The sequence below is a fragment of the Hypanus sabinus genome, unplaced genomic scaffold (genome assembly GCF_030144855.1).
Source record: "Hypanus sabinus isolate sHypSab1 unplaced genomic scaffold, sHypSab1.hap1 scaffold_61, whole genome shotgun sequence".
In the NCBI taxonomy this organism is placed as follows: domain Eukaryota; kingdom Metazoa; phylum Chordata; class Chondrichthyes; order Myliobatiformes; family Dasyatidae; genus Hypanus; species Hypanus sabinus.
This window is the reverse complement of record NW_026781466.1, coordinates 1,059,620-1,184,755: the sequence shown is the minus strand read 5'-3', so window position 1 is coordinate 1,184,755 and position 125,136 is coordinate 1,059,620. Positions and strand designations below refer to the sequence as shown.

Here is a 125,136-nt window from a genome sequence, read left to right as displayed (position 1 = left end):
TGCGTTAGGCAATGTTCTCTCAAACCGTTCAGTCTCAGTGTACTCCCGACATGAAAACAATTAACCCTGTCTTTCCGTCCAGGCGACCAAGAACGCTCGGAGTCGACTTTCCTCCAGCAGCTGGTTCTCACAGCGCCAGTGCCTGGATCCCAGCTCAGAGTAGATGAGGAAGAATGTCCTTAACTCCTGGCAGAGTCATCGGGCGCCGTCATGACAAGTTTTTGCACCGATCTTTCTGGTGATTGCTCATGGCGTTTCTGCGGCATTCTCCAGCTTTATTTTTACGAGGTCGAGTTGCCGCTCGACGCTCAACCCAGCACGGATGGAAAGCGTGCAAGAGAGCCGGCTGGCCTTGAACTCGGGACCCTTCGCTCCGGAGTCCGGCGCTGATGCCACGACGCCTCACAGTGCCGAGGGGCAAATTCCATCCACACCAGGTGATGGTTCGAGGACGGCATTTGCCACATTCAGGTTGCCATCGCAGGGAGCTGTACGCTTGACAGACATAGAGGCGATCTATTCGAGAATCTCTCCCTCTAGACACTTCTGGAGAAGGCTCCAGAGTCAGGAAGTAGATCCCGCCAGGCGTCCACCAAGTCAAAGGAGCCGACTAACTCCTTCAGCTTCTTTGCCGATGCTGTGTCGCGCTGGAGACTGCAGAGGTTCTCCACCTCGAAGGTACATTTGAAGTCCCCACTCCCAGGACCCATGGAGCTCAGTAGAGTGGACAGCTGACGGAATAGGGAATAGGCGCGTCAGCATCACCCCGCCCCTCAGGGCAGACACGTTGATGAAATGCAGAGGTTCACCATCCAGGCGCACAGCCAGATGGAGCAGGCGGCCGGGCACCGACATCTCGAGCTTTAACCATTTCCGGCTGGAAGGTCGAGGCCAACAGGATCGTCACCCCGCTAGAGTTGGAGCTGAGGAGGCTCATGTAGACCCCTCCTTGCCGCTGCAGGAGCCAAGCGGACTCGTCCCCCGCCGTGGTATGGGTTCCCTACAGGAACCTCACCGTATATCGCCCATCCCAAAGGACTGAGAGATTCTTTTATCTGCCGAGAGAACCCCTGCTACCATTAAAATTTAGACCAGCTACAGTGAGCTTCATGTAAGGAGTTTACTAGGACTCAGCACCTGCACCCTTCCCGGTGAGAGCGGAGGCACCCTCAACCACACTAGCCCGAGAAAAAAAAACAAGAATTCTCTTTGCTTTCCGGGGCCCAGTGGTGCCAACGCCACTCACCTGTGACCCACCGTCTCCCGAAGGAGCGAGGCTGATTCCCACTCTGATGTCCCTCACCAGGTCATCCGGAAAGGATTTCAGCTGCCGCCTGACATTCCCAGACACAGCATTCCTCTTCCCCTTCACCTTCCGTCTAAGGATGACTCGCAGGGACTTCATCAGCCTCGGTGTGCCAGACCAGCGAAGCGAGGCTAGCTTAGGCCGATGCTTTGCACCCTCAGAGGTGAGAATGAACTCTCTCATTTCCTCCACAGGTATCAATGGGGATTTCTCTGGAGGGGTGAGGATGTCCTTTGTCTCACTCCACCGCCTCACTACAGATAGATTCCCCCGTCTTCATCCCCGTGTGTTCGAACAGACGGCTGCACTTAAAAACCACACTGCGCAGCGGGTACCTCCCTCATACCTTTCCGCTGCACCGTCGCATCAGTCTTATCCACAGTTACGACAATGGAGGGATCATCCCCAGGGTCTCCCTGCTAGTCGTTATTTGATGGGGTCGGCATGCAGAGTACATCACCCTCCCCAGGAGGCAGGTATGAGTTGGGTCTCAGCAGCTCAGATCCTAGGGATCCACCGGCAGCCCGATTATGAGAGTGAGAGAGCTTGGTCTCCTCTCCGCTCTTACTGTTTGATGCACTTGCCCCCAGGGAATCGCTTACTACTAAGTCCTGGGTGGAGGGCTTCAGGGCTGTCGCGATTGTGCAAACAGGGCTGGCACTAACTTTCAGCACAATCACACCACCTACCACAGGACTAGTGGCTACATCTGGAGATTCAGGGTTAGACACAAACTCTACCTGGATTCCCACCCTTTCCTGGGAAATCCCCGTATCTACATTCCCTATCCTCTTGGGGGAAGATACCCTTCTCTTCTGAGGCGCACACAGGTGCCGGATTCACCAATGACGCGGTACTCTCCGCTTCCATCTGCGCACTTTCCCGAGCCACCCGCTCCACTTCAGGGCAAATAGGCGGGAGTTCTGCGGTCTCGGGGGCCGACTTCTTAGTGTGTTTGGATTTCTTCTTTGCTTTCTTTCTCAGCATAAGCTCCTCCCCGTCCCTCGCCTGAACTTCCTTGTACGTAGCCTCAAGATCTCCCACCTGAACCACGGGGCAGGGGCAGGGACTGAAACAGACGTAGGAATAGGAGCAGGAAGCAGGAGTCGGCTCAGGTGCAGGCACAGGAATAGGATCGGGGCAGAGGTAGCTGGAGAATTAGTGCCCGAAGTGGACATCCTAGGGTTTCGGGTGTTAGGACAGTCCCTCCGAAAGTGCCCCATCTGAACCACGGGGCAGGGGCAGGGACTGAAACAGACGTAGGAATAGGAGCAGGAAGCAGGAGTCGGCTCAGGTGCAGGCACAGGAATAGGATCGGGGCAGAGGTAGCTGGGGCTCTGGTGCCCCAAGTGGACACCCTAAGGTTTCGGGTGTTAGGACAGTCCCTCCGAAAGTGCCCCACCTTCCTGCACGTAGCCCCAGGAGCACCCGCCTGAACCACAGGGGTAGTAGCAGAGACTGGAACAGACGTAGGAACAGGGACAGGGTTAGAGACAGGGTCAGGAGCAGGAGCAGGGGCCGGCACAGGTGTAGGAACAGGGATGGGATCAGGGGCAGAGTTAGCTGGGGCACTGGTTCCCGAAATGGACTCCCTGGGTTTTCGAGTGCTAGGACAGTCCCTCCGAAAGTGCCCCACCACCCCGCACGCATGGTACCGTGGGCGCTCAGAGTTCCAATACACCTGATAGTCTACCCCCTCGGGCCGGACAGTAAACCGGCCCTCAACGTCGTCCTCCATTTCCAGCTGCATGAACACCTGACGCCGGAAAGAGATTACGTTACGGAGGGTGTGTCTCTTAAATTTGAGTCTGATGTCAGTTATCTCTGACCGTACTTGTCCCAAGCTGTCTAGTGCGGGAAGCAGGACCTCGTTGGGGATTAAACGCTTAACGTGTCCGAAGACAATTCGCTGCGTGGACATGTCACCAGCTTCATCTTTAAAAGGATGTTTTCCACCGTGATCCCCCCAACTAAGATCCCGGTGTACTAACTCATCATTCTCTAGATAAAACACTGCCTTCCCGAACTCATTCACTGTGGCCAAAATGCCACCTTTCCCAAACAAGTCCTCCAGAGCCGCCACATATATTTTGCAGGGCGGTTCTTAGATTCAAAATACATTGCACTCGCGTTCTCCTTTCACCGACCAAAACAAGGCGTTGTCCGAGGCCGGAGATGCAGCCGCCTTTGTCCAACTCCCCGAAGGCCTGCAACTCCGTGGAGAACGGCCCGGCATGCTGACACTATGTCCAAATCTAGAGATATACGGATGTGTCGGTTATAAGTCCTGGAACGAGTTGAGTGACTGGCCTGAAAAGTTTGTACTCGACAGTATCTTGCAGGCTCGGCACCAGAAATTCCAGCGCCAGGAAAGGCTCCGTCGGTCCTGCAGAACTTCCAGGCCGTGAGAGGTCGAGACTTCTCAACAGATGCTCCGGCTCCTACACCGAACGAGAATCACGACGATAAAGAGGAGGGACGTTGTTCCGATGTTAATGGGAGAGCAATGGCGTTTGTCTCCGTTGTTTGGAGCAAACCGGTCTCCTGGAGAATTGCCAGCAGCTGCAGCTGGGAGCCGTCAACGAACCCAGTCCAAACTGGCAGAAAAACTCCAAACGAAGCTTCCACGCTAAAACAGTGTGTGATGGGTGAATGTGGAGGGAGCCTTACTCTGTGTCTGACACAGGAATTATGCGATGGGACAGTCTGGAGGGAGATTTTCTCAAAGTCTGACCTGCGATTGTGTTATTATACAGTGTGGAGGGAATTCTCTCAGTGTCTGACCCCGGTAGTGGGTTATTTCATGGTGTGTACAGAGATTCTCTCAATGTCTGACCCTGTGAGTGTGTAATGGGACGTGGTGTAGGTAGGTTCACTCTGTGTCTGACACCGGTAGTGTGCGATGGGATGGTGCGGAGAGAACTTCACTGTCTCAGAACCCGGGAGTGTGTGATGGGATAATGGAGAGGGAGATTTACTGTGTTTCTGACCCCCAGTTGTATGTAATTGGATGATTTAAAAAGAGCTTCATTCAGTGTCTGACCCTGGATGGTTCTGATGGGACGATGTGGAGTAAACCACACTCTCTGTCTGACACAGAGATTGTGTGATAGTACCATGCGGAGGAAGCTTCACTCTGCGTCTGACCCAGAGACTGTGTGATGCGACATTGCAGAGGGATCTTCACTCTGTATCTGATCCGTGGAGAGCGTGATACACTCTGTGTCTGACCCTCTGCTGTTTCCGACCATTGAGGATGCAGGTCTGATAGTATACCGTATATGAGCTTCCAATCTCTTTTGTCAATTTTGTCTGCAAAGCCAGGAGAGTGCTCAGGAAGGCTGGGGTCAGGAGAGTGGGTGTATCTCGGGTGCAAGGAAGCGGTGGTCAGCCTGGATGGGGATAGGGACTGAAGAGATCCTGGGGACTGGACAATCTCAGCCTGGAACTGAGGCGCAGCTGTACCACTTCATTGAGTGTGTGTGTGTGTGCGTGTGTGTGTGTGTTTGTGGTTCCCTATGCTACAGTTCCAAGGTGAACACAATGAGAATGTCCTTTGTAATCTGTTTCAGCTCAAGAACTCTTTTGGTATATCTCACACTGCAGAGACGTGTTTTCTCCCCGTGTCTGAACCCGGGAGTGTGTGATGGGACGGTGTTGAGGTAGCTTCACTCTCTGTCTGACCCCGGGAGTGTGTGATGGGACGGTGTTGAGGTAGCTTCACTCTGTGTCTGCCCCAGAAGTGTTTGATGGAAGGTGTGGAAGGAGCTTCACTCTGAGTCTAACCCCGACAGTGTGTGATGGGATGATGTTGAGGGAGCTTCACTCTGTGTCTGACCCCGGGAGTGTGTGATGGGACGATGCGGTTGGAACTTCACCCTGTGCTGAATGCCGGTATTCCATCCCGCATCCCATTCGTACTTGGGAACTCAGTGAAATCACGTCTGACATTACAGTAGATGTTAACTGTCTGTGGGCGCCTCGTCTCTGAGACGCTGCTGTACCAGTGTGAGGAGCTCAGAACCATTATTGCAGTTCACCGAGTGCGGGGGGCAGCAGTAACCCCAGGTCACTGTTTCTCCCCTAGTGAGACTCAGGTCCGACACCAATGCAGGAAGTTACAGCAGTTTATTGATTTCATCATGACAAATGTAAATTAAGGAATGTTTGAACTGGATAGGACGCGGAATCACGTCACTGCGGCACCGCCTCTGAGATCACAGAGAGCTCGGCTGAAGCCAGGATCTGTTAGAACAGTTAGAAATTAAACGTGTATTGCAGGAAATCGGCCAACATGTCCTCATCCAGCGAGCAGGGATGATCACACATTCAGATCTTCACAACTCCACTCTCAGTCCTGGTCTGGGTTCCTGCAGAGATCTCAGTTCCCTCTCTCCTGTTGGACTGAACCGATTCCAGTGCAGCCTGAAACAGATGGGAGAATAAAGATGAAATAAACTGATTACACAACAGTGTCAGTAACAGGGGACCGGGGTTAATGTTTCAACAACACTCACAGACAAATATCACCAGAAAACCCGCGGATCCGCTGATATTTCATCACATTGAACATTAACACAAGCACTTACCCGATCCGCCCCAGACTCGGGAGGGTCAGTATGACGCGGCGGAGAGCCGGGACAGATCTGTCTGTGAGCGAGTTTAATCCCAGGTCCAGAACCATCAGTGATGAGTTTGTAATGAGAGCGAAGGCGAGATCCTCGGCGCCAGAATCCCTGAGACCGACATTGTACAGACTGGAGATGAGAGAGAGTGAGGGTGAAGGACACAGAGAGACAGGAGATGGTACAAATCCCCAGTGCATATCAGTAACACAAGTACTGATCACATTAATGTTCAGTGTCAGGCACCCAGTGACTGTAAACACAATCTCCCACAGTCTGGTACTTACAGCAGTTTCTGTATTTTACACTCTGGGTTCCTCAGAGCCGCAGAAACCAGTTTCACTCCTGAATCTCCCAGTTTATTTTCACTCAGATCCAGCTCCGTCAGTGATGGGTTTGTACTGAGAGCGGCGACGAGATCCTCGACACCAGAATCTGTGAGACTGTTATCTCTCAGCCTACAGATGAGAGAAAGTGAGGGTGAAGGACACAGTGAGATACGAGACGGTAAAAATCCCCAGTGTTTATCAGTAACACAATTACTGATCACATTGATGTTCAGTGTCAGACACCCAGTGACTGTAAACACAATCTCCCACAGTCTGGTACTTACCACAGTTTCTGTATTTTACACTCCGGGTTCCTCAGAGTCACAAACACCAGTTTCACTCCTGAATCTCCCAGTTTATTACGACCCATGTTCAGATCCATCAGTGATCGGTTTGTTTTGAGAGCAGAGGCAAGATTCTCGGCACCAGAAACTGTGAGATCGATATTGTCCAACCTGGAGATGAGAAAAGGTGAAGGACACAGAGAGAGGAGGTGGTACAAATTCCCAGAGTTTATCTGTATCTCAATTACTGTTCACATTAATGTTCAGTGTCAGACTCTCAGTGACTGTAAACACAATCTCCCACAGACTGGTACTTACCCCAGTCTCTGTATTTTACACTCCGGGTTCCTCAGAGCCGCAGACACCAGTTTCACTCCTGAATCTCCCAGTTCATTCCCCGCAAGTCTAAACACAAACAGACAGATTGCTAAACAAATTGATGAATTGATGAGGGTCTGAGGGAATTACTCTCAATCAGGTATTTCAGGAACCACTATACCCTTCAGTAAATCACTGATCAGTGTTCCCATCACTGTCAACGTCCCTATCTGCCCAGCTCCAGGGTATTCACCGAGTATCAGTAATTTAATCTGTTGGTGTGATCCTGTAAAATACACATATTCTGTCTCATTTCTGACGGTTAGAGAAGTGTTATTGGCCTGGGAGCATCAGAAGCAGCAGGGAGGAATGATGGAAGAAAGTCCCACAGTGTGGAAAATTTATGACTGGGAGACTGTCAATGGGAATGGTGGAAGAGACCGCACCTGAGGAAAACTCGATGGGAAGAGAGATCCCACAGGAGGAAGGAGGATGGGAAAAGTTAATCCTACAAGACGAGAGGATACAGAAAAAGATTTCATGGAAGAGGTGGGTCTGAACTGAGGCTCACAGTCGGGAGAGAAGATTTGCCCATGGGGTCTGGGTATCTGGTAGTGAGCACAGTCACACAGGTGGCCTGATGGTGATAGTCACACAAGAGGAAGGGCAGGGGAGGACAATCTCACAATGGTATTTCTTTCCTTCTCACTGGGACAGTCTGAGGACTGTCTCTTGTCCCTCACCGGGAAGGGAGTGTGAATCTCTGACCCACCTGCTGCAGTCAGTGTCGGTCTGGGTGTCAGTAACAGTGAGAAGGAACATTGTCAATGGACGTGTCACAGGCAGCGAGAAACACGGCCATTCCTGTGATTTATTATCATTAAACCAAAGGCCGGTGTTCTCAGAACTGACAAAGTCTCTAACAGCCCTTCACAAGGAATCACAGAAACCTCCTGTACTTGGGGAATTAGTGGCCAATCACTAGGGCATTTGTCACAATTTTTCAGAACCTCAGTTACTACAGTTTTAACCAAATCCCTTGACATTGAAACAACACAATGGAACAGAGTGATAGATAAGTCAAGTTACCTCAAATCCTGGCACTTGTGCAGCCTGGGTCCCAGCCGCTGGATTCCTTCACTCTGAACAAGGCAGTACTCCAGGTCGAGGTGTTTTATTGTGTCACGGAGTCCGATGACATAAGACAGGACCGCGCAGTCAATCGGGGTCAGTGCCATTCCACGGAATGAAAGTGATTCCATTGATTCCAGTGCGGCCTGAGCCAGTCCAAGATTCTGAGACTCAAACAGATAGTGCAATGTGTTCAGGAGGCTCCTTTTACCAGCTTCACTCTCTGTGTTTGAACTCTGGTGTTTAACCTTCTTCTTCACCCAGTCAATCACCTGGCAGGTTGTTTCATGAGGAAATGGACCCAGAAACTCTTCCAGGCCCCGAGCTGTCATTGGGGAGGAGAGACCAGCAACAAAACGAAGAAATACCTCAAATCGTCCATCTGTCGTGTTGTGGGCTTCATTGAGGAATATCAGGATATCCCCGGGATGTGGATTCAGGAATTGTGCGACTGCAGCTACAAACTCTTGGATGGTGAGGTGTGGGAATGTGTACACCACACACCGGGCAGAATCCTCTCTCTCCAAAAGCTCCATCAGGAACCCGGACAGGAACTGGGAAGGCTGCAGATTGTGGTTGATCAAATCATCATCTGTAAACACAATCTTCTTCTCGGACACTCCACTGAAGGCCATCTGACCAACCCTGAGTAACACATTACGGGGGTTCTCAATCTCACGGCCGTGGTTTTTCAGGATGTTGTAAATATAGTAGGAGTACAGTTGGGTGATGGTCTTGGGAACTCGCTGCGGGTCCCTGACTCTTTGTGTGAAGAAGGGGCCCAGTGCCAGAGCGAGGATCCAGCAGTAGGAGGGGTTGTAGCTCATGGTGTACAGGATCTCGTTCTCCTTCACGTGTTTGAAAACAGCTTCCGCCACCGTCTGATCTTCAAAATGCCTGCTGAAATATTCCTTCCTTTCCTCACCAACCAATCCCAGGATTTCAGCCCAGCCACTGATCTCAGCCTTTTCCAATAAATGTAACGCAGTGGGACGGGTGGTCACCAGCACTGAACACCCTGGGAGCAGCTTGCCCTGGATTAAACTGTACACAATGTCAGACACTTCACACCACCACTCGGGATCTGGGCACTGGTGCTTTGGTTCTGTATCTCTCCGACTGTCAGCAAAATCGATTCTGTGTTTGAATTCGTCCAAACCATCGAATATAAACAGCAATCCCTCTGGGTTCTTCCAGACCTCTCTCAGGATATTCCCAAAGTAAGGATACTGATCCAGAATCAGTTCCCTCAGGCTTATTCTACAGTTAATGGAGTTTAACTCTCGGAATTTGAAACTGAAGACAAACTGGAACTGTTGGAATATTGTCCCCGTGGCCCAGTCATATACAATCTTTTGTACCATTGTTGTTTTCCCAATCCCCGGGACTCCGGCCACTGCTGCCGAACTCCCAGATTTGGATTTACTCCGGGAAAAGCTGCTCTGGAACAGCTGATCAGTCCGGATTTTCTCCAGCTCTCTGCCGAGATGTTTCTCTCTCCACTCCTCGTGATCTCTGCCTCTTGCCAGCAGCTCGTGTTCCACCAGTCTCCGATCCCGAACAGTAGAAATGACAGTGAGCTCAAAGTATCGATCAACCAGCTGGAAAACCTTCACCTTCTCCCGCATCAGGATCGTGTTCACTCTCAGTGTTTTAGTTTGTTCCCACAGAGTCTCCTTGTGTTTCTGTTGTACATCTTCCATGGGAACAGACAGTGGTCAAACTGTTAGATGCCTCACCTCAGAACTCAGTATTTAAGCACACAAGAGTTAGCTCAGAACTGTTGCATTAATGGATTAATCAATGGATGCTCCTACAGTAAAGTAAATATGATTAACAGAGCCCTGACTGGACAGAGAGGCCTGGTATAGATAAACACCAGATATTCACATTTCCACATTAACTGTGCTGTGAAGGTGAGTATTTCCCTGGTAGTTTACTGACCCCCGACTGTCCTGTACTGGATAAACTCCCACTACTGACAGAGCTATCTTTGTTCCTGTGGAAGAACTTTGAAAGCCGGATGTTTCATGTGGCATATGGAGACGGAGAAAAGGATCGTGAGCATTCTATGAAAGATGCAGGTTAGGCAATCACAGCTTCCCCTCCCACCCACCATCACTGATTCAAAATACAAAGAAGTAGCTTTATTGAGCAGCATGTGCACTGTGGGTGGGTGATGTTGGGTGAGAAAATGTCAATGTCTTGTTCAGGAGATTGGGACTGTCAGCATTTTGACACAAAACGCAAACATTAACCCCCCACCCCACACCCCCCCCCCCCCCCCCATCATCATAGATGCTACTCAGCTCACTGAGTTCCTCCGGAAAATGGTTTGAGACGGCAGATCTATTGTCTCTTAAAGAGTATGAGCTGCAAATGCTCAACAGATTCAAGATTGAAGATACTCAAGTGCAAAGGTCAGGGCATAAATTTTATTCCGGATGTGATGCAGCACATAATAACTCAGATAAAGAACACAATGGAAAACACAATAAATATAAATACATACGATACAGGAGTTATTTTGACCTCAGGTGGTTCTGGCAGAAAAGTTTCAAATCATGCTGGTGGTGGGGTGGGGGTTGTTAGTTGTGTAGGGGTGGCTTAATCATTGTTGATCCGTCTTACTACTTGAGGAAAGTAACTGATTTTGAGTCTGGTGGTCCTGCTGTGGATGCTACGTAGCTTCCTCCCTCATGGGAGAGGGGCAAACAGCCCATAGGCAGGATAGGTGGGATCCTTCCTGATGCTACTGGTCCTTTTCCGGAGCCTTTCTGTTTATACGTCCCTGTTTGAAGGTAGGCTGGGGGTCCCGGTGATGCGTTGGGCAATTTTGACTACCAGTAGTAGAGCCTTCCAGTCCACCACAGTTATGCAGCATGTTGGCCTGCCCTCTGCAGCACAGCTGTAGAAGGACTGGAGTGTAGATGTGAGTACAGGTCAGACAACGTCTGTGGAAAGGGGAGAAAGGGGAGATGCTACTGGTCAGCGACTTTAAATACAAGTTTGAAACCATGCCGATTACAGGTCGGGTCGTGAAGAGAGCAGAGACCGAGGAATTTTGGCAGCAGGTGGTTCAGGATTTCAGCTGTCACAAGACCTGCATAGTACAGTATAGGTATGGGACCTTCACACAAAGTTGCTGCTAGCACGATGTCCACATAAACTCATCCCGCCTGCCTCCGGAGCTATGGATATGGATATCAGGATCCCTGTAGATATGAATGACGTCAGGGTCGTGACCTTTACTCTGTACTTCCCCATACTTTTGATCTCCTGAATTGGAAGTACTCACACTTCTCTGGATTAAACTCCACCTGATAGTTCCCCATCCGCATCTGCAACCGATCTGTATCCCAATGCATTCTTTGGCATGCCTCTTCACTCTCCACAACTGACTGTTTCATTTCAGCATCATGAAACTCATCTCTCCCTTTCAGATTAAATTTACAACATCTCCCATCAAGATCTACAGGCATTGACGTCGTTGGCTTTAATCCTCTTTGCAACATTCCAGACCCAAATTCTGCTCAGCTAATATTTAATCATGCCCGTTGGGGATTTGTCTAACAAGAGGTGCTCTCAATCTAAGCCTTTGCCACTGAAACTGCCTTCCCCCAAGTTATATTTCCCACACCCAATGCTGCACACCCCATTCTTGGCAGTGTGGAGAATCAGAGTGACCTTGGGGTCCGAGTCCAGCGGACACTCAAAGCCGCTATGCAGGTTGACTCTGTGGTTCAAAAGGCATACAGTGCATTGGCCTTCATCAACCCTGGGATTGAGTTTAGGAGCCGAGAGGTGATGTTGCAGGTATATCGGACCCTGGTCAGACCCCACTTGGAGTATTGTCTTCTGTTCTGGTCACCTCACTACAGGAAAGACGTGGAAACTATAGAATGGGTGCAGAGGAGATTTACAAGTAATGCCTGGATTGGGGAACATGCCCTATGAGAATAGCTTGTGTGAACTCGGCCATTTCTCCTGGGAACAACGGAGGATGAGAGGTGACCTGATAGAGGTGTATAAAATGATGAGAGGCATTGATTGTGTGGATAGTCAGAGACTTTCTTCTAGGGCTGAAATGGCTAACACAGGAGCGTACAGTTTTAAGGTGCTTGGAAGCAGGTACAGAGGGATTGTTAGGGGTAAGTGTTATTTATGCAGAGAGTGGTGAGGGCGTGGAATGGGCTGCCGGCGATTGTGGTGGAGGCAGAAACAATAGAGCCTTTTAATTTCTAAAATAATTACATGTTCGGTACAGCATCGTGGGCCGAAAGGCCAGTATTGTGCTGTAGGTTTTGTATATTTCTATAAGCTGCAGACCTCTACTTATTCATAACCATCTGAGAAGAGGAGTTGCGTTCACTGTTCCCAAATGTTCCACCACTGAAACCTCAGCAACCTGCCGGATTACTTTCAAATACCAGCTGCAGTCTGGCCTCTCCTCTAGTTCACACATTACACACATTGTTCCCAGAACACATCTCACCATCAGAGATTCCTAAAATATTCTTGCAGGTAGGAAACACGGGACAGAGAATGAAAGGTCATCAGCAACACAGGGAAAGTTAAAATTACCCGCTACAACAAACTTGCTGCTTTTGCATCTTTCCAGAATTTGCCTACATATTAGTTCCTGTATCTCATGATGACTACCAGGAGATGTTTTGTAAAAACCCATCAGTGACTGTATCTATCTTATTTCTATGCACTCATATTGCCTCAGTACTTGAAATCCCCAGTGTGTCCTCTCTGATTGCAGCTGTGAAATTCCCCAGGTCAGCAAATAAACCTTTTCAAACGTATTACCTCCCCTCTCTATCTGAAATATTGTAACGCTGGAATATTGATCTGCCAATCTTGTCTCTCTCAATCAAGTCTTCATAAAGACAACAACATCACACTTCCATGTGCTGATCCACTCTCAATGTCCAACTACCTGACCCACAACACTCTTTCCAAAGAACTATCCACTTCAGTCCCAACCATTCCATCATGTTCACTCACCCGGACCGCCGTCCATACAATAAGGATTATTAGCCTAACCTGTATCTTCCGTCGACCCGTCGACGCAGGAGATAATGTAGCTGGACAAGTGTTTGGGGTGCCAGTGAGAGAGTATTTTGGACACAGAGACTATCTGTCACAATCATGGAAAGCGATGTCGATGCCCTGAGACCTGAATTAGGGGAAGGCAAAATGTGGAAACAGCTAATTGCAGCTGCACTACTGCTGAACACAATCCTTTGAAAGGACGTGTAAAAGTATGTTAGGACTCTGCAAAGTGTATCCAGGATTTCACAGAATTTGAAGGGACTGTCAGGAGTGTGCAGGATCTCAGCATGTCCGGACTCTAGCAGGGATGTGCGGGGTCTCACCGTGTGTGAGGACCCTATCAGGGATGTGTGGGGTCTCACAGTGTGTCAGGACCCTGTCAGGGATGTGTGGGGTCTCACAGTGTGTCAGGATCCTGTCAGGGGTGTGTGGGGTCTCACAGTGTGTCGGGACCCTGTCAGGGATGTGTGGCGTCTGTGTTCAATGTATACGGGTGGGATGGGGAGCGTAGGAAAACATTGGTAGTTTAAATAGTTACTTCAGACAAAGTGACAGTGTTAGAAATGATATTCTTCAATAATCAGGGAATGTATCGGTTTTGTATTAGAAATGGGTGTGCGAATTTCACTGCTGTGTCTGTTCCTTCGGCAAACAACATGAAGACCAGTGAAGAACAAGTTTGCAGGCTACCTTGGTTTCTCTCACCGTTCCACAGTGTCCATCACACATCACATGAACTTCAGCTTCTGTGGACTGAGCTGAGGATTTTGTCCCCATCACACGCTCACTAACACTGTCTCCTGATGGAATTCCCAGGATTATTGAGTTGGAAGTAAAACTGGATAACTGTAGCAGTGTTTGCAGTAAGGCAGTACTTATGTGAACAAAGTTGGGTTGATATGCTGCTTTGGGGTTGAACAGAGCAGTTGGGTGTTACCTGATTTTCTCATTAAATGGATGCTCTCATTGCTATTCTGTGATGAGAGCTTCCGTGGACTCTCAATTCTAAAAATGATAATCTGTAGGATCTGAGGGGATTTAGAAAAATTATCCAGGATGAGAGCTGTTGCTCAGGTAGTGCAGCTGCAGGGGAAGGATTTCACTTTTCGGAGTGAAGAATTTCTAAGAATTTCACTCCTCCAGATCGTCCTCTTTTCCACTCTGGTCCGGTGGAGGGACCTGTCGTTGTAAGAGTCAGAGAGGAGTGGTCCCTATCAGAAAACACCCCAACTCCATGAGTTGTTCCTGATAATACCCTGAGAAAGATATCCCTCCAGCAAATATTTTCCACGTGTCTCATGGTGCCACCACATACCTGGTCAAATCCAGGTGGTTCAACATCGATATGGCCCTACACAATATATACCATCGGTGGAAACAGCGTTTCTTCACTTACCTTTCAGTTCTCTGGGAATCTCCGGTACGGGTCGATGGACCGGAACACAGCCTATTCGGAATAAAACCATTTGAGGAATTGAAATGTATAAAATTATAAAGTCAATTGTGATTGAATCCTAAATTAAATTCATCTGTGATGCTATCTCACCATGTTCCTGTATTTCTTTCAGTATTTTGTCCAATTTTGGGACACCATTCCGCATTTTGACAAAGGTTTCCCACATCACCCTCCGGGCGCGGGAGCCTTTCTCCATCACCAGGCTCAGGAGGAGTTTAGAACTGTCCGCCCGCTCTCCCTTATCAGCGAGATCAGAGATTTTCTGTGAAGAGTAACAGTGAACATATTGGGGACTGACAGATTCACACAGAGAATGAGAAGTAAATGATGTGCTCTGTAACGGGATCACACTGAGCAGTCACTGATCCTGTCTGGACATGGACTGTACATTCTGAGTGCAGAGCACACGGAGGGACATTCACCGTGAACCTGGTCCACCACTCAATGAGATCCTGGCTGGTCTGTGACCGCTCCATTGACGTGGCTCCAAATCCATAAATAATTCCTCATCGAATTTGACGGTGTAAAACAGAAATCAGAAAATAACGATCACAGACGAAGAAAGAAGTCAGGCAGGTTTTTATAACAGAGTGAGCAGTCTTGGAGATGTTGCAGAAAAAATGATTCATCTCCTCAGTCCGCCAGTGTCCAACATGACAGCGGATTACCGGCTGACACCGGATGCCTTTCCTTTGCCATTTCCAGTGGAGGTTTACTCAGTGATTACACATTACAACATGGCAGTGTTCCCCGATCCACATTGTTTGCAGTTACAGATTGTAACAGAATGATCTCCACCCAGAACAGAACACACTCAAGCTCCTGTGGCGAACACAGATGATACCCTACTTCTCAGTGCCATCCAGCTGTTACGCTGCACGGACTTCCGAAAGCACAACATCCTGGCATATTTCCACAATCTCCTCTATTCTCGGTCCATACAGCTGCTGCTCACTCTTAACATTCAGCAGCAACCCACCAGTCTGCCGCGTATTTTCACCTCTTTCCACCACTGGTTCAGAGTCACATTTCGTTTTGTAATTGGATGTACAGTATTTATTTTCCAATTGTTCATTTATTTAATTTATTATCCGATGAGTGAGAGTTCCGACACCCATCAGTCCTGTGAAGTGTGAAAATTCAAACCCATTCTCCCTCCCACTCACCCGATGTTCCTCTCCGCTGAACTGATTCTCGGCCGTTAACGCCAGGCTCACTCCGTGCACCCCTCCTTCCATCGCCTGCTCCAGCCTGTCCCGGTAGAAGTCCGTCAGCTGCAGCAGCTGGAAATCGTTCCAGCTTGCCAGGAGCTCAGTGATTGCTGTGCTCGGACCTGTGAAGGAAAATGAGGAGCATTATTGGGCAGGAACTTTCTCTCTTGAACCTAAAGATGATGCACCAAGTGAGCAAACACCCCGAAATATATATAGGAGGGGAGTTGGGAGTGGTGAAATGGGCGCGGACCTGGGAAGAGCAGATGAAAATCTCTGCCGGCCGAGGCTGAAGAGGCATAATTCCATCTATTGAAGGCTGCCTTTTGTGTCCCTGGGTATATACCTCTCTATTTGAAAAACTCTGCTTCTTCCTGAGAATATAGTAACCCATCACCATCACTCTCCTGGTACTGCCCATCACCATCGCTTTGCTCTGGGTTACTGTCTGCCTGCCTGGTCAAACCCTTCCTCAGCAAATCTCTGGAATATCTCACAAAATGCTGAGGCTGCTCAGCAGATCAGGCAGCATCTATGGAGAAGAATAAACAATCAATGATTCAGGCCAACGCCCTTAATCGGGACTGGAAATGAAGGGGACAGAAATTCTAGATATTACCACATTTCTACTCCTTGTTGTCTCAATCCAAAACGTCAGCTGTTTATTTCTCTCTATGGATGCTGCCTGACCTAGTGAATTCCGAAAATATTTTGTGTGCCCTTGTGTGGCTCAAAACTTTCAGCATCTATGGAATGTCTTGTGTTCTGGAATACTCACTGTTTTAATATGCATCACAATCTGCGAGAGGAGCAGGAAGAAAACAGTAATTGTACCCTGTCCACGTGTGACTGTGCTTCCCCCAGAAATGTTAACAGTCTCTGCTCAGTCCCCTCACAAATAATTTGGAAATTGACGATATTGAATTAAACCCAGACACAGAGTCAAGGCAATATTTATAAATTAAAATAATTCGCAGACATACCCGTGACCTTTCCCGATGTTGACTGCACTGGAACTCTTCCGATGCCTGCTCCTTGTGCCATTTTGAGGACAGGTGTGATCCGGTTTTGATGCTCTGTTCAAACAAAAGTATCAGGAGTTTCAGACATTAATTAAGCTGTAAAGGAGAACATTGTTTTGCTTTTATACTGAGGAAAACACTTCCAAGTATCTTGGGCCTGTCCACTGAAGCCTTGACATGACCTGCTCCACCTGTGTCCATCCACCCACAGTCAGACAATGTCCATTTCCGATCTCTCCATGGATTGTACACTGGACCAGGATTCTTTGGGGTATCTACTCTGCCTGCTATATTGCAGACAATTCCCTTTTAGGAGTGAATCCGGTGTCTTGGACCGGGAATGATGCGTCAATGGAATACAAGGCAGGTTGAGCAGACAGCACCCACTCGTTTGGTCCTCCTACCACTGATGGAGCTATGGTGAGTAATGGACAACTGTTACACCAGGGTGGGTTGAAGCTTTTCTGCTGGCCAATGGGACATCTTTTCCTCTCATCAATGGATTACACAGATTTCTCTGTCACACCTGTTCTCACCGTCTCCTTTCAGTTTAACATCGCCTGGCAATGATGCTTCAGGCAATATATAACCATATAACAATCACAGCATGGAAACAGGCCATCTCGGCCCTCCTAGTCCGTGCCGAACTCTTAATCTCACCTAGTCCCACCTACCCGCACTCAGCCCATAACCCTCCACTCCTTTCCTGTCCATATACCTACCCAATTTTACCTTAAATGACACAACTGAACTGGCTTCTACTACTTCTACAGTAAGCTCATTCCACACAGCTATCACTCTCTGAGTAAAGAAATACACCCCTGTGTTTCCCTTAAACTTCTGCTCCCTAACTCTCAAATCATGTCCTCTCATTTGAATCTCCCCTACTCTCAATGGAAACAGCCTATTCATGTCAACTCTATGTATCCCTCTCAAAATTTTAAATACCTCGATCAAATCCCCCCTCAACCTTCTACGCTCCAATGAATAGAGACTTGTTCAACCTTTCTCTGTAACTTTTTTGATTCTATGATTTTATTCTATGGTTTGATTCTATGTAGAAGCACTGTGACATCCTGAACAATGCAATCCACCCTCCTCCCCGTCCCCACCCTGCACCAAACACACACACACAGCATCGCGACATCTTCTGAGCTACATTTTCTCCTGTACAACTTTAAGAAAATCATTTGCACTTAAACTCTGGTCAAGCTTTCATGTCACCTGGCTATTATCAGATAGTTAAATGGCACCTTGCTGAACACAATGTCGACTGCCGTACATCCAAAACAAGTTGCGATATTTTTAACCATAAATAAAACTGGAATTATTCAACAAGACAGACGGCATGTTAACATTTCAGGTGGAAGTCGCTGTATTAGTGCTGAACCAGTGTGTAGGAACCATGCATCTGCTGTCTACCTGCATTGTATTCTGTGTTGTTTTTTTCTGAAGCTTTTTATGGCAACTAGTCACATCAGTCGAGGTGTGGTAAACACAAAGGGAAGCAGTTACATATTTGTGCTTTGCTCTGTGCGGAACACAGCTGGGAACTGACCGTTGTCACATATTTTATTATTATCCATTCAAATACGCTGAACTGACACCTGGGGACCTTACAGTTTCATCACTTCAAGATTGTATGTTTGCTGATTGCTAATAAAGTATCGAATACTTATTAGCGACTTTGGTAACAATCATCATTGGAGCTGACGGGACGCCAGGAAAGTAAAACAAATCTGTGGGTGGGTCACCAGCAATGTCAACTTTGTTTGGTTAGAATTCACAGCTACATTATCAACAGACATTTCTCAATCTGCCGATCATTTTAAATATTCTGAGGCACTTCAAGAATACTTTGCTTCAGTATTCACACGTGAAAAGCACCTTCACAATTGTGGGGATGACTTACAGCGGACTGAAATGCTGGAGTGTGTAGACATTAAGAAAGAGGATGTGCTGGAGTTTTTTAAAGGCATTAATTAGATAAGCTGCCGCGGCCGGTTGAGATCTGCTCCCCGGCAACTGTGGGAAGATTGCTGAGCCTCTGGCGATGATCATTGTCAATCGTATGTTGAGAAGGACCAGAGGTTTAGAAGGTTGCAAATATCATTTCCTTGTTCAAGAAAGAGAGTAGAGATAGCCCACTTAATTATAGACCAGCCAGCAAGTTGAGTGAGTGTGTTGTTGTGGGAGTCTCTGAGAGGCAGGATTTTTGAGTATTTGGAGAGACATAATCTGATTAGGGATAGTCAGCACGGCTTTGTCAAGGGCATGTCCTGCCTTATGAACCTGATTGAATTCTTTAGGGATGTAACAAAACATGTTGATGAAGGTGGAGCAGTGGATGCAGTGTATATGGATTTCAGTAATCCGTTTGATAAGGTTTCCATTGCAAGGTTCATTTAGAAAGTAATGAGGTGTGGGATCAAACGGGGCATTGCTTTGTGGATACAGAATTAGCTTTCCCACAGAAGTTGTAGATGGTTGGAATACTGCATGGAAGATGGTGACCCTTGGTGTTATGCAAGGTTCTGTTCTTTGACCCCTCTTTCTGATTTTTATAAATGACCTGTATGAGGAAGTAGAAGGGTGGGTTAGTACGTTTGCTGATGACACAAAATGTGGAAATGTTGTGGATAGTCTGGAGGGTTGTCAGAGCTTACAGCAGGACAGCGATAGGATGCAGAACTGGGTTAAAAAGTGGCAGATGGAGTTCAAACCCAGATAAGTGTGAAGTGGTTCATTTCGGTAGGTCAAATTGGAAGACAGAATATAATATTAATGGTAAGACCCTTAACAGTGTGGAGGGTCAGAGAGATCTTGGAATTTGTGTCCATAAGACACTCAAAGCTGCTGTGCAGTTTAACAGTGTCGTTAAGAAGGCATATGCTGTGATAGCCTTGATCACCTGTGGGATTGAGTTCAAGACCTGTGAAACAATGTCCAAGCTATATATGACCTCAGTCAGACCGCACTTGGAGTACTGTGTTTATTTCTGGTCACCTCACTAGAGGAAGGGTATGGATACAGTAGAGAGAGTGCAGGGGAGATTTACATGGATTTTGACTGCATTGGAGAACATGTCTTATGAGAATAGGTTGAGTGAACTTGGTCTTTTCCTTTTACAGCCACGGAGGATGAGGTGACCTGATAGAGGTGCATAAGATGATGAGAGGCATTGATCGTGCTGAAATGGCTAACTCGAGGGGTCATAGTTTTAGGTGTTTGGAAGTAGGAGGTACAGGAGATGTCACAGATCCTGGTGGGAACATGGATTCCACTGCCAGCAACGGTGGTAGAGGCGGACACAATAGGGTCCTTTGAGGAACTCATAGATCGGTACATGGAGCTTAGAAAAATAGCGGGCTCTGCTGTAGGTCAACTCTAGGCAGTTTCTAGAGAAGGGTAGATTGTCAACAAAACATTGTGGGCTGAAGGACCTGTAATGCGCTGCAGATTTCTATATTCCATGTTTTTTTTATGTTTTATTGCTTTACAACATTCATTCATAGTGGCATTAATGTGGCTTTTTTGACGCTGATGAACAAAAAAGTGTCAGAACCACGGATTCAGCAGCGCAGTAGATACGGCATGCGCTTGTGAATATGCGCATGACAGTTAATTATTACTTCATTTTGATAGTATTTAACTCAATACTTGTCATCATAGTGTTTGTCGAGAGTTGAACTCAACAATTCTTCGCTGCCTGCTTGCATTCGACCTGAGAAATTGAACTGTCGAGTCAACTGGGTCTGAAGACTAGCGCTATTAGTTTTATATTTAGTTGCTTTTTTCAGCCGCAGTGTAGGCTTCGTTTTCCATTTGAAATTCTTAGTCAACCACCCTGTTTGGCCTAGTGTTTATTGTCTTCTTTTCCCTTAATATCGTTTGCATTAAATTCTGTGAACTATTGACCTGCGTCAGTGTCTCTCACTCCGCACTTGGGCGATATCCAAACCGGGTGACAAAAAAGACGTGTCAAAGTGGAAGAATCTCTGTAAAGTGATCAAAATTAATTCTGAATATAAGACACTAAATGACTGATTGCGTAAGCATTCCTCCTCCTTTAATATGACACAGCAAGTCAGCACTGGTGCAGCCTATCGGTTTTAGAAGTCACATTATTATTTAAATTGAGATCTGTTTTTGGACACCTGTGTGCAGTCAAGATGTCTGAATTTATTGTAGTAAGTCTACAAATGTACCAGGAAGTTTCAACTGTTGGCGAGTCAAACCACATCCTGAAGACAGAAGAACACTGCAAGCAACTCCGTTAAAGGGTTATTGAAAAGTACATGTCAGGAGATTGATACAAGAAATTTCCACGTCACTGAATATCCCTTGCAGTACAATTAAGTCAATCATCAATAAATGGAAAGAAAATGGTACAGCCCTAGATCTGCCTGGAGGAGCTGTCCTCAAAAACTGAGTGAGCTTACAACAAGAAGACTGGTGAAGGAGGCCACCAAGGGACCTATGACAACTGTGGTGGAGTTGCAAGCATCAGTGACTGCGCAGACAACAATTGTTACCTGGGTGCTTCACCAGTCACAGATTTATGGGAGAGTGGCAAAGCGAAGGATGCTGTTGAAAAAAAAAGGAAAAAAACACACATGAAATCTTGGCCAGAGTTTGCCAGAAGACAAGTGGGAGACCCTGAATGTTCTAAGGTCGATGAAGCCAAAACTGAGCGCTGCCCATCAGACTAAATGCTATATTTGATGTAAGCCTAACACTACACATCATCAAAATCACACTGTCCTTACCATGAAGCATCATGCTTTGGGGACATTGCACTACAGCAGGCACTGGAAGTCTTGTGAAGGTGGAGGGTAAAATGTATGCAGCGAAATACAGGGAAATCCTGGAAGAAAACCTGATTTAGTCTGCAGGAGAACTGCGACTTGGGAATATATTTGATTTACAGCAAGACAATGACCCCAAGTGTAAAGCCAAAGCAATACAGGAGGAGGTTAAAAACAGCAAACCTACTGCCCTGGTGTGGAGTATATGTATAAGCTTTCCAGATCAGTTTCAGACCGAGGTGTTATGCCAAAGGAATACGTTAATATAGGCAGAGCGAACGTGTTTATTGCTTTTGCTATATTGTTACTTTTCAGCTCTGTTTGGCAGACTTTCTTTAGCCCTGAAGTAAATTCTGTTGAATGATTTCTCTTTATCACACAGTGATCTATCTCTTTTGGTTGTTGATATACTAAATATACTTACATGTTTCACATTCACATATCTGCTCTATTGAATCCTGATGATCTGTCATATACTACTAACTCCACTGCACCTTTCGTAACGTTTCTGTTCAATACTTCTCTCGTCTAAAGGTAATGTTTATATCTTTGGAAATTAGTTCTGTTATTTGAATTAGTTGCTTTACAGATGCAACAATGAATATTTTCAAATCATTCTCTATAGCAGATGCATCAAGCTATAATGCACGTTTTCCTGTTTTTCTCCGATTTGGTAAATTAGAGAGCGGGTTTAAAGCCAGACAAAACCATAGCAGGCTTAGCGTTTCGCTCAAGAAAATGCGTATGTTTATTTTGATAACAGTTTTGTTCCTTTGCAGTTGTTAGTCGGTGATTATTGTACTTCAATGCTTCGTCAGATGCTGTAGATGTTTCACAAGTATTCGGTGTATATTTTAGGAGGTTTTGTTAACCACGAATGAGGGACAGAGTCAAATGTCCAAATTTCTTTTTCCATAGTCAATATAAAAGCATAAAAGTCCTCTGTTTTTCCTCCAGACTTGATATAGGATTACATCATTTATTATCAGTTAATCCTTAAATCCCTTCATAACCTAACAGTATCCTTTCAGCCTTTCTGGAAGTATATTCTGGTTAAGTCAGTGACTGGTTATTAGTTGCAAAATGCATGGTTATAATTTTATATATAAAATTGTCTTATTATTATTAAGAGCCAATGATAACATAATAGATGACCATTATAAATACAGAACTAAAGCTGTCATTGAGGCTGGTGGTAAACACCTTCAGCCTTTTATATTTTCTGTCCCATGCACGTATTAAAGAGAGAATGTTTGAGGTGGGATAGTGATCAGCAGCAAAGCTTTGGGTGGGGGAAATAGCATCTTGCTAACTTGATTCACTTCTTCCAGGGGGTGACAAAAGTGATGGATGAAGTTACACATGAATATTGCCTATTTGGATATTAGTCGGGTGTTTGACAAGGTCCCACATGGGAGTCTCATAGAGAAAATTAACATGCTTGGGAACTAAACTTCTGGATTCATACATTATCTTCCCCATAGCAGTCAGAGGCTTAAACTGGCTGGCGATCTTTGACCAGTGACGTTCCACGTGTACACATATGTCCCTTTCCCTAAGACTGGCCTCAAAACTTACCCAACAGTGCTCTGGGAATTGCTTTACCAGAATGACTGCTTTGCCAGAAACGAATCAATCCCACCCAACTCACTCACCATTTTCAATTTAGGATGGGAATAATTACTGGGGCTTTCAATGAGATTCGCTTCCCAGTGATCCTCCGTCCATCCTGGCGAATGCACTTCCCACAACTCATACCCCAGAAATGCTCTCCTAAGCTGGACAGCTGCATTTCCCTCCGATACACATCCTGGAAATCCTTGAAACAGGTAGTACATTTCCTGTAGTGGGGACACGGGTGCCGTACTGCCTCATGTACCACACCCACACATTTTCCCTCTCCTCTGAACAATATCTATGTTTCTCAACCTCCAACAAAGCCTCACATTTACCCTCCTCCATACCACATTCTGAGAACACATCACCCTCACATTTCACTCACCCACTCCTTGTTTGAGACTTGGCAATTCCATGTTTGAAGAGCTTCCGAATTGACAGACAGTCGCCTCACTTGTGCTGGTTCCAGGGTCCTGATCAGTGTCTCTGACGTCACTGTCTCTGGGCAGAATTTGCTCCTCCTCCTCTGCAGCCGGACCGCATTCAACTGGGACATTGCTCTCAGTCTCACCCTGCTTTGGTGCATTGTTTCCGGTGTCCCGATCATTTTCACTCGATGAGCTGCCTACTGAAAACCTCCTGAGTAATTTCGGTACCTGATTTAATTTCCCACCTGAAATAAATGACGAAATACAAATTAAACTAGAATGATTTAGAGCTCAGCAAAACAAGGATTCACAATAGGTGAATCACAATAATATCATAATACATAGGTACAGAATTTGGCCAATTGGCCCATCGAATCTGCTCCACCATGGCTGATCCTTTTTTCCCCTCCTCCACTCCATTTCTCGGCCTTCTTCCCGTAACCTTTGATGCCGTGTCCAATCAATAACCTACAAGTCTCTGCCTTAAATACGCCCAATGACCCGGCCTCCACAGCTGCCTGTGGTAACAAGTTCCACAAATTCACCATCCTCTGGCTAAATAAATTTCTGTTGAAATGTTTATCCTGAGGCTGTGCCATCTTATCCTGGACTTCGCCAGCACAGGAAACATCGATCCACATCTACTCTGACTAGGCCTTTCAACATTTGAAAGGGTTCAATGAGATACCCCACCCCTCACCTTTCTAAACTCCAGCGAGAATAGACAGAGTGCCATCAATCAATGGAGCCGAGACTCCGGCTGACCAGATTTGGAGTGGAACTGTGTTGGTGAATGTGAACCTTCTTTGATTATGTTTGTCTCTTGCTGTTTTTATATTTCCTGTGCTGTATCAGCATTGAAGCTCATTAAACGTCTTTTGTGAAAATAACTTTCACCATTTGTCCACAGCCCAGGCATTCATTGGGGTATTAATACACGGAAACACACCACAAATTTACCTATAATGAGCTATCTCCTGATCCTCAGCAATTTTAAACATTGGCAATGTTGTTGGCTTGGCTACAGAAAACAGATTTCGGAAACTCACTTCATCTCCTTTGCACAGCATTCAAGAAAATCAAGGGGAGTTGCTAGCTACCCAACCAAAACCTGAACTGTTGTGTTATCACACAATCTCTGAAATTCTGGAAATGCTCTTATCACCTGTCTCTGAATTTTATAAATGAAAGTTGGAGATGTCTTTCATCTCTAAACAGTCCCTGCAGTGCAACAAGCCCTGAGCCTGGACTTTTGTGCACAGATGGGACAGACGTTTAATCATAAAGATCCCAGTGATCATACCTGTAGCCATTCTGAATCCGACTGACAATTCCTGGTTGTTGATTTTTGCTTACTCTTTGGTCCCGGTGCAGAAATGCTCCACCTGCCGGTGATTATCTGAATTACATAGAAGCAGTCAGTGAGTCGGAGATATGATTACTTTGTAAATATGACAGAACCTACATCCCCTGTATCAGAGCAAGAGTTGGCTTAGGGACCAACCATTCCCCATCTGTCGGCATGTCTGTCCAGAGATATCTGGCGCATCCTACTGATAGAGTAACAGAGCAACAGAGCACAAATGCAGACCCTTCTGCCCGATGAGAAAATGCTAACCACTGTGCCCACAGATTTGATCCTCCTTTTCTGTTTTAGCCCCATTTCCTCCTGGCATCCTCAATCCATCTGCTTCTGGAAATATACAATTATGCCTGCCTCATGCACTTCCTCTGGCAGGTCCCTCCACGTCATCACCAAGCTCTGCGTGAAACCATTGCCGCTCCTCTTTGTTTTACAATCCATTTGCCACTCCTTTGCGCATTTAGATGCTATGATAATAAGCTGTGGGGGTGGAGTTTCAAGATGGCGACGTAAGCATCTGCCTTTTAGGCGCTCTTTATTTTTTTAACTATAATCACCCTTTAATTAGACCTTTTCGAACTTAATCATATGAGTTGCTACCTTTGATTGACCCTTTTTTCCTAAAATAATAGTTGATCTAATCTTGTCAAACCTAAAATGGCTACAAGTAAGAAATCGGCTAAGGATCCTGTATCCATCGACGCAATTGTTGGTCTTTTGGACACTAAACTGGATGTTAAATTTGCGGCTATGGAAAGTAAATTGGACAATAAACTGGATGCTAAATTTGCGGCTCTGGAAGGCAGACTAGAAGGTAAATTGGACAGTAAACTGTTAAGTTTGGAAAGGAGGATTACTTTGAAAATATCCGATCTTGAAGGAGTTGTTAAATCGCTTGAAACTAAGTTTCAGTCGCAGGCGTTAGAGGTTCAACAGCATGGAAATAAGATCACGACTCTTGAACAATCAATTTGTGAAAAAGCACGTACAATTGAAGTGTTAGAGAAGAAGATAGAGTCGACTGCTAAAACTTTAGATCAGTACAAGTTTAAAATTACTGATCTTGAAAATCGTTCTCGCAGACAGAATTTGCGCATCATCGGAATTCCCGAAAAAGTTGAGTCCGGTGATTTAACTGAATTTTTCTCTAAATTACTGTGGGAAATTTTCGGTGGTGAAGGTTTGAAAAATGAACCTGTTATTGACCGCGCTCATAGAGTTGCGAGGCTTTCGTCTGTGTCTGATAAACCACGAGCCGTGATTGTTCGCCTTCATTATCCTCGTGAGAAAGAGCTTCTAATTCGATTAGCTCGTAAAAAAGGTATGATCTCCTACAGAAATTATTCATTTCGAATAGTTGAAGACTACTCGTATGAAGTAATGAAAGCCAGGATCGCTTTTAAACCAGTGATGGCAGAGATTCATTCGATTGGTTTTAAACAAGCTTTAATGTATCCAGCGAAGCTTAGAATGGTGCTGCCCGACAACAGTCTACACTTTTTTATCACTCCTGAAGAAGCGAAGAAATTTGTTGAAGAATATCGATCCTCTAGTGCAACTTGAACTATGAGTTACATTGAAGATTTTTTTTTGGAGAGAGGATGTTATTTCATTTTAAGTTTTAACCCTGGAAGTTGGGTTATAACTTCTTATTTTGAACTATGGGTCTGGGTCTTTTTTTTTTTACTACTATTATTATTGCTTATAGATGCTGTTTTAATTTTTATAATATCCTTTTTTTATATACGTTTGTATTTTGTAATAATGAATTATTTTTTTTTTCAAAATGTCGTTTCTTCTTCCCATAAGTCTTTACTTTTTATAAGCGTTTATTTGCTTGCCTGTATTTAGAAATGGAACAAAGGTTTTGAATTCTTTTTCTTTAGTTTTTTTTTAAATATGTTGTAGTGTCTATTAAATCTTTTTTTTATAAAAATATTCTATTTTGATAACTTTTTTACTATATTTTCTTATTAGATTGCTGAATTTATATTCATATTTTGTAATATGGCTTTCTCAAAATGTCGTTTCTTCTTCCCATAAGTCTTGGCTTGTGAAACGTCATCTTTGTATCTGAATATGGAATTTCTTTTTTAAAGGTGTATCACATTTTTAAACTTTAATGTGCATTTTTTTTTATTAATGATCTTTCTGGTTTTACTATTTTAGTTTTTTTTTTGATTTGTCTGATATGGGTGTGTATGTGTATGTGTATATATATATATATATATATATATATATGTAGGTATATATATATATATATATTTTTTTTTTTTTGCAACTCTATATTTTAATTGGGGTGTTATATAGTTTTTTCTTAAAAAATTTTCTTATGGAGCTGCCATCTTGAAATGGGGGTAATATTAGTATTAGTTTATGCGCCTGCCGCTTGGCTTTCTTTCAAAGGGTGGGGGGAGGGGGGAGGGATCTTTTTTCATGCTTTTGCTTTTTATTTTTTTGCTTTTAGTTTATGGGCTGACTTTAAATTGTTAATATTGTTGAGGTGTCAGGATCTCCGGTTGCTCCTGAATCAATTTTCCTTCTTCCTAAATTGTGGGTTATGTGTCTTTTTAACCTTTTATGATACACACAATTAATATTGGTATGATGGATAAATCTATTAACTTTATCTCGTGGAATACTAATGGTTTAAATCATCCGATTAAACGTAAAAAAATATTTAAAGTATTCCATAGATTGAACGCTAATATTATTTTTGCACAGGAGACCCACATTAGGAGGGAGGATAATCAACGTTTTTTTAGGTTCTGGAAAGGTCAACAATTTCACTCAAATTGTACCGCTAAAATTAGGGGTGTGTCTATTTTTATAGACGCCTCAATTTCGTTTACACATTATGAAATTATTTCTGATCCACAGGGTAGATTTTTGTTGATAACTGGTTCACTTTTTAATCGGAAAGTTGTTTTAGTTAATATTTATGCTCCAAACTTTGATTGTCCTGAATTTTTTAAACGTTTATTTACTTCTCTTCCTAATTTGAATGAATATATGTTGATTATGGGTGGAGACTTTAATTGTTGTTTGAATCCTTCGATGGATAGATCTAAACCTATTCGAACTCTTCCGAATAGATCAGCTTTACTTATTAATTCTTTTATGGTTGATTCTGGAATTACTGAAATATGGCGGTTTTTGAACCCTAAAGGTAAAGAATTTTCATTTTTTTCACATGTATATCATAGTTATTCTAGAATTGATTACTTTCTTATTGATCATCGTTTATTAACAGATGTTATTGATTGTAAATACGATTCTATTGCTATTTCGGATCATGCGCCTTTGAAGTTATCTATCAAGATTTCGGATTCTTCTATCAATACTAGATCTTGGAGACTTAATGCTACTTTACTTCAAGATCCAGAATTTATTACCTTCATAAAACAACAAATTGACTTATTTTTTTCAACAAACTATAATGAAGAGATTGATAAAGGAATACTTTGGGACTCTTTCAAGGCTTTTATTCGTGGACAAATTATTTCATATTCCGCTGGTAAAAGAAAACAAAGATATTCAGATATAGCTTTATTGGTGGATAAAATTAAAGAAATTGATAAGATTTATTCCGTTACTCCTACCAAAGAACTTTATAAGAAGAGAGTTGAGCTTCAAATGGAACATAGTTTATTATTATCTTCTTCAATTGAGAATCAATTAATTAAGACTAGGGCTCAATTTTATATTCATAGTGATCGAACTGGTAAATTGTTAGCTAATCAATTAAAAGCTATTTCGACTAAGCGACAAATTATTAAAATTCGTAAACAAGACGCTAATTTAACTACTGATTATAAAGAAATCAATAACACTTTTCAAGATTTTTATAAATCTTTATATCAATCAGAATTTGACGGTGACCGGTTTACGATGGATAATTTTTTTAATAATTTGAATATTTCTAAACTGATAGATGAAGATTGTAGCTTGCTTGATGCTCCTATTTCTATGGATGAAATAAGAGAGGCTATCTCATCAATGAATTCAGGGAAAGCTCCTGGTCCTGATGGTTTTATTGTAGAATTTTTTAAAACTTTTTCTTTATTGCTTTCTCCTTGGCTATGTGAAATCTTTAATGATGCGTTTGTTAAGAAGAGATTACCTCAATCGTTTTATGAAGCTACTATCTCTTTAATTCTTAAAAAAGATAAAGATCCTACCTTATGTGCATCTTATCGCCCTATATCATTATTAAATGTAGACTCTAAGATTCTTACAAAAATTTTAGCCATTAGATTAGAAAAGGTATTACCACAGATTATTTCAGAAGATCAAACTGGTTTTATTAGGAATCGATATTCCTTTTTTAATATTAGAAAATTGATTAACATAATTTATACTTCATCACCTACAACCCCAGAATGTGTTATCTCATTAGATGCTGAAAAAGCCTTTGATAGAGTTGAATGGACATATTTATTTAATGCATTGAGAAACTTTAATTTTAGTCCTAATTTTATATCATGGATTAAATTAATATATTATAAACCTGTTGCTTCTGTTCTTACAAATAATTATAGATCCTCTTTTTTTCAATTATCTCGTGGTACGAGACAAGGTTGTCCTTTAAGTCCTTTATTATTTAATATTGCATTAGAACCTTTAGCTATTGCTATTCGTGAGTCTCCTAATATTTTTGGTATTACCCGTAATGAGAAGTTATACAAATTATCGCTTTATGCTGATGATTTGTTGTTATATATTTCTAATCCTAGTAGGTCTATTCCTGCTATTTTATCCTTGTTGGCTCAATTTGGTAGTTTTTCTGGTTATAAGTTAAACTTAGATAAGAGTGAGTTATTCCCTTTAAACGCGCAAACTTTATTGAGTGATAGGATGCCATTTAAAGTTGTTACTGATAACTTTATCTATTTAGGTATAAAAATCACCAAGAAATATAAAGATTTATTTGGACTGAATTTTTTACCTATGCTTCATCAAATTCAGCAACTTACTACTAGATGGTCTCCCTTATTTTTATCATTAGTTGGTCGGATTAATGCTATTAAAATGATGATTTTACCGAAATTTTTATATTTATTCCAAGCTTTACCAATTTTTATTCCTAAATCTTTTTTTGATAATATTGATTCAAAGATTTCCTCATTTGTTTGGCAAAATAAAAATCCTAGGTTAAGCAAAAGGCAATTACAAAAGTCTAAAAAAGATGGTGGTCTAGCTTTACCTAACTTTAGATTTTATTATTGGGCGAATAATATTCGTAACCTAATGTACTGGAAACTAGATTTGGATGCACCTGTGTGCCCACAGTGGGTAAATTTGGAATGTAGTGAGGTTAAGGGATATTCTATATTTTCCGTTCTTGGTTCTTTTCTTCCTATTGATTTAGCCAAATTCAATAAACAGATATCTAACCCTGTTGTTAAACATACACTACGAATTTGGTTTCAATTTCGCAAATTCTTTAATCTGAAAAACTTTGCTTTGGACAGCCCTATTTTATGTAATTTTTTTTTTAAACCTTCATTGACAGATCAAGCTTTTAGTATATGGAAAAGGAAAGGTATAAAATGTTTTCGTGATCTTTTTTTTGAAGGTACTTTGATGTCTTTTGATCAACTATCCAACAAATTTGAATTACCTAAATCTAATTTTTTTTAGATACTTACAAATTAGAAATTTCTTACATAAAATTCTTCCATCTTTTCCTAATTCAACTCCATCGGATTTTTCAGATTTGATTTTTACTTTTAATCCTTGTCAGAAGGGATTAGTAGCTTTTATTTATAACATGATTATGAAGATACAGCCAGAAATATCGGATAGAATTAGACAAGAATGGGAAAAAGAACTTCGATGTAATATATCAACAGATAAATGGGAAAAAATTTTACAAATGGTTAATTCCTCCTCTATTTGTGCTAAACATGCTTTAATACAATTTAAAATTGTACATAGAGCTTATATGTCTAAAGATAAACTTGCCCGATTTTATTCGCATATTAATCCTCAATGTGACAGATGTCACTTAGAAGTGGCTTCATTGACTCACATGTTTTGGACATGTCCCACTTTACATAACTATTGGAAGGACATTTTTGATGTCATTTCCTCAGTATGGAATATCGATTTACAACCCCATTTTATTACTGCAATTTTCGGTATACCAAATGAAGATGGCAATCAACTTTCCCCTTCAATCAGACGAATGATTGCCTTTGTAACATTAATTGCCAGAAGGTCTATATTACAAAACTGGAAAGAAGTAAATCCTCCTACTACATTTCAGTGGTTCTCTCAAACTATTTCTTATCTGAGTTTGGAAAAAATCAGAAGCACTATCTTTGATTCTTCAATTAAATTTGAAGAAACCTGGGGACCATTTATTCGACACTTTCATATGAATTAATTTGGCTTATTTCAGATCCTTTTCTCTACTTATACTTGTTCAGGTATGGAGTTCTGGAGTTCTTTTCTTGACACCTTTATATATTTATAAAGTGCTATTATTGCCCATGTTAGTGTTAGTTTAGTATTTTTTTTCATTATATATTTTTTCTCATATATAATTTCAATTTTTTTTTCTTTTTTCGACGATTATTTTTGTTTTTCATATATATTTACATAGACTTGATTGATTTATGTACCTTTTGTTGATGGATGTTTTAATAGGATATTATTATCCTATTACTAATGTAATCTCAAGTTTATTGAATCTGTAATCTATTCATTATTTTGTGTTGTTTTTTTTTTATATATGAAATTTAATAAAAAGATTGAAAAAGAAAAGAAAGAAAAGAAAAGAAAGATAATAAGCTGTGATAATATTCATCATGAACACCATCTGCTAGTTTTGTGTCATCAGTGAACATAGTCAAGCCTTGTACATTTGCATTCAAATCATTGCTATCAAATAACGAATATCAAATGTCCCTACTAGCAGTCTGTGTAACGGCGACAACATGCACCTTTCGTGTACTGAACCATGTTTAATTTACTCTTATTATTAATACTTTTCGTATTGAAGTAAATGCATTTCAACCCATCTAACTGAATATATGATTCCCTGTCCACAACCAATCCTTCCACAGTCTCTCTGAACATAATCCCAACTGCTCCATCATCTGCCCTGACACTTTGTTTGCCGTCCCGCAACGACTGAGTTTGAACTGACCCCGGCAGCTGCAGGAGATTCGTTCATCTCAAGTACAGATATAACCCGTCCCTTTGGTACAGGGTCAAATTGGAACATAAATTCGTTGCAAAACCTTTTTCTGCTTATAACAGGGTCATGGGTTCTGAGAATTTATTAGTAGAAATATTTGATGAAGTCAGGGTATGTAAATGTAAATTATCGATTGGCTCTTGCTTTTTGTGACTGAATGAAATGTGGTGCTGGGACTTTTGGCATCAGATGGGTTGGTTCTCAGCAGAGGCTTGCACAACCATATACTCCAGGGAAGGATATCATTATAGCTTGCAACAGCCAGAGGAATCAATTACATGTCACTGTAGTTCATGGTAGTACTACATTTCTGCAATCACTACAGAACGAAGCAATTGCGGCGTCTCGTAAAAGGAGGGAATAGTCAAAGTATTTTGAGATGATTGTGATCTAACACAACCAAGCAAGGAAACATCATAAGTGATCTAAATGTATTTCAGAAGATACAAGGGCTTGAGATGTTCAAACAATGAGGGAATGGGAGTGGTTCCCTGACAGCACATCACCAGACCTGGAGTGATTGCAACTGGGTCTGACAGAGGCATAAGTGGTACTTCTGGGCACATTCAGTCTCACTCCAACAATTTCCTACCTTCCCTTGTACAGGTATGTAATGTCTAAAGGACGAGTGTTTGAGTAAACGAGACTCACCAAACTTTCTCCTGACTGAATGAAAGGAAACTCTGAGTCAGAACGGTTCTCTCCAGCAGGTGTCCTCAGTTTTCATCTCGTTCAAATGTTGCTGCTCCCTCGTCTTCAGTTGTTCTTTGCTTCCAGTCCTGGGCTTTCCTTCCAACAAATCTCTCAGCGCAGATCTAACTTAAATCGGAGAGATAATGAAGCACATTTTCAATATAAGGAAGAACAAAACATATCTGTTGAATATTCTTGAAAACAAAATTCATTGGAATTTATATCTTGAACGCAGATATAATGATCTGAGTGATGAATCTGTAACAATCCCACACAGTTTACAAAACCGGACAGGGAATATAAAAGAACACACACAAAAAGCTGGAGGAACTCAGCAGGCCAGGCAGCTTCTATGGAAATGAGTACAGTCGACGTTTCGTTTCTAATGCAACCAGCATCTTCAGCAATCTGCTCTGCACCCTCTCCAGCTGGAATGTATGCATGACAAGTTTTTCACTGTCCCTCCGTACATCAGAATAATGCCACTTATTGTGTGGCAATATTAGACAGACTGAGCTTCTGCTCTGGAACTTCTGGCGAGAAATTCACTGAAGTGTACAAATGTTTGGGAAGCCCGAAAGAATGGAAAGGCTTCCTTTTTGCATTAATAGGGTTATATACCTGGAAACGTTTTCTGCACTTAGGCAATCTGTAACAGTGCCATGGAGTCAATGAACAAAAAAATACCCACCCACAATGAGAAGACGTGATATATACGGATGTCTCTCCCTGATCTGAACGGAAGAAAGATTAAACTGCACAACCATGCAAAACAAACCTGCAGACGCACGTGACATCAGATGGGCCAAATGGCCTAATACTGATCCAGTATTTGATGGTTTTATGTGGAGTCGCCAGAGTGACGTCATGTGTGGGTGAGAGCTTGCATTCAAAAGTTGTTTAGTGTAGGTTTTAATGATTTCAGGGGGAGAACGAGGGAAACTTAACGGATTTCATCACTGAATCCGATGTTGTGTGATGTAAAGTCTCTTGCCAGGTGCCCTGCTCTGCCAGGTTGTCCGTAGAGTGGGCGGTGTGGTGCTTGTCTCGAGTTGGGTCACAAAACCCAGAATGTTTCTGGGGAAGAGTTTTCTGGGTGATTTGATTTGAGGTGGTTCGGTCAGTGCAGTGACTCGTTGTTTAGAATTTTCATAAACAACAGGAATTGCCAGCAGGGGAAACACAGATTCATATCAGATAACAGAAGACCTCTCGTCCCTGCTGTCCTTGTCTCCCGGTAATCTAAACACCCCACAGTGTGCGAATCATTCAGACAGCTGATCGCTGACAGGGATTTATTTCTTGGTCGCTGAAGTTCGCCCAGAGTCGGTTCGATGGAGTTAACGTGAAGTTTGGAGGGTGTCACAGTAAAAGAACCGACACCCGAACGCTCTGTGTTGTCCGTCCGACATCCTGCCACAGCTGGCGCTGTGGGGACCTCCTGCAGGTCAGGGCACAGTGCCGAACCCAACTGAATCCAGCGGTTCTCCTGAACGGGCGGCGGTGAGGAAGGGGCTTATCTCGGGTTTGTGTAAATCGTAGGTCGGTTGCAGTGGGTAAGGGCCGGAACTGAACCAGTATTCTGGGGTGTCCGGGGTTGCCAGTGCTGCAGGCCTGGTTTCAGTTTTGTGCCCAAGCCGGGAACGTATGATCAGTTAGTTATGATACCCAAGTTGAGAGTGTGGATGAGGGTGAAGGGAATCTGTCCACTGGTTCGATTGTGGGGTGAACTATGGGAAGGATGTGGGGTTATTGGTGGGGTGGAGGGAGGCTGGGGGCTTATGTATTATCGGATGCAGCGTACCGGGAAGGATGGGTCCCGAGGTAAATAACGGAGGATCTTTCTCTTTGGATCAGACATGATACGCGTCCTTTCAGGAAGCAGCAAGTTCCTCTTTATATTTGTTACTGTCTAATCTTGCTGTTAACATTGAGTTTGTTACAGGGCTCCAGAGTCTGCAAACAGATTATTGTTAGGAAGCAGAAGTTGACGGTGAGAAGTTGCTGCTTCGACTTGAGTTCTGTGCTTAGTGATGATCCCAGGGTTACACCCATTCCTACTTGTCGTGTATATCGATAATTTGGTTGAGAAGGTACAGGATATGGTTAGTAAGTCGGCACAAATTAAATTCAAGCAATCACATTTCTGAAAGACAGTAAGTATAAACAAACACCTCTTATTCCCGCTTCCCACTCAGAACTGACCAAAATCTACTTCAAAACATGCAAAAGCTTGAAATGAGCAAACACTGAGGGAATGTGAGTGGCTTTAAAGAGCTGGGCTGCTGACAACACATTACCAGACTTGGAGTGATTGCAGCTGGGTCTGACATAGGCATACCTGGCACATTCAGTCCCATTCCAATTGTTTCCTACCTTCCTTTGTATTGATATGCAATGTCGAAAGGACCAGTGTTTGACTAAAAGAGACCCACCAGACTTTCTGCTGACCGAATCAATGGAAACCCTGAGTCAGATGGGTTCTCTCCAGTTGATGCTCTCAGTCTTCGGGCTGGTTCACTTGTTGCTGTTCCCTCGTCTTCAGTCGTGGTTTCCTTTCAGTTGCGGTTTTTCTTCCAATAAATCGCTCATCGCAGGTCTAACTTTAAATAGGCAGATAATAAAACACATTAGCAATACAAATGAGAAAAAAAAATATTTCTGTTTATCGAAGTTTAAATGTTGAAGACAAATATAACGATCTCAAAGAACAAATCTGAAATTGCCCCTCGCACTTCCCAATGCCTGATATGGGATACGAAGGAGTCATCGTTCAGTTATGGTCCGACACAAGATGTAGGAGGAGAATTCGATGATTCTGTCCATCGAGTCTGCTCCACCATTCAAACATGATTTTTATTCTAACACCATATTCCTGCCATCACCCTGCAACCCTGAAGCTACTGAGCAAACACGAACATATTTAAATCTGCCATAAATATGCGCAAAGGGCAGCCTCCACCACCGTCTGCGCCAACAGTTTCCACACAGCAGCCATCCTTTGGCTGAAGAGATTTTTCTCAGGCAAGGCTGCAAGCCCGGGTGTTGTCAGCCCCAGGGTGCTCAAAGCCTGTGCCCCCCCCCCCAGCTATATGGAGTACTTCACCATGTCTTCAACCTGAGCCTGAGTCTCCAGAGGGTTCCTGTGCTGTGGAAGACGTCCTGCCTCGTCCCTGTACCGACGACACCGCGCCCCAGTGGCTCCAATGACTACAGACCGGTGGAAATGACCTCACACATCATGAAGACGCTGGAGAGACTTGTTCTAAAGCAGCTCCGGCCTTTGGTTAGGCCACACTTAGACCCCCTCCAGTTCGCCTACCAGCCCCGACTAGGATTTGAGGATGACATTGTCTACCTGCTGAACCGTGTCTATGCCCACCTGGACAGCCGGCAAACACTGTGAGGGTCATGTTTTTTGACTTCTCCAGTACATTCAACACCATCCGCCCTGCTCTGCTGGGTGAGAAGCTGACAGTGATCCAGGTGGTTGCTTCCCTGGTGTCATGGATTATTGATTACCTGACTGGCAGACCACAGTACATGCGCTTGCAACACTGTGTGTCAGACAGAGTGGTAAGCAGCTTTGGGGCTATACAGGTCCTTTCTTCCTTATTTTCACTATCTACACCTCGGACATCAAATACTGCACAGAGCCTTGCCATCTTCAAAGGTTTTCTGATCACTCTGCCATAGTTGGATTTGTCAGCAAGGGAGATGAGGCTGAGTAGAGGGCTACGGTGGGAAACTTTGTCACCTGGTGTAAGCAGAATCATCTGCAGCTTAATGTGAAAAAATTTAAGGAGCTGGTGGTGGACCTGAGAATGGCCAAAACACCGGTGAGCCCTGTTTCCATCCAAAGGGTCAGTGTGGACATGATGGAGGATTACAAGTACCTGAGGATTCGAATTGACAATCAACTGGACTGGTCAAAGAACACTGAGGCTGTCTACAAGAAGGGTCAGAGCCGTCTCTACTTCCTGAGGAGACTGAGGTCTTTTAACATCTGCCAGACGATGCTGTGAATGTTCTACGAGTCTGTGGTGACCAGTGCTATCATGTTTGCTGTTGTGTGCCGGGGCAGCAGGTTGAGGGTAGCAGACACCAACAGAATCAACAAACTCATTCGTAAGGCCAGTGATGTTGTGGGGTTGGAACTGGACTCTCTGACGGTGGTGTCTGAAAAGAGCATGCTGTCCAAGTTGCATGCTATCTTGGACAATGACTCCCATCCACTCCATAATGTACTGGTTAGGCACAGAAGTACATTCAGCCAAAGACTCATTCCACCGAGATGCAACACTGAGTGTCATAGGAAGTCATTCCTGCCTGTGGCCATCAAACTTCTCAAATCTTCCCTCAGAGTGTCAGACACCCTCAGCCAATAGGCTGGTCATGGACTTATTTCCACTTGGCATAATTTACTTATTATTATTTAATTATTTCTGATTTTATTTTGCTATATTTCAACTCTATTCTTGTTTGGTGTGGCTGTAACAAAACCCAGTTTCCCTCGGGATCAATAAAGTATGTCTGTCTGTCTGTCTGTCATCACAATTTTAAAAGTAGGCGTCTTTATTCTAAGATGGTGCTCTCAGAGCACAAACTCTGTCTAATGGAAACATCCTCTCCATGTCCAATGTATTCAGGATTTTCAGAATTCAGTAGGTTTATTAACCATACATTCCCCCACCACCCCCACCGTCCCTCTGAACTCCATCCAGCACAGGTCCAGAACCATGAAATGCTCCTCAAACATAACACCGATCATTCCTGAGATTATTCATGTGAACCTTGTTAGCAACAACTGCACTGAACAGATTCCCAGGAACAACAGGCAAATTGATACCAGAACAATTTACTGCGAAAAGTTGTGCTTGCTTTAATGTTCTACTATCACACAACGAGCTATTTCGATTTCCAGGTTAAATCAGGACCATTTCAGGAAGTATAAACCGGTCCAGGGTGAATGTAATAAAAGGAAACTGGAATTACCAGGAACACTCAGCAGGTAAGGAACAGCTGTGGGGAGAAGAACAAATTTGACGATTCAGGTTTACACATTTCGTCACAATTAATTCAAACATTTTCAGTTTTTACTGCAGATCTCCAGTATCTTGAGTTTCTGCTAGATTTCCACTGCCTGGCAGGCGTGTGACAGTGAGGGGGGATTTACAAACACGGTCTTAACAGTGAACACACAGACCAGAAATACTCGCTCAACACCTCATAAACCTGGGCAGGTTGATCCCCGGGTCCATTTTACTTGAAGCTAAAACTATGATATCCCATGACCCAACCTCACAGGGTCACACAGCTGAACCTGTCACTTCCCGACGCCAGAAGCCTCGCACATCGTCCACACATCTCACAGCAAGTGGTGTATTCAGGGATATATCCACAACCAATGTCCAGATGCCCGAGACTTCGGATTCATTTGGAAGGAGGAGCATCATGTCCCATCTGTATAAGTACTAAGGATTAGAGCCCAGACCTCAACACTAGGACTCCTTGTTACCGGTATAATGTTGCAGTGCTTCCGCCAATCAGAGTTCAGAAACTAACACTCCATCAACCTATGGCCGAACGGGAACCTGATGGTCATCTGAATGGACCAATGATCGGGCGCGATAACCTGGGCGAGAGTCACAAGACACTGGGGATATGATTCGCATTGTGCCCTGCAGCTAAACTGAACTCAATTTATCATTTTCTTATTGTTAAATGAGGTCTTACCCAGCACAATTGGTCATCACATTTCCTGTAGGCTAACAGGGATAAAATGTTTTTAATATAAAATTGAAATAATAGTGATGGAAACTCTTTTCACCAGATTAGATTTGTGGAAAGAGAAACTGCGGAAGAGCCAGTATCAGGACTGGGACTGTCCAAGTTGCTGCCTGATCTGCTGAACGTGTCAAATGTTCTCTCTTTTTACTTTAAATTATGCACAGCTATTGACTGATTACAAGACATTTGTGACGGCCTGAACAAAGTTGTACAAATGTAATGCCCATATTCATTAGTTTTGTCTTCATTCCAATACAGGGATAATACAGTCAATACAGTCAATGCTTACAACATCCTCCCCTCCCCACTATGTTACATCTGCTCCCGAGGCCGCTGTCTCTCACTGAGGGACCGTGACCAGAGAGCGATAACAATGTGCACCACTCCCTGCAGGTCACATGGGCTGTTACCCTGGCAACAGAGAAAGTGGCTCTCCAAAAATGACAAAAAATTAAAGTACCCGACTCAAATTTAAATGCTGTCAAGATTAACATTTCGCCATTTTGCAACGTTGCAACTAAGATTGTAATTATTGATTACAGACTGGCCAGAAATTGACAAGAATTTTGAGATATATCATTGAGGTGCTGAAATACAGAATGGACAGGGGTTGAACAAGGTGGTTGATACATATTATTGAGCTGGTGGGATACAGGCTGCACAGAGTTTAAACAAGTTGCGCGGGGACTGAGCAGATGGAACCAGATGGGACAAGGGATCATCATTAGTTTTCCCTGCATTCCAACACAGGAATTATTCAGTACACACAGTCAATGCTCACAAATCCTCCCCACCACTTAATCAGTCCGTTACATGTGGTCATGGTCCACTAACTCTCACTGAGCAACGGTGAACAGAGAGCGATATAAATGTTTACCACTCCCTACTGGTCACATGCGCTGTTATTCTGACATGCAGAAAGAGGCCCTCCAAAAATGACCGAAAAAGTAAGAATTTTAAACGCGTTCAATTTTAAACGCTCTGAGTCTCGTTATGACAAGATTAACATGATTCAATTTTACATGTACTTGTTCAAAATAAGTCTGTGAACCTTGGTTTTCAATAATTGGTGCGACCACACCCCACCCCCACACCCTGTACAGCAATAACCTCAACCAAGTGCTTCTGGTAAATGTTGATCTTAAAGCACATCGACTTGGAGGAATTTTAGGCCATTCCGCGTTACGAAACTGCTTCAACTCTGGGATGTTGGTGGGATTCCTTGCCTGAACTGTTGCTTCAGCTATACAACAACATCCCTATGGGATTAACAATAGGATTTTGACGCGGACATTCCAAAAACGAATTTTTCTTTTGAAATCACTCTCCTATCGATTTACTCTTGTCTTTCGGATCATTGTCCTGTTGCATTATCCAACTTGAATTAAAACAGTTGACAGACTGCTACCCTGAGAGCCTCTTGTAAAGTGTCTTAATATAACATTAATACAATGGCTATTTTATAACGTTGAATCTAAAATTGTAATGTTTGTCTTTACCTTACCTTATCCCGCATTAAACAAATCCACTGCTATTTCTAGGTAACAAACACCGTTCGTGCGGCAAAATACTTGAGAATGAGAACACGGTAGTAGTTTCCAAAGATTACAGCCTGAACAGCAACTCTCCCAGGACCCCTTGCTCCAGTAATATGATGCAGTGTTTTGGCCAATCAGAGTTCAAAAACTAACACGCCATCAACCCACAGAAGAACAGGAGCCTCATGATAATCTGGCTGGACCAATGATCGGGCTGTAAAACCAGGGCGTGAGTCAACAGACACCGGGGATACGTTTTACATTGTCTCCAGCAGCTAAACTAAACTCAATTTATCATTATCTTATTGTTAAATGAGGTCTTGCCCAGCACTATTGGCTATCACATTTCCTGTAGGCCAACAGGAATAAAACGCTTTTAATATAAAATTGAAATAATAGTGCTGGACTCTTGTTTCATCAGATTAGATTTGTAGAAAGAGACCCTGTATCAGAATAAGACTGTCCAAGTTGCTCCCCCATCTGATGAACACAACATCCTTCCTGCCCCACTATCAGTCAGTTACATCTGCTCCCAAGGCCACTAACTCTCAGTGAGGGGCAGGGACCAGAGAGAGAAAAATGTGCATCACTCCCTGCAGATCCTGTGGCTGTTCCTGGCAACAGGGGAATTGCCTCTCCAAACATCACCAAAACAGACTCAACTGTAAATACTGGGAGTTCCATCTGGCAAAGATCAACTCAGCAGCCATTTGGTAACATTGAAACTAAAATTGTAGTGGCTGTCTTTACCCTAGCTCATGCTGTATTCAATAAATCCTCAGGTACTTCCAGGTAACAAACACCGATTTCAGAAATAAATAAATGAGATAAAATACGTCACAATGAAGACTGGACAGAGGTTGAACAACATGGTTGATATATATCATTGAGGTGGTGGGATACAGACTGGACAGAGGTTGAACAAGATGGTTGATATATATCATTGAGGTGGTGGGATACAGACTGGATAGAGGTTGAACAAGATGGTTGATATATATCATTGAGGTGGTGGGATACAGACTGGACAGAGTTTGAACAAGATGGTTGATATATATCATTGAGGTGGTGGGATACAGGCTGGACAGAGGTTGAACAAGATGGTTCATATATATCATTGAGGTTGTGGGATACAGACTGGACAGAGGTTGAACAACACGGTTCATATATATCATTGAAGTGGTGGGATACAGATTGGACAGACGTTGAGCAAGACGGTTGATATATATCATTGAGGTGGTGAGATACAGACTGGACAGAGGTTGAACAACACGGTTCATATATATCATTGAAGTGGTGGGATACAGACTGGACAGACGTTGAACTAGACGGTTGATATTTATCATTGAGGTGGTGGGATACAGGCTGGGCAGAGATTGAAGAAGATGGTTGATATATATCATTGAGGTGGAGGATACAGGCTGGACAGTGGTTGAACAAGATGGTTCATATATATCAGTGAAGTGACGGGATACAGGCTGGGCAGAGGTTGAAAAAGATCGTTGATCAAGGGCAACCTCTGATGGTCCTCCAGCAATACACAGATCCTGAAATAATAGTACTCACTAGTAGATAACAGATTCCAATATAACAAAGCCAGAACAAACAATAGGAACTTTGGTGTATGTCCTTTTCTACTCTACACACTTTATCAATGCACCACACAACGTATCCCACCCCGGCATTTCACATCTTCATCCGGCTACCGCTCTTCCTTTAACTGAATGATATACCGGAGAACTGTGGACACAGCTGAGCACATCATAGAAACCAACCTCCCCTCCATAGACTCTCTCTACACTTCCTACTGCCTCAGTAAAGCAGCAAACATAAGGAAAGCTCCCTACAACCCTGAACACTTCTCACTTCTAAAGCTCCACAGAGTCGAAGATAAAATAAAACAGAATCATGGCACTGGGCTCAAGGACGGTGTCCATTCTGCTGTTAGAAGCAAACAGCGTGATGAGTGGACTCCTGACCTCACAGTCTGAATCAATGTGACCTTGCACCACATATCTACCTACACTGCACTTTCTCTGTAACCAGAATGACTTGTTTTACCGCAATGTACTGCTGCAATGTATTGATCTGTGTGGACAATACCGGAGACAAGATTTTCACTCAACCTCTGTACATGGAAAACAAATAAATATCCCCCATTGCAATGGTGAGGAAAAATTAGACAGCCTGAGTTGCTTCTTTGGAAATTCTGAAGGGAGTGTACGCAGTTCTAGTGGAAAGCGGCCAGTGAGTGAGTGGGCCAGTGAAGGAGCGGAGCTTTGAGGGTTTGACTCGGGAGGCTTCAACGAGAAGAGGTGGAGGGTGAGCTTGTTCCCAGGTAGTCTTTTCAATGCCTCCTGAGACGGTGATGTGCCTCTCTTGTGAGATGTGGCAGTCTTGGGGAAACTCCCCTCTCCCGCAGAGTCACATCTGCCAGAAGTGCTCGCTGCTGGTCCATCTGGAAGACCATGTGAGGAATCTGGAGCAGCAGCTGGATTACCTTCAATTCATATGGGAGAATGAGGCAGTCATAGATGAGAGCTACAGGAAGGTTGTCACACCTAGGCTGCCTGAAGCAGGTCGTTGGGTGACAGTCCGAGGGGGGAAAGTGAAGGAGAGTAGACAAGTAGTGCAGAGCACCCCTGTAGCCACTCCCCTGAATAATATGTTTACCATCCTGTATACTGTTGGCAGGGACGACCGGCCAGGTGTGAGCCACTGTAGCAGGGCCCCTGGTACTGAGTCTGACCCTGATGTGCAGAAGGATGGGATGGAGGAGAGCTGACATCATTGGAGACTCAGGGAAGCAGACAGGAGATTTTCTGGATGTGAGAATGACACGCGCAAGGTTTGTTGCCTCCCGTGTGCCATGTCTCTGACCGGGTGTATGACATCCTGGGACAAGAGGGAAAGTAACCAGAAGTTGTGACACATGTTGGTACCAACAACATAGGCAGGAAGAGGGATGAGGTCCTGAAGTGTGAGATTCTGGAACTAGGCAGAAGGCTGAAGAACCTCAAGGACCTCAAGGGTGGCGTTCTCAGGATTGCTGCCATTGCTCCGTGATAGTGAGGTTAAGAATTGGAGGAGATGGCAGTTGAAGGCGTGGCTGAGGAGTTGGTGCAAGGGGCAGGGCTTTATATTTTTGGATAATTGGGCTCTCTTCTGGGGAATTTGGGACCTGTAGAGATTGGATGTGTTGCGCCTGAACCCGAGGGGGAGCAACATCCTTGGAGGTAGGTTTGCCAGCAGGGTTCGGGAGGGTTTAAACTAATTTGCAAGGCGGATGGGACCTGGACCGATAGAACAGTGGAAGAAGTGCATGGAGTAAAGCCAGATCTAACATATCTTTGAGGAAAGAGAAGCAGAATAAAGGGTGTAAACTTAATAAGGTAGAAGGGCTAAAGTACGTGTACGTCAATACAATATGCATCCGGAACAAAGGTGATGAACTGAGAGCTTGGTTACGTACATGGAATTATGATATAGTGGCCAATACAGAGACTTGGCTGACACCAGGGCAGGAATGGATTCTCAATATTCTTGGATTTCAGTGCTTTAAAAGGGATAGAGGTGGGATGTCATTACTGGTATGGGATACTATTATAACTACAGAAAAGTGTGTAATGTAGCAGTGTCATCTTTTGAGTAAGTATGGGTGGAAGTCAGGAACAAGAAGGGAGCAGCTACTCTATTGGTGGTATTCTATTGCCCCCTGGTAACAGCAGAGATACCGAGCAGCAGATTGGGATGCAGATTTTGGAAAGGTGCAAAAATAACAGGATTATCATGGGTGACTTTAACTTCCCTAATATTGATTGGCACCTGATTAGTTCCAAGGGTTTAGATGGGGAAGAGTTTGTTAATTGTGTCCAGGACGGATTCCTGTCACAGTATGTTGACAGGCTGACTAGGGGGAATGCCATATTAGATCCAGTATTAGGTAACGAACTGGGTCAGGTCACAGATCTCTCAGTGGGTGAGCATCTGGGGGACAGTGATCACCGCTCCCTGGCATTTAGCATTATCATGGAAATGGATAGAATAGGAAAGGACAGGAAATTTTTTAATTGGGTAAGGGCAAATTATGAGTTTGTAAGGCTCGAACTTGCGGGTGTGGATTGGATTGATGCTTTCGCAGGGAAATGTACAATGGACATGTGGTCGATGTTTAAGGATCTCTTGCAGGTTGTTAGGGATAAATTTGTTCTGTTAAGGAAAATAAATAATGGTAAGGTGAAGGAACCATGGGTGACAAGTGTTACGTATTCAGGCAACAATAAATATATGAGTTCGGCAAGGGTTTCTTATAACAAACAACACGCTTATTAAACACTGAAAACAAACCCCCCAAAAGTAAACAAACACTACCGTAACCGGAAACAGCTGCTGAGCGGCAGCCCAAACAGTTCTTAAAGTGATATCCCAAAAACAGTTCTTTAAAAGTGGTGTTGCCAAAAACAGTTCTTAAAAGTGATATTGCCAAAAGTTCGATACGCCCCCAGTCCATTTAAAAGGAGAGACTTTATAGGACGATTTAAATTCTCTTTCACGTCGCTTGCTCCGATCCCCGACGTCAGACTTCTCACGAAGAATTTACGAAACAGAACGGCTTAAAGGCACTGACCATTCCTTCTCCACTACCTTCAATCCTTTCTAGTTAAACCTAGGGATTAACACGAAGATAGTCAACGAAATCCTTCCAAATAAGGATCAAACAAAGGTCGCCCCCATTTCACCGTAGAAAGCGATTCTCCTCGATCTTTAACTTCCAACTTCGAATCTTCACTCTCCACTAATTTCTCGAACTAACAGAATCATAAAGAACCTGCTGGCAATGACCTTTTAAACTTTAGCATTAAATAAAAACTTCATCCTTCAGCTAAACTGCGTCATCACTTCAAACACGCAGCGGCATGAAGTCAACCTGGCAAATCCAGCATCGAACTGCCCCTCCCCACAGGGTGGGGTCTACCTTTTATAACCTGTAAAAAAAAACCGTCACATGATCTCTACTGGCGGGAAAATGACGTCATTCCACCATCACAAGACCATTACCTCAAGTCCAGTACAGCTTCAACCGCAGTCACATGACAAGGGCTCCACTGTCATGTGTCACGAGTCCGTAACACCTCCCTCCAAAAAAACATTTTTGGTCTGACAGGAACAAAAATTTTTAACCATTGCTTACAAGAAAACCACAAAGCTATAAATTTTATAACATATAAAATACACAACACCATCATATAACAGCTTATAACTCACAATACAGTAAGAGTGTTACAATGGAAAAAAAACACTCCATAAAAAAAAATAACAGTGTACATTCAACATCGAGATAGACAATCAGCAACCACATTATCTTTACCTTTAATATGAGTCATCACAATATTGTACTCTTGTAACATCAAACTCCAATTTAATAATCTTCTGTTTTTGTTTTTCATCTTACTCAGAAAAACTAACGGATTATGATCAGTGTAAACAATAAGTGGTTTTTGAGTTGTACTAACATATACCTCAAAATATTCCAAAGCTAAGACAAGAGATAACAATTCTTTCTCTATTGTCGAATAATTTCTTTGATGCTTATTAAATTTCTTAGAAAAGTAAGCTACTGGATGATCAACCACATCACCCTCATTCCTTTGTTTTAATACTGCTCCTGCAGCCTCATCACTAGCATCCACAGCCAATGAAAAAGGTTTTCCAAAGTCAGGTGCCTTAAGCACAGATTGTTGACATATCATTGTTTTCAATTTTTCAAATGCTTCTTCACAAGGCACCGTCCATACAAACTTCTCATTCTTCCGCAGAAGGTTAGTTAATGGAAGGGCAACATTAGCAAAATTCTTACAAAATTTCCGATAATATCCTACCATTCCCAAAAACCTTCTGAGAGTCTTTTTCCCCGTTGGAGTGGGAATCTCTAAAATTGCCTGAACTTTTGCCTGAACAGGAGCTACCTTACCTTGACCCACAACATAACCAAGGTAAGTCACAGTGGAATGTCCAAATTCACTCTTAGCTAAATTAATAGTTAAGTTAGCTTTTAAAAGCCTATCAAACAGTTTCTCCATCGCAATAATGTGTGCTTCCCAAGTATCATTTCCTGTCACTAAATCATCAATATAAGCATCAGTATCTTTCAATCCCTGAATCACAAAGTTAATCATCCTCTGGAAAGTACCTGGGGCATTCTTCATCCCAAATGGAAGAACATTATACTCATATAACCCAGATGGAGTTACAAATGCAGAAATCTCTCTACCTCTGTCCGGTAATGGAACACACCAATACCCTTTCAATAAATCAAACTTTGTAACTTGTTGCTTTTCCAACTTTATCTACACAATCATCTACTCTAGGAATTGGATATGCATCTGTTTTCGTTACAGCATTCACCTTCCTATAATCCGTACAAAACCTAATACTACCATCTGGTTTTGGCACCATAACACATGGCGAACTCCAATTCGAGTTAGAATGTCTAACGATATTATTCTCTAACATATATTCAATTTCTTTCTCAGCAAGTTCACATTTTTCCATGTTCATCCTATATGGATGTTGTTTAATAGGTTTGGCATCCCCAACATCTACATCATGTGAAGCTATAGTAGTCCTTCTCGGAACATCTGGAAACAACTCCCTATATTTAAAAATCAACTCCTTCATCTGTTGTCTCTGCTCTAACTGTAAATGTGCTAATTCTTCATCAATATTTTCCAGAATGGTTGAATTTGGTAACCTAACAGAAACAATGTTGGATTTAGAATGAAAGTCAGATGAATCATCTATCATTTTCCTAGTTAAATCAAACTTACTCTCACTAACCACAACAGTCACAGTATCAGATTGTTTCTCAAAATATGATTTCAACATATTTATATGGCAAAGTTGTGTTGACCTTCTACGATATGGAGTTTTTACCACGTAATCCACATCATTGATTTTAGACACAATTTCATAAGGACCATGAAATCTAGCTTGTAAAGGATTTGTCTGCACTGGGAAAAGAACCAACACCTTATCTCCAGGCTTAAACATCCTCATCCTAGCTTCTTTAACATACCAATTCTTCATTTTCTCCTGAGCCAACTTTAAATTTTCCTTAGCTAAGCTACAAGCTTTATGTAACCTGTCCTTAAATTTCAACACATAGTCCAACAAATTAGTGCGTACTTCCTTATTAATCCACTGCTCTTTCAACAAAGCTAAAGGTCCTCTAACTCTATGCCCAAACACAAGTTCAAATGGACTAAAACCTAAAGATTCCTGTACCGCTTCCCTTACTGCAAATAAAAGTAAGTTTATACCCTCATTCCAGTCACTTTCATTTTCCACACAAAATGTCCTAATCATATTCTTGAGGGTAGAATGAAACCTCTCCAAGACACCCTGCGATTCTGGATGGTATGCAGACGAAGTGATTTGCTTAGCTCCCAATTTATAAACTATCTGTTGAAACAATCCAGACATAAAATTACTGCCTTGATCAGTTTGTATCTCCTTAGGTAATCCAAAATAAGTAAAAAAAATTATAAGGGCCTTTGTCACAGTCTTAGCTTTTATATTCCTAAGTGGTACTGCCTCTGGAAACCTAGAAGAAGTACACATGATAGTCAACATATACTGATAACCAGTGTTTGTCCTTGGTAATGGACCAACACAATCTACAATAACTTTAGAAAATGGTTCACCAAATGCTGGGATAGGTTGTAATGGAGCTACTGGTGTAACCTGATTTGGTTTACCCACAATTTGACAAGTATGGCACGTTTTACAAAACATCGCCACATCTTTCCTTAGACCAGGCCAGTAAAAATGTTTTAAAATCTTGTCCACAGTTTTCCTTACCCCTTGTTGTCCCCCTAAAGGCACACAATGAGCTAAAGTCAAAATCTCATTTCGATAAACTTTTGGAACAACTACCTGGTAAACAACATTCCAATCCTCACTTGCAGGTATTGTAGGTGATCTCCACTTCCTCATCAACACTCCTTTTTCCATGTAATATCCTACTGGCACCTTATCAATTTCACTATCTAGTAAAACCTGCTCTTTTAATTTTGTAATCTCAGAGTCTCTATTCTGCTCTGCTATCATCTCCTTCCGAGACAAAGATAAATCTTTATAGTCAGACTTACTCCCAGAATCTTGTTCGAACAACGAAGATAAGAAAGTCTCTGACACATCCTCAAAACTCGATTCCTGAGTTGAACAGTCCTGAGTAACAACCTCATTCTGCGCATCAATCTTTTTAGCCATAGCTCTTGTCACAACACAGGAAGAATCTGTGTTAGAATTCAACTCTGGTTCCTCTGACTCCATTGTCAAATGCACTTCAGGAAAAACTTGTCCACCTGCCAAGTCATTACCTAACAATAAAGAAATACCCTTCACAGGTAAGCTATGCTGTAATCCTACTTTAACAAATCCTGTAACTAACCCTGACTTTAAATTTACTTTATGTAAATGTACAGGCATAAAATCACTTCCAACACCTCTTATGTAATTTACCTCACCAGTATCAGACTCTTCAACACACAGTCTAACATCAATGATTGAGAAGCACCAGTATCCCTAAAGATTTTTATTGGCACCAGAGTAGATCCTTCCTTCAAGGATACAAACCCTTCAGTTATAAAATGATCAGATCCTTTTCTAACTTGGTCAGACTTTAACAAAGCCTCATTTGTTTTTATCAAACCCTGTAACTTTACAGGTGCTTCAGTATGTTGCACACAAGCATCTGGAACTGCTTCCTTCTCTTTCCTTTTCAATTTGAAACAGTTAGCTATTACATGGCCAGGCTTCTTACAATAGTTACAAGTAAGACCAAACTGTCTTTCCTTCACAGGCTTTCCTTTCTCATCAACTTTCTCATTAACCTCTGATTTAATTTCTGATTTACGTGGAGTCTCCATGTTATTTTTCCTTTTAAAAATTCTGCCCTGAGGAAATTTATTCTTATGGATCAAATCATACTCATCAGCTAATTTAGCACAGTCCTGCAATTTATCAGTATCCTTCTCATTTAAGTAGGCCCTTACTTCAACAGGAATGCTTCTTTTAAATTCCTCCATTAAAATCAGCTCTCTCAATGTATCATAGTCCCCATTTACATTTTTAGAAGAAACCCATCTCTCAAAACACATAGCTTTATCATAGGCAAATTCCACATAAGTTTTTTTCCACAGACTTTTTCAAACTTCTGAATCTTTCCCTATATGCTTCTGGGACTAACTCATATGTGTTTAAGATATGCCTCTTTACAATATCATAATCAAGTGCTTGCGCAGCTGTTAAAGCTGTGTAAACTTGTTGTGCATTGCCTTTAATTACACTCTGTAACAACACTGATCTTTCGGCCACTCTGACATCCGAGCAATAGTTTCAAAATGTTGAAAATACCTTTCCACTTCTGTTTCACTAAATGGAGGGACCAATTTAATTTCTTGACTAGCAACAAACGGTTTTTTAGAACCAGAAGACTGATTCCCAGACTTTAATTCCTCCATTGCATATGCAAATTCTCTCTGCTTTTGTTCCATCTCCAATTTACACCTCTCCAATTTCATTTGTTCGATTTGCAACTGCATCTCCAGATTACTTATTGGAAACGACTCTAAAATCGATTCATCAAAAACACCCGAGACCACATAGTGTGACGCGATTTTTCTCTGTATTACAGCCTTAAATGTAATCTGCAAAATACCTTTAAGTTGCAATCTACTAGCTATCTCAAACACCTCAGTTTTTTTCGCCTTCGCCAACACCTCCGCAGCTGGTGAAGCCAGAAACTCATCAATATTCATTGCTGCCGAATACCACAACAAGCCAAACAAAAGAACCGAGTAATCCCCGTTTCCAAAACACCGATTTAAAAGTTAGCAAGCATTTAAACTCAAATGATTCAATCCAGATGCAGCCCCCATATTTAATGTTACGTATTCAGGCAACAATAAATATATGAGTACGGCAAGGGTTTCTTATAACAAACAACACGTTTATTACACACCGAAAACAAAACCCCAAAAGTAAACAAACACTACCGTAACCGGAAACAGCTGCTGAGCGGCAGCCCAAACAGTTCTTAAAGTGATATTCCAAAAACAGTTCTTTAAAAGTGGTATTGCCAAAAACAGTTCTTAAAAGTGTTATTGCCAAACATTTGATATGCTCACAGTCCATTTAAAAGGAGAGACTTTATAGGACGATTTAAATTCTCTTTCACGTCGCTTGCTCCGATCCCCGACGTCGAACTTCTCACGAAGAATTTACGAAACAGAATGGCTTAAAGGCACTGACCATTCCTTCTCCACTACCTTCAATCCTTTCTAGTTAAACCTAGGGATTAACACGAAGATAGTCAACGAAATCCTTCCAAATAAGGATCAAACAAAGGTCGCCACCGTTTCACCGTAGAAAGCGATTCTCTTCGATCTTTAACTTCCAACTTCGAATCTTCACTCTCCACTAATTTCTCGAACTAATAGAATCATAAAGAACCTGCTGGCAATGACCTTTTAAACTTCAGCATTAAATAAAAACTTCATCCTTCAGCTAAACTGCGTCATCACTTCAAACACGCAGTGGCATGAAGTCACCCTGGCAAATCCAGCCACGAACTGCCCCTCCCCACAGGGTGGGGTCTACCTTTTATAACCTGTAAAAAAAAACCATCACATGATCTCTACTGGCGGGAAAATGACGTCATTCCACCATCACAAGACCATCACCTCAAGTCCAGTACAGCTTCAACCCCAGTCACATGACAGGGGCTCCACTGTCATGTGTCACGAGTACGTAACACAAGTGAAGTGGAAAATCTAGTCATGTGGAAGAAGGCAGCATACATGAGGTTTGGGAATCAAGAATCAGATGGGTCCTTTGGAGAATATAGGGCAGCAAGAAAGGAGCTTAAGGAGGGGTTGAGAAAAGCAAGACGAGGGCATGAGAAGGCCTTGGCGAGCAGGTTAAGGGAAACCCGCAAGGCATTCTTCAATTATGTGAAGAACAAAAGGATGACAGGAATGAAGGTAGGAACGATTAGAAATAATTGTGGGAAGATGTGCCTGGAGGCTGTGGAAGTGAGCGAAGGCTTCAGTGAATACTTCTCTTCGGTATTCACCAATGAGAGGGAACTTGATGACGGTGAGGACAATATAAGTGAGATTGATTTTCTGGAGCATGTTGATATTAATGGAGAGGAAGTGTTGGAGTTGTTAAAATACATTGGGGAGGAAAAGTCCCCGGGTCTGACGCTTCTCCACATCTACTTCCCCAGGGTGCTCCACGAGGCGAGGGAAGAGATTGTTGATCCTCTGGCTAGGATCGTTATGTCCTCGTTGTCCACGGGAATGGTACCGGAGGATTGGAGGGAGGCAAATATTGTCTCCTTGTTCTATAAAGGTAGTAGGGATAGTCCGGGTAATTATAGTCCAGTGAGCCTTACGTTACGTCTGTGGTGGGAAAGCTGTTGGAAAATATTCTTAGAGATAGGATGTCTGGGCATTTAGAGAATCACGGTCTGATCCGGGACAGTCAGCATGGCTTTGTGAAGGGCAGATCGTGACTAACAAGCCTGATAGAGTTCTTTGAGGAGGTGACCAGGCATATAGATGAGTGTAGTGCGGTGGATGTGATCTATATTTAACCAGATAACCATATAAAAATTACAGCATGGAAGCAGGCCGTCTTGGCCCTTCTAGTCTGTGCCAACGCTTACACTCACCTAGTCCCAGTGGCCCGCACTCTGCCCATAACCCTCCATTCCTTTCCTGGTCATATACCTATCCAATTTTACTTTAAATGACAATACCAAACTTGACTTTACCACTTCTACTGGAAGCTCGTTCCACACAACTACCGCGCACTGAGTAAAGAAATTGCACCTCGTGCTGCCCTTAACCTTTTGCCCCTAAACGCTCAAATCATTTCCTCTTGTTTGAATCTCCCCTCCCCTCAATGGAAAAAGCCTATCCACGTCAACTCGATCTATCCCTCTCATCATTTTAAATACCTCTATCAAGTCACCTCTCAACCTTTCATGCTCCAAAGAATAAAGACCTAACTTGTTCAGCCTTTCCCTGTAACTAAGATGCTGAAACCCAGGTAACATCCCAGTAAATCTTCTCTGTACTCTCTCTATTTTTTTAATATCTTTCCTATAATTCAGTGACCAGAACTGTACCAATGCCTTGTACAATTTTAACATTACATCACAACTCTTGTACTCAAAGCTCTGATTTATAAAGTCCAGCATACCAAAAGATTTCTTCACCACCCTATCCACATGAGATTCCACCTTCTGGGAACCTTGCACCATTATTCCTAGATCACTCTGTTCTACTGCATTCTTCCTTTTATGATGTATGTCCTATTTGGATTATTCTTACTAAAATGTAGTACCTCACATTTATCAGCATTAAACTCCATCAGCCATCGTTCAGTCCACTCTTCTAACTGGCCTAAATCTCTCTGCAATCTTTGAAAACCTACTTCATTATCCACAACGCCACCTACTTTAGTATCATCTGCATACTTATTAATCCAATTTACAACCCCATCATCCAGATCATTAATGTATATGACAAATAAAATTGGACCCAATACAGATCCCTGAGGCACACCACTAGTCACCGGCCTCCAACCTGACAAGTGGTTATCCACCGTTACTCTCTGGCATCTCCCATCCAGCCACTGTTGAATCCATTTTACTATGTCAATATTAATACCTAACGATTGAACCTTCCTAACTAACCTTCCATGCGGAACCTTGTTAAAGGCCTTACTGAAGTCCATATAGAGAACATATGCTGATTTACCCTCATCAACTTTCCTCGTAATCTCTTCAAAAAATTCAATAAGATTTGTCAAACATGACCTTCCACGCACAAATCCATGTTGACTCTTCCTAATCAGACCCTGTCTATCCAGATAATTATATATGTCATCTCTAAGAATACTTTCCATTAATTTACCAACCACTGACGTTAAACTGACAGGCCTATATTTGCTAGGTTCACTGGTAGAACCCTTTTTAAACAATGGAACACATGTGCAATACGCCAATCCTCCGGCACCATCCCCGTTTCTAATGACATTTGAAATATTTCTGTCAGAGCCCCTGCTATTTCTACACCAACCTGTCTCAAGGTCCTAGGGAATATCCTGAGCAGGACTCGGAGATTGATCCACTTTTATATTCCTTAAAAGCGCCAGTAATTCCTCCTCTTTAATGGTCATAGTTTCCATAACTTCCCTACGTGTTCCACTTAAATTACACAATTCAATATCCTTCTCCTTAGTGAATACCAAAGAATTGTTCAAAATCACTCCCATTTCTTTTGGCTCCACACATAGCTGTCCACTCTGATTCTGTAAGAGACCAATTTTATCCCTCACTATCCTTTTGCTATTAATATAACTGTAGAAACCCTTCGGATTTATTTTCACCTTACTTGCCAAAGCAACCTCATATTTTCTTTTAGCTTTTCTAATTTCTTTCTTAAGATTCTTCTTACATTCTTTATATTCCTCAAGCACCTCATCTACTCCATGCTGCCTATATTTATTGTAGTTATCTCTCTTTAACCTAACCAAGTTTCCAATATCCATGTCTCTCTCAAACTTTTAACCTTTCCTTTCAACCTAACCGAAACATGAAGATTCTGTACCCTCAAAATTTCACCTTTAAATGACCTCCATTTCTCTATTACATCCTTCGCAAAAAACAAATTGTCCCAATCTACTCCTTCTAAGTCATTTCGCATCTCCTCAAAGTTAGCCTTTCTCCAATCACAAATCTCAAACCTGGGTCTAGACCTATCCTTCTTCATAATTATATTGAAACTCATGGTATTGTGATCACTGGACCCGAAGTGCTCACCAACACATACGTTCGTCACCTGACCTATCTCATTCCCTAACAGGAGATCCAACACTGCTCCGTCTCTAGGCCGTACCTCTAAGTATTGCTGCAAAAAACTATCCTGCACATATTTTACAAATTCCAAACCATCCAGTCCTTCTACAGAATGGGCTTCCCAGTCTATGTGTATAAAATTAAAATCTCCCACAATCACAACCTTGTGCTTACTACAAATATCTGCTATCTCCTTACAAATTTGTTTCTCCAATTCTCGCTCCCCAAAAGGTGGTCTATAATACACCCCTATAAGTGTTACTACACATTTTCCCATTCCTCACTTCCACCCAAATAGTCTCCCTAGATGAGCCCCCTAATCTATCCTGCCAAAGCACCGCTGTAATATTTTCTCTAACAAGCAATGCAACACCTCCTCCTCTTGCCCCTCTGATTCTATCACACCTGAAGCAACAAAATCCAGGAATAATTAGTTGCCAATCACAACCCTCCTGCAACCATGTTTCACAAATAGCTACAACATAATATTTCCAGGTATCAATCCATGCTCTAAGCTCATCCACCTTTCTTACAATGCTCCTAGCATTAAAATAGATCAATTTAAGAAACTCTCCACCTCTTCCTCTCCGCTTATCCCTAACAATGCAATCAACTTCATTATTTTTTTCTTCCTTCTCCCCTACATCTTCAGTCAGAGCGCTCCCCTTCACTATCACCTTCCTATCCTCCCTCACACACTGTCTACTAGCTTTCTCTATTTGTGAATTAACCACCTCTCCCCTAGTCTCTTCAATTTGATTCCCACCCCCCAACCATTCTAGATTAAAGTCTCCCTAGTAGCCTTAGCAAATCTCCCCGCCGGGATATTAGTCCCCCTATGATTCAAGTGCAACCCGTCCTTTCTGTGCAGGTCACACCTGCCCCAAAAGAGGTCCCAATGATCCAGAACCTTGAATCCCTGTCCTCTGCTCCAATCACCCAGCCACGCATTTATCCTCCACCTCATTCCGTTCCTACTCTCACTGTCGGGTGGCACAGACAGTAATCCCGAGATTACTACCTTTGTGGTCCTTCTTCTCAACTGCCTTCCTAACTCCCTATATTCTCCTTTCAGGACCTCTTCCCTTTTCCTACCTATGTCATTGGTACCTATATGCACCACGACCTTTGGATCCTCACCCTCCCACATCAGGGTACCTAGGACGCGATCGGAAACATCTTGGACCCTGGCACCAGGGAGGCAAATTACCATCCGGGTCTACTGATCGTGTCCACTGAATCACCTATCTGACCCCCTAACTATTGTCTCCTATTACTAATGCGTTCCTCTTCCTTTCCCTACCCTTCAGAGCTTCGGATTCTGTGCCGGAGGTATGACCACTGTTTCTTCCCCCAGGTAGGCAGTCCCCCCCCCACAACAGTTCTCAAACAGGGGTACTTATTGTCAAAGGGTACAGCCACTGGGGTACTCTGTAGTACCTTCCTCCTCCCATCTGAGTTTCTTTCCTGTGTCCACAGAATCATCTTTCTGACCCCCTAACTATAGTCCACTATCTCTGCTGCCTTCCTCTTCCTTTCCCTGCCCTTCTGAACCACAGGGCCAGACTCTGTGACAGAGGTGTAGCTGTTGTTGCTCCCCCTCCAGCAGTACTCGAACAGGAGAACTTATTGTCAAGGGGTACAGCCACAGGGGTATTCACTACTACCTGCTTCTTGCCCTTCCCTCTCCTAACCGTGACCCACCTGTCTGCCTCCCGTGTTCCTGGTGTGACCACCTGCCTGTAACTCCTCTCTATCACCTCCTCACTCTCTCTGACCAGAGGAATGCAATTGAGCTGCATCTACACTTCCCTAACACGGTCCACACCTGGGCACACCTGGCGCAGATGTGGACGTCCGGGAGGCTATGAGACTCCAGGACTTCCCACATCCGACACAGAGAACAACAAGCTGTCCTCACACTCATAATTCCCCCTTTCCTCAAATAACAGGAAAAACTGAAACCTAAACCTACCTTGCCTCGCCCGCTTCCGCCTAAGCCCGTTGAACCCATGCCCTTTCCTTCTCTCTGCTGCCCGCAAAATGATGCTGCCCGCTGCCTAAGGCTGTGTGCTTTTTACATCTCCCCCACTTCACCACCCGCCTTCACACGCCTGCGCAGTCCCACCTCTTTTAACTCGGATGAGAATAAGAAAAATTCAAGATGGCTCCCGCCGCACTCCCGTTCGTATCCTCCTCCTTCCTTCTCCAAACATGGATTTTAGTAAGACATTTGACAAGGTTCCACACGGTAGGCTTATTCAGAAAGTCAGAATGTATGGGATTCAATGAAGTTTGGCCAGGTGGGTTCAGAATTGGCTTGCCTGCAGACGGCAGAAGGTAGTGGTGGAGGGAGCACATTCAGATTGGAGGGTTGTGACTACTGGTGTCGCACAAGGATCTGTTCTGGGACCTCTACTTTTTATGATTTTTATTAACGACCTGGATGTGGGGGTAGGAGGGTGGGTTGGCAAGTTTGCAGACGACACAAAGTTTGGTGGTGTTGTAGATAGTGTAGACGATTGTCGAAGATTGCAGAGAGACATTGATAGGATGCAGAAGCGGGCTGAGAAGTGGCACTTCTCAGAGTTCAGCCCGGAGAAGTGTGAGGTGATACCCTTTGGAAGGACACACTCCAAGGCAGAGTACAAAGTAAATGGCAGGATACTTGGTAGTGTGGAGGAGCAGCGGGATCTGGGGGTACATGTCCACAGATCCCTGAAAGTTGCCTCACAGTTAGATAGGGTAGTTAAGAAAGCTTATGGTGTGTTAACTTTCATAAGACGAGGGATAGAGTTTAAGAGTAGCGATGTACTGATGCAGCTCTATAAAACTCAGGTTAGGTCACACTTGGAGTACTGTGTCCAGTTCTGGTCGCCTCACTATAGGAAGGATGTGGAAGTATTTGAAAGGGTACAGAGGAGATTTACCAGGATGTTGCCTGGTTTACAGAGTATGGATTGAGGGAGATTAAGGGAGCTAGGACATCACTCTGGAGAGAAGGAGGATGAGAGGAGACATGATAGAGTTGTACAAGATATTAAGAGGAATAGATAGAGTAGATAGCCAGCGCCTCTTCCCCAGTGCACCACTGCTCAGTACAAGAGGACATGGCTTAAAGGTAAGGGAAGTTCAAGGAGAATATTAGAGGAAGTTTTTTTACTAAGAGAGTGGTTGGTGTGTGGACTGCACTGCCTGAGTCGGTGGTGGGGTCAGATACACACAGTAGCAATCATATGAAATTATGATCATATCCCGATGGTGAATTTGCCTCGCAACCCATTTACTTCAGACATACATCAACCAGCATCGCATTTATTTTACAATTACTCGTACCGTTCCTCGTCAGAGAACGATGGGGAAAAACATTAATTTCACTACGTTTCTTATCAGTCAGAGTGCGCTGCTGTTATGTGTAATTAGTAACAGGACATTCGCCCCCTCAGTCCTGTTCCGTCATTTTCTATGATCACAGCTGGACTGAGATCTCAATGACACATCCCTGCAACCATCTGGACCAATTCACTTCCTTGTCTGTCAAGGATCTCTCTGCTGCGGAATTAAACTCACTGAAAATAATCCCTACTTCTCGTTTCCTTTGAGGAAGAGAATTCCAAACACACACTAGTTCCACCACATAGAGTGAGGAATTAGTAACAGGACATTCGCACCCTCAGTCCTGTTCCGCCATTCTCTATGATCACAACAGGACTGTGATCTCAATGACACATTCCTGCGAACGCTTTCAACACTTCACTCACTTGCCTGTCAATAATCTTTATTCTGCAGAATTAAGCACATTGAAAGAAATTTCTGCTTCTCTTTCCCTTTTAGGAAGAGAAATCCAAAGACACACTAGTTGCACCTCTGAAAAATAACCTCATCTATCTTCATCTGTTTCAGCTCCCCCTACCGCTCTCCACATTCCTGTCCAGACTCCGCGTGATACTCAATGTCCCCAGCAAGGGCTCAACTCAAAGGAACTAACCAGCAGTGGAAAAAATCTCCTCACCTCCTAAATAACAGCGAATGCAATCAACTCCCCGTCTTAGTCGAATGCCAGCGAATACAGCGCAGTGGTCAGCGTTGAAGCGGACGGGCAATCGCAGCGGAAGCGCCCCGGACATGCACTCAGCGGTCACATTATTAGGTGCAGGGCGTCCATAGTAAAGTGCCCAATGGGTGTAAAATTTGCTATTTTTATCTACGGCCATTGAGAATTACCACAATATCTATTAATATAAATATCACTGCCAGAAGTACCTCGTCATCTCTATAAAATACAACATATACAGAATAATCGAGCACCCAGATCCGTAAAGCTGCGCGAATCAATGATAATATTGATAGAACGATAGAACACCACCACTACAGCAAAGTACAGGCCCTTCAGCCCTCCATGTTATGCCAGCTCATGTAACCCTTAAAAAGTACTAAACCCACACTACCCCATAGCCCTCCATTTTATTGATCTGGTAGAAATATTAGAAATACTGCCGTTACAAGTGGACGCCATAACACTACCGAATACAGTCCATGTTCCTACCTGATGCAGAACTCCTGGGTCTGGTTTCAGGGATTCCGAGTATCTGAATTTTATGGTCCTAACAGTAAGTGAACATACCCTGAGCATTGTTCAGTTGATAACACGCTCATCAACCTGAACTTCAATCTATTCAGCATGTAATAACACACCTTGTTCGACAACGCTTATGTGAAACCACACAAAAACTCACGTTGCTTCAATGCGTCTTTCTAACTTGTGGTCCGAACTAGAATTAATACTTCAGTGCGCGATATTTTACCACCTCCAGGGAGGAATCATAGCCCACATCCTGGTACTGTTCAGTTGGTGCTCTCGGTTGGATTTATTATTCACCTTGGGACCAGTTTATTCTCAGATTATAAACTCCAGTGACAGCCCAGAGCAAAGATCGCTGTGGGTTTTTTTGCACAGAGACAGCAGAAGGAAGGGCGCTCTCCACTCTGATGGAATATTATGCATTTGGAATAATGTTCTTTTTGAACAGTAGGCAGTCCCTTTCTCCAGATCTTACTGTGCTCCCTCAGCCTGGACTTGCACTGATTTTAAGTTGGCCCTTTTAAAAGCAACCCTTAACAGTTGTCCGCAGTTGTAACATTAGGGTAATGGACAAGTGGGGAGCGGCTGTGGAGAGATTACCATCTCCCAGAGATAACCACCACTCAAAGTCGAGAGCAAGATATGGATGCCCTTCTCCTTCAGTTTATTGTTCACTTACTGGAAACAAATTACAGGATCGCAGCGCCATCATATGAAATTCAGACCATTTCCCACTGGTGAATTTGCCTGATATCGCATTTACTGCACACATACATCAACCATTTTTCATCAATGAGCGATGGAAAAACTCGATAAATTAAATTCACGGGGTCTCTTATTTGGCGAAGGTTGTTGCTGGCATATTGAATTAGTAGCAGGATATTTGGCTATTTCTATTTGAGAAAGTAGCAAGCAGGATAGAGAGATGTGAATTCGTTGATGTTGGGTACTTGGATTTCCGAAAGGCCTGTGACAAGGAGCCACACTTGAGGCTGCTTAGCAGGCTACGAGCCCATGGTGTTACAGGAAAGATTCCAGCATTAATGAATCGGTGCCTGATTGGAAGGGGGCCTTATGGTCTTATGGAAATGCAGCTTCCCTGGAGGTGGAGGAAAGAGGTGGAAAAGGCAATGAGAAGACATGGTTTGTCAGGTCTGAAAACGAGTTGAATGTACCATAACCTTCAGACTGAATCAGAAAACCGTTCTGAGGGTATTTGAAATGTCAGAAGCAGGGGAGATGTGATCACATGTGCAGAGGGCAGGGGCTGTGTCTCCTTTAGACCCTCAGTGAGATGGTTCAAGTTACAATGTGCAGGGATGAAAGCACAGTGTTTGGGGCCGGATTTAATCAGTGTTTCTGACACAGTGAGAGGGTTAGTTTTGCTGTAAGGAAGCAACATTAATGGAAGAAGACAAAGGAACTTTATCAATTGCCGGTTGTTTAGCTGAAGTGTCCAATCTGTATGTTACCTTGACAGAAACAGATATTCCCAGTGTTGACAAAGGGGTTCAGTCTGGTTTATTCAGGTTGGAGAGGGGTGTGGAGTTTTGAAATCAATGCCTTGCGGTTCCACCATCGTTAATCTGGCATGTCCGGAGGTGTGGATCACACAGCACGCAGGCCTTCCCAGTTCTGACCATCCACTCACTGTCTACACTGGTCCCATTTATCAGCACTAGGTTCATAGCCGACTGTATCTCGCCAGGTGTCAGGATTATATCCTGGAACACGTCCTGAATGATGGATCAACATGAGGTTCTCACCAGTTCTCCCGGAGTTTGCTTGTGGTTAGGCAGGTCACAAGTATATTGGTCAAGGCCCCAGTAATCACTTCACTTGCCTCTCTCTGTATCTTGGGGTATATCCCATCAGGGCCTGGAGACTTGTACGCCTTAATGCACTTTAAGAGACCCAACACTGTCCCCTCCTTTATTTCAGAATGCCCGAGCATACTTGTACTCTCCGCACTGATCTCCCTATCGTCTGTGTCTTTCTCCTTGGTAAATACTGATGTAAGTTACTTATTAAGGACCGCACACACATTCTCGAGGGCTCTGTTTGATTCGACCTTCCTGAGCTTTAAATACTTTTCCTTTTCCTGCTTGACTAAATTCATCACTTCTCATGATATTTAAGGGTCTCTGATGCTGCCAATCTCATCATTTCTTCATACTGGAATATTCCCGTCCTATACTCCGTGCAGATGCACTTTAAACACCCTCCACATGTCAGATGTGGACTTGCCAGAAACAGTTGTCTCCCAGTAACTCTCAGTAGTTCTTGCTCAGTGAATTCGTATTTTACCCTAATCCAATTCTTTACTCTCCCACAAAGTCTACACTTTCCTTCTCTATTGCTCTCTAAAGGAGTTCTGCCCTCACCATTCACCCACCAAATGGTCGGGTATCTAGCGAGCATAATTACCCAACATCAGTTTCAGTGCAGCTCCTGCTTTTGTCGGTCTATCTACATCCTGATTTAAGATGACATCCTAGATAGAAAAAATAGTTGAAGCTAGTGAATCGGGTAGCTTTTAATAATCAAAAGAAGGCAATTAAAAATGAATAAGCAGAGAAAAGGTGAAATATGAAGTCAAGGTAGCTAATAATATAAAATACCAAAATAAAGTATCATAATGAAGCACAGTAAAGTATCATATTCAATCGAGATTAATATGCATTGACTCTAACATGGTCCAGTCTCCAGCGTTCCCAGTAATTAGTATTTTTGCCGCTGCGTGGATCAGCCATTGCTCTGAGCCGAAAATTTTGACACGCCTGAAAAAAGCACAACATCTTAGATTGTGTGTTTTTGTAACGCACAGCTATGAATATTTAGAATGGACTGACAAAAAGTATATAATTTTGTCTTCATCTATTAATGGAAGGATATAATAAATTATAGTGCAACAAAGAAAAACTCTCAGATTTCATTAACTTTTTTCCAGCTTAATTTTAATCCATCTGCACTGCAACAAAGGTTCCGTGACGCGAGCATTTTAATTACAGCGTAGCCGCACACCGGCGCAGCTCAGAAGGAACAGTGGCAGTCTCTCTCTCCAGGTTACCCCAAACTGTCTTTTCAGCGACAACCTGTTGTTGGAAACAGGAAAATTGCAATAATCAGCACCAAATCTCACCCATATTCAAATTCGAGATAGGTGATGGGCCGTCTAAATGGTAAATGCACTAAATGGCCGTTTTATTAGGTACAACTGTACATCCGCTCATTAATGGGAATTTGTTAAATGCGTGGCAGCAACTCAAAGGATAAAACATGCAGATATGGTCAAGGGGTTCAGTTGTTGTTCTGGCGAAACATCCAAATCTGGAATAAGTGTGGTCTAAGTGACCTTGACTGTGGAATGATCGCTGGTGCAAGACAGGTTAGCATAAGCATTACAGAAACTGATAATCTCCTTGGATTTTCACGCACAAGTCGCTCGGTTTACAGCGAATGGCACGAAAACAAAACGAAAGAAAATCCAGTGAGCAGCAGTTCTGAGGGTGGAAACGCCTTGTTAATGGGAGAGATCAAGGAGATTGACCAGACTGATTAAATCCGATAGGAAAGACGACGGTAACTGAAATAGCCTTTCGCTCCAAAAGCCGGGGTGCAGACGAGCGTCACTGAATGACGAACACTGGATTTGGATGGGGTACAGCCGCGATAGAAACAGAGAAACATAGAAGATAGGTGCAGGAGTAGGCCTTTCGGCCCGTCGATCCTGCACCGCCATTCAGTTTGATCATGGCTGATCATCCAACTCAGAACCCTGTACCTGCTTTCTCTCCATACCCCCTGATCCCTTTAGCCACAAGGGCCGTATCTAACTCCCTCTTAAGTATAGCCAATGAACCGGCCTCAACTGTTTCCTGTGGCAGAGAATTCCACAGATTCTCCACAGTCTGTGTGAAGAAGTTTCTCCTCATTTCGGTCCTAAAAGGCTTCCCCTTTATCCGTAAACTATGATCCCTCGTTCTGGACTTCCCCAACATCGGCAACAATCTTCCTGCATCTAGCCTGTCCAATCCCTTTAGACTTTTATACGTTTCAATAAGATCCCCCCTCAATCTTCTAAATTCCAGTGAGTATAAGCCTAGTCGATCCAGTCTTTCTTCATATGAAAGTCCTGCCAACCCAGGAATCAATCTGGTGAACCTACTCTGTACACCCTCTATGGCAAGAATGTCATTCCTCAGATTAGTGGACGAAAACTGCACACAATATTCTAGGTGTGGTCTCAACAAGGCCTTGCACAACTGCAGTAGAACCTCCCTGCTCCTGTACTCAAATCCTTTTGCTATGAATGGCAACATACCATTTGCCTTTTTCACCACCTGCTGTACCCGCATGCCCACCTTCAATGACTGGTGTACAATGACACCCAGGTCTCGTTGCACCTCCCCTTTTCCTAATCGGCCACCGTTCAAATAATAATCTGTTTTCGTGTTCGTGCAACCGAAGTGGATAACCTCACATTTATACTCATTAAATTGCATCTGCCATGAATTTACCCACTCACCTAACCTATCCAAGTCACACTGCATCCACTTAGCATCCTCCTCACACCTAACACCGCCGCCCAGCTTCGTGTCATCCGCAAACTTGGAGAGGCTGCATTTAATTTCCTCGTGTAAATCATTAATATGTATGTATTGTAAACAACTGGGGTCCCAGCACTGAGCCTTGCAGTGTCCCACTAGACACTGCCTGCCATTCTGAAAAGGTCCCGTTTACTCTCACTCTTTGCTTCCTGTCTGTCAACCAATTCTCTATCCACATCAATACCATACCCCCAATACCGTGTGCTTTAAGTTTTCACACTAATCTCCTGTGTGGGACTTTGTTAAAAGCCTTTTGATAATCTAAATATACCACATCCACTGGCTCTCCCCTATCCACTCTACTAGTTACATCTTCAAAAAGTTCTATAAGATTCGCCAGACATGATTTTCCTTTCACAAATCCATGCTGACTTTGTCCGATGATTTCACCTCTTTCCAAATGTGCTTTTATCACATCTTTGATAACTGACTCTCGCATTTTCCCCACCATCGATGTCAGACTAACCGGTTTATAATTTCCCGGTTTCTCTCTCCCTCCATTTTAAAAAGCGGGGTCACATTAGCCACGCTTGAATCCTCAGGAACTAATACAGAATCTCAGGAGTTTTGAAAAATTATCACTAATGCATCCACTATTTCTTGGGCTACTTCCTTAAGCACGCTGGGATGCATACTATCTGGCCCTGGGGATTTATCTGCCTTTAATCCCTTCAATTTACCTAACACCACTTCCCTACTAACATGTATTTCCCTCAGTTCCTCCATCTCACTAGACCCTCGGTCCCTTACTATTTCCGGAAGATTATTTATGTCCTCCTTAGTGAAGATAGAACCAAACTAGTTATTCAGTTCGTCTGCCATGTCTTTGTTCCCTATGATCATTTCACCTGTTTCTGACTGTAAAAGACCTACATTTGTCTTGACAAATCTTTTTCTTTTCACATGTCTATAAAAGCTGTTACAGTCAGTTTTTATATTCGCTGCCAGCTTTCTCTCATAATCTTTTTTCCCCTTTCCTAATTAAGCCCTTTGTCTTCCTCTGCTGGTCTCTGAATTTCTCCCAGTCCTCAGGTGCGCCGCTTTTTTTTTGCTAATTTATGTTTCTTCTTTGGACTTGATACTATCCCTAATTTCCCTTGTCAGCCACGGGTGCACTACCTTCCCTGGTTTACTCTTTTGCCAAACTGGGATGAAGAATTGTTGTAGTTCATCCATGCGGTCTTTAAATACTTGCCTTTGCATATCCACCGTCAACTCTTTAAGTATCATTTGCCAGTCTATCTTAGCTCATTCACGTCTCATACCTTCAAAGTTACCCTTCTTTAAGTTAAGAACCTTTGTTTCTGAATTAACTATGTCACTCTCCATCTTAATGAAGAATTCCACCATATTATGGTCACTCTTAACCAAGGGGCCTCGCACTACAAGATTGCTAACTAACCCTTCCTCATTGCTCAATACCCAATCTAGAGTGGCCTGCTCTCTAGTTGGTTGCTCGACATGTTGGTTCAGAAAACCATCCCGTATACATTCCAAGAAATCCTCTTCCTCAGCACCGTTATCAATTTGGTTCACCCATTATAACTACTGTTCCTTCATTGCACGCATTTCTAATTTTCTGTTTAATGGCATCCACAAACTCACTACTACTGTTAGGTGGCCGGTACACAACTCCCACCAGCGTTTTCTGCCATTTAGTGTTCTGCAGCTCTACCCATATCAATTTCACATCTTCCAAGCTAAAGTGCTTCCTTTCTATTGCGTTAATCTACTCTCTAACCAGCAATGCTACCCCACCTCCTTTTCTTTCTTGTCTATCCCTCCTGAATATTGAAAATCCCTGGATGTTGAGTCCTTGGTCACCCTGGAGCCATGTCTCTGTGATCCCATCTATATCATATTCATTAATAACTATCTGCACATTCAATTTATCCACCTTGTTACGAATGTTCCCTCCTCGCATTGACACACAAAGCCTTCAGGCTTGTTTTTACAACACTCCAAACATACACTCAGAGCCATATCATTAGGTTTAGGAAGTAGATATGAATTGCCCACTAAGTGTAGAAGTCCATAATTTTAAAAACTGCCAGTGGGATTTACTACAGGATTTTTTATTTTAAATATCACTGCCGGATATACACTGTCTTTGCTCATAAAATAACACAGAATTAAAAAAAAAAACACGCATCCGTAAATCCAGGCAATCTTCTGGACAATATTGAACTGGTGTAAACTCTAGAAATATTATCGTGACAAGTGGGATAATAAAAGACCATAACAATCCGATTTTACCATGTTAAAATATCCCAGGACTATCGTACCATTGCCCTTCTGACACACATTTTCTAACTCCTGTTGTAATTTTCAGACCATGTCATTACTACTGTGTGGGGGTCTGTATATAATCCCCATCAGGGTCTTTGTAACCTTTCAGTTTCCTAGGTCTACCCACAATGATTCAAAACCTTCCGACCCTATGTCACCGCTTTCTAATGATTTGATTTCATTTCCACCGAGAGTCACGCCACCCTTTCTGCCAACCTGCCTGTCCTTTCGATACTGTGTGTATCATTGGATGTTAAACTCCTAGCTAAAATATTTTTTCAGCCACGATTCAGTGATGCCCACAATGTCATACATTCCAATATGTAACTTTGCTGTGTTCGCATACCTTATTCCGGATGCTGCTCGCATTTAACTGTAACACTGTCAGTCTTGTCCTCTCCCGTTTCTATTTTGTTTGCTTTTACGTTGCAACTCATCCCATTGACTGCAATTTTGCCCTATCATCAGCCTCACCATTCTAGCAGTATCACTGTACACTGCCTCTGTTTGTTAATTAACTACCCCATTCTCAGCATTATAACTCCAATTCCCATCCCCCTGGAAAATTTACCCTCCTGAGTTGTTCTGGAAAACCTGCCTGCAAGGATATTTGTTCCCCTGGAATTCTGGTGTAACTCATCCCTTTTATACAGGTCATACTTTGCCCAGCCGAGATCCCAGTCATCCATATACCTGAACCTCTACCTCCTGCACCAGTTCCTCAGCCACTGCCAAATCATTCCATTCTTGTCCTGGCTGGTAAGTGGCACAGCAGGCAATTCTGAGATTACTACCCAGTAGATCCCGTTTCTCTACTTTCGATTTAGCTTCCTATATTAGCTCCCAGGAAACCCTTAATTTTTCCTCCCCATGTCATTGGTGCCAATATGCACCAAGACATCTGGCTGCTCACCCACCCACTATAGAATGCCATGGACCCAATCTGAGACATCCCTGACTCCGATGGCACTTTATTCAGGACGTGTGAAAATCTCCGGCTCAGAGCAATGGTTGATTCACGCAGCGGTAAAAATAGCGATTACTGGTAACATTGTAGACCGAACCTTGTTAGATTTTATGCATATTAATCACGATTGAATATGATACATTCTCTTCTGAGCCAGAGACCCAGAGGTTGTGCTTCCAGCTGGTAGGTCGTCCCTCTCACTCGGTGTATACTCAAAGTGGTATATAGTATTGAGGGGCACGTCCACGGGCCTTGCCTGCACCAGCTGCTCATTTCGCTACCTTCTGCCGACAGTCACCAAGTTACTCTCCTCCTGCAAACTAGGGGTGACTAACTCCTTGTATCTCCGAGCTGAAACTTAAACAATACCGGTACCCAAGAAAAGTGTGGTTAAATCCCTCAATGACTATCACACAGTGGCACAACCATCCACAGTTGAAGTATTTTGAGGGGCTGGTGTTGAAGCATACCAGCTCCTGTCTGAACAGTGAACTGGATCCACTCCAATTTGTCTACTGAAACAACAGATCTACAGCACATCTTCTACGTCTTCTGTGATCAACGTTAATCCTGAATAGTAATGCAATTGAGCCTGATCATCTCACAGTACAATTCTTCTGATGAGGTGAATTCAGTTTCTGTGTGCTACACATTACCATTTCCATGATCTCTATGTGTCGCCAATAAAAGAGTTTTGGTTGTTCTTTTCAGTCTCAATATCCCGTCTGTTAGAGGTGTTATGTGTGATGAGAAAACCAGATGGAGATGGGGTCCAGCGTTGAACCCCCCCCCCCCCCCCGTGAACTATGGAGGGAGAGGGAGAGGGAGAGGGAGAGGGAGAGGGAGAGGGAGAGGGAGAGGGAGAGGGAGAGGGAGAGGGAGAGGGAGAGGGAGAGGGAGAGGGAGAGGGAGAGGGAGGGAGAGAGGGAGAGGGAGAGGGAGAGGGAGAGGGAGAGGGAGAGGGAGAGGGAGAGGGAGAGGGAGAGAGAGAGAGAGAGAGAGAGAAAGAGAAAAAGGCATCCTACACAGATGACAGAGAGACACACACATAATTTAGTGTTATGGCTTCTTCACTGATTATTTACCTTTGCTACCAGGACACTCCTCTTTGCTCGTTAACATTCTTGCTGAGACAGGAGGGAGTCGCCCAGTTTGATGGACATGGTCAGTTGATGGATGGCTGGTACCCCGTCAGGGGAGATAATAAAGCGAGTCTGCTGAGACACAGGCAGTCACACCAAAGGACACTGAAGGAGCATTGTGCACCCACAGGAAGGTGGGGGTTCGGAGGATCGATTCAAGGGAATTGATTAGAGGCTCACAGTGGGAGACGGCAGACCGGTGGGGGCTTGTGTGTGTGTCCACGCGCGCCTGGGTGACAGGCGCACCACGGAAGAACGGTCTAGCTGAGAATGGAGGGGTCATAATCGATGACCAAGCAATACAACAGAACAAGAAGACACTGGAAGGTTGGCCTGCTGCAGCTGCTCATCTCTCTCTCTCTCTCTCTCTCTCTCCCCAACGGTACAACAGCAACTACCTCGAATTAAACTGAACTGAACTGAACTCTGCACCATCTTAAGACTATTCATTTACCCCTAGACTTTGATAGAGCTTGTTTTTGATTCCTATTTCCACACTTCGTATATGTGATTGCTAACCTGTTTTGCATATTTGCATTTTATGGTTCTATATTACTTAGTGTACTAATCAACACCTTTAGTTACAGTACCTCCAGACTCTAACGTATTATTTCATTTCTGCTGGTTTGGTAACGGGGTACGTGATAGAGGGAAGTGCGATACTGTTCCATGTTCAAATGTGTTTGTTCTATGCGATTATTATGCATAGGTCCCAGAATTTTATGCTAAATTAAGATTAAGTGACGAAACAAATTGATGAAGGAATAACAATAGATTTAGTGTATATGGATTTCAGCGAGGCATTTGATAAGGTACCTCATGCAAGGCTTATTGAGAAAGTAAGGAGGCATGGGATCCAGGGGGACATTGCTTTGTCGATCCTGAACTGGCTTGCCCACAGAAGGCAAAGAAGGGTTGTAGATGGGTCATATTCTACATGGGGGACATACAAAGTGTGCAGAGGAGATTTACAAGGATTGGGAAGAATGCCTTATGAAAAGAGATTGAGTGAACTCAGCCTTTTCTCCTTTGAGCGACGGAGGATGAGAGGTGACCTGATAGAGGTGTACAGGGTGATGAGAGGCATTGATCATGTGGATAGTCAGAGGCTTTTTCAAAGGGCTGAAATGGTTTCCACAAAAGGACACAGGTTTAAGGTAATGGGTAGTACATACAGAGATGTCAGGCGTAGATTTTTTTTTACACAGAGTAGTGAGTGTGTGGAATGGGCTGACGGCAACGGTGGTGGAGGGGGATATGATACAGTCTTTTAGGAGACTTTTGGATAGGTACATGGAGCTTTAAAAATAGAGGGTTATGGGTAAGCCTAGTAATTTCTAAGGTAGGTTCATGTTCAGCACAACTTTGTGGGCCGAAGGGCTTGTATTTTGCTGTAGGTTTTCTATGTTTCTATTAACCCACACTTGTCATTACGACAATTTTCCGTTCACAGTTGTGCCATCCAGTTGTGGGAAACACGGGAATCAATAAATAGATCCTGATCTCATTTATGATAACACTGAGTTGGATGTGAGTGGGTTCTCTAAATCGGAAATAAACTCAGTGGTAATTTATCAAAGTGCACCTGTACACCAGCTCGTTAATGCTGATCAACAAATCACGTGCTACCAGCTCTGTCACTTTAATAAAAACATGCAGAAATGGTCAACAGGTCCAGGGGTTGTTCAAAACAAACATCAGATTGGGGAAGAAATGTGGTCTCGTTGACTTTGACAGTGGAATGATTGTTGATTCCAGACGGTGTAGTGTGAATATCTCTCGGATTGTCACACACAACTGTCTCAATTTACAGGCAATGGTACGAAATACAAACAAGAAACATCCAATGAGTGGCAGTGATGAACGGGAAAACACCTCGTTAATGAAAGAGACGAGAGGAGAATGGCCAGTCTAATTCAAGCTGCCGGGAAGGCGACAGTAACTATAATAATCACAGGCTGCAACAGTAGTGTGCAGAAAAGTGTCACTGATCACTGAACATTTTGAACTTGGAAGTGAACAGGCTACAGCAGCAGAAGACCATAAGATCTTAGGACATAGGATCATAATAAGGACATCTGGCCCATCGAGTTTTATTTTAAGTAACACTGCCAGATGTATGCCTGTTTTCCTTAAAAACACACACACACAGAAAAGAGCATCCATGTCTGTAATGCCACACAATTTTAAAGACAATATTGAACAGGTATAAACACTAGATATCCTCTCAAGATGAGGGACGTATTGTCACACCACAACGGTCCCCACCCAGTACGGTCTCTGTGTGTACTTGGTGCTGAGCTTCTGTTTCAGTTCCAGCGAATCCGAGTCCCTGAACTTAGTGGGTGCAAACAGTAAGTGAACCCACCGTGAGTGAGATTCAGTTGATAACACACATATAAACCTGGGCTTCACATCAGTCAGCATATAGTTCCACACCCTGCTCCACAGCGCATTATATGACACAAAAGCTGATTCAAGCAAATGATTCTATTATGCTGTTTGGTCCAGGCTTCCTATTGTGCCTCAGTGCACGGTGACACAGATTACCTCCAGTATCTGGCCACAACTCGATCTGCTCCAGGGAGCAACCGCGACCCGCATCCCGGCTCCGTTCAGTTGGTATCATCACACTGATTCATTGCAACATGCTCAGGATGCTGGAGGAACTCAGCGGGCCAGGGCCAGGAGGCATCTACAGAAAACAGTCGACATTTTGGGTCGAGACCTTTCAGCAGCACCGCTTCCCAGAACACCTACACTCCATCCGCCAGAAAAAGCGGTATCTCCCAGTGGCCGTCCATTTTAATTCCACTTCCACTGACATGTCAATATATGGCCTCCTCAGCTGCCGTGATGAGGAAACACTCACACTGGAGAAGAAACACATTATATTCTGTCTGGGTAGCCTCTAACCTGATAGCATGAATATCGATTTCTCAAACTTCAGGTAATAATGCCCCCCCACTTCACCATTCCCCATCCCCCTTTCCCTCTCTGGCCTTATCTCCTTACCTGTCCATCGCCTCCATTTCTCCCCACTTTTCATTTTCCATGGCCTTCTGTCCTCTCCTATCAGATTCCCACTTCTCCAGCCCTGCATCTCTCACCAATCAATTTCCCAGCACTTTACTTCATCTCTCCCCCTTCCAGTTTCACCTATCATTTTCCACCTCATCCTCCACTCCCCTCCCCCTCCTTCTAGCTCTGACCGATCATCTCTTTTTTTGTCCGGTCTTGCTGAAGCATCGTCTGTACTCTTTTCCATACAGTTTGGCCTACTGAGTTACTCCAGCATTTTGTGTTCGTTACTTGAAATTCCAGCTTCTGCAGTTTTCCTCTTGGCATTAATTTATTGTATATTTGGGGATCAATTTATTTTCAGACTATAAACCACAGCGATGGGCAAGGACATAGATCCCCGTGAGCTTATAGGAAAAGCTCAGCAGCAGGACGGGCGCTGTCAACTCTGGTGAAAAGTTATGATTTTGAACACCGAACATTCCCTTTCACCAGATTTCACTGTGCCCCAAATGTCTGGAGCTCCACTGATCTCAGAGTCAGCCCTTTGATAAAGCAAACTTCAATATTTGTCCACAATGGGGCCATTACAATAATGGGCAAGGCAGCAACTGTGTCGAGATTACAAACTGGAGATAACCACAGCCTAACGAGTACAGCAAGATAAGAATATATTTCACGTTGACATTAGTGTTCACTTATTAGAAATACGTAACCTGATCGATCAGATAAAATTATGACTAATGGGTCTGTTTACTTTCCTCCCGTCTGTGTGTTTCCTCGCTATCACTCATACTTTACAAATAGCTGAGCTGTTTCCCTGTACTGAATGATGAAAATTCACTGGATGTGTTTTGTCAGCCGGAGGATGCTGATGGGAGATTTAATGAAATTCAAATGCTGAATTTACTGTGACCGATCTAGTCTGTGACCTCAACACCTTAACCTTGCTTCTCACTTGTAACATCTCACTCACTTGTCCTTCAAAGACCATTACAGTGCACAGATTACAGAATTAATTGTAATAATCTGCTTCTGCTGAATATTACGGCCATTCCAATGAGACACCAGACAGAGAGAGAGAGACAGAGACAAAGAGAGACAGAGACAGAGACAGAGACAGAGACAGAGACAGAGACAGAGACAGACAGAGAGAGAGAGAGAGAGAGAGAGAGAGAGAGAGAGAGAGAGAGAGAGAGAGAGAGAGAGAGAACATCTCAATTGCCAACTGGCGGTGCCTGCTTTCAGTACAATCTGATATATTTAGTTTTAATTTCCCCTCCCTTTTCCCTCTCTCTCTGCCCATCACTCTGCCTGTTCTCCAGCTCCCTCTGGTGCTCCCCTTTCTTTCTCCTGATGCCTCCCGTCCCTTCTCTAGCTCTGTATCCCTTCTGCCAGTCACCTTTCCAGCTCTCAGCTTCACCCCACCCCCTCCGGTCTTCTCCTATCATTTCCCCCTCCCCCCACTACTTTCAAATCACTTACTATTTTTCCCTTCAGTTAGTCCTGACGAAGGGTCTCGGCCCGAAACGTCCACAGTGCTTCTCACTATAGATGCAGCCTTGCCTGCTGCGTTCCACCAGCATTTTGTATGTGTCTCTCTGTCAAACCTTCTTTTCATCTCCCACCTACCCACACACTTCTGATAGAAGGGAAACAACACTGCAGGTGGTGACCCACAACAGTTCTCACCAACCGACAATTTAATGGAACTATCACATCTTTACACCCCTCCCCACTTCTACCACCACCCCGCTATAAACTGCAGTGTGAGTAGTTCTCATAATTTTGCCCTCTCCCAGCAGCTACCTACCGAAATGTCGTACCGGGTGGACAGATAGTGTCGATCCCGCCTGCGATGGAATAAGCAAAGCGAATCCTCAGTTCCCCCAGTCTGGGATCAGTAAAGCCCCGAGTGTGGACGGATCGGCTTCCCGTTACTGCAAGCAGTAGCCCGGGGACAGTTCCGAGATGCTGGAAGCTCGCACCTCCCGACCCTTTGCTGATGATTCGGAGCTGGGTTGAAAGTGCAGCGTTTCCGATAACACCTCCAACTACACCGGTTTCCCCCGGGGCATGCAAAGGAAGTCGATGCATTCAATTAGCTGAAGGGAATTATTAATTCTTTCAAAAGTGATTCGCTACAGTTCAATTGTTGAACAACCCAATAAGTTCTCAGTTTCATTTAAGTGGCTAACTGCCTTTGTGATGTTTATATATCAATATCCACAGCTCCTTACTTTGTACTGCGGCTCCAGGTTCTGTTACCACCCTGTCCCAGTGAGGCTGTGTTACGGGTTCTGTAAGTAATGAACACACCCTGGTTAATGTTCAGTCAGCTCCTGGTGATAATCATTAACTAGACCCACAGCGTTACCAGCGGGTCTCTCCGCCTCCTGTTCCTTAGCACAGGGTACGTTCTGTCTCCAAACAAACATCACCATGCAGATGAAATGTGATCTCAGTGATTTTGAGAGCGGAATGTTTGTCGGTGCCAGAGGGTGCAGTTTGAATTTCGCAGGAACTGCTGAACTCCTGGGATTGTCCCGTTCAACAGTCTCAGTTTTGCGGAGAATGACGCGGAAGAAGATCAGTGAGCGGCAGTTCTGAGAGGGAAAACGCCTTGTTAATGAGAGAGATCGAATGGGAAAAGCGAGATTGGTTCAATCTGCCGGGAAGGCGACAGTAACTCATATAACCACGCTGCAAATGCATTGTGCAGAGAGGCGTCATTGGACGTGTAACATGTCGAACATTGAAATGGACGGGCTACAGATGTAGAAAACCACGGACATACAATCAGTGGCCGCAGTATTAGGTACGGGACGTGCACAGTACAGTGCCCACTGATATGTGTTTTTGTCAGCCAGAAGTTAGCGATGGGAGATTTGATTACATTAGCATCCCGCATTGACTGTGACCAACGCAGATCTGACTGTGATCTCGGCGCATCAATCCTGCCTCTCACCTGTAACATCTCACTCATTTGTGTATCAAGGGCCACCACGCTGCAGGATTACAATATTAATTGTATGTTGAGGACGGTCATTCCCATGACACACTAGACCCAGAGAGAGAGAAAATATCTCAACTGTCTTCAACTAGCAGTGCCTGGTTTCAGATCCTCACACAAGAGGAACTATTCTGTCCACATCCCTGTCAAACTCCGCGGGATACTTTATGTCTCATCGAATTTCCCACTCATTTTACCAAATTTCTGCAGAAACAATCATGTACATTGTTATTTTAAAAAAAAACTGTGATGTATGCAAACAGGTTTTAAGTCACATCACAAGTCAAGATGACAACAGATTCCTCATAGAAAATCTCACGGGGGCAGACATCTGTCTGGTAATACTTCTTTGTTGGTGCCAGACGGTGCAGTTTTATAGACAATAGACAATAGGCTCAGGACTAGGCCATTCGACCCTTCACTGTGATCATGGCTGATCATCCGCAATCAGTACCCAGTTCCTGCCCTCTCCCCATATTCCTTGACTCCGCAATTGTTAAGAGCTCTATCTAACGCTTTCTTGAAAGCATCCAGAGAATTGGCCTCCACAGCCTTCTGAGGCAGAGCATTCCATAGATCCACAACTCTCTGGGTGAAAAAGTTTTTCCTCTACTCCGTTCTACATGGCCAACCCCTTTTTCTTAAACTGTGGCCTCTGGTTCTGGACTCCCCCAACATTGGGAACATGTTTCCTGCCTCTAGCGTGTCCAATCCCTTAATAATCTTATATGTTTCAATCAGATCCCCTCTCATCTTTCTAAATTCCAGTGTTCCAGTGAAAACACTGTCATTCAAGCGTGAAGAAAGTTTAACTCTTTGTGGTACAGGGAAGAGTGATAGAACCAATGACGCAATGTAAACTCCATTAGCTGGGGTCTCGAAGGTCGACTGTTCTTTTCTCCATAGACGCTGCCTGGCCAGAAGAGTTCCTCCAGCATTTTGTGTGTGTTACACAAATTTCCAGAATTTACTGAATTTCTCTTGTTTGAGAGAGATCGGTGACGGGTCACTGCCCCGTTGGATATTTCATATGTCACTACCGGGGTGAAAGATGCTTTCAGCTCGCACTCAGCAGAAACCACACTGGAGAGTAACCACACAAAGACGTTGTTTCTGCATTGTTTCTCTTAATCCGTTTGGACAATAATTCACTCGTTAACATGAATATGTCAGGACTCCCTTCTCCCACTAAATTCTCTCCCGATCCCGACCAAAGCCGAGCCTCACTATAAACGCTGAATAATAGACAATAGACAATAGACAATAGGTGCAGAAGTAGACCATTCGGCCCCTCGAGTCTGTACCGCCATTCTGAGATCATGGCTGATCATTCACTATCAATACCCAGCCCCTGCCTTGTCCCCATATCGCTTGATTCCCCTATCCATCAGATATCTATCTAGCTCCTCCTTGAAAGCATCCAGAGAATTGGCCTCCACCGTCTTCCGATGTAGTGCATTCCACACCTGCACACCTCTCTGGGCGAAGAAGCTCTTCCTCAACTCTGTTTTAAATAACTGACCTCTTATTCTCAATCCATGCCCTCTGGTACTGGACTCTCCCAACATCTGGAACATATTTCCTTCCTCAATCCTATCAAATCCTTTAATTATCTTAAACGTTTCAATCAGATCCCCTCTCAATCTCCTCAATTCCAGCGTGTACAAGCCCAATCTCTCCAATCTCTCTGCATAAGACAGCCCTGCCATCCCAGGAATCAACCTAGTGAATCTACGCTGCACTTCCTCAACTGCCAGAATGTCCTTCCGTAAACCTGGAGACCAAAACTGTACAGAATATTCCAGGTGTGGTCTCACCAGGGCCCTGTACAAATGCAAAAGGACATCCTTGCTCTTGTATTCAATTCCCCTTGTAACAAAAGGCCAACATTCCATTTGCCCTCTTCACTGCCTGTTGCAGTTGCTCATTCACCTTCATTGACTGGTGAACTAGGACTCCTAGGTCTCTTTGCATTTCTCCCTTACCTGACTCTACACCGTTCAGACAATACTCTGCCCTCTTGTTCCTGCTTCCAAAGTGGATAACTTCACATTTATTCAAATTGAATGACATCTGCCAAGTATCTGCCCACTCACCCAGCCTATCCAAGTCTCCCTGTATTCTCCTAACGTCCTTTTCGCAGTTTAGTATCGTCAGCAAACTTGCTGATATAGTTTTCAATGCCCTCATCTAAATCATTGACATAAATCATAAAGAGCTGTGGTCCCAATACAGAGCCCTGTGGTACCCCACTAGTCACCTCCAGCCAGTACGAGAAACACCCATTCACTGCTACCTTTTGCTTTCTATCTGCCAACCAGTTTTCTATCCATGTTGAAACCCTGCCCCCAATGCCATGAGCTCTGATTTTACTCACCAATCTCCTATGTGGCACCTTATCGAATGCCTTCTGAAAATCTAGGTATACAACATCCACTGGCTTACCCTCGTCTAACATCTTTGTTACACCCTCAAAAAACTCCAATTGTACAGTATCACAGACAACACTTACCTCTGATGTTGTAACCGGACGGCGTTCAGTGTGGTCCCGGGAAATCACAGTCTGACTTCCCGGGTGACCGACAATGTTCCTGCACCGATGTGCTCACTCTGTACGGAGAGTTGAGTCGGAGCTGCTGCTCCCGAGGACACTCGGCTGTGATGTGTCCGTCGCTCATTACAGATGGACAGGGCCGGGTGAGCCGGGGTGCAGCGGGACTGCCGCAGTCCGGGTCACACTAACTCTCACCGGCTCAGGACGGGTCTGACAGCGGGAGGAGGCGGGAGTGGGGTCAATGTAGCAACCCTAAAGAGTAAAACAAACAGGCTGCGTTAACCTTTCTGTCCGGATTTCCGTGTGGATCTCTCCTTTTTCTTTCATCGCAACCAGTGGGGCGGAGTTTCTCTGTTTAACTCAGCCATTCCCAGGCTGCGGATTTGATCCAGCCCGGATCCTGGGAGGGTCTCATCTCCGCCCCGTGTGTAAACAAGACTGCCCGGCGTAGGTACAGTTTCAGTTCAAGCGTCCATTACCTGTTCAGGTACAGGGAGCCGCCTTTATTCTGAAATTAAACCAAGCACGTTCGGCTATATATATTCAAACTCAAATGGAATAAAACTGTTCAAAACTAGTCAGGAAGGAAAAGTTAAACTCCAGATGTTTCGATCAAACAGAAACACAAAGGGGATGTTGGGCCCCTTAATGAGTATTAAGACGATAAGACCATAAGACATAGGAGTAGAATCTGACCCATCAAGTCTGCTCCGTCATTTACTCATGGCGATTGAGAGGGAGAGTTCAGATTGCTCACAATCAACACAAGAACAATCGATGCATTCCTCTGAAATAAGGAACTCTGAAAAGGGAACAGATGTTTACAGTACAGATGCCGCCCCCCTTGCTTTGAAATAAGTGCCATTGTTCCAGAGCTGATCTTAATCTTTAACTAACCTGTGGAAAATGTAAATCATGCCAGCAGGAAGCAGTTGGAACACAAAAGGCACCAGAGCCAGAAATGGCTTAAAAAATATCTCCCTGATCCCTGATCCAATGCACAGACAACTGGTTGTCTGAAAATAAAGATCCGAAATAAATATCAGAAGCGGAATTATTCTCACCTTAATTCCGCAAGTATACTGTGTGTCGTTTCTTACAAATAGCCCCGCCCCCCGCCCCACAGGGATCTCTCGAAACCATGGCAACACACAGGGTACTGGAGGAACTCTGCAGGTCAGGCAGCATCTATGGATGGGTTGTAAACAGTCGGCGGTTGGGTCGAGACCCTTCATCAGGACTGGACTGGAAAGGGGAAGAGGGCAGATGATTGACTGATTTGGAAGGTGGCGGCTTGTTGTTTCTGTGAGACTCGGTGCTCAGGGTCTGCGAGCAAGCGGCTGCCTGTCCGTCACATTCCTCAGAACTGGGAGCGGCCGTTCCACTGAATTCAAATCCAAACCGGTTCGACAAAACACTGTCATTCAAATGTGAAGAAAGTTTAACCCTTTCTGCTACAGGGAAGAGCGATAGAACCAATGACGCGATGTAAAGTACCATTGGCTGGGGTCTCGAACGTTGACTCTACTCGTTTCCATGGACGCTGCCTGGCCCTGCAGAGTTCCTCCAGCATTTTGTGTCTGTTTCTCGGATTTCCAGCATTTACTGAATTTCTCTTGTTTGAGAGAGATCGGTGACGGGTAACTGCCCGGTGGGATATTTCCTATGTTGCTATCAGAGTGAGAGATGCTTTTCTGCTTGCACTCAGTCGGGGCTGTGTTGCTGTTCAGTGAGACTCCACACGCGATTTTCTGTGTGCAAGCTGCTGCCTGTCCGCAGGGCGGATTCTCTGCTGAAACCAAACAGACCAGTTCGACACTCCACTTCAACTGCACCAAGCTGGCTTGATATTGCATTTAATTACTTCTGTTACAGAAAATACAACAATAAACACCCGATAGTAGGGAAAAGAAAGTTCCCCAGTGTCTGAAATCTGAATGACTACCTGTTACAATTGCTACCAGAGTTTGTGAGATTTCAGAAGTTAATTTTACCCTAAACTCCCATCATTTGTAGTTTTATTATCATATTTTGCGCTTTAATTAAATAAATTGCTCTGTGGCATTCTCCACTGCGACGTCCCGGCCAGTAAAACAGTAAACTCTCACGGTCGCTCTGTTATTCTGAGTGGTGACTTTTTTATTGTGTGTGTGCGTGTTGCGTGTGCGGTGTGCGTGAGAGAGAGAGAGAGGAGAGAGAGAGGAGAGAGAGAGAGAGAGAGAGAGAGAGAGAGAGAGAGAGAGAGAGAGAGAGAGAGAGAGGGGGAGAGAGAGAGGGGGGAGAGAGAGAGGGGGAGAGAGAGAGGGGGAGAGAGAGAGAGGGGGAGAGAGAGAGAGGGGGAGAGAGAGAGAGAAAAATCGGAGTAGGGACCCGGCCCTGCCCTGTGGGACATTCTGGATATCATTATCCGTGAGCAAGGTTCCTCCGCACCGACTCAGTACAAACCGCCCTAGAAAATGTGTATGACTGAAGGTGACGACGTCCGTTTCTTTTAATGTATTTGGTCAACAACTAGTTCAGTGAACGTGTCAGAACTCCCTTCTCCCCTTGTTTTCCCTCGCACTCCGAACAACAGCCGAGCCCCGCTCTAAGCGCTCACTGATCTGCAGAATCGGAGACAACATTTACTCTGATGTTGGTAACCGGCCGGGGTTTATCGCGGTCCTGGATAGCCGATCATGCACCGAGAACTCAGGCGGTGCTGCTGCTCCCGGGGCGATTCGGTTAGAAATGCGTTAGTCGCTCGTTACAGATGGGCAGGTCCGGATGATCCGGGGTAAATGAAGCCGTCCGCAGTTCTGATCCCACACCTCCTCACCAGCCTAGTACAGGTCGGTCAGCGGGAGGAGAGGGGACTAGGACAAATGCAGCAAAAACAAACAGAAATTACAGAGCCTGTCTGAACCCTCCCTCACGGTCGCAAGAAGTTTCTGTCTGGATTTCCGTGTCGATCGCACTTTTTCCAACTCGCTGGGCGGAGCTTCACCGGTTTATTCAGCCAATCCCAGGCTGTGATTTGATCCAGCCAGGTTCAGGCTCCACCCTCCTTGTCAACGCGGCTGTCCCGCTGCAGGCCGAAATTTCAGCTCAAACACTCCACACCCAGCACAGCTATTTCGAGATAAAATTATTTAAGGCGTTTCAGAGCGGAGAGGATTAATGAAAGAGGGGTGGCGTTACCAGTCAGAGAAAATGTCACGGCAGTGCTCCGTCAGGACAAGTTGTAGAACCCGACTAATGAGGCATTCTGTGTGGAAATGAGGGATAAGTAAGTTATGGCCACGGTAATGGGGCGATATTAAAGACAACCCGACAGTCCCAGGGATTTAGAGGAACACATTTGGAAGATCGTATATTGCTGCAAGAAACTTAAGGTTGTTAAACTTGGTGATTTTAACTTTCCACATAATGACTGGGAATCTCATACTGTAAATGGACCAGGTGAGATAGAGTTATGAAATGTGTCGAAGAACTTTTCCTTCACCAGTACGCAGAAGATAAAGGTAAGCGTGTAATAATGAATCTGTTATGAAGGAATGAGGCAGGGCAGCGGACAGAAATTTGTGCATAGTAACACTTTGCATCCGGTGACCACGATGCCAATAATATGCACCTAAATATACAGAAGGCTCGGTCTGACCCGTGGGTTGGAATTCTGAATTGGAGAAAGCACAAATTTGGTGGTATCAGAGTGGATCTGGCAAGTGTGGATTGAGACAGGCCGCTGCTTTGTGGCGAATGTGTACTTGGAAGGTGTGATGACTTCAAAAACGAAATCCGTGCAACTAAAAGAAGGCATGAAGTTCCTCTGATAGACAAGAGAGTTATTGAGAATTCCACAAACATGATAAGAGCAAAAGGATTGCAAGGGATAAAACTGTATCACTGGAAGATCAGACTGATCAGAATAGATGACTGAACCTACTTCTTCAGGCAGGATCTCTCCCACTCCGGGGAGCCGGCAGCAAGCCGATGGACAAGCGGTCTCTTCCTGCTTCTCAAACATACATCAGACACCGGCTGCAGAAGACGGTTCACAAACGCCCCCAACTTCCCTCAGAGGGAAATGGAGATGAATAAAAAAGGGGGGACATTTTGGTTTGAAGTTTGTTCCGCTTTGACAGTGAGTTCAGAACCGGAGCGGGAGACCCGTCTCCCCAGCTGGTACCACCCTCTCGGCTGGCCGCCTCTGCAGTTGGGTGTAACCAGTGATTGACATCTCTTCGCATCAATGAAAAATAACGTAGATTGTAAATACTCTGTTGATAGTGACGGTGGGGGTGGAATGACGTGATTGTTACCTCAGCCGTTAACACGTATCAAAGCCAGCCAGGCAGCGCGGTTGAGTGAACGCGGCCTTTTCTCCTTGGAGAGATGGAGGATGAGAGGTGACCTGATAGAGCTAGATAAGATGATGAGAGGCATTGATCGTGTGGACAGTCAGAGGCTTTTTTTTCCCAGGCCTGAAATGGCTACAACGAGACGGCATAGTTTTAAGGTGCTTGGATATCAGTACAGAGAAAGATGTCAGGGGTAAGTTTTTTTTTTTTACACAGAGAGTGGTGAGTGCGTGGAATAGATTTCCGGCGACAGTGGTGGAGGCGGATACGATAGGATTACTTAAGAGATTCCTGGATAGGTACATGGAGCTCAGAAAAATAGAGGGCCATCGGCAACTCTGTCATGGACAGGAGCTTGCCTGTCGGTCCAACACCGTGTTGTCCAACTCACCGAGTTGGTCATAAATTGAATTCCCTGACGTAGCTGGGGCACATACTTAAAGCACAGAGTCGGAGGTAAATCGTTCATCAATTTAATGCTTGTTTTCAGCTCACCATATAAATAAAATTATATCTCTCTTCGAATGCAGTCATTATACCAGCTTACATTATTTAAATTGTCAGAGCTTTTCCAGTCGACATACGAATACCGTACGCAGAACTGGACCACACATCCCTCAAAACTGAAACTGCAGGTGATGAAATCACGGCTGATCTGATCTGAAATTTCATTCCGTATTCGCTCATGTCCATCCCTGTAACCCACTGTTTATCAGGAATCTCGGCCTTCAACAGAATCAAAGGCTTTGCTTCCACTGGCCATTGAGGAGAAGAGTTCAGAACACCCTCAGTCAACACAGGAACAATACATGTATCCATCTGAAATTAGAAATTCTGAAAACGGAACGGTGTTTGCTGCACCGATCCCGCATCCTTGCTTTGAAACAGGTGCCGTTGTTCCAGAGATGTTCTTAAACTTTACTTAACCTGTGGAAAATGTCAATCGTGCAAACAAGTAACATTGAAAAACATGGAACCGAGAAAACCTGCAGCACAATACAGGGCGTTCGGCCCACAAAGTTTTGCCGAACGTTTACCCTACCTTAGAAATTACTAGGGTTACCCATAACCCTCGATTTTTCTAAGCTCCATGTACCTATCCAAAAGTCTCTTATATGAGCCTATCATATCCACCTCCACCCCCGTTGCCGGCAGCCCATCACACCACTCACCACTCTCTGCGTAAAAAAACAACTTACCCCTGACATCTCTTCTTACTGAATCCTAAGCACCTTAAACATGTGCCCTCCTGTGGCAGCCATTTCAGCCCTGAGAGAAAGCCTCTGACTATCCGCATCAAATATCCCACTGATTTTACCAAACTATTACGGATGCAATCGAGTACATTGTTATTAAAAAAAAAGAACTGCAATGTATATACCAGCCTGTAAACTTAGGTCATGTCAAATTCTTCTCAATAAATGAAAAAAAGTCAAGATGACAGACGTTTCCTCACAGGACAACTCACACAGTGCAGATTTCACTGTGTTAAACATTCTTTTGATCTCACAGCTATCCACACACTTCTGACAGAAAGGAATCAACAGGTCTCACCAAGCAACTAAATCATGGAGCCATCACATCTTTACACCCCTCCCCCGCTATAAACTGCAGTGTGAGGAGTTCTCATAATTTCGCCCTCTCCCAGCAGCTACCTACCGAAATGCCGTCTAGGATGGACAGATAGTGTCGATCCCGCCAGTGATGGAATAAGCAAAGCGAATCCTCAGTTCCCTCGGTCAGGGATCAGGAAATCCCCGAGTCTGGACGGATCGGCTTCCTGCTGTTGCAAGCAGTAGCCCGGGGACAGTTCCGAGATGTGGGAAGCTCGCACCTCCCGAGCCTTTGCTGATGATTCGGAGCTGGGTTGAAAGAGCGGCGTTTCCGATAACACCTCCAACTACACCGGTTTCCCGCGGGACACGCACAGGAAGTTGATGCATTCAATTAGCTGAAGGGAATTATTAATTCTTTCAAAAGCGATTCGCTACAGTTCAATTGTTGAACATGCGAATACGTTCTCAGTCTCATTTAAGTGTCTGACTGCCTTTGTGTATTTTATATTTCAGCAAAAATAGCTTCTTACCGTGTACAGCGGCTCCAGGTTCTGTTACCAGCCTGTTCCAGTGAGGATGTGTTACGGGTTCAGTAAGTAATGAACACACCCTGGTTAATGTTCAGTCAGCTCCTGGTGATAATCATTAAATAAACCTACACTGTTACCAGCGGGTCTCTCCGCCTCCTGTTCCTTAGCACAGGGAAACATTCTCTCCAAACGAACAGCACCATGGAGATGAAATGTGATCTCAGTGATTTTGAGAGTGGAATGTTTGTCGGTGCCAGAGGGAGCAGTTTTATAGACAATGGACAATAGACAATAGGTGCAGGAGTAGGCCGTTCGGCCCTTCGAGCCAGCACCGCCATTCAATGTGATCGGGGCTGACCACCTGCAATCAGTAACCCGTTCCTGCCTTCTCCCCATATCCCTTGACTCTGCTGTCTTTAAAAGCTCTATCTCACTCTTTCTTGAAAGCACCCAGAGAATTGGCCTCCACTGCCTTCTGAGGCAGAGCATTCCGTAGATCCATAACTCTCTGGGTGAAAAAGTTTTTCCTCAACTCTGTTCAAAATGACCTACCCTTTATTGTTAGCTGTGGCCTCTTGTTCTGGACTCCCCCAACATCAGGACCATGTTTCCTGCCTCTAGTGTTTTCAATCCCTTAAAAATCTTATACGTTTCAATCAGATCCCCTCTCATCCTCCTAAATTCCAGAGTTCCAGTGAAAACACTGTCATTCAAGTGTGAAGAAAGTTTAACTCTTTGTGGTGCAGGGAAGAGCGAAAGAACCGATGACGTGATGTAAAGTACATTAGCTGGGGTCTCGAAGGTCGACTGTTCTTTTCTCCATAGATGCTGCCTGGCCTGTGGAGTTCCTTCAGCATTTTCTGTGTGTTGCTCGGATTTCCAGCATCTGCTGATTTCTCTTGTTTCAGAGAGATCGGTGACGGGTCACTGTCCCGTGGGATATTTCACATCTCACTACCAGGGTGAAAGATGCTTTCTGCTCACACTCAGTAGAAGTCACCCCGGGAGAGTATTTCTGGTTGACGGCAAAGACATCGTTTCTCTTAATCCATTTGGACAGTAATTGACTCGTTAACATCAACATGTCAGGACTCCCTTCTCCCACTAAATTCACTCCCGATCTCGACCAAAGCCGAGCCTCGCTGTAAACGCTGAATAGTTGTGCAGAATCATAGACAACACTTACCTCTGATGTTTAACCGGCCGACGTTCAGTGTGGTCCCAGCAAATCACAGTCCGACTTCCCCGGTGACCAACAATGGTCCTGCACCGGTGTGCTCACCCTGTACGGAGAGTTGAGTCTGAGCTGCTGCTCCCGAGGCCACTCGGCTGTGATGTGTCCGCCGCTCGTTACAGATGGTCAGGGCCGGGTGAGCCGGGGTAGAGCGGGACTGCCGCAGTCCGGGTCACACTAACTCTCACCGGCTCAGGACGGGTCTGACAGCGGGAGGAGGCGGGAGTGGTCGCTCATTACAGATGGACAGGGCTGGGTGAGCCGGGGTGGAGCGGGACTGCCGCAGCCCGGTCACATGAACTCTCACCGGCTCAGGACGGGTCTGACAGCGGGAGGAGGCGGGAGTGGGGTCAATGTCGCAACCCTAAAGAGGAAAACAAACAGGCTGCGTTAACCTTTCTGTCCGGGTTTCCGTGTGGATCTCTCCTTTTTCTTTCATCGCAACCAGTGGGGCCGAGTTTCTCTGTTTGACGCAGCGAGTCCCAGGCTGCAGATTTGATCCAGCCCGGGTTCAGGGAGGATCTGAGCTCCTCCCTCTGTGTAAGAAAGACTGCCCGGCGTGGATAAGAGTTTCAGTTCAAACCTCCCTCGCCTGTTCAGGTGCAGGGAGCTGCATTTCTGCTGAAATTAAAGCAAACACGTTCAACTATATATTTCCACTAACTGGAAAAAAAAACTGGGAGAGATGTTTGCATTTCCATCCGGACAATTATTGTCACAAGAACTCTCCCCGCCCACGATTTCATTCCACACCCCGCCGGAAATACTTGTTGAATTTATTTCTCTTAAAAGTCATTTATTCCAAATGGCCAGAGGTTTTGCCGAGGGAGGGAGTGACGCACTCACTGAAAATCGTCACATATGTTAAAATGATTGACAGGGAGGGAAGGACGCACTGATTGAAATGAGCATGGGGGGGGGGGGGAGTTGTTTGCCGATTAAAATGGGAGCCTCTCTCCCTTCTATCCCCTGACCTAACCCTCACTATCCTCATCCCTCTACCCCATCTCCCCTACCTATACCTCTCATGATTTTGTGAATCGCCATCAAATCTGCCCCAAATCTTCCGCGTTCCAAGGAACAAAGTCGTAACTTATCCAATCTTCCCTTATAACTCAGGTCCTCCAATCGCAGCAACATCCTTGTAAATTTTCCTTGTACTCTGTCAACCTTATTTACATCTTTCCTGTGGGTTGGTGATGTAAACTGCAAACATACTCCAAATTAGGCCTCATAACTGTCTTATACCATGCAGTCTCCTGTACTGAATACTTTAATTTATGAAGGCCAATGTGCCAAAGATTTCTTTACTACCTTATCTAGTTGTGCTGCCACTATCAATGAATTGTGGATCCGTATTCCCAGATGCCTTTGTCCTGCCGCACCCCTCAGTGCCGAACCCTTCATTGTGTAAGACCCACCCTGGTTGATCCTACTGAAGCGTAACAGCTCACAAGCCTGCATTAAACTCCATCTGCCATTGTCAGACATTTTTACTCCTGGTGCAGATCTCGCTGTCAGCTCTGTTAGTCTTCCTCGCTGTCAAATACACCCCGAACCTTGGTGCCATCTGCAAATTTGCTGATCCGGATAATCTAATTATCATCAAGATCATTGATAAAGTTGACAAACAACAACGGATATCAGCACCGATCCCTGCGGAATTCCACCAGTCACGGGTCTCCAGTCAGAGAGGCAACCTTCTGCTACCACTATCTGCCTTCCTCCTCTATGCTAATGTCTACTCCCATTTACTAACCCAACTTGAATGCCAAGAGAATGAAATTTATAGGTCAACACCCTATGCGGGACCTTGCCAAATGCCTTGCTAAAGTCCATGTAGACAATATCCAGAGCCTTGCCTTCATCAACTTTCCTGGTAACATCCCTTGTAACCTCTTCGAAAAACTCAATTGATTGTCCAGAACACACAAAGTCATATAGGATGTCCCTAATCAGTCCTGTTTATTTAAATACTCCTATATCCAGTCCTTCCAATGTCTTCACACGACTGATGTCAAGTGCACCGGCCGATAATTTCCTGTTTTAATTTTGGAGCCTTTTTTAAACAGTGGATCAAAATTAGCTATCCTCCAATCCCTTGGTAGCTCTCCTGTCTTTGAGCATGACTTAAACATAATGGTTACATCCTTGCAATTTCTGCATCCGCCTACATCGGGGTCCAACGATTGAACTTCGCAGTCACTGGGGATTTATACACTCGAAGTTGCCCAATTTGCCCAAAACACTTACTCATCTGTAATTTGTATAACATCCGTGGCCTCACTTCTCCTTTGCCTCACCTATATAGATTCAATTTCCGATTCAACACAGGAGCAAAGATCCACTTCAGAACTCCTCTATCTGTTTTGGCTCCATGCGTACATTGCCATTCTGATAATCCAGATGATCAATTGTGTCTCCTGAAATCCTTTTGCTTTTAAAACATCTGTATGATCCCTCACCTTGTCTGTTAGGACAACCTTATGCCACCCGATAGCCTTCCTGGTTTCTTTCCTCAATCTTAGCTTGCATTTCCTCAACTCCATAAGTACCTCAAATTTTTCCTACCTGCCTACACCTGTTATGCATCAATTTTTTTTCTATACCAGGGCCTCAATACCACGGAGCAGAGCCATCGTTCTCCATACTTCCTTTGAATCTGATGGCATTGTGATCACCAGATGCAAACAGTTTCCCTACACAGACATCTGTTACATCTGTCCTGTCTCAGTCCCTAATGGGAGATCAAGTAGGACACTTGAGTCTTTGGGACTTCAATGTACTGATTAATGAAACCTCTGTGAGACATTTGTCAACTACATGAGTACATCTGCAGTATGAGAGTTCCAGTCTGTATGTGGAAGGTTAAAATCAAATTATAACAAATTATGTTTCTTGCAATATTCTCTGACGTCTACTAATTTGTTCCTCTAAATCCCACAGACTCTTGGGTGGTCTATAAGGCAGACCCATTAACATGTTTAAACAAATTTTATTTCTCCGATCTACCTATAAAACCTCACTAGATGAGTTCTCCCATCTGCCCTTACTGCACACTGCCATGACAGTTTCTCTGAGTGAAACCACCCCTACCCCTTTAATCCCTCACGCTCTGTCCTGTCCAAAACAACAGATCCCCAGAATACTGAGCTGCCAGTTCGCTGCAAGCCAGTCTCAATAATGGTGAAAATATCATAATGCCATCTGTTGATCCATGACCTAAGCTCATCTGCCTTTCCTTCAATACAATACATCGTGGGAATTTTCTATGTATTTCTATCGATTTACAGAGAGTGAGGAAGTGGTGGGTGCTGTCGTCACACAGATTTACAAGGGATTTCAGACACCCCAGAGAAACAGGAGTTGTATTCTGTGAATGCTTCAGAGATGGGGTCATTTTTGCTGCAGTTGGAAGTTTCCACATCCCTTAGAAGGCTAACAATTATACCAGTGCCCAAGCTCTTCTCACAGTTGTACCGTAAAAACTGTTTTAACTGGCTGCACGTCGCTTGATATGGCAGGATGGGGGAAGTGGTGAAGCTACAGCACAGGATCGAAATACTCTCAGCAATGTTGTCAATTCAGTCAGCTCCATCATGGGCAGTAGCCTCCATAGCATCCAGGACATCGTCTTGGAGCAATGCCTCAAAACGGCGGCATCAGTCATTAGGGATCTGATTCACCAAGGAAATGCCCTCTTCTCGTTGGTATCACCAGGAAGGTGGTACAGGAGATTGAGGACGCACACTCAATAAGTCTGGAACTGCTTCCTTCCCTCTGCCATCTGATTTCTGAATTGACATGGAACCCACGAACCTACTTCACTGAATTCATTGTTGCAATACTTATTTAACTTTCAGTAACAGATACTTATTGTAATACAGTTTTTTCTCTACTATTATATATTGCATTGTACTGCTGCCACAAAGCCAACAACGTTCACGGTGTATGCCTGTGATATGACACAACCTCCTGATGACTCTACGGGGATTAATCCTGATTGGGCCTATCAGGCTGAAGATCCACTTCCCGTGTACTTCTCTGTTTCCCAATAACAAACTGTGCAGACAGACGGACAAAGATCACATCCTCATCCCTGGGACGCAATCACAGCCGTCGTGGGGCAGTAATGCCACTGCTCCACTTGTCAGTGATGGGAAACCATCTTTCTCATTTCACTTTCCAGAGAGCCAGACTCTGAGCATTGCCGGTTTGGGGCTGTGTTCACAGGGATACCCGAGGCTTTTTGAGGCAGACTCGCTCCACTGCCCTGAGAGGACACTTGCAGTGTGGACGGTCCTGCAGCAGCCCCGGGGTCATCAGCTCCTGGACTCAGACACTGGGCCTTGGGCAACAGCGTAGCTCCGCAAAGTCTCCACCATAACTTACATGGTTAGTTTCTCCCCAGAGCAGTCAAAGTATGCAGCGCAAGAATGTTGTTGGTCAGTTATCAAACTGGAACAACGTGAAGAGAGAACAACGTGGAGAGAGAACAGTTAATTCACTGAATTAAAAATATATAGTTCAGTACAATGTAGCAAGACATTTGGCAGAGTCCCACCTGGGAGATTAGTCAAGAAGGTTTGGCATTCAGAATGAGGTGGTAAATTGATTTGGACATTGGTTTTGCGGCAGAAGCCAGTAAGTGGTGGAAGATGGTTTGACTCTCTGACTGGAGACCAGTGACTCGTGGGGTGCAGTGGGGGTCAGTGCTAGGTTCATTGTTGCTTATCATCTCGCTCAACGTTCTGGATGATTTAATTACTGCAATCGTTGCTTTTTGTTCAACAGTAGGTTATTTGCCGTGGTCCGCACTTGTTAACTTAGTTTACAGTAACTCTGTAGTCGGAGCTTTTCTTGTGCACAGACCAGGCAGAAATTGGCCACTCAGCCCATCAAGCCTGCTGCCCCACACAGTGAAATAATGGTGGTCGCTTTGCAATGCCGCCTGTCGCTTTCTGTAACTGGTCACCACCCCACCCACAATGTTTGTTATGTATCGAGACCTTGAACAGAATCAACGTCTTTTCTTTTAAAGGACGTTGAGGAAATCAGCTCGAAACACCAACAATAAACACAGTCATGAGAAAAATGACATGCATTCATCTGAAGTCACAAGTTTTGGAAACAGAAGCCGTGTTGACTAAACATCTTTTTGCACACTTGCTTTGGAATCGTAACCCCTGATGTAGGAACTGTTTTTAACCTGGACATGAATTGTTTAGAATCTCAACCGTGCAGACAGGATAATGCAAGAACACAAATACCACGACCGCCAGAAGAGACAAAATAGAGCGAATAACTTCCTCCAATACACACAAAATGCCGGAGCAGCTCAGCAGGGCAGGCAGCATCTGGGAAAGGAGTCTTGCCGAAGGGTTTCGGCCCAAAACATCATCTGTTCACTCTTTTCCTAGATGCTGTCTGGCCTGCTGAGTTACTCCAACATTTTGTGTGTGTTGCTCCAGCATCTGCAAATGTTCTCTTGTTTGCAAGCAACTTCTTGGTCACTGATCCAAAACACGGGTAATGTGTCAACTGGAAGTGAAGATCAGAAATAAAGAACAGAAGCTGAATTCACCTCAATTCACTAAGAATGTTCAGTCTCCCTGTGGGTATATTTTCAAGTTGTTTCCTTCTAACTTTACACCAGACCATCAGAGGAGGGTCATTTAGTAACTATGGGGGAGGGGCCGGTGTTGCTGCTCTGTGAGACTCACAGTGCAATTTTCTGTGTGCAAGCTGCTGCCTGTCTGCAGGGCAAATTCTGACACGCAGGCATTCCTCGGAGCAGGGAGCGGCTTTTCTGTTTAAAACAAATAAACTACTTCAACATTTCGCGCTCACGTTCAACTGTGAACAAAGTTAATTTAACACTGAATTTAAATATTTCTGTAACAGGAAAAAACATTAAAACACCGACGATATAGAAAAGAAAGTTCACCAGTGTCTGCAATCTGAATGTCTACTTATTACAATTGCTATTAGACGTTGAGAGTTTCCAGTAGTTTATTTTACTTCAAACACCCAATATCTGTGGTTTATATATATATATATTTGCGATTTAATTAAATGAATCGATCTGTGGCATAGTCCACGACGATGTTCCGAATGCCAATATCTTACAGTAGTTCTGTATTCTCAATAGTTTTTCCTGTGTATGTGAGTGAGTGTGTGTCAGGGAGGGCGAAGAGGGAGAGAGACTCTTTCGCTGCCCTGTGGGGACATTTCGCATATCACTGCAGAGAGGTTTTTCTGCAGAGTCTCAGTAGAAACCAACTAGAGAATGTTTGTAGTTGAAGGTAATTGTTTCTTTTAATCCATTTGGTCAATAATTAATTTGTTAATTTAAAGACTTCAGAGTTCCCTTCTCCCACTGACTTCCCTCCTGAGCCCGACAAAAGCCAAACCCGATTGTAAACGCTCCCTGGTTCTGAAGAATCGGAGACATCACTTACTGTGATGTTGAAACCGGACGGAGTTCAGTGAGGTGCCGGGTGAACGGTGTGCTCACCATACATAGAGATGTCAGTCTGAGCCGCTACACCCGAGGTTATTCGGTTATATAGTGTCTGTCGCTCATTTCAAAACACTCGCTTTCCTTCCCGCACTTTCCTCCCACTTGCCCCCTCCCCGCTCCGCTCTTCTCCCACCCCCCCGTCCACTTTTCCTCCCACCTTCCTTCCCCAAGCTCTCTCCTTCCCCATCCTGCGCTCTGCTCATCCCATGCTCAACTACCATTCCTCTTTCCCTACACCCTTCCCCGCTCTCTCGTGCCTTCATCCCTCTCCATCTCTCCTTCTTTTTCCTGCCCAGCTGCCGCCTGTCAATCCCTGTCTAACAATGTAGACTGTCATCTAAACGGGAGAATGTTCAAACATCAGAGTGCAGAGGGAATCAGGTGTACTCGGGTCTGACTCCTGGAAGGTTAATCTATAGGTTGAGTCTGTGATAAAGAAGGCAAGTGCAATGTTGTCATTTATTGCAAGGGGAATAGAATATAAAAGCAAGGAGAAAATTCTGAGTCTTTATGAGACATGAATCAGGACATATTTCAAGTGTCATTAACAGTTTTGGGCCCAATATCTCAGGAAGCATGTGTTGTCGTTGTTGAGTGACCGCAGGAGGCTCATGAGGATGATTCCAGCAATGAAGGGGTTCACATACAAGGAGCATGATGCAGCTTTGGGTCTGTACTCACTGGAATTTAGAAAAATGCTGGGGAATCTCATTGACACCTACTGACTGTTAAAAGGACTGGCTGGGGTGAATGTGGAGAGGATGCTCCTGTGGTGAAGGTATCCAAATCTAGGGGTTGCAGCCTTAAAATTGAGGGGCGACCGTTTAGAAAAGATTGAAGAAGGATTTGTTTTAGCCAGAGAGTAGTGAATCTGTCACAGACTGTAGTGGAGGACAATCCGTGGGTGTTTAAGGCAAAAGTTGATTGTCGCTTGATCATTCAGAACATCAAAGGATATGGTGAGAATGGTATAGGGTTGAGTGGGATCGGGGATCAGCCATGATGGAATGGTGGAGCTGAATCGACAGGCTGAATTCTGCTCCTGTGTCTCATGGTCCGGTGACTGTCACAAACTGATTTTTTTAAGGAATCATGAAAAGAATGTTTTAGAAACAAATATAGACAATGTGAGTCTGAAGGAAGAAATTATAAAATTCCAGAAACTCACAGCAAGCAGAGCATCAACTGTAATTGGTAGCGAGGTTTCTGAATCATCGGTAGTGTTCTTTATATCAGCTTTCACATTCATTGACCCACCCTGCAGCAGAAATAGTTAAGCAGACTAATAATGTGAATGTTTCAAACCCAAATGAGAATGAAACTTCAAAGCAGTTGGATATGGTTTTAGCAGAATGGCCTAAAGTGCTGCTTTAAGAAGAGCTGCCTACAGTTCTGTGGAATGTGCAGGGCCAAACAGCTGCTTACACCAGACCCTGAGCTTTGAATCTCCCAGAAAAACAACCCGCACCTTTTCCCAGTACTCTTTCAACCTTATTTATTTCTCTTATAGATAGATGACCAAAACTGCAGTCAATACTCCAAATTCAAACTCAGCAATGTCTTATTCCTTTTACTCCACCGCACTCTTTAGTGCGCTATCGTTTACTGTGTAAGACCTACATAGTGCAACACTTTGCACTTGCTTACATTAAATTCCATCTGCAATTTTCAGCTCAGTATTTGCAGCTGCGCCAGATCCCACTGTAACCTGCCTCTCTGCCGACTACACCCCTGATATTGCTGTCATATGCAAATGTGCTTATCAAGTTAAACACATTATCATAGATAACAAACAGCAACGGCCCAACTACCATTTCTGTGGCTCTCAGCCGGTCATAAACCCCCAATCAGGGAGACAATCATCTACTATCATTGTCAGCCTTCACCCAAAGCTCCACTGTCTATGCCAATTTACTTCCTTACGTTGAACGTGGAGCAAATAAATTTTCTGCACCAAACTCCCTTTCTGTCCCTTTCTCTCTAATCATATTCCCTCCCGCTGTCTCCCCATTGTGTCCCATCATCTACCCCCCTTCTACCTACTCCTCTGCCTCACTTTCATCTTAGTTGCTCCCTGTCCACCTCATAGACCTGTTATGAGTGATGAATAGACCTGATGGACAATGGGGTAAAGTTAACCATTCCCCTCCTGAGAAACACAAACTATTACTATTGCTATGCTGACCATGAGAAAGAGAGATGGAAAAACAAGCAGGAACATCAGCGACAGATCAGAGAGAGGGGGAAATTGCTGATTAACCATATTGTGACTCCTTTTTGAATTATTTACTGTTTCACTGCAAGGACAATATTTGCTCATAAACATTCCTCAGTGGATTGAAGGAGTGGCCTGATTTGATGGACACAGTCATTCAGGAGTGATGGATAGCTGAGTCCCCATGAGTAGGAATAAAAGATAGGTCTGGAGAGACACCCTCCAGACACGCCAGTGGACTCTGACTGAGTGTTGGAACCCACAAGAAAGGTGGGGGCTTCGGAGACCGAACCAGGAGGTCGGTCAGTAAGGCTATCAGTGTAAAAGCAGGGCCGGTGGGGACTTGTGTGTGTGTCCACTCATGCCAGAGTGACGAGTCCACCACAGAAGAATGGAGAGGTCATAACTGAATGACCACACCGATATGACGGATTAAGAAAGCAAAGAAAGGTTTGCCTGACTGTAGCTGTTACATCTCGCTCGCTCTCTCTCTCTCTCTCCAACCATTACAATACAGCAACTATAACTACATCAGCACTCATGAACTGAACTGAACTTTATCCTTTTCTATGACAATTTATTTACCCCTAGACATCAATAGAGCTTGTTTATTATTGATTATTATTATTATTCCTACACTTTTAGGGTTATTACTGCTAACTGGTTTTATATGTATATTTGCATTATTGATATGGTTTTGCTTATTTTTATTAATAAACACCTTCAGTATAGTACCACCAGATTCCAATGAATTCTTCTTTCTCTGCGAGTTAGACACCCAGTTACGGGGTACATAACAGACCCTCGCCCTGACTTTTTCCCCTCTCCCTGCTCAACCTCTCTCTCTCTGCCCCTCACCTTTACCCGTACATCAACAATATTTTAAGGGTTATTGGCAATTTTGGTAAAGACGCATTTTTCATACACTGTGTCGTGTCTTTGTATTAAGGAATGTCACAGTTGGGAATGGCATGCATCTTTTTTTTAGTATCATAAAAAAAGTTTTAAAACAATTGCAGATAATGAGAGTTTGAAGTAAAAATAATTAAATTCTGCAAACTCACAGCAAACAGGACAGCAACTGTAACTGGTAATGTAGCTCGTTCAAGCCCATTGGCAGTGTCGTTTATGACATGTTACAGGTTCCTTGCAAACTATTAACAGTTTAGCACATTTGCATATGCAGAAATAGTTAAACAGAACACTGAAGTGACTTTGTTTATGTGATAGAGAGTGAAATGTCAAACCAGTTAGAATTGGTTTCAGCAGAAAGGCTGCTCCCTGTTCTGAGGAATATGCAGGCAGCTGTTTAAACACAAACCCTGAGCTCCAAGTCTCACACAAAAGCAACCTGCACCTTCCAAATCAATCAATGATATTGCCTCTTCGCTCTTCCTTTCCAGTTCCCCTGAAGGGTCTCGGCCCAAAACGTTCCCATTGTATTCAGTTCCATACATACTGCCCGGACCTGCTGAGTTACTCCAGCATTTTGTCTTTCCCTGGTTACGAAATATCCATGACAGGGAGCAGTTTAAAACCATGTCAAAACACATCCAGGCTGTTGAGTATTCTTGGGGAATTAAGGTGTGAATTATTCAAGTCTGATATTAATTTTGGATCTTTACTCAATCAAACTTCTGTCTGTGATCAAGGAGTCATGGTTAGAGAGTCATATCGAAACAGAACACAGTACAGGTGCATTGTCTGAGCCATTTAAACCACCTGTTCCCACCCACCTGCACAGTAGCCATATTCCCCCATCCATATTTTCAAAGGTGAAATCGTGCTCGCATGTACCACTCCTGTTGGCAGCTCGTTCCACATTCTCTCGACCCTCTGATTGAAGACTTATCCACTCATGTCCCACTAAAACTTCTCATCTGTCACCCATGATGCATGATCTCTGGTTGTCGTTCCACCTGACTTCAGTGGAAAAGGCCTGCTTGCATTTACCAATCTTTACCCATCTTCATGTTGCACTGCTCTATCAAATCTCCTCTCAATTTTTAGCATTTCAAGGATTGAAGTCCAAAACTATTCAACCTTTCCTTATCACCCAGGTCCTCTGGAAACATCCTTGAAGTTTTTCCCAGTACACTTTCAAACTTACACCTCTCCTGTAGGTAGGTGACCAAAACTACACACAATACTCTAAATTTGGACTCACCGATGTCATATACAACTTCAAAATAACATCCCATCTCCTGCAGTCAAAAATTTAATTGATGAAGGTCACAATGCCAAAAGCATTTATTAACCACCCTATCTACCTGTGGTGCTGCTTTCAATGAATTATGGACCTCTATTCCCAGATCCTTTTGTTCTACTGTTTACTGTGCAAGACCTACCATAGCACAACACTTTGCACTTGCCTGCATTAAATTCCATCTGCTATTTTCAGCTCAGTATTTCCAGCTGTTCCAGATCCCTGTAACCTATGATAGATAATTTCCCTCACTGTCAACTACACCCCTAATCTTGGTGTCACATGTAAATGTGCTTATCAAGTTAAAAACATTACCATCCCAATCATTGATATAAATGACAAACAGCAACGGACCCAACGATTAATGGAGACAATCATCAACCATCATAGTCCACCTTCTCCCAAAATGTCATTGTCTACTCCAATTTACTTCCTTACATTGAACGTGATGCAAATGAATTTCCCTGACCAACCTCCCACGCAGGATTGCTAAATGCTTGCAAAAGACCATGTAAACAACATTCGCTTCATTGCCTTTATCTACTTTCCTGGTAATATTCCCAATAACCTCATCAAAAAAAAAATTGTGTGTGTTGCCAGGAGTAAACAAAGTCATGCTGACTGTTCCAAGTCAGTCTTGTCTTTTCAAACACTTATATATGCAGTGCTTCGAATACTGATGTCAGAAGCACTGGTCTATAGTTTGCTGGGGGGTTTTTTAAGCCTTTCTTCAACAGCAGGTCTGTATAACCCATGGAGAGCGGGATTTTACATCATATCCCAGGTACAATCTCAACAAAACGCGAGTAATTGTTAATGTCATTTCACTCTTACACCCAATAACTCTTACAATAAATACAATGTACCTTTCACCTCCCTCTCTACCCACTGCACTTAAACTCTCCATTTTAACACACTCAGGATTGCAGTTTCTCCTGCAGAAGTGGGTGATCTCACATTTCCCACACTGGACTCCAGTGACCTGTTGTTCCCACTCATCCCTTTTGCCTCCATTACCCCAAAACCTCTCAACAAGAGACCCAGAACATAGAACAGTACAGCACAGTGCTCAGTCTAATCAATTAAGGAATATATATCGTTTCAACAACGAACGAGGAGATAAACCACCATACATGGGGGGGGGGGGGGGGCGGCTGTGAGTATTCGCAGGGTGATTACTACGTCAGAGCGGAGGGTCTCCCCAGGGAGCAAATTCCAGCGACCGACCCAGCAGACTCGGTGAGGAACAACATACACGCCCCTCATATCTCCATTAACCTATCCCCTTTCACCTCAAATGAATGGCCTCTTATCTTAGACATTTCAACCCCCAGGAAAAATATATCGTCTGTCCACTCTATCTATTCCTCTCGTAATCTGATAAACGTCCATCCAGTCTCACCTCAGCCTGCGCCGCTCTGGAGAAAACAACACAAGTTTGTCCAACCTCTCGTTATAGCTCATGCCCTGTAATCCAGGCAGTGTCCTGGTAAACCTCTTCTGCGCCCTCTCCAAAGCCCCGACATCCTTCCGAGAATGGGGGCGACCAGAACTGAAGAAACACTCCAGATTTGGTCTAACTAGTTTTATAAAGCTACAGCACAACTTCCCGACTTTTGAACTCAATGCTTCAACTAATAAAGACAACCATGTCATTTGCCTTCTTAACCACCCGATCAATCTGTGCAGTCTCTCTCAGGGAGCGATGAACTTGGAGTCTAAGATCCCTCTGATCATCGACACTGTTCAGTGTTTTGCATTTAACAGTGTACTGTCTCATACATTCGACCTACCGAGCTGCCAAGATGATCATCACTAATCAAATCTCACTGAGATTTCTCAGGTCCTGTTGAATTTATTGCCAAGTGCACAAGTGCGGGAAGGTACAGGTACAGAGAAACACTGACTTGTGGCAGCATCACAGGCAAATACATTCAGATAACACACGGAACACAAATTGTACAATTCTCTGTCAGTAACAATATAGAAACATGTTTACGTTATCCTGCTAATAGGACCAGAACAACAGGGGCTGAGCGGCGGCTCATCTCAGACGGTTCGGTGAGAAGGTCTCACAACCCGGACCGACCCCGGCAGATTCTGAGAAGGAAGCGAGGCGAGGCCGCCAGTTCGGGAAAGTTTATCCCCTCCCCCTTCAGGTTTCACCGATCACCTTGTGTTTCTCTCTCCCTCCCCACCCCCACCTTTTATTCTCCAGTTCTCTTGTTTGAATTCGGGACCTCCCCGCTCCGGACCTGTTTCAGTACTCACCGAAAGGAAACTTGTCGTCGCCCCGCAGAGAATAATCCGTCCCTGGCTCCCTGCCCCAGGGGGCGAGGGTGGGAACCCCCTCCCGATCCCAATCCCACGGCCGACCCGCTTCAACAAAGAACGAAAAACACTATCCTTCCCGGACTGAGCATGCGCGATGTCGCCGGCGCGTCACCAGGTAAGTGGGCGGGGCCTCTGAACCTGCCTGTCCAGGTAGACCCATTGTCTCAGATTGCTCCTGCCCCACCGAACTCATTTCTGCATACCTTGACGCTGTCTTATCCCCCCCCCTCCCTTGTACAATCCCTTCCCACCTATGTTCGTGACACTTCTCACGCTTTGAATTTTTTCAATGAAAACATTTTCGCTCCCACCGATTTATTTTCACCATGGACGTTCAGCCCTCATATACCTCCATCCCCCACCTGGACGGTCTCAAAGTCCTCCGCTTCTTTTTGGATTCCATACCTAACCAATTCCCCTCTACCACCACTCTCCTCTGCCCAGCGGAATTAGTTCTTACTCTCAATCATTTATCCTTTGGCTCCTCGCACTTCTTCCGAACCAAGGGTGTAGCCATGGGCACCCGCACGGGTCCCAGTTATGCCAGCCTTTTTGTTGGTTATGTGGAACAGCCCATGTTCCAAGCCTATACGAGTATCCATCTCCCTCTTTTCCTTCGCTTCATCGACGACTGCATTGGCTCTGCCTCCTGTACGCATGCTGAGCTCGTTGACTTCATTAACTTTGCCTCCAACTTTCACCCTGCCCTCAAATTTACCTGGTCCATTTTCGAAACCTCCCTCCCCTTTTTTAATCTTTCATTCTCCATCTGTGGAGACGGCCTATCTACTGATGTCTACTGTAAGCCTACAGACTCTCACAGCTACCTGGACTATTCCTCTTCCCACCCTGTCTCTAGCAAAAATGCAATCCCTTTATCGCAATTCCTCCGTCTCCGTCGCATCTGCTCTCAGGATGAGGCTTTTCATTCCAGGACGAAGGAGATGTCTTCCTTTTTTAAACAAAGGGGCTTCCCTTCCTCCACTATTAACTCTGCTTTCAAACACATCTCTCCCATTTCCAACTCCCATGCCCTCACCCCATCCGCTCGCCACCCCACTCGGGATAGGGTTCCCCTTGTCCTCACCTACCACCCCACCAGCCTCCAGGTCCAACGTATAATTCTCCGTATCTTCCGCCACCTCCAACGGAATCCCACTACCAAACACATCTTTCCACCAACCCCCCCCTTTCTGCTTTCCACAGAGATCGCTCCCGACGCGACTCCCTTGTCCATTCATTCCCACCGATCTCCCTCCTGTTACTTATCCTTGCAAGCGGAACAACTTGGAAAGATCCAAGATGGCGGCGCGACGCAGCTTGCAGCGGCCAGTCCGGAGCTGATTATCAGTTATTTGTGAAGTGGGGTGCCGTGCGCAATCATAATCGATTGAAAACGGACGTGGAAGTACGGAGAAACACCGGGAAATCCCAGGAAGTTCTTCTTCGTTGTTGCTGTTGCTGTGAGGTCCAACACTCTGTTGGGAAGAACAGGCCCCCAGTCCTCGGGGTCGCATTGGCGGGGCCGTCTTGATATACTCGGCAGAGGATGGTGCTCGGAGAAGCTGTGCTGGAGGGGATGGTCTTTGGCTCGGAGGTTCGACGGACTCGGCGCATTCGGTGTGTGCTGCGTCTGCAAGGCTGAGTCGGGCGGCGCCGTGGAAGGCAATAGCGGGGGTATTCCCTTCTGCCGCCGGCGTGGGATGGCGAGTCTGTCGGGACCCTGGGGACTCGTGGAAACTGTGGTAATTTATTTTGAACGTACAGTCCTTTAACATCTTGGACTATTTTTACTGTGCCCATAGTCTGTTTTTTTTTTAAATCAATTATGCTATTGTTTGCACTGTTGTAACTATGTGGTTTTGTGCAGGTCTTGTAGCTTTAGTTTTTGGTCTTGTTTTGTCTGGTGGATTTGGAGCTCCTTTCCGGGGAACGCGCTAAGATGCTAGCCTGATATTAATACGCAGCAGCCTCTCCGGACTCTGGATTGGGGATTGCCAAACGTTATGTGGATTTTCTGGTGTACTCTGTTTTGTCCTGTGCTTTTGTGATATAATTCTGGAGAACATTGTCTCATTTTTTTAACTCATTGCATTTGTGGTTTCTAAATGACAATAAACAATCTGAATCTGAAGTGTGTTACGAAGGTGAAGCAACTCTGAGGGGCCGAAGGGTACAAAGTCGCCCCCTCCTTTTGGAGAATCGCAAGATCGCTATTAATTCGGTTCTGGGACGCAGGAAATGAGAGAGAATCCTCAAGGTTTGGAATGTGTCCTGGCCTCAGCGAAACGGAGCCACGGATACCGGCCATTGTCTCTGGGAGACGGAATTGTGTATTGAGTGCTGTACTATTCATTGAAAACACTCAGGAGACAACCAGAGTGGTCTGGTTGAGGGATTGCATCATCCCAACCTGATTGACATTTGAGACCCCGTGAGTGAGGATAAAAGAGGGTCTGGGGAACAACCCCTTTAGACGCAGCAGGAGAAACGCTAGGAATCCCGTGACAGCGTTTAATAGCGACAGCCGGTGGGGGGTTCGTGTGCGTCCTTTCCCTTGCCTGAGATTGGCGGCCTCACCAATTAAGAACGAGAGGCCACAACTGAACGGCCACACCAACGGGACTCCCGAAGGATCGAAATCAGAAAGGTTAGAAAACCCGTAGCGGTAGCTGTTCCATTCTATTCTTATTTCTCTCTCTCTCCAACCAAGTGCAACACAGCGACAACCAAAAGACGGCAACTTGTGGAACTGCAGTGAACTGTATATTTCCATTGGACAATTCGTTATCCCCGAGACAACGATAGAGCTTATTTCTTATTGATTATTAATATACCTGCACTTTTAGATTTAGTATTGACGACGTATATTATCTGTATATTTGCATTGATATTATTTTTGTGCATTTTTACTAATAAATACTGTTAAAAATAGTATCATCAGACTTCAACAGACATCTCTATCTTTGCTGGTAAGTGACCCAGTTACGGGGTTCGTAACAAGTGCTACACCTGCCCTTACACTTCCTCCCTCACCACCACTCAGGGTCCCAGACAGTCCTTCCAGGTGAGGCGACACTTCACCTGTGAGTCGGCCGGTGTGGTTTACTGCGTCTGGTGCTCCCGGTGTGACCTTTTATATATTGGTGAGACCCGACGCAGACTGGGAGACCGTTTCGCTGAACACCAACGCGCGGTCCGCCAGAAAAAGCAGGATCTCCCAGTGGCAGCACATTTTAATTCCACGTCCCATTCCCTTTCTGATATGTCTATCCATGGCCTCTACTGTCAAGATGAAGCCACACTCAGGTTGAAGGAACAACACCTTATATCAGGCTGGGTAGCCCCCAACCTGATGGCATGAACATTGGCTTCTCTAACTTCCGTTAATGCCCCTCCTCCCCTTCTTACCCCATCCCTGACATATTTAGTTTTTTTGCCACTCTCCTCGTTTTTTTCTCTCTTTCTGCCCGTCACTCTGCCTGTTCTCCATCTCCCTCTGGTGCTCCCCTCCCCCTTTCTTTCCCCTGAGACCTCCCTTCCCCTGATCCTTTCCCTTCTCCAGCTCTGTATCAATTTCGTCAATCACCTTTCCAGCTCTTGGCTTCTCCCCACCCCCTCCGGTCTTCTCCTATCATTTCGCATTTTCCCCTCCCCTCGTACTTTCAAATCTCCTACTATCTTTCCTTTCAGTTAGTCTGACGAAGGGTCTCGGCCCGAAACGTCGACAGAGCTTCTCCCTGTAGATGCTGCCTGGCCTGCTGTGTTCCACCAGTGTTGTGTGTGTGTTGTCTGGAGAAGGGAAGATCTGATTGTGGAAAGAAGGAAAAAGCTGGAGAACAACACACACAAAATGCTGGTGGACGTCCTGACGAAGGGTCTCGGCCCGAAACGTCGACAGAGCTTCTCCCTGTAGATGCTGCCTGGCCTGCTGTGTTCCACCGGCATTTTGTGTGCAGCGGATCCGCGGTAAAACGGGATCACGTGACGGGTGGATGGTCTCCCACGTGACCCGGTGACTCCGCTCCTCGCCCCTCACACTCTGCCCGACCTCCCCACCGCATCTCCCACATTATTCCCTATTTACACCGGGTACATGTTTAACATTTCCCCTCCGTATATTCCCGTCCCATCCCTCCACCTCCCTGGGTTAGGGCCTACGGGTTCGAATCCCATTCCGATCCGACTAACATTTTAGATCCAAAATAGGATTGTGCAGGTTTCATGTAAATCAGTCGATGTTTATAAATACTAATTCCTACTCACATTCCTCCTGCCTCACTGGACAGGAACACTGAAACATCAAGTGAGAAACAGCAGTAGGTGGCCATTCAGCCCCTCAAACCATCAACAAGATGGCGGCTGCTCTCCCATCTCAGACACATGTTTCTGTCCGATCCTAATTTCCTCAATCCCTCCGGTCTCCACACATGAGTCAGCCTCTGTTTTACGTGCGGACGATCACCGAGTCTTCAACAACCTCTGTGGTGGGGATTTACAGACATTCACCACCCTCGGAATGGAGACATTTCCCCTCATCTCAGTCCCGGACAGAGCACTCCTTTTTTCAGAGACTGTGATCCCTGGTTCAGCCGGTAAGGATGTTGTGCATTTCAATGTGTCTCAATCCTCGATTCTCTAAATGAAAGGGTTATCACATTTGATCTTTATTCATATGATGAGCCCAGCACCCCAGGGATCAGTCTGGTGAATCGGCATTGCACTCTCTATAACAAATACTCTCTAACTTCTTTGTTAATCTTCTGTGGAATTAACTTCCATCTTCTGCAGCCCCATGTTGCCCCAAACACTCACCTCCCACCCCTGTCACTATTTCCACCTTCCCACCTCCCCCCTCACCTGTATCCACCTCTCACTCCCCAGCTCTTGCCCCATCCCCACCCCTCACCTCTTTTCTCTGACTATTTCCCGTCCACTCTCAGTCCAGAGGGAGGGTCTCGGCCCGAAATGTTGACGGTCCATTTCCCTCCACAGATGCTGCCCGACCCACTGAGTTCCTCCGGCAGTTTGTTCTTTGGTCTGTATAACCCATGTTAGTTTGGGGAGCGGGATTTTACACCATATTCCAGGTACAATCTCAACAAAACACAAATAATTGTCACTTTGCCCGGACCATTGGCCCCGCTTGCAGGGCAACAGTCTGCCGGTGTTTGCCCCCAATGTGGTGAATCCCTCTGCTCGACACCACCGTGGGTTCAGACATTTCCACAGATGAGCCCCTCCTGTCCCCACCGGGACAAACATCCTGTCCGCCCCCTCTCTCAGCATCTTCATCCTGTCAATAAAATCCCTCCCTCCCCGGGGAACCGGCATCAAACCGAAGGGCCGAGCGGTTTCCTCCTACCTCTCAGCGATACATCAGACTCCGGCCGCAGGAGACGCTTCACAAACGCCCCAACTTCCCTCGGAGGGAAATGGAAATAAATCAGAAAGCGGACATTTACTTTGAGGTTTTCTCCGCTCTGAGGAGGCGGTCGGCGCTTGAGCGGGAGACGAACTCAGCGGGGTAACTCCCACTCGGCTTGTCCGCCTTCGCGACTGGTTGTAAACAGTGATTGACATCGCTTAGCACCAATAGGAATAGCGTAGCTCCTGAATCCTCTGTTGACAGCGGTGGGGGAGGGGCTGGTCACGTGATTATTAGCCCAGCCGTTAAACCGATAAAGCTCGAGCACAGCAGCGCGTGGGTGACGTAAGACACCGCGCACGTGAGGGCAAATCCCGGTGTGGGGAGCCCATGTGTGACGTCATGTGCGTGCGGGGAGGAGCTGTGTGACGTCACCTGTGGGAGAGCGCTGGCATTTAAAAGCACCTTAACGGACTTTTCAGTGGGACAACAACATTAATGACGGGTTTCATCACTGAATCCAGTGTTGTGGGATGTAAAGTCCCCTGTTATGTGTCCGGCCGTGTTGTTGGTGGAGTGGGCAGCGTGGTGTTTGTCTCGATTCGGGTCACAACACTAGAATTGCCAGCGGGGTCCACACACATATTAGTCAACAGAATACACTGTGTGTATTCTCAAGTGAGGAGTCTGTGTGGAGATGCAGCTTCCCTGGAGGTGGACGAAAGAGGACACACCAACAGGAGGAACCAGCTGCGGGAAGACATGATTTTTCAGGTCTGATGACGAGCTGAATGTACCAAAACCTTCAGACTGAATCAGAAAATCATTCTGAGGGTATTTGAAATGTCTGAATCAAGGAGATGTGATCCTATGTCTCCATCAGACCCTCAGTGAGATGGTTCCAGTTATAACGTGCAGGGATGAAAGCACAGTGTTTGGGGTCTGATTTAATCACTGATTCTGACACAGTGAGAGGGTTAGTTTTGCTGTAAGGAAGCAACATTAGTGCAAGAAGACACAGGAACTTCATCAGTTGCCAGTTGTTTAGCAGAAGTGACCAATCTCTATGCTACTTTGACAGAAACGGATATTCCCAGAGGTGAGAAAGGGGTGCAGTCTGGTTTATTTGAGGTTGGAGAGGGGTGTGGAGTTTTGAAATCAATGCCTCGTGGTGCCACCATTGTTAATTTACCATGTCCGGAGCGGTGGATCACACAGCACGGAAACAGGCCTTTGGCCGGCCATACCTGTCCTGACCATCCACTCACTGTCTACACTGGTCCCATTTATCAGCACTTGGTTCACAGCCGACTGTATCTCGGCAGTTTCAATGCTCATCCCCTTCGTAAATGTTGTGAAGCGACCTGCCTCCACCACCACCTCGGGCAGTGAGTTCCAGATTTCAGCTACCCTGGTGACACCGGCTCCTCCGCTGTTGTGCGGGGTAGGGTTGTTTCCTTTGGGGGGGGGGGGCTCGATGTTATTGTTCCCTTTTGTCCAGAGGGGTGGGGTTTGTAGATTGATGATCGGGATGCCGTTCTTTTTTTAAGCTGGGGTTGGGGGTGGGAGTTTGATTTTTCTCTCTAAACGACTTTCATGCTCTTTCTTTGTTTTTTTGGCTCTCTGGAGCAGGAAAAAAAAACTCAGCGTGTGTCGGGGTGATGACTTCTTCTCTATACGCTGCCTCGTTATTATTTGGGATTCGGCCGATCAATGTAGTGCCGTCAGCAAATGTAATTAGCAGATTGGAACCCGCCACTGCAGCCCCACAGTGCTCTATGTACTGATTGCAAAGCTACGAAATTGCATGTGAATAGCCTCCCCTCCCCCAACTCCACTCTTTCTGCGTCACCAGCAGACTGGGACATCTCACATCTCGCTCCCTCCGCCAGGACATTAAACTGGGAACAACTGTGATCAGGGGCTGCTCTCTGGGGTACTCCAAACGCTACCCCCTTCCAGTCTGAAAACGACCCACTCATCCAGCCACACACTACCGGCAGTTTATCGATCTCCAACGAAAAAGCCTAATCACCTTCTCCCGATGTTCAATACCATTGCCGACTGAGTTTACCAGCGTCAAATGCCGGGAGGGACATAATAATCAGAAAGTCTCTAGTCACAGCCGTGTAAATAAAATGTGATCTCAGTGGGTGTGTGGCGCATGCTCAGAATGTGAAGGAGACAGACAAACTGAGCCAAGTCACAGACTGATGAAGGGGAGGAGTGATCCATTTTGACACAGAGAGGGAAGCGGAGAGTTTGTTCTGCCTGATGCCGGAACTGTGGCCAGTTTAAAGATGAAATCTTGTTCCTCTAAATTGTTTAGTGATGTGACAGTGTTTTAATCAGAAGGCATCATGGAAACTAAAATTATTTCAGTTGAAATGTTGTCCGTCACCCACTGACTTACTTTGTAAATGTTTAGCAGTGTAGGAAGTCAAAGGATTTGTGTATGGGAATCACAAACACAACAGCTTGTTAGTTCCGCTGTATCTGTCAGTTCACCAGTGCTTGAATGCCGCCGATGCTTGGATGTGGAGGCGGAGATGCTGGAGAAGATAACGACCCACAAGCTACAAGCTACAAGGAGAGCTCGAACACATGTCCATGTCCGTGATCTGATTGGATACATCGCCATGACGTCGCTAGCAGTGTGACGTCATTCACTGGCTCTCATTTTGGAAGGGATTCAGTCGGCCATCGCAGATACACCAGCAGCTTCTCTCTGGGAAGTGGCCGTTCACTTGCTCCGTGTGTGGGAAGAGACTCATTCAGATAACCCACCTTGTGATGCTCCGGTGAGTTCACAATAAATAGAGGCCACATTTCTGTCCGGAGTGAGTAAAGAGTTTTACTCAATCATCCCAGCTGCTGCAACACCAGCAACTTCACATCAGGGAGGAAGTTCAAATCAGCTCCGTGTTAAATGTTTAACCATCACGGTGACTGAAGGCAGCTGCAGGTTCATGAGGGACTGTTACTGTCAGATTCTGCAGTTCTTGCGGCTGCTCATCGCACCCAGGGCTGAACCCTGGTCACTGAGCATTGGAGGAGTCTGTTCTGCTGATGTTAGCCTTAAACTAGACTGGTGTTTAATATTGTGGAGCTGTGATATATAAATCACCTCTCTGTATCAAATTCCGTGTCTCACTGGAGAGGCCACTCGGCCCATCTTGACCTGCCCATGTTTCTGTTCCATATCAGTATATGAAAATATATCCCTGCCGTTCCCCTCTTGCTCTCCCTGAGATGACAGGTTGCAACTAGTCACCTCTCTATGGGATAGGAAATTTGTTACGTACCCGTAACTGGGTTTTTAAACAGAAGAGAAAGAAGAATCCGGTGGAGTCTGGTGGTACCAAACTAAAGGTGTTTATTAATAAAAATAAGCAAAACCATATCAATAATGCGAATATACATATAAAACAAGTTAGCAGTAATAAACCTAAAAGTGTAGGAATAATAACAAGCAATAATAAACAAGCTCTATCGATGTCTAGGGGTAAATGAATTGTCATGGAAAAGTACAAAATACAGTTCAGTTCATGAGTGCTGATGTCGTTATGGTTGTTGTATTGTAATCATGAGAGAGAGAGAGAGAGGGAGAGAGAGAGAGAGAGAGAGAGAGAGAGAGAGAGAGAGAGAGAGAGAGAGAGAGAGAGAGAGAGAGAGAGAGAGAGAGAGAGAGAGAGAGAGAGAGAGAGAAGATGAGAGAGAGAGAGAGAGAGAGAGAGAGAGAGAGAGAGAGAGAGAGAGAGAGAGAGAGAGAGAGAGAGAGAGAGAGAGAGAGAGAGAGAGAGAGAAGAGAGAGAGAGAGAGAGAGAGAGGAGAGAGAGAGAGAGAGACTGCTCAGAGATGGTGTTATGGTTTCTCTGCAAGCTTGTTTCCACTTTTACAAGGACACTGTCAGCTTCTGTGTTCTTACACAGAGAGAAGGGAGGAACTGTTTGATGGACAGCTGGGGCTCAGCACGGTGCGATAAGTAGGAGGTCCGCTGATAGACCTCCAGACACATGGTTTTGGACACTGAATCAGCTTTGTTGTGTCCACAGAAAAAGGTGGGTTTTGGAAGATCGATCCGGAGCATCGATCAGTGGCTCTCGCAGTGTGAAAAGGCTGTGACCGGTGGGGAGTTATTCGTGTGTCCATCCGTCGCCTGGGTTAATAACTCCACCATAGAAGAACGGTCCCGTTTGTAGTATCACAGTCGGTGACTTCCAAAGGACTTCGGAGGACGACGTGACTATCGACGGCATCAGCTTACCTGAAGACTCAAACCTCTCCTCTCTCTCTCTCCATCACTGCTCGACTCAATCCCACGAACTGAACCGAACTTCACTCATCACCGTAAGACGGTATCCATTTACCCCGAGGCGTGAAGGAGCTTGGCTTTCCTATTTCCACACACACACACACACACACACACACATATATATATATAAAAATGATTGATAACCTGTTTGATATATCTGCATTTATATTGCTGTAGTTACTGAATAAATAGCATTAGTTTACTGCAATACCAGACGACACGGTGTTTTATATTTCTGCTGGTTCTTTGACCCGTCACGGATACCTAACAGTATCTACTCCAAATATAAAAGATTAAATGAAATAAACAGAAGTTAACAGTGTTATGCGTATATATAGCTCCCAAACTATCAAGCTTGGGAAACAATGCTTAAAGTCTTCAGATGGTAAATTAGAAAAGTTCAGTGATCCACGGAGTAAGGTGAGTGAGAGGAGAGATTTGTAAATCCACACGAAGATGTAGAGAGAAGGCAATTATGAAGAATTCCACACACATTCCACGCTGGGTAAACGAAATAACAGTCGCCGAAGATTAGAAATATCACCAGGTGACAGTCACAGGAAAATCGTCTTCAAGTGGTTAGCACAGAACACCCCGATTCCAGGTAAGGGCCAACAAAAGTGACACCACAGGATACTCCAGCAAATCCACACATATGGATGATACGAAGTGACAGTCACACATCCGTTGTGCACTGCGTGCCGATGATCAGATCAACCCAACCTTTTGGGCATGGATGAGTTTCAGCCTATAGCAGTCACACGCTGAAGTTCCAACAGCTTGTCTCCCTCTCCCTCTCCTCTCCCGCTCCCTCAGGCTGCCGCAGCTTGTGTCTGACGTCACAGGACCCGCCTCACTCAGGCACTTAAAGCGACACTCACAGTAAACGAACCTGCGGTCTCGCAACACAATGCACCTCTAAAGTCTGACAGCAGACTAGCGAGTGAATCTTCGATGGTGCAGAGTCAGAAACAAAAGAGTTGCCAGCCTGAATCAGGGGCTCCAGAGAGAAATGGGGTCCAGAGGAGGAGGACGAATAAGACCAGCAAGATGTGGTTAAAAGTGAAAGATTAGAAGCATTTGGAAACTGGTTGATCGAAAAAAAGGGGGGGTTAATTTCTGCAAAACACAGGTGGAAATCAACAGATCAGGCAGAAATTTTGGAGAGGAATAAATAGAAAACGTTTAGGCAGAGCCCCTTCCGCATGCCTAGCCTGTGTACTCCGCTGCTTAGTTGCTCTCTGAATTGTTTTGTGTGTATGCGTCTCTGTATTTCCAGCAACTGCAGAAGCTCCTGTGTTTTATATCTGCATTTTACTTTGGCATTAGATACACGTTGATATTGAGTATATTGGTTATGGGAGCCGCTTTCTGCGTTAAAACAGCTGCAGATTTTTTCTATACCCAAGATAAAAAAAAATGAGATATGGACATTGAACCGGTGCTTGCAGAAATCTTTAATGGCACCGTGATTACCCATAGAGCCATGCGTTAAGAATTTCATCGGCGCTGAAGCGCTGATGAAATGCGCAGGCGTCAGGCTGAGGCCGCCCCTGAGTTTCACGCATGCGCGCAGTACACAGAAGCCTTTGAAAATGTCGGTTGCAGGTAAGAGTGATTCTCCGTGTTTTTATCTTAAACACCGATTTTAGGATAATTCATCTGAATTTCGGACACCGTGACCAGCAACCCCGGGACAGTCCTGCCCTCTTCCCTCTCTCTCAGCCCCACGATCCGTACACGGACCCCGGGAGCTTCCGGCTGATGAGAGAATGGGAACCGATGGATCTCTCAGACAGAGCTGAGCTCCAGCTATCTAAATGCAAGGATTGGGAACTCGGAGAAAGGGAACAAAATCTTTTACATCAGCAATTGAGAAAATCGGCATTAGGACTCTTTTCCGTAGATGCTGCCTGGCCTGCTGAACTCCTCCAGTATTTTGTGTGTGTTGCTTCCTCTACCTCCTCTTGCTCTGGACTTTTCTACCGGTGAAAACATGTTTTGTCCCATTCTCTCTGGGTATGTAATGACATCAAACACCTTTGCCCTGGGCAACAAGTAGCTTTCACATCACAAATGTGCCAGACTCCAGTGAGACAGACGACTGCCCTTCCCTTCATATTCATTGGGATTTCATTCACTGAGTTCACCACCGTCAGTCATTGGGGGAGGGTTCAGGGGGAATATTTATGTAGAATACAGAAACTAGTGATGCCTGTTTGCATTTTGGTGATGGAAAAGTTGCTGGAGAATTTGCAAGTGGGAAGAAGTGGAGTGATATTTGGAAATCTGACTTTTTAAAGTGTAATTTAGCAAGGAAACCACATATGGACAATGTGCAAAAGCTTTGGTGAGAAAATCCTCCATTTCCTGTTCCAGGCCTGCTACATAGGTTGTGTGAGAGTGCAGATGAACTCGATCAAACCCAGAGGAGATCAAAGTTCCTATTGACAGTGATTTGCTAGATGTTAAAATGAATACCTCTCTATATAAAATTCACTGTGCACGTCTTGTCACTGGGTAAAAAATGCACAGTGCAAGATATATCTGCACACTGGTTATTACAAATTAGAGGGGAGATTACTACAAATTAGAGGGGTATTGGAGGGAAGAGGGGAGACCTCCAGTGTCCCTGATGCCCTCACCTACAAGATGTGCAGCTTGTAACCCAGCACTTCAATGAGCTGCAACTTGAAATGGGTGAATTCCATATCATCCAGCAGTTGGAGGGGGTGATAGATATGACATGCAGAGAGGTGAGTTACTCGCAAGGTGCAGGACACAGGAAACTGGGTGAGAATCAGGAAGGGGAATGAGGTTAAATAGGCATCACAGAGTACTCTAGTGGCCATCCCCCTCAACAACAGGTAGAGCACTTTAGAAACTGTTGGGGGGGGGGGGGAATTACTTGGCAGAGGAAAGTCAAAGGGCTGATAGGGGATTTGTCAGTTAGAGGAACAGAACAAGAGGGGACGAATATCCTAGTGGTAAGGCTTGCTAGTGGTAGTGAGCAGGGGAGGGGGTTAAATAAAATGTGGTTAAAATAAGTTGTAGGGGGAATGGGAGCCAGAGTGACAGAACAGATAATGGAGAGGGTGAATTGAATTGACTTTATTAGATACATACTTTATAAACATGAGGAGTAGAAATATTTACCTTACATCTCCATCTAAATGGGCAATGTGTAATTTATAGTGATTTATAATAGATAGTTTGTACATAGGACAGTCAATACAACATTGAAATGCAATTGTATCAGCATGAATTAATCAGTCTGATGGCCTGGTGGAAGATGATGTCCCGGGGCTTGTTGGTCCTTTTGCTGTGGTACCGTTTCCTGGATGATAGCAGCAGGAACAGCTTGTGGTTATGGTGAATTGGGCCTGTTTGTCCCTGATATTCGTTGGGACCTTTTTACACACCTGTCTGTGTAAATGTACTGAATCGTGGAAAGTAGATTGAACAATGTATAATTTCCTTGTTTATATTTAGAGACATTTTTTGGTGTATAAAATGATGAGGGGTATTGAGCGTGTGAGTGGCCAGAGGAGTGTTTTTTCCCCAGGGTTGAAATGGTTAATGCCGAGTTTCCACACTCCCAAAGACCCTTTGTCCATCTCCTGAGTAAATAGAGATGGAAAAATATTTAAGATCTCCCCCATCTGCTTTGGATCCACACGTGGATTGCCATTCCGGTCTTCCAGAGGACCAACTTTGTGCCTTGCAATCCTTTTGCTCTTAATCTATCACTAGAATCCCTGAGGATTATCCTTCACCTTTTCTGTGACAGCAACCTCATGCCATCTTTAGCCATCCTGATTGATTTCTTATGTGTTCTCTTGCATTTCTTATACTCCATAAGAAACTGACTGCCTATCCCTGTTATGTAATTCAATTTTGTGCTTTACCAGGGTCTCAATATCTCTTGCAATCCGAGTTTCCCTACAGTTTCTACCTTTACCTTTTATTCTGACATACCAGCTTACTACTTTCAAAATTTCGCTTTGAAGGCCTCCCATTTACCAAACACACCTTTGCCATAAAGCAGCCTGTCCCGGTCCACAGTTGCCAGATCCTAGTGTTGATTCCAGGTGTTGATCCATGTCCTGAACACATCCACCTTTCCTACGCTGCTCCTTGTATTGAAATATACAGGGCTCAGCATATTCACTGCACCATGCTCAACTTTTTCATTCCTGACTTTGTCTGAGGCCTGAACAACATCTGTCTCCACAACCTCTCCACTCTCTGTTCTGTTATTCAGGCTCCCATTCCCCCTGCAACTTTAGTTTAACCCTCCTTACCCCCACCTCCCACCATGCAGATCTATCACCCCTTTGGCTTTCCTCTCCCAGATCAATAAAAAGGAAGTGCATACCAGGTACAGGCAGATAGGAACAAATGGGGTACTTATGAAATACAGGAAATTCAAGTGAACACTTATGAAAAAAATAAAAGAAGGCATGAGTTTGCCCCAGCAGACAAGGTGAAGGAGGTTCCTAAGGGAATCTGCAGATATGTTAAGAGCAAAAAGATTGCAAGGGAAAAAAAAATAATTCTCTGGAAGATCAGAATGGTAATCCATATGAAGGGATAACATAGATTTGGGAAGATTTTTTTTCGCATCCGTATTTACACAGGAGATGGACACAGAGTCTATAGAAGTGAGGCAAAGCTGCATCAACTTCATGGACCCTGTACAGATTACAGAGGTGGAGGGGTTTGAGGCAAATTAGTGTGGATCAATCCCCAGGGCCTGACAAGTTGTTCACTAGGACCCTGCGGAGGACAAGTGCAGAAATTATCGGGGCCTTAGCACAGATATTTAAATCATCCTTAGTGACAGGTGAGGTACTGGAGGATTGGAGGACAGACAATGTTGTTCTGTTGTTCAAGAAAGGCTGTAAAAATGAACTAGGAATTTATACATTGGTGAGCTTGACATCAGAACTGGGAAAGTTATTGGCATGTGGGTGCAGGAACCAGGTATGTACTGTAAGTATTTGGATAGGTGTGGACTGATAAAGGATAGACAGCATGGCTCTCGCCAATCTTATAGAGTCTCTCGAGGAAGTTATCAGGGAAGTGGATGAAGGCAAGGCAGTGGATGTTGTCTACATGGACGTTAGCAAGGCACTTGACAAAGTCTCATATGGGAGGTTTGTCAGGAAGGTTCAGTCACTCAGCATTCAAGATGAGACAGTAAATTGGATGAGACACTGTCTTTGGGAGAAGCCAGAGTGTGATAGCAGATGGTTGCCTCTCTGACTGGAGGCCTGTGACTAGTGGTTGCCACAGGGATCAGTGCTGGATCTGTTGTTGTTTGTCATCTATATCAGTAATCTGGATGATAGTGTGGTTAACTGGATCAGCAAATTTGTGGATGACAACAAGACTGGGGGTTTAGCGGACTGCGAGAAGACTATCATGGCTTGCAGTGTGATCTGGACCAGGTGGGAAAATGGTTTGAAAAATGGAAAATGAAACTCAATGCAGACCAGTGTGAGTTGTTGCACTTTGGTATGACCTACCAAGGGAGGTCTTTCACAGTGACTGGTCAGGCACGGAGGAGTGTTGTGGAAGAAAGGGGCCTAGGAATACAAGTCCTTAATTCACTGAGAGCGGTACCACAGGTAGATAGGGATGGAAAAAATGATTTCAGCCCATTGCCCTTCATGAACCAAAGTACTGATAACAATAGATGGATGTTATGTTGACTTCTAGAAGATATTGGTGAGGCCTAATTTGGAGTATTGTGTGCAGTTTTGGTCACCTACCTACAGGAAAGATGTAAAAGAAGTTCAGAGATTTCAGAGAAAATTCACAAGGATGTTGCCATGTCTGGAGGATTTGGGTTATAAGGAAAGATTGAACAAATCAGGACTTTATACCTTGGAATGCAGAAGATTGAGGGGAGATTTGATTGTGATATGGAGGCACACATAGTGTTAATTTAAACAGGCTTTTTCCATGAAGATTGGGTGGGACAACAACCAGAGGCCATGGGTTAAGGGTGAAAGGTGAAATGTTAAGGGGAACATGAGGGGAAACTTCTTCACACAGATGGTCATCCGGCTGTGGAATGAGCAGCCAGCACAAGTGGTGCATGCGAGCTCGATTTCAACATTTAAGAGGTTTGTGTTGGTACCTGGATGGTAGAGGTGTGGGAGTGGGCTGTTTAAATAGTTCAGCACAAACTAGATGGCCCAAAGGGCCTGTTTCTATGTTGAAATTTTCTATGATTGTGACAAGAACCTGAAATAATACAAAAGTTCACTCTAACCCCTTTTGACAGCTGTGTGAACCAACCAGTCATTTCAGCAGGAGTTTTTTATGTGGTGTTAAAACTGTAACACTTTAAGTTAATAATACACAAAAGATGATCCCAGCTGCAAGTCAAGAAAAACTAATTGTGTGAGAGTGTTTCAGTTACTGTGGGGCCAGGAACCCATGCAGCTCAGCATGAACAGGGAATAATACCAATGGAGAGAGTCAAGCTGAGCCAGGAGACGGCAGAAATGCCCCATTCTTATAGAGACAGGAAGAGCATCAGGGAATTGATGGTCATTCCAGATGCCAGCACTCTGCCCAGACAGGAGATGATTTCTCTGTCCAACTTTTGTTGAACCTCACTGTAACAGTGTGATACCAGATGAAACCTTGGCAACTCCAGTAATCTCATCTGAAATGTTGTCCTACACCCATTGATGGATTTTTAAAATCTTTTTACAGGTTAAAAGTGAGAAGGAATTTGTCTCCAGGAAGCTCAAACACGGCACACCAGTTTTGTTGTCTCTGTCTAGATATTTAAGAAGTGGAGCAAGGGATCCAATTGACCACCCTTCCTGCTCAGACTGTGGGGAGGGATTCACTCGGTCATTTGACCAACTGACACACCTGGAATTTACACAGGAGAAAGGCCTTTCACCTGCTCAGACAGTGGGAATGGATTCCCTCTGTCATCACAATTGAAGGTACATCAGCAAATTCACACTGGACAAGGCCATTCACCTGTTCTGTGTGTGAGAAGGGGTTCAGTTGGTCATCCTACCTGTGGACACACCAGTCAGTTCACACTGGGCAGAGGCTGGTCATCTGCTGAATTTCTGGGAAAGGATTCACTCAGTCATCTGACCTAATGGCTCACCAGCGGGTTCACACTGGGGAGAAGCCATTCACCTGCTCAGAGTGTGGGAAAGGATTTACACAGTCATCTACCCTACTGGTACATCAGCGAGTTCACACTGGGGAGAAGCCATTCTCCTGCTCAGAATGTGGGAAGGGATTCACTCAGTTATCTCACCTACAGAGTCACCAGCAAGTTCACACCAGGGAGAAAGCGTTCACCTGCTCAGAATGTGGGAAGAGATTCACTCACTCATCCACCCTACAGAGACACCAGCAAGTTCACACTGGGGTGAAGCCATTCACCTGCTCAGTCTGTGGGAAAGGATTCACTCAGTCATCTACCTTACTGGTACATCAGCAAGTTCACACTGGGGAGAAGCCTTTCACCTGCTCAGTCTGTGGGAAGAGATTCACTAATTTATCCAGCCTACAGAGACATCAGCGAGTTCACACTGGGGAGAAGCCATTCACCTGCTCAGTCTGTGGGAAGAGATTCACTAATTTATCCAGCCTACAGAAACATCAGCGAGTTCACACTGGGGAGAGGCCGTTTACCTGCTCAGAATGTGGGAAGAGATACGCTGACTCTTCCACCCTACAGAGTCATCAGCGAGTTCACACTGGGGAGAGGCCATTCATCTGCTCAGTCTGTGGGAAAGGATTCACTTGGTCATCTGATTTACGGAGTCATCAGCGAGTTCACACTGGGGAGAAGCCGTTCACCTGTTCAGAATGTGGGAAGAGATTCACTCATTCATCTCACCTACAGAGTCATCAGCGACTTCACACTGGGGAGAGGCCGTTCATCTGCTCAGTCTGTGGGAAGGGATTCACTCGGTTAGCTAACCTACAGAGACACCAGCGAGTTTACACTGGGGAGAAGCCGTTCACTTGCTCAGTCTGTGGGAAGAGATTCACTCATAAATCCCACCTACAGAATCACCTGCGAGTTCACACTGGGGAGAGGCCTTTCACCTGCTCAGAATGTGGGAAGGGATTCACTCAGTTATCTCACCTACAGAGTCACCAGCAAGTTCACACCGGGGAGAAAGCGTTCACCTGTTCAGAATGTGGGAAGAGATTCACTCGCTCATCCACCCTACAGAGACACCAGCGAGTTCACACTGGAGAGAAGCCATTCACCTGCTCAGTCTGTGGGAAAGGATTCACTGAATCATCTACCCTACTGGTACATCAGCGAGTTCACACTGGGGAGAAGCCGTTCACCTGCTCAGTCTGTGGGAAGGGATTCACTCAGTCATCTACCCTACAGAGACACCAGCTAGTTCACACTAGGGAGAGGCCATTCACCTGCTGAGAATGTGGGAAAGGATTCACTCAGTCATCCCACCTACTGGCACACCTGTCAGTTCACAATGGCGAGTGGCAATTGTTATGAATTCCTAGGTTTTTTTTGCTGTGGATTGTCATTTTAAGAGAGAGAGAGATTAAGAAGGCAAATGTGTCTGACTTGCAGCTTGTTTACATCGCTCGCAGCTTGTTTAGTTTTAACCGAGGACACAGACACTCAGAGTCAGACGGAGACGAAGGAAGGAAAATGGAAGAATCGAAACCAGGGAACTAGTGGCCAAGGGTGACTGTTTGGAACTTTCCTTTGACCACAAGGGTGGGCTAATTATTGATTCACCGTACATCAAAATTGTGGTTGTCACCTCATTTGATCCATAGAAGTGGATCTGATTTGGGGTATCCTGTGGAGACCACTTAAGTGTTAACCATTGCCTGGCTGTGGTGTGGTAATTCACTAAGACAATACCAATTATGACAAGTCACTTCGGGTGATAATTAGTATGTGGATTTGGAAGGATGGCAGATAAAATCTACAGTGACTGTTGGTCTCGTTTTACCACCATGGAACCTGTAGAATACGACATAATTGCCTTCTCTCAACATTTATCCTGGATTACAAATATCTCTCTCATCACCTATTCTGTGGTTGAACTGAACTTTCATACTTTCCCATCTCAAGACTCCATGCCTTGTTTCCCCCGAGCTCAATAGTTTGGGAGTTATATTTATACACATAACACTCAAGAGGAAATCTGCAGATGCTGGAAATTCAAACAACACACACAACATGCTGGTGGAACACAGCAGGCCAGGCAGTATCAATGAGGAGAAGAAATGTCAACGTTTCAGGCTGAGACCCTTCATCAGGACTAACTGAAAATAAAAATACTAAGAGATTTGAAAGTAGTGGGGGGAGGGTGAAATGCGAAATGATAGGAGAAGACTGGAGGTGGTGGGATGAAGCTATTATCTGGAAAGGTGATCGGCGAAAGAGATACAGAGCTGGAGATGGGAAAGGATCATTGGACAGGAGGCTTCAGGAGAAAGAAAGGTGGGGGGGGGGGAAGCACCAGAGAGACATGGAAAACAGGCAAACAATTAAATATGTCAGTGATGGGGTAAGAAGAGGAAGAGGGGCATTAACGGAAGCTAGAGAAGTCAATGTTCATCCCATCAGTTTGGAGGCTACCCAGCCAGTATATAAGGTGTTATCACTCCAAACTTAGTTTGGATTAATTTTGACAGTAGAGGAGGCCATGGATAGACATATCAGAATGGGAATGGGATATGGAATTAAAATGTGTGGCCACTGGGAGTAGTCTGTTGCTGCTGGTTCGTTTCTAAAGCGTTATGATTTGTAACAAAATGGGGCCTGCGTCTGGGATATGAACAAATTTAAGGATTGATTTAATATCGATTTCATTCGGGAAATCCCTTTTGATTTACTTGTGTGTGGAAAATCAGCAGCAATGGATGTTGATAGATATCTGGAAGTGTGAACCTCTCAGGCATTAGAGGACAGCAGAAGGATTGAGTTGTTGCATATTGCTAAAACGTTAATACTTGCTAAGGTGAAATTGACAATGAGGAGGGCACAGATGCAGAGGGTAACAGCTGAACATTATGTATCTGAGGTGTGTTTAAAGTGGAGGAGTTGGAGTTTCCTGAAAGTAAACATAGTGAGCTTGAGCTCCAGGACAAGTTAGAAAAATAGAAGATGGAGACTCCGGAAAGGCAAAGGCTGTTTCAGGCTGGAGAGGCAGAAAAGCAGAAAGAAGATTCTCTTACAAAGTCTAATTAAGGGAAAGGCCTAGCAAGCCTATTCTGCTTTGACAGTTGCTGAAGCAGCTTATTATTTACTTATTTATGCTGACCCAATCATCGCCACTGGGCTATAAATGTGCCGGAGCCGTGTGTGGTTCAGTGCTTTGCTCAAGGACACACACGCTGCCTCGGCTGAGGCTCGAACTCATGACTTTCAGATCTCTAGTTCACCACCTTAACCACATGGTCACGCACCACACATTATGACATAGTGAAACAGGCTGTGCTCAAAGCTTATGAGTTGGTCCCAGAAGCAGACAGGCAAAAGTTTAGAAATTTGAATAAATCTGTGAACCAGACATACGGAATTTGCTTATGAGAAATTTGTGTGTTTTGACCGTTGGTGCACATCTGAACATGTGAATGATGATTTTAACAGCTTGAAAGAGTTGGTTTTAATTGAAGAATTCAGAAGGTGCGTCCCTGATGACATAAAAACGTATTTTGATGGAAATGATGCTGCCACTATGAAGGAATCTGCTGGATTAGCAGATCAGTTTGCTTTAACTCATAAAGTTATGTTTACCCTGAATAACAGCTTCCAAAAGGCACTTGTCAAGTTGTGGGTAAACCTAATGAGCTCGCCCCAGTGGCCTATACCTGCATTCGGTGAACCCTTTTCCAAAGTTATAGTGGATTGTGTTGGCCCATTACCAAAGACTAAAGCTAGCCATCAGTATCTGCTATCTATTATGTATACAGCATCCAGATTCCCAGAGGCAATACCTCTCAGAAATATTAAAGCTAAAACTGTGGCGAAGGCTCTTACCAAGATTTTCACATTATTCAATTTGCCTAAAGATATCCAGTCTGATCAAGGATGTAATTTTACATCTGGATTATTCCAGCAGGTAGTTTCTGAACTGGGAGCAAACCAAATTGCGTCATCTGCGTACCATACAGAATCACAAGGGGCTTTAGGTAGATTTCATTCTACCCTCAAAACAATGATTAAGACATATTGTGTTGAAAATGGAAAAGACTGGGATGAAGGAATACATTTGCTTTTGTCCACAGAAATAGAGTCAGTACAGGAATCGCTGGGCTTTACTCCTTTTGAACTTGTATTTGGTCGCAGTGTGCCCTTTGACCTTGTTAAAGGAACAGTGGATTGATGGGGATGTACATGTTAACTCGTTAGACTATGTTTTGAAGTTCAAAAATAAACTACACCAAACCTGTAGTCTAGCGAGACAAAACTTAAAGATTTCTCAAAACAAAATGAAATGTTAGTTTGATAAGCAGGGTTGCGAAAGAAAATATCGGGTGGGGGATAAGGTGCTTGCCTTATGTTGATGAGTCCATTTCAGGTGAAATTCAATAGACCGTATGAAATAGTCTCTCAATTTAATGATGTGAATTATGTTATTACAACACAAGACCGAAGTAAACTAACACAGCTGGTACACATAAATATTGATAAAGCCTTATTTTGAGAATGAAACAATTGACTCGTCTGAGACTTTTCACAAGCCAAACATGGTCCCAGTTAGACTAATGAACTCGGTTTTTCCAGAAAACATTGATAACGAGTTGGCTCATCTGCAGCCAAAGCAACAACAGCTGAAGGAATTAATTCTGAAGTTTAAAGATTTATTTCCCGATGTTCCCAATCAAACCACGGTCGCAGTACATGATGTAGATGTTGGTCAAGGCAAACTGATTAAACAACACCAATATTGCATGAACGTAGAAAAGTGTGATTTGGCTGACCAGGGAATTGAGTATGTGCTGGAGAATGGTATTATCAGGCCTTCAAAATGAGATTGGAGTCATCCTGCATTATTGTGCACAAACCTGATGGTAGTGTTAGATTTTGCACTGATTATAGAAAGGTAAATGCAGTAACAAAAACAGATGCCTATCCTATCCCTAGAGTGGATTATTGCATCGATAAGGCTGGAAAAGCTAATTTCTTACAAAGATTGATCTGTTGACAGGGTATTGGTGTGTTCCATTGACGGAGAGACATAGAGAAATTTCTGCATTTGTGACACCATCTGGGTTGTATGAATACAATGTTTTGCGTTTTGGAAGGAAACATGCTCCAGGAACATCCCAGAGAATGACTGATTTTGTAATTCGAGGGTTAGAACACACAGATACCTATATTGATGAGTTAGTTACAGGGAGTGGCACTTGGGAAGAGCATATCTCTGCAGTAGAAAAGCTATTTGACAGGCTTTCCTAGGACAACCTTACAGTTAACTTGGCTAAGAGTGAATTTGGCCATGACACTGTGACCTGTCTTGGCTATGTTGTAGGTCAAAGCAAGTAGGCTCCTGTTCGGGCAAAAGTCCAGACAATTTCTCAAGATCCTATTCTGACTGCTAAGAAGGTTCTCAGAAGGTTTCTGGGAATGGATGGATATTATCGTAAGTTCTGTAAGAACTCTGACCAATCTCCTGAAGAAGGGTGAAAAGTTTGTTTGGACCGAGCCTTGTCAGAAGGCATTTGATTGATTGTTATCAGTATTTCAGATTAGGCCAATCAATGTAGTGCTGACAGCAAATTTAAATAGCAGATTGGAGCTGTGGGTGGCAACACAAGTCATGGGTGCACAGAGAGTAAAGGAGGGGGTCAAAGAGACAACCCTGTGGGGTATGTGTGCTGAGGGTCAGAGAGACAGAGGAGATGGAGCCCACTCTTACCACCTGCCGGCGATCTGACAGGAAGTCCAGGATCCAGCTACACAAGGCAGGGTGAAGGCCGAGGTCTCTGAGCTCCTTGTCGATACTTCACGCCTTCGTATGGCTACTGCTCTGCCCATGACTGCAAGGAACTGCAGAGAACTTTGGAGAGCAGAGAACATCAGAGAAACAAGCCTCCCCTCCATGGATTCTTCCTACACTTGCCCTCCCTCGGAAAAGCAGGCCATGTACTCAAAGTACCTCACAACCTGGACATTCTTGCTGCAAACCCGCTCCCCCATCGGGGAAGAGATACAAAAGCCTTAAAGTGCGTAACTCCAGGCTGAAGGATGGCTTCCTGTCTGTGGTTATAAGCCAAATGAATAATAAAATAGACTCGTCCTCACAATGTAACTCGACGTGACCCTGCACCATATGTCTATCTGCACTGCTCTTTCTCTGCAGCCACAATGCTTTGTTACAGTGATTATTGCTTTGTCCTATATCAGCTCAATGTACTTTTGAAATGTATCCATCTGTGTGGATGGTACGTCAGGCAAGATTCTCACTGCAGCTCAGTACATGATGATAATAAACAAATTCCCCATTTTAATTGTGTGGAAATATTAGACAGACTGAGCTTCTGCTCTGGAACCACAGAAGGAAACTGACCTGTTGTCATTTCTGTGGAATGCAAATATATGGAAAAGGCTTCAATCTCACATTACGATCTGCGGTAACTGGGATCAGGTGACCGGTGGTGGGTCTCCCATATCAATATCAGAATCAGGTTTAATAGCACCGGCATGTGTCATGAAATTTGTTGTTGCTGCGGTAGTAGTAGGACCCTAATTCATAACAATATTTTTTTAACAATTGTGATTTTTAAAGAAGAATATATAAATTCTCACATAAGTGGGTCAGACACCCAGAAACATCGGCTGCACTTCAGCATCTCAAAACAGTGGAATGAAACATGCAGAAAGTATTGCAGAGAAAAAAAATACATTGTCCACCCACAACGAGAGGACGTGACAGATCCGGATCTCACTGACTTGTCTGAACGGGTGAAAGGTCAAGCTACACGGACACGTAGAGCAGAGACCCGCAGATGCTGCAGATCTGCAGAAAAACATGAATGGGAAACGGAATCAGGTGACGGGTGGAGGGTTTCCCACCTGAACCAGTGACTCTACTCCTCGCCCCTCACACGCTGCCCGACCCATCCACTGCATTCCCCACATTATTCCATATTTACCCCAGAGACATGATTATTATTTCACACCATATCTTCCCCGATCCCTTTTACGTTTCATTTAAATCAGTTCTGTGTTTATAAACACTAATTTCTATTCACATTCCTCCGGTGCCTTGCTGGACAGGAACACTGAAACATCAAGTGAGAAACAGCAGGAGGCCATTCAGCCCCTCTAACCATCAGCAAGATGGTGTCTGCTCTCCCATCTCAGCCGCATGTTTCTGCCCAGTCCTCATTTCCTCCATCCCTTCGGTCTCCACACATTTGCCGCCATCTGTGGAGGGGTTTTACAGACATTTACCACCGTCGGAATGGAGACATTTCCCCTCATTTCAGTCCTGGATAGTCCATTCCTGTTTCAGAGACTGGGATCCCTGGTTCAACCGGCAATGATGCTGTGCATTTCAATGCGTTCTCAGTCCTTGATTCTCCAAATGAACGGATTATCGCATTTGATATTTCTCCATATGATGACCACACCACTCTAGGGATCAGTCAGGTGAATTTTCATTGCACTCTCTATAGCAAATACCACCTCCCACCTCCCCCCTCACCTGGATCCACCTCTCTCTCCCCAGCTCTTGCCCCATCCCCAACCCTCACCTCTTCTCTCTGATTATTTCCCGTCCACACTTAGTCCAGAGGGAGGGTCTCAGCCCGAAATGTTGACGGTCCATTTCCCTCCACAGATGCTGCCCGACCCATTGAGTTCCTCCGGCAGTTTGTTCTTCGGTCTGTATAACCCGTGTTAGTATGGGGAGCGGGATTTTACACCATATTCCAGGTACAATCTCAACAAATCCCAAATAATTGTCACTTTGCCCGGACCATCGGCCCCGCTTGCAGTTCAACAGTCTGCTGGTGTTTGCCCCCAATGTGGTGAATCCCTCTGCTCGACACCACCGTGGGCTCAGACATTTCTACCGATTAGCCCCTCCTGTCCCCACTAGGACAAACATCCTGTCCGCCCCTCCCTCACCATTTTCATCCTTTCAATAAAATCCCCCCTCTCCCCGTGGAACTGGCATCAAACCGACGGGCCGAACGGTCTCCTCCTACTTCGAGGCGATACATCAGACTCCGGCCGCAGGAGACGCTTCACAAACGCCCCAACTTCCCTCGGAGGGAAATGGAAATAAATCAGAGAGCGGACATTTACTTTGAGGTTTTCTCCGCTCTGAGGAGGCGGTCGGCGCTCGAGCGGGAGACGGACTCAGAGGGGTAACGCCCACTCGGCTTGTCCGCCTCCGCGACTGGGTATAATCAGTGATTGACATCGCTTCGCACGAATTGGCATAGCACAGATCCTGAATCCTGCGTTGACAGCGGTGGGGGGGGGGGGGGGGAGGAAATTGTCTGGTCACGTGATCATTAGCCCAGCTGTTAAACCGATAAAGGTCGAGCACGGCAGCGCGTGTGTGACGTCAGGCGCGTGGGGTGAGAAGCTGTATGATGTCACCTGTGGGAGAGCGCTCGCATTCAAAAGCACATTGACGGACTTTTCAGTGGGAGAACAACATTAATCACGGGTTTCATCACTGAATCCAGGGTTGTGGGATGTAAAGTCCCCTGTTATGTGTCCGGCTGTGCCGTGTTGTTGGTGGAGTGGGCAGCGTGGTGTTTGTCTCGATTCGGGTCACAACACCAGAATTGCCAGCGTGGTCCACACACAGTGTATTAGTCAACAGAAAACCTCTCGTCCCTGCAGTCTTTGTCTCCTGGTAAACTCAACATCCTGACAGTGTGGGCCAAAGATATCCCTTCCTCTCAGAGTCAGGGGATCATTCAGACAGCTGATCGCTGAGAGGAATTATATTTATTGGTCATTAAAGTTCACCCAAATTAGTTTGGACGGATTTGATGTGGAGTTCGGGGTGTCACAGTGAAAGGGCCGGACGGCCGAACTCTCTCCGTTGTCCAAACATCCTTCCAGGTGAGGCGACACTTCACCTGTGAATCTTCCGGGGTCGCCTGTTGTGTCCGCTGCTCCCGATGCGGCCGCCTCCACACTGGTGACACCGGCTCCTCCGCAGTTGTGCCGGGTAGGAGTGTTTATTTTCGGGGGTGTTGATGTTATTGTTCCCTTTTGTACGGGAGGGGTGGGTTTTGGGGTTTGATGATCGGGATGCCGTTAGTTTTTATGCGGGGATTGGGGTGGAAATTTCATTTTTCACTGTGAACGACATTTGTTTCGTGGCTCTCTGGAGAAGTAAAAAATTCAGAGTTGTTTAAGGATACCTGCTTTGCTAATAAATTAACCTTTGAACTATCCGCTCCGAGCGGGGCTTCCCGGTGTCCAAACATGTTAATTCCCATTCCCATTCCCATTCCCGTTCCGACGTGTGAAATATCGCCTCCTCTTGTGCCAAGATGAGGCCACCCTCAGGGTCCAGGATCAGTCCCTATATTCTATCCGAGTATCCCCCCCCCCCTCCACCCGCCAACCCGTTTGCACTGCATGGACCTCCGGCCACCGGCGGCGATGTGCAGACCTCTGCATCTCCCATTCGGGCGGCGATAATTATGGGCTGATCCCGAGATTGTGTAAATCGAGGCCGGTTGCATTGAGAAAGGACCGGGCCTGAGCTCTGCCGGACGGCTGGAGCAGTGGTGCAGTGCCATTTAATACTTACTTTAATAATATGACGAAGTATTGCATGGTTGCGCTCACTAATTATCATAAAATATAATTATCAAGCAGGTAAAGTAACGTTTTTGCTTAGAAGCCATAGGGTTGCTAGTGAGAAAATTTTACTTTTCTTTCGGCGAGTTCACTGTCAATGCATCGGATGACAGTATTGATGGCCCGCTGGGGAAATTTACAAACGAATTCGAATATTGAAAGGACTGGATAGAGAGGTCGTGGAGAGCTATACTATCTGGTTATCAGATTATTATTATACAACTTAAATATACAATCGGTAGGCTTGTTCCCCAGCTTGGGATTCTAAATTGGAGAATGGTGCTTTATTCACAAAATTGTCACAGTCCACAGTGACTGTGCACGGATCCCAGCATTGGAACCCGCCACTGCAGCCCCACAGTGCACTATGTACTGATTGCAAAGCTACGAAATTGCATGTGCATAGCCTCCCCTCCCCCAACTCCACTCTTTCTGCCTCACCAGCAGATTGGGGCATCTCACATCTCGCTGCCTCCGCCAGGACATTAAACTGTGAACAACTGTGGTCAGGGACTGATCTCTGGGGTACTCCAAACGCTACCTCCTTCCAGTCTGAAAACGACCCACTCATCCAGACACACACTACCGGCAGTTTATCATCTCCAACGAAAAAGCCTAATCACCTACTCCTGAGGTACAATACCATTGCTGACTCTGAGTTTACCACCGTCAAATGCCGGGATGGACATAATAATCAGAAAGTCTCTCGTCGCAGCCGCGTAAATAAAATGTGATCTCAGTACAATGTAGACTAGAGAGGCCACTCAGTCTATCTGGTCCCTGCCCAGTTTTCTGTTCCATATCAGTATTTTAAAACTTATCTCTCACTCTCCCTGTTGCAACTTGTCACCACTCTGTGGGAGAAGAGATTTCCCTTGAATTTCTTAGAATCTGAGAAATCTGCAGCAAATTACAGACCCTTCGGCCCACAATGTTGTTCTGACCATGTAACCTACTCTAGAAAATGCCTAGAATGACCCTACCACAGAACCCTCTATTTTCCTAAGCTCCATGTACCTCTCTAAGATTCTCTTAAAAGACTCTATTGTACCCGTCTCTACCGCCGTCGCTGGCAGTGCAGTCCACTGACTTTTCACACGATCAATGCGTCTCACCATCTGATACACCTGCATGAATTTCCCCAGGCTAATTAACACGATGAGCTCGCTGAGTATTTCCCCAGGGCTCTGGACTAAGATGGTTAAACTCCTTTTTCCCTGCTCTTTTCAAATTTTGTGTCATTTCCACTAATTTCAGAGGACTGTGCCTCAGACAGCCGGGTTGTTGCAATGCGCCACTAAAGCCTGACAGCAGAATGGCGAGTGAATCTTCGATGGAGCAGAGTCAGAAACCAAAGAGTTTCCAGCTCCAATCAGGGCTCTGGGG

The 125,136-nt window shown here is 44.6% G+C and overlaps 1 protein-coding gene and 1 pseudogene across 6 annotated transcripts; one reads left to right on the top strand and one right to left on the bottom strand.

Annotated features, from left to right (window-relative positions):
• Nucleotides 1-4,019: 4,019 nt before the first annotated feature.
• LOC132389602 (NACHT, LRR and PYD domains-containing protein 3-like) lies at nt 4,020-91,730 on the bottom strand. 6 transcript variants are annotated; one of them, XM_059962088.1, is made up of 16 exons: nt 91,647-91,730; nt 76,254-76,547; nt 35,295-35,462; nt 32,818-32,985; nt 24,900-24,995; nt 23,554-23,841; nt 16,705-16,797; nt 15,677-15,843; nt 14,601-14,772; nt 14,451-14,501; nt 7,952-9,689; nt 6,863-6,949; nt 6,545-6,715; nt 6,219-6,389; nt 5,896-6,063; nt 4,020-5,731 (listed from the first exon to the last, which is right to left on the bottom strand). In XM_059962088.1, the coding sequence occupies exons 5-16, from the start codon at nt 24,907-24,909 to the stop codon at nt 5,644-5,646; spliced, it is 3,204 nt and encodes a 1,067-aa protein (XP_059818071.1). In that variant the 5' UTR covers nt 24,910-24,995; nt 32,818-32,985; nt 35,295-35,462; nt 76,254-76,547; nt 91,647-91,730; the 3' UTR covers nt 4,020-5,643. The 6 variants fall into 6 exon arrangements, with proteins under 6 accessions (XP_059818071.1, XP_059818072.1, XP_059818073.1 ...); XM_059962089.1 differs by lacking the exon at nt 91,647-91,730 and adding an exon at nt 83,908-84,091; XM_059962090.1 differs by lacking the exon at nt 91,647-91,730 and adding an exon at nt 82,722-82,744.
• A 16,766-nt stretch (nt 91,731-108,496) lies between these two features.
• On the top strand, nt 108,497-115,443 carry LOC132389599 (gastrula zinc finger protein XlCGF26.1-like; annotated as a pseudogene).
• Nucleotides 115,444-125,136: the final 9,693 nt, after the last annotated feature.

What these genes read in the sequence shown, in the direction of transcription:
- LOC132389602 (XM_059962088.1), bottom strand. An exon ending in AAGTCTCAAACAAGGAGTGG is followed by an intron (nt 16,798 to 23,553) that starts GTGAGTGAAATG and finishes TTGTTTGAACAG; the next exon opens with AGCATCAAAACCGGATCACA. An exon ending in CCGAGTCTGGGGCGGATCGG is followed by an intron (nt 5,732 to 5,895) that starts GTAAGTGCTTGT and finishes CATCTGTTTCAG; the next exon opens with GCTGCACTGGAATCGGTTCA.